The sequence below is a fragment of the Equus quagga genome, chromosome 10 (genome assembly GCF_021613505.1).
Source record: "Equus quagga isolate Etosha38 chromosome 10, UCLA_HA_Equagga_1.0, whole genome shotgun sequence".
NCBI classification, from domain to species: domain Eukaryota; kingdom Metazoa; phylum Chordata; class Mammalia; order Perissodactyla; family Equidae; genus Equus; species Equus quagga.
Window position 1 is genome coordinate 57247485 of NC_060276.1, and position 136553 is coordinate 57384037.

Genomic DNA, 136553 nt, shown 5'->3' on the forward strand with positions numbered 1-136553 from the left:
CTGTGGATCGTCCACAAATAATGACAATTTTATTTCTTCCTTTCCAATTTGTCTTTTACTTTTTTGTTTTGCCTAATTGCTCTGGCTAGGGCTTCAAGTACTATGTTGAAAAAGAGTGGTGAGACTGGTCATTCTTGTCTTGTTCTTGATCTTAGAGGAAGTTCTTAGAATTCAATTTTTCACCATTGAATATTATGTTAGCTGTGGGTTTGTCGTATATGGCCTTTATTATGTTGAGGTATGCTCCTCCTATACCCACTATGTTGAGGGTGTTTATCATGAAAGAACACTGTATTTTGTTAAACGCTTTTTCTGCATCCTTTGAGATGGTCTTGTGATTTTTATCTTTCATTCTATGCATGTAGTGTATCACACTCATTGACTTGCATATGTTGAACCATTCTTCATTCCAGAAATAAATTCATTTGATCATGGTGTTTAGTCCTTTTAATATGTTCTTGAATTCAGTGTGCTGATATTTCATTGAGAATTTTGCTTCTATATTCATCAAGGATATTGGTCTATAGTTTTCTTTCCTTGTAGTGTCCTTATCTGGCCTTGGTGTCAGAGTAACGCTGCCTTCATATAATGAGTTTGGAAGTGTTCCCTCCTCATCTCTTTTTTGGAAGAGTTTGAGAAGGATTGATCTTAATTGTGCTTTAAGTGTTTGGTAAAATTCACCAGTGAAGCCGTGTGATCCTGGAGTTTTCTGTCTTGGGAGGTTTTTTTTTTTTTTTAAAGATTTTATTTTTTCCTTTTTCTCCCCAAAGCCCCCCGGTACATAGTTGTGTATTCTTCGTTGTGGGTTCTTCTAGTTGTGGCATGTGGGACGCTGCCTCAGCGTGGTCTGATGAGCAGTGCCATGTCCGCGCCCAGGATTCGAACTAACGAAACACTGGGCCGCCTGCAGCGGAGCGCGCAAACTTAACCACTCGGCCACGGGGCCAGCCCCTGTCTTGGGAGGTTTTTGATAAATGCTTCAATGTCTTTACCTGTTATCAGTCTATTTAGATTTTATATTTCTTCCTGATTCAGTCTTGGTAAGTTCTGTGTTTCTAGGAATTTGTCTATTTCTTCTAGGTTATCTAACTTATTGACGTATAATTGTTCATTGTAACTCCCATGTATTTCTGTAGTATCAGTTGTAATAGCTCCTCTTTAATTTCTAATTTATTTGAGTCTTCTCTCTTTTTTATTCATTAGTCTAGCTAAATGTTTTCAATTTTTTTGTCTTTTTGAAAAACTAGCTCTTAATTTTGTTGATTCTTTCCTTTTTTCCTCTGATCTCTTTCATTTATTTCCACTCTGATCATGATTATTTCCTTCCTTCTACTAACTTTGGGCTTAATTTGTTCTTTTTTTTCCTAGTTCCTTGAGGCTTACAGTTAGGTTGTTTCAGATCTTTCTAATTTCTTAATATATGCATTTATCACTGTAAGCTTTCCTTCAGAACTTCTTTTGCAGCATCCTGTAGGTTTTGGTAATTTGTTTTCATTTTCATTTGTTTTGAGGGCTTTTTAAATTTCCATTTTGATTTCCTCTTGACCCATTGGTTGTTCAGAAGTATGTTATTTAATTTCCACATATTGTGTATATAATATTGGACAGCTTTTGTGTGACCCGTGGAGTGTGGTGGAAGTGACACTATGTGACTCTGAAATTATGTCATAAAAGTTGATGCAGCTTTACTTTGTAGGAGTTCTCATTCTTGTGGCCTTCAGCCATTAGGAAAGCTGTCTAACTGCCGTGAGAATTCTATGCTATAAGGAACCCCAAACTATCCATGTGGAGAAAAACATGCAGAATTCTTGGCACTTCTTGGAGAGGGACGCAGATCCAGCCTTGATCTGCTCTCACAACTCAGTGTTCCAGCTCCAGCCACTCTCTGACATGCAGCTGCAGAAGATCGTAACACAGAGCTACCTCACCAAGCTCATCCTACAGAAACTGTGAAAGATAATAAAATTATTACTGTTATTTTAAGTCCCTATGCTTGGAGGTAATTTGTTACAAATCAATAGGTAATTGAAATGTCTTTTTCATTCTTGAAAGAGATTTTCACTGATAATACAATTTCAGGTTGGCAGTGATTTTCTTTGAGCATATTGAAGATAGAATTTTCATTGACTTCTTCCTTTTGTTATGTGGCTGTAGAGAAGCCAGCTGCCATTCTAACTATTGTTCTTTTAAATATGTTCTTTTTTTCTGACTGACTTAAAATTTTCCTATCTCTTAGATTTTATGCACTTCCACATGATGTGTGTCAGTATTTATTTGTTTTTATTTCCCTAATTGGGATTCATTGGGTGTTTTGATTCAGTAGATTGATTCCTTAAATCAGGAAAATACTAAGTCATTGTCTTTTTTTTTTAAATTTTGGAAATCTTAACATATTCAAATTAGTGCTTTTTTTTTAAATTTAGACTTTTTTTTTTACTGAAGTAACATTGGATTATAACATTATATAGCTTTCAGATGTACATTGTAATATATTTTGAATTCTGTGTAGATTACATCGTGTTCACCACCCAAAAACTAATTATAGGCTATCACCACACATTTGAGCATAATCACTACTCTGTTGCTATGTGCTCATTTGTCATTGTTTTTATCTTCTACTTATAAGTGAGCTCATACAGTATTTGACTTTCTCCCTCTGACTTATTTCACTTAGCATAATATCCTCAAGGCCCATCCGTGTGGTCACAAATGTCTTGATTTCATCATTTCTTATGGTGGAGTATTCCATTTTGTATACATATCACATCTCCTTTATCCATTCATCCCTTGATGGGCACTAAGGATGCTTCCAAGTCTTGGCTGTTGTGAACAATGCTGCAATGAACATAGGGATGCATGTATCTTTATGCGTTTGTGTTTTCAAGTTCTTTGGATAAGTCCCCAGCAGTGGAATAGCTGGATGATATGGTAGATCTATTCTTAATTTGGGGAGGATACTCCATACTGCTTTCCATCATGGCTGCACCAGTTTGCACTCCCACCAGCAATATATGAGGGTTCCCTTCTCTCCATATCCTCTCTAACACTTATTGTTTCCTGTGTTGCTAATTATAGCCATTCTGACTGGAGTGAGGTGGTATCTCATTGTAGTTTTGATTTACATTTCCCTGATAGCTAATGATGTTGAGCATCTTTTCATATGCCTGTTGGCCATCCGTATATCTTCTTTGGAGAAATCTCTGTTCAGATCTTTTGCCCATTTTTCACTTGGGTTGTTGGTTTTTTTGTTGTTGAGATGTATGAGTTCTTTGTATATTTTGGATGCTATCCCCTTATCATATATGGTTTGCAAATATCTTCTCCCAATTGTTAGGTTGTCTTTTCGTTTTGTTGATGGTTTCCTTTGCTATGCAGAAGCTTTTTGGTTTGATGTAGTCCCATTTGTTCATTTTTTCTTTTGTTTCCCTTGCCCAGTCAGACATAGGACTTGAAAATATGCCACTCATACTGATGTCAGTGAGCGTACTGCCTGTGTTTTCTTCTAGAAGTTTCATGGTTTCGGATCTTACATTCAAGTCTTTAATCCATTTTGAGTTCATTTTTGTGCATGGTGTAAGATAATGGTCTACTTTCATTCTTTTTCATGTGGCTGTCTAGTTTTCCCAACACCACTTATTGAAGAGACTCTCCTTTCTCCATGGTATGCACTTGGCTCCCTTGTCCAATATTATCTGTCCATAAATGTGTGGTTTATTTCTGGGCTCTTGATTCTGTTCCATTGATTGGTGTGTCTGTTTTTGTGCCAGTATCATGCTGTTTTGGTTACTATGGCTTTGTAGTATATTTTGAAATCAGGGAGTGTGATACCTCCGGCTTTGTTCTTTTTTCTCAGAAATCCTTTAGCTATTCTGGGTCTTTTGCTGTTCCATATAAATTTCAGGATTCTTTGTTCTATTTCTGTAAAAAATGTTGTTGGAACTTTGATAGAGATTGCATTGAATCTACAGATTGCTTTAGGAAGTATGGACATTTTAACAATCTTCTTTCTTCCAATCCAAGAGCACAGAATATCTTTCCATTTATTTGTGTCTTCTTCAATTTCTTTCAACAATGTTTCATAGTTTTCAATGTACAGATCTTTCACCTCTTTGGTTAGGTTTATTCCTAAGTATTTTATTATTTTTTTGCAATTGTAAATGGGATTGTATACTTAATTTCTCCTTGTGCTACTTCATCATCAGTGTACAGAAATGCAACTGATTTTTTTTTAAGATTTTATTTTTCCCTATTTCTCCCAAAGCGCCCTGGTACATAGCTGTGTAATTTTAGTTGTGAGTCCCTCAACTGTGGCACATGGGACACCACCCCAGCACAGCCTGATGAGCAGTGCCATGTCCACGCCCAGGATCCAAACAGGCGAAACCCTGGGCCGCTGAAGCAGAGCCCTCGAATTTAAACACTCAGCCACGGGGCCAGCCCCACAACTGATTTTTCTATGTTGATTTTGTATCCTGCGATTTGACTGTATTCATTTATTATTTCTAAAAGTTTTTTAGTGGATTCTTCAGGGTTTTCTATATATAAAATCATATCATCTGCAAAGAGTGAACAGTTTCACTTCTTTTCCAATATGGATCCCTTTTATTTGTTTTTCTTGCCTGATTGCTCTGGCTAGGACTTCCAATACTATGCTAAATAAGAGTGGTGACAGTGGGCATCCTTGTCTGGTTCCTGTTTTTAGAGGGATAGCTTTCAGTTTTTTCTCCATTGAGAATGATATTTGCTGTGTGTTTGTCATATACGGCCTTTATTATTTTGAGGTATTTTCCTTCTACACTAATTTTATTTAGAGTTTTTATTATAAATAGATGCTGTATCTTGTGAAATGCTTTCTCTGTATCTATTGAGATGATCATGTGATTTTTATTCTTCATTTTATTAATGTGGTGTATCACCTTGATAGATTTGAGGTGTTGAAGCATCCCTTCCTCCCTGGAATGAAACCCACTTGATCATGACGTATGATCTTTTTAATGTATTGTTGTATTCGATTTGCTAGTATTTTGTTGAGGATTTTTGAATTGATGTTCATCAGTGATATTGGCCTGTAATTTTCTTCTTTGGTGTTGTCCTTGTCTGGTTTTGGTATCACGATAATGTTGGCTTCATAGGATGGGTTAGGAAGCCTCCCCTCCTCTTCAATTTTTTGGAAGAGTTTGAGAAAGATAGCTACTAAGTCTTCTTTGAATGTTTCGTAGAATTCACGAGGGAAGTCATCTGGTCCTGAACTTTTATTTTTGGGGAGGTTTTTGATTGCTGTATGGATCTCCTAACTGGTGATTTGTCTGTTCAAATTCTCTACTTCTTCTTGATTCAATTTTGGAAGTATGTATGTTTCTAAGAATTTATCCATTTCTTCTAGATTTTCCAATTTGTTGGTATATAGCTTGTCATAGTATTCTCTCATTATCTTTTGTATTTCTGAGGTGTCCATTGTAATTTCTCCTCTTTAATTTCTGATTTTATTTATTTGAGCCTTCTCTCTTTTTTCTTGGTGAGTCTAGCTAAAGGTTTGTCAATTTTGTTTATCTTTTCAAAGAACCACCTCTTGGTTTCATGACTTGTTTCTAGTTTTCTAGCCTCTATTTCATTTATTTCTGCTCTGATTTTTATTATTTCCTTCCTTCCACTGATTTTGGGTTTTGTTTGCTCTTCTTTTTCTGGATCCTTTAGGTGCACTGTGGGGTTGTTTATTTGGGATTTTTCTAGTTTGTTGAGGTAGGCCTGAAGTGCTATAAACTTCCCACTTAGAACCACTTTTGCTGTATCCCATAGATTTTGGCATGTCGTATTTTCGTTTTCATTTGTCTCCAGGTAATTTTTGATTTCTCCTTTGATTCTTCATTGACCCAATCATTGTTTGGTAGGATTTTGTTTAATCTCCACATATTTGTGACTTTTCTGACTTTCTTCCTGTAATTGATTTCTCGTTTCATACCTTTGTGGTCAGAAAATATTCTTGGTATTATTTCAATCTTCTTAAATTTTTTGAGACTTGTTTTGTGGCCTGATATGTGATCAATGCTGGAGAATGTTTCAGGTGCATTTGGAAAGACTGTGTATTCTGTGGTTTTTGGATGGAATGTTCTATGTATATCTACTAAGTCCATCTGGTCTAATCTGTCATTTAAGACCAAGGTTTCCTTATTGATCTGTTTGGATGATCTCTCCATTGGTGTAAGTGGAGTGAAAAAGTCCCCTACTATTATTGTGTTATTGTCTATATCTCCTTTTACGTCTGTTAATGATTGTATTATATATTTAAGTGCTCCTATGTTGGGTGCATAGATATTTACAAATGTTATATCCTCTTGTTGTATTGTTCCCTTTATCTTTATGTAGTGCCCTTCCTTGTCTCTTGTTACAGTTTTTGTTTTAAAGTCTATTTTTTCTGATATAAGTATTGCTACCTCAGCTTTTTTTTCTTGGCTATTTGCATGGAATATCTTTTTCCATACCTTCACTTTCGGTTTGTGAGTTCCTGTAGGTCTGAATTGTGTCTCTTGTATGCGGCATATATATAGGTCTTGGTTTTTTATCCAATCAGCCACCCTATGCCTTTTGATTGGAGTTTTTTGCCTGTTGACTTTTAAAGTATCTATTGATAAATATGTACTTATTGCCATTTTGTTCCTTCTTTGCTGGGTGTTTCAGTAGTTCTTCTCTGTTCCTTTCGTCTTCTCTTGCTCTATTCCCTTGTGGTTTGATGGCTTTCTTTAGTATTGTTTTTTGGTTCCTTTCTCTTAATTATTTGTGCTTTTATTATAGGCTTCTGGTTTGTGATTACCATGAGGTTCATATATCATCATCTATGTATATAGCGGTCTATATTGAGTTGATGGCCTCTTTAGTTCGACCTCTTTGTACAAGCTCTACTCTTGCTTTCCTCCTCCCACATTTCATGTTTTTGATATCATATCCAACCTCTTATTTTGTGTGTGTGTATCCATTACCTTCTTACCATTTAAATAGGTAATTTTAGTACTTTTGTGTTTTGACCTCCATATTATCTTCATAGGTGGTGAGTCTGATATCTTTACTGTATTTTTGCCTTTACCAGTGATTTTAGTGCCTTTTCTTTTGAGAATTTTCTTATTCCTATTTGTGGTCTTCTCTTTCCCACTTAAATAAGTCCACTTAGCATTTCCTGTAAAACTGGTTTCTTGGTGATAAACTCCTTTAATTTTTGCTTGTCTGGGAAACTCTTTATCTCTCCTTCTGTTCTGACTGAAAACCTTCCCAGGTAGAGCATTCTTGGCTGTAGGTATTTTCCCTTCAGCACTTTAAATATATCGTGCCACTCCCTTCTAGCCTGCAAGGTTTCAGCTGAGAAGTCAGCTGATGTCCTTATGGGCCTTCCTTTGTATGTCACTTGTTGCCTTTCTCTTGTAGCTTTTAGGATTCTATGTTTATCTTTAATTTTGGACTTTTTAATTACAATGTGTCTTGGTGTGGGTTTATTTTGTTTGGTGCTCTCTGTGCTTCCTGTACTTAGATGTCTGTTTCCTTCTTTAGGTTAGGAAAGTTTTCATCAATTATTTCTTCAGAAAGATTCTCTGCCCCTTTGTCTTTCTCTTCTCCTTCTGGGACACATATAACACAGATGTTAGTGTGCTTGACAGTGTCCCAGAGTTCCCTTAGACTGTTCTCATTGTTTTTAATTCTTTTTTCTTTTATCTGTTCAGTTTTGGTGATTTCCTTTGGTCTTTTGTCCAGCTCCCTGATTCGTTCATCTGTATCATCTACTCTGCTATTGAGTCTCTCTAGTGAATTTTTCATTTCCAGCATTGTATTCTTCATTTCTGATTGATTCTCTTTTATATTTTCCAATTGTTTGTTGATGTTCTCACTGTGTTCATCCAATCTTCTCCCATGACCAGTGAGCAACCTTATAACATTTTGTTTGAACTTTTTGTCAGGTAGATTGTTTATTTCTGCTTCATTTATTTCTTTTTCTGGGGTTTTCTCCTGTTCCCGTGCTTGGAATGTATTCCTTTGCCTCTTCATTTTGCCTAATCTATGCTTATATCTATGTGTTAGGTTGGTCAGCTATGTCTCCTGATTTTGGAGAAGTGTCCTTATGTAAGAGATGCCTTTTGAATCCCAGCAGTGTGATTCTCTCTTGTCACCAGTTCCACATATTCAAGCAGTGTCCTCTGTGTGGGCTATGTGTGTCCTTCTGTTGTGGCAGTGTTGCTCTTGCTGCAGGTGCCCAGGCAGGCTAGGCTCTCCTCTTGTCTGGCTTGTTGTAATTCACAGCTGCATGTGGCTGCTATGGACCCTTCAGTCACTTTATAAGGTGTGTGGAACCCAAGCACAGTAGGCTGCAATGTCTAATAACACATTCCTGTTTCAGTTTTTCTGATAGGTTAGTAGGCCCACATTGTTGCTGGCTACTAGGCTCAGGGGCTTAAAATTGCTGCAGGCCTTTGGCCTGCAAGACTGTTGTCTGCTCTCTCAGGATTGCAGGTGAGTGGAGGTGGCCCCAGGCTTGGGAGTACCCAACTGTGTCAGGCTTTGGAAGGCGGAGCTGATCCCCTATGTGGCTGTTGGTGAAGCACAGGTCTTCTGTTGCTGATAAGCCCCATGTCCCACAGGTCCACACATACTGTCAACATAGTCCTAGCCCATGCACACAGAGCATACGCAGTTGCCCCACTACAGAGGCCCACACACACTCCAATAATGCACTACTCACTCCACCTTTCCTCACACGTGCCCTTCCCTGCAGAGGTGGAGCCACTTGCCTGCCTGCAGCAGATCCAGGCACCCAGTATATGCAGGTCAAAAAGTTGCTGGAGAGCTTGCTATTGGGTGGGGCCATTTCCTAGGGTGGGCTGCCTGCCCTGGCTGAGCTGGACTAAATTGGCACTCTAATGGGTGGCATAGACCCCTGGGCTAACTGGCTAGGGGAACAACTTGGATGGCATCTGCCTGTGTCTGTGTCTGTATGCCTCTACTAGGTCACAGTAATGGCTGCCACCAATGTCTCAGTCCTCGGAGAGGTCTCAGTTCTCACCAAGACACATCCAGAGCCTATCAAATGAGTCTCTTTTCACCACTGGACTTTGCACCTTTCTTACTGGTGATTTTAAGTTGCTTTCCAAAACTGGTGAATTTGAGTTTGGGCCCTTTAAGAGCTGAATTTTTTCAGCTTATGTCCAATAGTTTTTCTAAGGATATTCCCCCATTGTAGTTAATAGCCAGCAAAGTGAGATATTATAAGACTCATCTCAGTTGTGCTGAGTCCGAGGGATGTTTATAGCAGTAATGTTTCCTCGTTCAGTTACCTCGCTCCTCCAGGGAAGGCTGTGTACCTTATAGTTGCTTCTGGCTGACTGTGGAGCACCACAGCTTGTGAAGATGGCTTTTTTCTCTCCAGAAAGAATTTCTACCTCTTCAGCTTCAGTCAGGACTGTCCTTTGTTGCAGGGGTTCTTTTTATCCACTTTTGACCTCTCTCTCTGGGGTAATTGTTCCCAAAATAGTTGTAGCTTGGTTGTGTTCATGGGAGGAGGTGAGTTCAGAGCCTGCCTACACTGCCATCTTGACATCCTTCAGCTGTTCTTTTTTTTTTTTTTTAAGAAGGGAATCTTTTTTTAAAGATTGGCAGTTTACCTAACATCTGTTGCCAATCTTCTTCTTCTTCTTCTTCTTCTTCTTCTTCTTCTTCTTCTTCTTCTTCTTCTTCTTCTTCTTCTCCCCAACCCCCACCCCCCACCCAGTACATAGCTGTATATTCTAGTCATAGGTCCTTCTGGTTATGTGATGAGGGACTCTTCCTCAGCATGGCTTGATGAGTAGTATTAGGTCTGCACCCAGGATCTGAACTGGTGGAGCCTTGGGCCACCAAAGTGGAGTGTGCAAACTTAACCACTCACCATGGGTCCAGTCATTTCTGTTCTTAATCTCATTGATTTCAGTTTTTATACTTATTATTTTCTTTCTTCTGTTTGCTTTGGGTACTTTTGTACATATATTGTAAATAATTTGGTTGCATTAAAATTACTCCTTATAATTTCTCTACAACACAGATACCTAGAACAGATATCACAGGACTTTGCCTTGTAATGAAGCTCTTTCATCTTGGCCAAGTTCTTTAAATTATAAATGACTGTCTTACAATCAAAGTTTATTCTGCCTTCTTCTTTTTGTTAAGTTGATTGAGCCTTCTCTGTGACTATGTCATCTGGCATTTCTCCTCTTCTCTTGTTTTCCCCTTTCACAAGTCAGGCCTGCCTCATATGACACTTTCTGCTGTAGTCAGATTTCTATCTGTAAAGCCATGGCAAGCCCTTTCTTCCTTTATCACAAGCCAAATCTAGTGCATAATGTTAAGAACTACCATTTATTGTGGTACCAGACACCATGCTAAACACTTTATGCACATCTTATCTAATCTACACAACAAGCCTTTTGCTAGGGGCTATTATCCATTTCATTGAGAATAACAGAAGCTCAGAGAAGTAACATGATTTGCAACACCATAGAACTAATATGTGGTCTAGCCAAAATTTAAATCTAGGTCTGTCTGACTATAAAGCTACATTCATCAACACTACACTATATAGCCTTCTGGTATACTCCAATATTCTCCTTTTATTAAAATAAAAACATTTTATTTTTAGTATCAGAGTATCTCAAGTAGCTATACTTAATGTCCTATACTGTAGTTCATTCTCATCCTAACTTCTCCATAGATGTAGAACAGTTTCACTCTTACCCAGCATTGTAGCTCATCTCAACTTCCTCGTAGACTTTTAGTCATCCAGTCCTGAGTTGCTTACAATTTTTTACCCAATACATTGGAAGTGTCATCTCTCTGGCACTACCATCTTCCTCTTTTGTCCTGCCCCCAACGTACTGGTATAATTAGGGGATTTTCAAACTTTAGTTTGCATCAGAATCACCAGGTGGGCTTGGTAAACAGAGTGCTGGGCCCCACTGCCAGAGTTCCCGACTCAGTAGATCTAGGGTGGGGCCCAAGAATTTGCATTTCTAGAAATTTTCCAGCTAAAGCTGATGATTCTCGTTCAGGGACCTAACTTCAAGTATCACTGGTATAGTGATGAGGCTGATCAAATGGTCTTTGGTATGTTTTCATGATATTGGTAGAATTATAAACTAGATCTGAATTCCCACTTTGTGAGTTTGGTTTAAAGCATATGAAGGAAAAAAGCATAAAGAAGAAAAAAGTCTGAAGAACACAAGCCACAGAAGTTATTCCACACAAAATACATTTCATCTCCAACAAAACTTGAAAAATTCTACACATCTTTGACCCATTTAGAAGATCACAGGGTACATTAGCTTATAAAAGGCTATGTGAATTACGTCAATAAAGCTACTTCTCAAATTATATTTAACCAAGTATTTCTTGAACTCATTTAGTTGCAAAACACTTTTCTAGGTATAACACACTGTAGACTAGTGTTATTCAGGACACACTTTGAGAAATGCTTCTCTAAAGTAATCTTTTTTACAGGAAAGGTTAAGCATCCCTGGGGATTTTCCAGAATCACAGAGGCTTGGTGCCTGTTCAACTGCATTCAAACCATACTGAAGAGTTATTTACTCTGTCCAGAATCCAGGTCTGATTTTCTCTAGTGTGGCTCTTGGTACATTGGAATCAGTTAGTTCTGAGCAAAATTACACCACAGTTAAAATTTATTTAGAGATTCAGAAACCAGGATAGAAGATACCAAAGGTCTTTCTGGGATCACTTATCTCTTTTCTAAGTATATGTATCATCAGACATCTGATATAGACTTTTTATTTGAATTGATGTCAGACTAAACTGTTCAGTTTGTAAACTTAGCTATTCATTTTTTCAAATCAAGACAATGTTTTTTCATACCTGATATTCTGCAACATTGCCCAGTGTAAAGTTTCCCAACAGCAGTCAAGCAAGCTCCACTTTACGTTCTGTCAGAAGGCTGGAATGGAGTTCTGCTGGGTCAAGTGACTTAGACTCATTTAGTAAAACATAGGTGCTTTCATATAATCATCTCAATACCTTGGACTTCAGCACCCTCTGACCAATGCCTGTTGACCCTTTCCATATGAACATACTTCTCCTTGATCATAGAGAAGGCCTAAGTAAAAAGACCTGAGTAAATTCTCTGTAACTCTCTATCCTTTGCCATTACACCACTAACCTAAAGCAGTGGGCCAGGGCTAGAGATAGATTTGAGCGTCATCTCCATTAAACGAGAGGAGGAGTACAGGATTGGGTATACACATAACAACTCAACTGCTGATGCTGATGAAATTCATTTGGTGTTAAATTTATTTTTACTTATATTGTTTAATATTCTAAGATAGCTTTGTACATCAATTTTGATAAATTAATTACCGATATTTTACCTTAATAGTTTTAGGTAGCTAAGCTTTTAAAAAACTGGGCCTGTAGCCTCCATGGGACATTCATATTGCCTTTTCAAAGCTTATGATTTAACAAAAATCATACCACACCTTCTGTGAATAATATGTTTTAAAATCTTATATCTGGATAGTGTATTACAATTATCAGGCACTTTCATGTTTGATCCTAAAAACCATTTTATGAGGTACATAAAATCAGAACTTTTTCAGATGACCTTCAAAACAACTCAGTCAAAATGTAAATCATTGTTGTTTTTTTTATTTATTACCAACAATGTATACGACAGACCTTCCTGATCCTTACTCCATTCCTGACTCCCACCTTCAATATGGGAAATTTCATTTTCTACTTTATTCGTGTCTTTAGTTGCTTGAATTTTTAAAGAATGAATTATTTTTATTTTTATTTTTTTTGAGGAAGATTAGCCCTGAGCTAACTGTTGCCAGTCCTCCTCTTTTTGCTGAGGAAGGCTGGCCCTGAGCTAAAATCCGTGCCCATCTCCCTCTTGAATTATTTTTATAGTCAGAAGCAATAAAGATGTTTTTAAATCTGTTAGAACTGACTTAGCTTCTAAAAGGATATCAGTTCTAAGGAGAAATCAAATCTATCATCATAAATGAGTTTTTTTTCAGTACTAAACAGACAATATACATATTACTAAGTTAAATAAAATAACTACCAGAAATATAATTAAGGATTCTCTGAACACGTCTGGGACTGAGAACAAAGAATAAACTCTTACTATCTCATCCACCAAAATCACAAAGCTTGCAGAATGCACAGTGTCAATCCCTTGGGTTTTCAAGTAGGAAACAGAGCAAGTATCATTATTAAACAGTCAAATATATTTATAAACATTTATTAATCAAAAATAGGTAAGTTTTAACATCATCTGCATGAAAGAGAAATAAAACAATTGGAGATACACTTCATTGAATGCACAAGTGAATTCTCAGAGAAGAAGTAGAAACTTTGGTGAGAATGATTGATAAACCTCTCTCAGGTGAACAAGAATGGTCAACATCTGCTTCATAGTTAGATGTGGTGTGTCTGCCAGATAGTGCCTAATCTCATTTCTTATAAAGTATCCCCGAGCATCAACTCTCTTTCCCTCATACCCAGAGATGGGAAACAGTGATGAATGAGGCTCAGTGATTGGATGAGGGTGTCAGTTTTACACATTAATTTTTGCCCAACTGCATCAAGATGGCTGCCTCAAAATACCATATATTCAAGAAATGTGGAGGGCAGGTATGGTCACCATTTTATGAATGAAGGAATTTTTATTCTTCATCTTGATGTCTTACTTTATTTACTAGGTCAATTCTTGGCTGCAGGTATTCACAGCACTGTGTGTATGTGTTTGTGTGTGTTTTAAATTCAGATTTGAACAATCAGAGTTGACTGGATGACCACACGTAACACCCATTCCCTGTTCATACATAAAGCTTACTCAAAATGATACTGATGATGATATTAATAAGTTATTGATCTGATAATTTGCCAGGCTGTTTGATGGGTCATGTGCTCCTAATTAAATTTTCATTGATTCTTAAGGAACAGCATTAAAATGAACAAGGATTAGATTTGAAAGCTCTGCACGCAGCACACAAATACAAATATAAATACACAGTAAATCATTTTAAAGAGTTTTTAAGGTCTATTTTCAGCATTTTGCATACCTCTCCTCCATGAAAAATTCAAAGATTCCTTTTAAAGTCACTTACACGCCAGCAATTCAAAAGTTTTTTTTCACCCAGAAGATTATTGTATGGCCAGATACAGAACATAATTTTAAAATTTATCTAGAGGTATAATGTAGTAGATTAGAGCTTAGACTCTAAAAAGAGTTTTCCTATGTTCAACCTCCAGACTCATCATTTACTGGTTGTTTAACTTTGGGAAGTTTTTCAACTTCTCTGTGTCTGTGCCTCAGTTTCTCACCAATAAACCCTCATAAAGTCGTGAGGATGACAGATAATCCATGTAAAGTTCTTTGCGTAGTACCTGGTCATAGAAAGTGACCAGTAAATCACTACCTTTTGTTCACTCAGCAGACGAAAAGCTGGCTAGTCAGCTTGACGATCTTCTCTTCCTCTCCAGAATGGTGACGATGCACTAGGTTCTATGGTGTATAGACACACTAGGAAGACATCCCTTTTCTGAAGTCACCTTCAGTGAGTATTCTAGAGTTCAGTGGTGCTGAAGCATCTTGCAAGGCAAATTCTGATGGGTAAGTAGGCATTACTTACTAGGTAAATGCTAAGCATGTGTAAATCTCATTACATCGGGAAACCCACCTCTCAGGACTTGCAGCTCCCTTTACAACTAGATATTAAAAAGGCAATCTTGGGGCTGGCCCTGTGGCCGAGTGGTTAAGTTCACGCTCTCTGCTTCGGCAGCCCAGGGTTTTGCGGGTTTGGATCCTGGGCACGGACATGGCACCGCTCATCAAGCCATACTGAGGTGGTGTACCACATGCCACAACTAGAAGGACCCACAACTAAAAATATACAACTATGCACCAGGCAACTTTGGGGAGAGAAAAGAAAAATAAAATCTTAAAAAAAAAGGCAATCAAAACTAATGTTTCCTAGGGCACAAATAAAGTCAGGGTACATTTCTTTGTAAAAACACAAAACAATAGACATAAATGCTAAAATGCAGAGCATTTGTGAAATGCTTAGATTTTTCATGACCAATCCCCCATGCATAAACAGTGCTTCAATCATTTAGACAAATCTACTTCAGTGTATGTTTGAAAGCCATACTAGACCTGGAGCAAGATAAACAGGTCCATAAATTAGAGAGAGTTGCTTGAAGGAGACCCCATAGCAATATCCCTTAAATGCAGTTACCAGGTGTGTTTTGCAAAGTATGCAAATTTATCTGTGAAAATTAGTGTCCCTAGGCTAATACCTGTATTTTGGCTTAGGACTCTAGAATGATAATACTCATGCTCATAACTACCTTTCCTAAACTTAAGATCCATGGGAAAGCCACTTTCGTGTGACGTTTGTGACTTTTTTTCTCTACTAAGTCTTGATATGGGCATGTCTTTGTCTGCCTATTTACAGTTAAAGTGAATCTCCAAGTCTGTGGACTTGGAATATCTGGCCTCAGCCCTGAGATTCTGCATTTCTGCTCTTTCCAGACTTCCTTACCTACTCTGCAGCCTTGTAGCTATCTCTGTGGCAAAGCAGAGCCTTTCCTGGCAGGTAAACCTGCCCTGTGAATCCGCCCCTCAAGGGCGTGTCAGTACCATTTCCTGGAGCAATCTCACAGGGTGGCTCCACTTTCCATTTGTGCTCAAATACTTTGCTGCTTCCTCTGCAGCTGCCAGACCTGCTCCTGCTGCTGCTCGGTAACTCTCCTCTCTCCCTGGCACCACCATAGGCAGAGGTGGTTGATAAATGGCTTCTACGTGTGCCTGCCTGCCTGCCTTCCTACCTTTTCTTTCATGATCTCTCTCTCTCTGTTCCATAGGGAGAGCATCTGGGAGCACCTTGCTGACCACTGAGAAGATGATGAGCTCAAGCTATTGGAATGAGACAAGCAGCAGCAGCTGTGGGACTCAGCAGCCCCCAGAGGTGCTGCAGGGCCAGCCCCAGCATTACCACTGCTACCATCAGTCAAGCCAAGTCCAGCAGCCACCAGAAAAAAATGTAGTGTATGAGCGAGTGAGGACCTACAGTGGGCCTATGAACAAGGTGGTTCAGGCCTTGGACCCCATCAGCTCACGGGAAGTGCTCTCCCCTCTCAAAACTGCCTCCTCCTACCAAAACTTGGTTTGGAGCGACCATTCTCAGGTACGGCAAAATCAGGCTACTAGAGAGGGAAAATGTCGACCTCATTTCTTTTTTTTCAGCTTCTTTGCCTCCGTTCTATAAGATATTATCTCTTGGCAGATTGCAGCTATATGTGTAATGTACAGTCACCCAAATTCTATCTCTTGGCTGTTCTTTCATTTACTAGTGCCTGTGGTTGTTTTTTTACCAGTTCCAATGATTTTCATAATCTAACTAGAGCATAGGATGGCTCATTTCTTGTTGGATTTGATTGGAATATCCAATCTGAGGTATTCTTTTGCCCCTAATGCAAAGCAATCCTCAACTCAAATACAGTAATTTTTATAGAGTAATTTCCCGCTGATTCACTTCATGTCAGAAGTAAACAGGTTTTTTGTATTAAATATGGTGGTGTGGGGACAATGGCATGTACCGAGCGACGAGCAATTGTTTCTGTTCATCAAACAGTATGCTGCTCCAGGATAAGTGATAAGCACAAATGTCTGTTTGAATTGTCATATGTGTTTCTTCTGAAAATGACACATTGGTTCTTATACAGTCAAGGTGAATAACTTATGAATATTGATAGAAAGAGTATTGAAAGAGCGGATATAGGATTGAGGAAGGAAAGACATAAGCAATTGTTATAGGAAAGCTAAAACAGGTGAAATTCTAAGACAACCTTTAATATGAAATAAATTTATTTTTATTTTTATTTATTTATTTATTTTTAAAAGATTTTATTTTTTCCTTTTTCTCCCCAACGCACCCCGGTACATAGTTGTGTATTCTTCATTGTGGGTTCTTCTAGTTGTGGCATGTGGGACGCTGCCTCAGCGTGGTCTGATGAGCAGTGCCATGTCCGCGCCCAGGATTCGAACCAACGAAACACTGGGCCGCCTGCAGCGGAGCACGCGAACTTAACCACTCGGCCACGGGGCCAGCCCTGAGATAAATTTATTTTTAAAGGAGTTATTTCAGCATCAGTGTCTGTGCTAATAATCTTGCCAATGAACGGAAAGGAAAATTGCAAAACTACATAAAATTGACAGCTCTATGTCTGTTTTTATTCTTTGACTTTCTTTATATTAAATTTGTATGTCTTTAAGCTTTCCAGAAACTTCTGTCGAAATTGGAATTTTATTTTCAAGATACAATTTGTACTGTGAAGAGCTCAAAAAATGATTCAGATGATATTATCCTATGTTGCATGATTATACCAATCTGGAATAATATGGATTATTTTCCCCAAAACCACAATTTAAAGTATGATATGAAGCAACATTTCCAAAGCATATAATAAAACTATTTTAAAAAAATGTTTAAAGGTATAAATAACCCAACAACTACAAAGGCCAGAGTTTTACTCTTTTATTCCACTCCTAGCTTAATTTGAGGGAAAAAATATGAAGAAAAAAGTCCAGGATTTATTGTTAGCAATTTCCTAGTTGAGAAAAACCCTACCTATATTGAAGTCAAAGGAAAGAAAAATATAAAGTTCAAAAAATACTAGTTTGTATAAGTGATAATAATAATGCAAGTGCACATTCCAATATTCAGTATGGGGATGTTAATGAACAACAAAGTGGGTGCCACCTATGTTCCTTAGTAGTCCAAAAACAATGCGATGGTCAAAAACAACAATTGCCAGTATCATAGGAATGCTAAAATCACCCTATCTGTTATAGTTATTTGAACATTAACTCCTTTTCTTGTTGACTTGCTAGTAAAAGAAAGATGAAGAGATAAAAATTTAAAAGCCGAAATTTGGCAAGTTATAAATATTGACTACAGAACAATTTTTAGGATCAAACTTTATTGTACGCTCGTTAATTTGACTTTCCTTTTTAATAATCCCAGGACCAAGCTAATCAAGTTTTTTACAAGACTTTCCTTCTTTCTTCCTGATATTTGCTAAAGTGATCCTTGCAAGACTCTCTCCATCCTGAAAAGTAGTTTCCTGTAGAGGAATTTAAAAAGAACCTTAGGGATAGAAAGTATGGCCACAGAAACTGGGATAAGAGATTGGAATGGAGGGTGTTGTGAAGTCTGAAGCTATTTATAATTGAAAAGAAAGAAAAGGAAGGGCTGGGTGAGGATGAAGGAGGTGAGAAGCAGATACGTGATAAAGGAAAAATATAAGAAGGTTTTCCATTCCCTAAGTGAAACAAGAAGAGAGAAAATTTGTCTATAAAATTTCAAACTGAGTTAGATGTCAAAGGCATTCACAAATCCACCAAAAAATAATTTTGCAGAAAAGCTTTTAGATAGCTGCCACAAAGAATGTGACTAGGAAACCATTCTATTTTATTTTCCTGTATCCTTGTTTATTGGTAGGACAGCATTGGGTACAGTTGGATCTAGATTTGATCTGAAATTATCTTCACGCTAACGAAATGGGTAAGATGTGGAAGCCACTTTATTATGTACCATACCAAGAACAAGCAAGCAGTACATATTACTCAAGCTCTTCTTACTTTTCTGGTTTGGTTTATGTTTTAATAAAATCTCTCCTTAATACGCCATGTTGCAGAGACATTTTGAGTTGCTATGTAGCAATTACTCTGATGCTAGAGTTTGTGACCATGGCAGCTAGGAAAATGGATATTATAATCAATTGTTGGTTATCATGAATTCAATTAAACTTTTACTTTATATGTTTTTAGCACTTTGGATGACATTCAGAGAATTCATAAGATTTAAAAAATACATATAATCGTCAGTAGTGAAATATGTTCCTTTTGAGAAACCAAAATTGATGGCATTCTGCTTTGCTTCCTGAATCTTAATTTTAGCTTAAATGTAGTAGACATTTTAGATTTAACCAAATGCTTTTGCAGCACTTTAGTATTTTCTATTTCCGGCTTTTCAGTACATGTTTTTCCTCTATTTTGTTCTTGTGCACTAAAATGGTGTTTATAGACCTAAACATATTCTAAATTTCTCGAGATATAATGTTGCTTTGTTTCTTGTCTATAATTGATTAGATATGTTTTATGATTCTCGTGGTTATTATTTTGTCTGATTGATAGAGTGCTTCTCGGAGAAAATCAAATGTACGTATCAGTTGTTGGTGAAATTGTCTAAATTGACAGTAGAATTAAAATTAATAGGTTTATCCATATGAGCAAGTAAAATCAAACACGGGTGTAATCAAGGTCATAGATGCATTTTAGAACTGAATGCAGTCTTGTAAATAAATGGAGTTCCAGAAACTACATAAAACAAAAGAAAACAAGAAACCTTAGAGCTCAAGCTTTTAAAAAGCTTAAATATTAGCCTACCATCATTGACTCAAAATGAAATACTGTGTTAAATGAACAGCATTGACATGAATTATTGATTGGAAATATGTTTGTCCCTTCCCTTAATTTAGCTTTTCATGAAGCTCAAGATATTTTCCATGTATATAGAGGAGCTCTGTTGTGTGATAGAGAAATGAATCAAAATAAAATATTTTTAATACCAGTGATTCATTGAACATATATTTATAAAGTGCCTATTATGTAGGAAGCACTCTGATTACCTGTATAAATACCATTTGCTTATCCAGGGACAGCCCACATTGAGGACAGATATATAGGACCTAGTCCGTAGGTGTCCCATATGTCTATATTTCATTTTTAAATATTATTTTATGCTTTGTCCCTCAATATTTTATTGAATAAAACAAGCGTTGGTGCAAAAAGAGATCTCTTAACATATGTGTTATATGGGCTACCATTCTTTTGAATTTGAAACTTGCAACCAAATTTAGCTCTATAGAGAGCAGCCCAGAGGAGAATGTGTGTTTATGAATGGCCTCTGCTCTCAATAATTATTCAGCTTGGTCTTATCTTTGTTTACATAATTTTTTTTCTTTTTCTTTGGTACAAAGAATGTAGATAGCTCCCTTACTATGCCAGTATTTCATTTCACTAGTAGAAAATTTTCCTCTTCTGTGGAGAGGGGTGTGTTGCTTCAATAAATTGTTGTTCAAGGGTGTGGTACTAAAGTGAATGATTGTTCAAGGAAGTAGGTTGCCTGAAAAAGGAATGAGGTCATAGGATAAAGAGACCTATGTTTTCAGCTTTTGTCTTCTCTTTTGTGCTTAAAATTAAATGAAGCTATAGAAATTCTGAGTGCAACTAATTGTGGGGTGAAAATGCCCATGCCAATTGTTTCTTGTTTAAGGGAGGTCTGATAAATTGCTGGGCCTGTTTTCAGTCAATGGCACTCACAAGCTGTCATTATGTATGTGTGTGGCAAGGTGGGGGTGGTGAGGAAAGGGGAAGAGACATGAAGTTGTCCTTTAACTGTTGTGATCCAAATTTCTTTTCTCGACAATTCATGGTAAAACAACTGGGAGATTAGCCATGCTCTTAAACTCCATTTAAAAGTGAAAACCTTTCTAAACAAATATATTTGAGTTAATTTTTTCTTCACACCAGCAGCTATCTCAATAGTGATCTTTTTTTGACTTCCGGTGGAGCATATATACTTCTAGGTTTTAAAGGCAAAAAGGATGTACTGCAAAAGGACGGTATACAGTCACGCACCATATAACGACGTTTTGGTCAATGACAGACAGCATATATGACAGTGGTCCCATAAAATTACAATGGAGTTGAAAGATTCTTATCACCTAGTGATATTGTAGCCATTGTAATGTCATAGCATGATGCATTACTCATGTGTTTGTGGTGATGCTGGTATAAACAAACCTACTGCATTGCCAGTCATATAAAAGTACAGCACATACAATTATGTAAAGTATATAATACTTGATAATGATAATAAACGACTACATTACTGGTTTATGTATTTACTAAACTATACTCTTTATCGTCATTTTAGAGTGTACTCTTTCTACTTATAAAAAAGGTTTACTGTAAAACAGTATGCCACGTTACACTGGCAGCAGCCTTATATATCTCATGTTTACTGCACTCTTGATTGCATCATTTTCTCTTGTGCTTGATTTAATCTCATGTTGTTTTATTCATCACGGCCCTTAAGCATACAAAATGCACTGCTAATGTTGTCAGTAAGAGGTTATGTTGAGTGATTGACCTGGAAACAAAATTAAAAGTGATTAAGGACTACAAAAGTGGAAAATCAGTGATGGTTATTGCTCGCCAGTCAGGCATGTCCCATTCCACCATAGCTATGATCTTGAAGAACAAGAACAACATGAAAGAAGCTGTTAAAGGCTCTGCTTCATTGAAGGCAATGTGACCAGCAAAAATTCAAGAAGGGCTTATATCAGGCATGGAGAAACTTCTAATGACCTGGATTGAGGACCAGACACAGAAGCATATCCCTCTCAGCACCATGACGATCATGGTCAAAGCAAAAAGTTGGTTTGCAATGTGGAAAGAAAAGATTGGACTCAGCTACGATGTTGAATTTTCTGCTAGCTCTGGGTGGTTTAAACAATTCAAGAATCGTTATTCATTACACGATGTGAAAGTGAGTGGTGAGTTTTCGAGTGCTCACTTGAAGGCAGCTGAAGAATTTTTGAAAATTCTAGATAAGCTGATTGTGGAGAAAAATTACTTGCCAGAGCAAATATTCAATATGGATGAAACCTCCCTATTCTGGAAACTAATGCCTGAAAGGGCTTTCATCCATAAGGAGGTCAAGTCAATGCCAGGTTTCAAGGCTATTAAGGACAGGATAACAGTCTTGCTTGGGGGCAGTGTTGCAGGGTACAAATTGAAACCTTTGTGATCTGGCACAGTGAGAACCCCAGGGCCTTCAAACATATCAGTGAGCACACACTGCCAGTGTACTAGAGGAGCAATAAGAAGTCATGGATTACCCAGATCCTCTTCCAAGATGCTCTCCTGAATTGCTATGCTAGCGAAAAGGAGAAGTACTGTTTGGAGATTAATATACCTTTCAAAATTTTTCTATTGATAATGCTCCATGACATCTTCTTTTTATTGGTGATCTTCATCCCAATAGCAAAGTGGTGTTTCTCCCTCCAAACACCACCTCTTTAATCAACCAATGTATCAAAGAGTTAAAGTAGCTTTTAAGGCCAACTATCTGAAGAGAATCTTTGCCTAGGCTATTGCTGCAATGGAGAAAGAAACTGGGAAGACAGTGATGTAATTCTGGAAGAATTGTAACACTTATGACTGCATCAAGAACCTTGGTTGGGCTTCAGGTGATGTCACCAAGGCATGTCTGAATGGCGTCTGGAAGAAGACACTCAAGAGGTTCATTCATGATGATTTCAAAGAACTTGCCAAGGATGAGGAGGTTGCAAAAATCAGCATGGCTCTGGGTTGAGATGGCAATCAACTTTAAACTGGGTGTGAATGAGGATAATATTGAGGAGCTCCTAGAAGTGGTTCCTGAAGAACTGAGTAATGAAGAGTTGTTCGTAGTGGAATAGGAACACATAGCTGAAGAAGTGCAAGAGAAAAGGAAAGTACAGGGGAAGAAAAGAAGAACTCCCAAGAAAACTCACAGTGAAGAGTTTAGCAGAAGCTTTTGCAGACCTCAACAATCTCCTTAAAAAGTCTGAAAACATGGACCCAAACACTGAAAGGTTTTCATTGAGAGGAATGTTCATGATACATTATCTGCTTTTAGGCAAATCTATGATGAAAAAAAGAAACAAACCAAGCAAGCCATCATGGACATATTTCTGAGTATGACCTCAGGGCAGGTCTTTATGAGATATTCCAGAAGAAGGCGTTGCTATCATAGGAGATGACAGCTCCATGAGTTTTACTTGCCTTAAAGACTTTCCTGTGGGACAAGATGTGCAGGTGGAAGACAGTGATATTGATGATCCTGACTTTGTGTAGGCCTAGGCTAATGTATGTGTTTGTGTCTTCATTTTTAACAAAAATAAAAATAGAAGAAAGCTCATAGATTAAGGATATAAAGAAAGAACATATTTTTGTACAGCCGTACAATGTGTTTGTGCTTTAAGCTGTGTTATTACAAAAGAGTCAAAAAGTTATAATGTTTATCAAGCAAAAAAGTTATAGTAAGCTAAGGTTAACATTATTAGAGATAAAAAATATTTTTTATAAATTTAGTGCGGCGTAAGTGTGCCATGTTTATAAAGTCCACAGTAGTGTACAGTAATGTGCTATGGCTTCACTTTCACTCCCTACTGACTCACCCAGAGCAACTTCCAGTCTTGCAAGCTCCATTCACGGTAAGTTGCCTATACAGGTGTACCATTTTTTATCTTTTGTACCGTATTTTTACTGCACCTTTCCTATGTTTAGATATATTTAAATACACAATATTTACCATTGTCTTACAATTGCCTGCAGTATTCAGTACAGTAACATGCTGTACAGGTTTGTAGCCGAGGAGCAATAGGCTATACCGTATAGCCTAGGTGTGTAGTAGGCTATACCATCTAGGTCTGTATAAATACACTCTCTGATATTTGCAAAAGGATTAAATCACCCAACAACACATTTCTCAGAATACATCTCCGTGGTTAAGGAACACATGACTGAACTTTATTTTCTCTCCTAGTTTCCTTCAGGAAAAGAAGAAAAATAATACAGGAATGAGTCTCTTAAATGAGGGATTTCCATTGGAGGGAAGGGACGAGGGGAAGGAGTTCTATTACTAGTACACTCTAGTACATTTTCTTGCTTTCATTACATGATAATAGAATCACAGGTTTTATCTTAAATTAAAGAAGTGTTTGTTTCATCTAAAGAGAGATCATTATGATTTTCATGTTTCTTCCTGTACAAAGTTCAGAACAACATCTCAGCAATAACCTATGGCAGGTGTTTAACCATGTTACTGGCTGTGATAGGTTCTAACAAAAACATCTCCCATACTATTCAGGGAATTTATTCAAATGGCAGTTTGCCTTGGCAAATTCTGCCAGCTCAAGCGTCAGGCGGTTTTCAGAGATTTTCAGAGTCATTAGGACTGACAGCAACATCCGTAAAGCTACCATGGTTTTCCTTCTTGGAACATTGTATTATCTATTAGTCTTTAGGTAAAGTTTTAAAATTTAAACTAAACAAAATGAAAGAGTTCCAAGTCCATTCCAACAAGCTTCCAAATATTTAGAGAACAAAGTCCTGTACTATGTATGTAATCTTCTCTATTACTTAATTCTCATTCCCAGCAACCTCACTGTCTCTCCTATCTGTTGCACCAAGGTCTTGAACTCTTTGATCAGAGCTATCAATAGGAAAATGAAAGCTAAGAGGTATTGACTGAAGAGGTTCATATTGTGCAATGTCTAAAGATCAGTCACAGAGAACACAGTGTGGAGAAAACACCCACACAAATAAATCTATGTGGAATGTCTCAGGGAGAGCTGCAAATAATAAACAGGCAGTAATGAGGTAGACTTTGGCAGAGCCAAACTATGAAACAGTCTAGTGTAGTGGCTAAGAGTGTAGGCTTAGGTTTTAAACTTCTTGGGTTTAATTCCTGGTTCGGAGACTTGCTAGCTATACGACTCAGTGGCCTCATTTGTAAAACGTGGCAATAGCAACACCTAACACGTAGGATTGTTGTAGAGTCAAATGCTATAATATATGGTGGAAAACACAGTACAGCAATTGACACGTAGTAAATGTTAATGCTGTATTATCTAGAATAAATTACTTGACCTCTCAGGACCTCAATGCTCTCATTTGTAAAGCGGGACCATAACACCTTCCTTCAGGGTTGTAGTGAGTATTGAATGAGGTAACATGTGAAAGTGTCCAGCACAATGTCTGGCACAGAGTTAGCACTCAATAATTCTTTCCACTTGTATTACTGATTTATAAAAGTATAGCCAACGAAAGCTCTTACCTGCACAAACAAAATAAGATAATAAAATAAATAAATAGACTATAAAGTAAGAGTTCCTTTGACACTGGAAAGATTAGGTAAACATATGCTTGAAAGGCTTATTAGGGCTCTACTAGCTAAGAGAGACTAATGAGGAAAAGCATTAAAGCAATTTTCTAAAACTCATAGTATATGATCAAAAGACTGGAACAGCAGGAATGTATTTATAACGTTTACTGGCATAAATATCTTTTAGAAAGAGTAATTTCGAAGTTCCCGTGCTCTTAGAGTCTTTGAATTTGAACATCAATATTTGAGATGGAGCTTTTTTATTTTGTGGAACTTTTCTTTTTAAAATGTAGTAACAGTGAGCATTAAAGCTCGCTTGCAGTCTACCTCTTACCTAATGTTTCCTTTACAGCTGCACTTCTAATAGGGTAGCATGTGCCTATTTACATTTACACTTAAATTAATTAAAATAAAATAAAATTAAGTACTCAATTTCTATGTCTCACTAGCCACGTTTTACGTGCTCAACAGCCTCATGTGGTTAGTGGTTACTGTATTGGAGAGCACAGACACAGAACGCTTCCACCATTGCAGAGAGTTCTACTGGACACTGTGGATCTCTATATTCAAGCTACTCTTTTAAATACAGAAATACTTCTAAGATCATCACATTTGAAGAAATTGATGGTGGCACAAATGTATGATCAAAGTGCTGCCAATTTACACCATCAGCTCTAATGGGCACCTAGGAATGGAACAAAAAATGAAGGCACAAACTGTCAAAGTATAAGTTTAGAGTGACTATTTCAGTAGAAGGAGAATTAAATTCATAAACCTTTAAGAAAAGACCTGAATAAAAGATTTTTATGTATACATGCATGTATCTATCCTTCTGTCTATCTATATAATTTTTCCAGAACATCACTTTTTGACAGAGCAAATGCTTAAGTAAGAAAAAGATGAAAAATAACCCCCCTCAATCAAAACGCATCTTCCTTCTTTTTTTTTTTTTTTTTTGAGGAAGATAGCCCTTGGCTAACTACTGCCAATACTCCTCTTTTTGCTGAGGAAGACTGGCCCTGAGCTAACATCCATGCCCATGTTCCTCTATTTTATAAGTGGGACGCCAACCACAGCATGGCTTTTGCCAAGCAGTGCCATGTCCGCACCTGGGATCCCAACTGGCGAACTCCAGGCTGCTGAGAAGCGGAATGTGTGCACTTAACTGCTGCACCACCAGGCCGGCCCACGCATCTTCGTTCTTTTGGGCACATAATCTGGGTTTCATAGCATTACTGGAACTGCCTATCTCTCTTAACCTACTGAAGTAATTTTAAATTTTGGTAAGTAAAGTTCAAATATCATTCCCATTCTTGTAGATGAGGTGACCAAGGCACAGAGACATTATGTGACTCGCTCAAGTTCATACAGCCACTATGTGGTAGAATTGGGATTTAAATCTAGCAATCTAGTTCCAGCTGTGTTCTTATAACCGTCATGCTCTACTGTGTATACCCGATCTACACATTTGACTCTCACGTTACACAGTCTCTGATATCCGATTCCTATTTATACTTCACGATCATTTTCTTTTACGCTCCCATTATGAATCACCTAAAATCTTTTGGGACACAAACCAGGGCAAAAATAAATAATAATTGAATATTTCAATAATTTTTAAATATGTTATTTACCAAGAAGGCAGATTTTTTTGTCACTGTTCAGAATTTTTTAAATATTTTTCTCATAAATTTTACTGATTGTTTCATGTCAGAATATACAAGGCTCCAGCACTGAGTAATAAGTTGATTAATTTTTATTTAAAAATTCATAAATGCTTTGGGAGAACTTTGCTAGAAATATTATGAAGAAATAAAATCAGCTTGTATCTTATTGTCAAATTTATGACCTCAGCAATAAAATGGCATTGGATTTGTAATTTAGAATCTTTTCAAAAACTTTGATAATGAAGTTCCAAAGTTAGGTTCCAACTCCTCGCCTTAATGATATTAAAGACCCTCCTTAGGACAGTCCCATCCTACTTTCACAGTCTTATCTCCCACTACACATCTCCTCCCACCTTGTGTTCTAGACACACTGTACTGTTCTGTTGAACAAACTGAGTATTTTGCCTCCCTCCCATCCCCGCCTTTGTTCATTCCTCCTCCACTCTGGCAACATCCCCCCTTCCCTCACATTTCTGCTGGAATTCCACCTATCCCTCAAAATCCACCTGGAAAGTCATCTTCTTCAAGACATCTTCTCCAACCCGGAACCTTCTTACCCTCTCCTTAATGTAGTACTCCAATCGCACCTCCATTCCAGATGTGGTCTCCTTTTTAAAGCTAATATCACTTTTTATTATTTAACTGTAAGTATTATAAGGTACTTATAATACTGAGTAGTATATTCTTTCTGTGATCCTTCTTTCCCTCCACCACGGACTGTAAACTTGTTGAGGGTTGAGATTTTTTAAATCAAAACTCGAAGACAAATCAAAATAAATGTTTCGGAGAATGGAATGGAATAGGAAATTCCCTCTCTCTTTCTCTCTCCTCTCCCTTCTCTCCCCTCTCTTTGTGATTACAGCTTACAAATATGCCTGAATGTGGCTGTCATCAGGGGCTTTAATAAAGACATATGACTAGGATTGTTTGTGGGTTTCACTCTCCTATGCTTTCTCTTTGAACTGAAAATGGAAAGTAGGACACAAATTGCCTCTTTAAAAAAGTAAACAACATAAATTAAATATTAGAAAGCTATTTAATAAGTCAATTAGTTTTCTATTCTAGTTCTTGGGTCCAATTAAGCATCTAGATTTGACTTCTTTATATTTGATTTACACTTTTTTTCCTATGGACAAATATTTATCATTACTTACTATGGCAAATGCTGTTAAAGGGCTAGTGATTCTGATCTGTCATCATATCATTTCCCTAGGATCTTGTTGTGATGCTTCCTTTAAACAAATTAGCTTGAAGCTGCTAATTAGTCTACTTATACAAATATTCCCTCGACCCCCCCGCTACTGAAATTTTGTCTAGATGAAGTGCTTTTACTTATTGAGTCTTATTCTGTTACCCTGTAACTGGTTGAGCATATCAGTTATGTGCCCTGAGAGTCCCTCATAAAAACTACTACTACTGTTCAATACTCAGTCACACACTAAAATACATTTAGAACTTTCTGCAGAAAGATTTTTATCCTCAAACACAGTATTTACCCATTTCTCTTCTACACAGACTTTAGCTTGGATGCATAGGTTCCTGCATAAAATTATCTAAAAATCTTTACAAATCTAATGTATGTAAGATGTAATCTAAGAATATGTTCTCTAGAAAAGTTGCATAGGGGCCGGCTCCGTGGCCGAGTGGTTAAGTTCGCGGGCTCCGCGTCAGCGGCCCAGGGTTCAGATCCTGGGTTCGGACACGGCGCAGCTCGTCAGGCCACGTTGAGGCGGCGTCCCACATCCCACCACTAGAGGGACCGGCAACTGAGATATACAACTGCGTACAGGGGGGGTTGGGGAGATAAAGCAGGAAAAAAAAAAAAAGATTGGCAGCAGTTGTTAGCCCAGGTGCCAATCCTTAAAAAAAAAAAAGAAAGAAAGAAAAGTTGCATAAATTCCCTACAAACACCTTATATCACTCTTCTGCCCAAAAAACCTTCAATGGCCCAGCGTCTATAAATTTCTTAGTCTGACTTTCAAAGCCCTCCATTATCTGGCTTCTAGGGACCTTACTTCCTGGAACTCCCCTTCTAGTATTTTGTATTTCAGCCAAAATGTAAACCACCGTTCTCTAAATATAGCCCCCAGTTTTCCACTATTATGCCTTTGTTCACGTTGCTCTTACACCTGAGATACCCCTATGCCCCCCCCCCATCCTCACCAATCTAGAAATGCTGACTCATATCAATTTTTCAAGACTTTCTTCAGCTGTAACCTTGTGATGAACTCTCAAATTGTCCCAGGCTGAAGATGTCTCTTAGCCCTCGAAACTCCCATGGTAAGTTCCTTATAGCTCTTATGATACTCTATTTGATTTTTATTTACAATAATAGTTTCTACCCTCTAACTGATTACAAGCATGATGAAAATAGAGAGTATATTCTGTCTTTCATATCTCTTTCAATACCATTGCATAACAAGTACTGAAGAAATAATTTAGTTACACATGTAACCAATCCAGTAAGAATAATGCCTCATATTAATAAAATTTTTATCTTTCAAAATTTTTACATACATTATTTACACAACAGAACTCCAAAAATTAAGGAGGAAAATAATTACACCCATTGTACAAATTTTACAGTGTACAAATGAAAATGTGCATTATATATGATTTGTCTGTTGTACAAATAAGGAAATTGAGGCTCAAATAGCTCAAAATAACTTGTCCAAGTTTTAACAGCTAGTTAATGAATGCCCTGGGTTTAGAAACCAGCTCTTGATATTTCCACTGTATCAGCTATCTCCCTTAATTTACCTTAGTTAGATACTAAAATATTTTTAGTTTAAACAAGTTTGTATGCTTTGGTTTCAGTAAATCAATTGATGACTACTCTTCCTGTATGTTTCCCATTCTAATGTTCCATTATCAGAGTGGAAAGTATCAAAAATATATTAGAGGACAAAAATAGTTTGTCATTTAATTTTCAAAGTTTTGTCCTGAAATAATCTTGGAATTCAGAGCCCCAAGTTTTTAGTTTCCCTTCTACCTAAAGGAGAATAATGCCTCTCCTGCTTCTGCTTTCCCTTCTTTCTCCACTGCATTGAGCTACTCAAAAGCTCTCCCTGAGGTAAGTAGCTGAGAAATTAGGGCCATTTGCAGTTCATATGATTTGTTAACTCTGAAAAAGATGCTATTTTAACAAAGAGTTCTAAATAAAATAGAGTTTTGTGACAACTGAATTCTCCCTAGGGCAACTAGGGTTTCCCAGTTCTGATTTAAGGCGTACTAAGGGGTATGGACAATTATCTCAAGTGATGTAGTGAAATTATCCCCCAAAGCAGACTGATTTTAATCTACTCTGATCTTAAAATTGGTAATACCATAGGTACTTTACAAAAGGAGGAGGAGGGGGAGAAGGAGGAAGAAGGCTACTACAACTTTCCCAAAGCTGGAAATCATTACTTTAGGCAGTGGGAGAAAAATAGGCCTGGATTTTATACTAAGTATGAGCCCATCTAATTATAAAGAAAATTATTTTCACCAGAACTCTACCTAAAGAAAGTTGCCAACAAGGCAATATTTGTGTATTTAGCAAATTTGAGCCACAGGAATAAACGGCCCAATACTATGCTGAATATTTCGTCAGAAAAAGTAGGGCCTTCCAGCAAAATTGAAGGGTGCAGATGATATGAGTATTAAACAAAAATTCAATGATTTTCAAGGTTAGAGGCCTGTGAGTGCACTCTGTAAATATATCATGCAGTCTACTAAAAAATCCCTATTAAATTTGTAGAAGTTTAAATTATTTAATCAAGCCGATTCTCTCACACAGTAACTTTTGGGTGGACCTCTTGTTTCAAGCGCCCAAAAGTTGCCTTTGACAGTAAATAATTTAAAAAAGACAAATATCTAGCCTCCTATTACAAGCACTGGTCAATCTAACAGTAGAATTATGTTCTACAACTTGAAAAACAGAAACTATAATGAGGCAAACTATAGATATGGCAAATTATAGTGATTAAGAGCATGAGTTCTGGAGCCATGCTACTTGAGTTGGCATTCCAACACCTTAGTATTAGCTGTGTGATCTTCAGCTAGTTTCTGAACTATCTTTGTCTAACTTTACTCATATGTAAAATGGGGTATAACAGTAACTTATTTGTGTGGTTGTTTTGAGTGTTAAATAAGATAATCTGTGTAACATATTGGCATAGAAAGATCTTAATAGGTATTAATTGCCATCATCATCAAAGGAAAACAAGACTGGCAAGTTTAAAGGATTTGAAATTGTTTGTATGGAAAAATAAGTTGGGGATGATCTCTTATATTGACAGAATGTCAGAAATAGAAAGGTGCTTAAAGATCCTCTAATCCACACTCACCCACACCCACATCCCGTTTATCACACAAGGAAATCGAAGCTCAGGGAGATGACGTGAGTTGTTCAATATCAACATAGCTGGCTGGTAGTACAACTAGAAGTAAAACCCAGGGCTCCTGACTTCAAGTCCAGAAGTCTTTCCACTATATTATGGTAGTCATCACCATCCCTTCCCCAGCCTTTAATTATTTTGTTATAAGGAATGTGGGGCTGTGGCACAGAGGGCATAAGCTCAGAATATTTAACTATTGATTAAATTTAGTGATTTCAACATGAAGGATTTAAGTAAGCTATATACAGATGAGTGATACTGAAAATAAACACTGATATAAGTTATCAAGAGGGAAATTTAGACTCCTATTCCCAGGATGCCTTTAAAACCAAGACATCTTCATTCATTGATTCATTCACAAACATTTTTGATCACTTCTTATGGAACAGGCAATGGCTATTTATGGCATGACTTGCTGCAATCCTGCCTAGAGCTAGCTGCCACGGAACGTACCTTTCATCATCAAGATAATGTTCATTTTGGACGTTTACTCAAACTACCTTACCTAATTCTGTAGACTTCCAGGGAAAAGGGACTTTCTTTAGCAAGTCTTTCTGAAATTAATAAACCTTATATTCAGATAGGTCTTTTCCACCTTATGATCAGCCTAATACTGCTATAATTTAAATTCATGCTGGTCAACACCATACGCCTGTTGGCTGAAGAAAAATCACTACAATTTAAACAGCAGATATTTATTTGGGCAATCGGAATTGCAATTTGGGAAACACAGATTCAGACAGAAAACCAAAATGTGCTCCAAGGAAGACAAAGAAGGCAAGGGTTTATAAAGGCAAAAAGAGATAAATTAGGGGCCAGCCCGATGGCGTAGTGGTTAAGTTCACGCACTCTGCTTCAGTGGCTCAGGGTTCACAGGTTCGGATCCCAGGCATGGACCTACACACTGCTTATCAAGCGATGCCGTGGTGGCATCCCACATACAAACAGAGGAAGATTGGCACAGCTATTAGCTCCGTGACAATCTTCCTCATGCAAAAGGAAGAGGATTGGCAACAGATGTTAGCTCAGGACCAGTCTTCCTCACCAAAAAGAAAAGAGAAAGATAAATTACACAGGTTGTTTTGCAAGATTTGTGACTGGTGCTGGCAACAACTGTTACTTCTTGGCTATACGTGATTGGTTGCTAAGGCCATCTCTAAGGCAAAAAGTTCTAATCTATGGGAGTAAGCATATTTCTTGAAAGAAGGTCAAGATGACAACAGTGAAGCACAGTTCAAAAGTTACATTTCATCTGAGTAGAGAAGTGATATACATGCATAAACCCCATTTCCTTAATGGCTTCCCAGCTCCATTTTAGAAGCCTCGACATATGCCACTCCATTTAGTTATTGCTGTCCACATGTCTTAATCTCTTTGACTCATATTAAGCTACCATCTTAATATTTTATTTTTGAAGCTATTTCATTTGTCCTCTGTTTTCATGAAGGTTGGATGGTAAAAGCCACATTTTCCTAGATAATTCTAATAATGAAGGCTCAAAACACTTAAGTAAATTATAATCTATGGAATCAATGTACCAGCCTTCCAAATATAAGAAGATTGAATAATTTATTCATTTTAGGACTAGACTAGTCTGTGTGCAAATACACTAATTTGCCTTTTAAATATCTACTATCTTAGCACCTGAATAAAGTAACCCTGACTATACTACTATAAATAAATGTCTTAAGGGTATGATATATATATATATATGTGTATGTGTATGTGTGTGCATGCGTGCACATGTGTGTGTGTATGTGTGTATGTATTTCTACTTGGGTTAATATCTGCAAATTTATAAAACTTCTCAGTACACTCTTTTATCTTAAAAGCTAGCCCACTTGACTGGTAAGCTTCATTCTGTTTAATTTGCTGATGTCATCAGATTTGGATTGGTTCAAGCGAGAGGGAAAGAACTACCATTTATAGAACACCTACCAGGTGCCAGGCAGTGTGCACAGAGTGACCTCTCAAAATGATTCTAGTATTACTAGCCTCAGCCTAAAAAGGCTAAAACATGCAGAAAAGCATTCTTTAGACATGGGCACCTTTACACACTGCTGGTGGATGTGTAATTGGCATAGCCATTTGGGAAATCAATTGGGGAGTATCTGTTAAAATGAATAATGTACATACTCTGTGTCCCGGCAATACCACTCCTTTGTGGGATCTTAGAGAAATACTCATGTTTCACAAGGATGCTTATCGCAGCATAGTGAAAACCTGGAAACAATTTAAACATTGACTAGTAGAGAAATAGATAAGCTATCAAACAAATATTATGGAACACTATATATTAATTTAAAATAATGAACTGAGACATATCTATAATAAAAGATATTGTTTGGTTTACATTGCAGAATAATAAAAGCAATAAATATTATTGCTTATACATATATCTTTATGTAAAATACAATTGACAATAATGGTTACTGCTGGGTAAGGGATCTGGATGGAGGGAGGATAGTTAAGGGAAGATCTTTAACTTTCTCTGTTTAAATTTTTATATTAAGATGTATTCATATACTATTGCATAACTAAAAAGCATCCTTTTTTTTCTTGTCTCTCTAAACCCACTCCTGTTGGATCTGTGGGCCAAAACTACCTGCACTGGGTTGTATTTATAATCATCTTCCTAAACTGAAGAACATGTACCTGTTGGATCTGCAATTTTTAATTCTCTGCACTTGTCTGAGCAATTCTCCTGAGCTACCAGCAGGAAATCTGGGAACATATTCAAAGGCTGCCTTGAAACATTAAGCTTGAAGTATTGCTGCTGATGTAATGGGGAGAGGGGATGAAAATGTTACAAGTTGAACCAAAAAGAAAACCACAGCACAGAACATTTGGCAGTTTGAGTAAACCCATAGTCCTGTTTTAAGAATAGCACATTACACCTACATTATAGCTATACTTTCGTATGAGTCTGTCAGTGTTTCCTTTGGAAGTCCATGATTCTGATTTTTAATAGCGTCCTTGCTCTAAATAAAAAAATATTTTTATCATTGTGGGAACATATCCTGGAGTTGTGTCAATTGGTTGTAAATTATAGTAACGTATGAAGAGATTGGGTAATGCTATCAACTCTTTGCACACTAATAAAACTATGCAGTTTTGCTGATTTGGGAAAAAATGTAAAGAATGCCAACATAATCAATAGAGTGATCATTTTATCTAGTCACTATTAAAAATCATACTCTCACATTTATAGATCATTTTTTTAACATCAGAACCTACACTTTGAAATTAAACTAGAAGCAGATAACACAAGTCAGAAGGGCAGTAGTCTTAGCTGAGTTTTCAAGGGTACTTCCCTGTAGAATTGGTTTGAGAATTTTTACATTTAATGTTTTTGTTTGCTAAATTTTGCATCTTGTTAATTGCAGCCATATAATAACATTGGAGTGTATATGAGCAGAGTTCTCAAAAAAGAAAAAGGAATGCAATCTAAAAGTACAAGAAGAATGTATTGTTATGAAAGCATTCTAGAAATTATTTTATCATTAGGCTACTTGCAAAGCTGACAAAGGAATTCAGTAATGTGCTTTTAGGAAAGATGGACATCATTTAAGAAAGCACTAAATAATGTTCTTATTTCTGACAAATTGGGTTATTATAAAAATAAAGGAAATAAAACCTCAAGAATGTAAGACATTCAAATGACACTGTTCAGGAACAATTTCTGAACCCCCTTTTGTTTCTCTCAACAGGAACACCATTCTCCAACTCTGAAAATATCCACTTGTGCCCCAAGCACTCTACAAATAACCCAAAACACGGAACAGGTAAAAGAAATTACAGATTAGTCTAGATTCTTTTCCTTTTAAGTAAGTCTTGCTCATATGTTTAAGCAATCTGTAGGCCCTCATAAGGCTTTATACATTCACAGAATGTCAGGAACATAAAAATGGAAAGGGGATTCTCACATATGAAAATCAGTCCAGCCCATTAAAGGAATGTGAAACAAGCGCTGAAACAAGTGCTGTGAACTGAGGTTTTTCAGTTTCAGTGTCTGTTCAATCTGATTGCTTTTAGTTTGAGTGCAGTTTATTTTTAGCCAAGGATCTCCTATGATTATGTATATTTTAAGGGTCCTTGATTTGAGCACAAATAAAGTGCCTAGGTCTTGGATTGATTGAGGATCTGACTTCGTGAGTGACAGCACTGTAAGATTACATTCAGAGAGAGTAACTTAGAGAATCAGATTTAGCCCTTCTCAAAGGTACATGATTTGAAAGACACACGGGCCTAATTCCCTTAGCCTTTATGACCTAATAATACTACTTTTAGGATTATTCTTGAATCCAGGCATTATATCTCCAAAAGGTAGCTATAATAATAATGTAATACCATATTATCAAATGTGTTTAATGAGCTAGTCACCATATATCTAAAAGTAAATTCTAAGAAAATAAAACATAAAACATCCTAAGTTTGTTACTACATAGGAGAAGAGTATAAAAGATATGTGATTTGGAGGATAGGAGAGAGAAACATGATGTTCTAAGAAAACAGGCCTGCCCAGATGAGGTGCCAGGATGTGAATTTGGACAGTAAGGTGACAAAAGGACCAAAACTGGCCTCTAGACCTTGGGCACAATAAGGAAATGGTGATATTATGCAGAACAAATAAGATTATCAAAGAAAAGTTTGCCTACCACTTCCTAATTTGGCCTAGCCTAGAGCTAGGTCAATTAGAGTCATGCGTTTATTCAGCAAGGATTTGCTGAGTGCCCAGTATGTACCAAACATTGCACAGAGATAAATTAGACCCAATCACTATTCTCAAAGGGCTCACAGATTAGCATGGGTCAGTCACATACATAACAAAACAGCACAGCGGGATGAAGGCTACAGTTGAGTTAGAAATGGAGCCCTACAAGACCACCAAGATAGGATTACCTCAGAAAATTAAGTCCACTTAAATCACAGAGCTGTTCATCAGACTCAAATCCGATCAAAAAATTGCATTAACTGTTATTTTTTATAATGAAGGGCTTTAAAATTGAGTTTATTGTGTGCTTTATTTCTGATAATAAAATTGTGTTTATTGTAGATAATTTTGCCACTATAAAAGGATTAAAGAAGAAAAAATAAAAATCACTCATGATCCCCTCCCCTACCCAAACATGCTACTCTTGGCATTCTGTTATGTTTTCTTCCATTCAAATAAAAAATTGAGATCATACCATATATGCAGCTTTATACCTTCATTTCTCACTTAACCTTATATAATATTGTGAGATTTTTTTCATGTAAATTTGTATTACTCAAGATTATTATTTTAATGGCCGCGTATTTCAGCCTATGGACGATTTTTCAATCTTTCCCTTCCCCATAGGAAAGTGCTCCTCCTACTGGACCCTCATTGGCATCATTATTTTAAAATTTTTTCCAGTTAAAATATGGTATTCGTTTGTTATGTTTATTTGATTCCTAGTTTGGTTGAATACTTTTTGTTGTTTATTAACCATTTGCTTTTCTTCTTTTATAAACGTTCGTGGTCTTTGCTCGTTTTTCTATTAGTATGAAAACATTTCTCCTATTGAGGTATAAAAACTCTCTTTATATTAATGCTATCTACTCTTTTTCCATCAAAAGTTTATAAATGACTTTTCTCTAGTGTTTTGTCTCCCTTTTAATATTCTTTATGACCCTCCCTCCACCACACTGAAGATTTAGTTTAAGTATACACACGCTCACAGATATTTTTCTCTTTGCATCTCCTTCCAGTTTTTAAAATATAGGATGTCCTTTTCAAACAGAAAAGCTAATAAAAAAATATTAAGCTATATTTTCTTCTAATCATTTAGGGGCATTTACAGTGAAACAAATGTTTTGAAACTCTCATCAAATGTTGTTTGGAATGTGATGAATTACCATGAAATGAGTATAATAGAAATACCTAGCACAATGCTGAGCACACAAACACATGCTTTCACATATGTTTTTGAGACTGAAATTAACTAGAATATAAGTTCATACGTCATCATTTATGCAAATGACTTTAAAAATTTTACTCTGAAAATTGCTCCCTGTTATCATGGCTCCAAGGTCACTAAATGACTATGATTATATGCAGCATTTATCTTTTCTTCACAGGAACTCCATTCTCCCACAGTGAAAGTCACTACATATCCACAGACCACTATTAGGAGATACATAGTACAAAATCCTGAACAGGTAAGCTCTGTCACGCGAACTCTTGTCCCAACCTGCAGTTGTTTAGAAACTGATAGATTAAACAAGAAGGATGACTCAGTTACCAGATCCCTAAAATCAGATTGTTGGACTTTCTTCCAGCCACAAAGTTAATTTCTAATCATTAACATAAAGAAGTCATGTTTAATTCCAGACAACAATGTACCCATACATTCTGACTCAGAGATGCAATAGTTCCAAGCAGCATGGAAATTCCTGGGTTATAAAGTTTTTCTACTTCTATAGCCCCATCCTTGTGCTACAAAGGATTTTTGTGCACTTTGAACCAAAGAAAAAGGCGACAAAGTTCTTTCACAGGGTTCATATAAAAAGTATCAGCTGTTCCATCAGGGATTGGAGTCTTTAGTCTATTTAGATTTACCATTGAGGTATGGGCTAGGAAAAAGAAAACCCAAAGTTAAAAGTTCAAAAGTGTCTCCATGCCTTTGTTGCCTAGCAAGGTGTATAAATCTTTGTGCCTAGCAATGGGCTCTTTTGAAAATTACATAACCTTATATTTTACAAAGTAGGATATTATTCCTTGCCTTATTTTGAGAAGAAAATTAAGAAAGATTTTTCTCACAATAGTAAGCCTTCCTCAACACACATGCATGTGCACACACCCACAGAGCCCTTCTTTAACTGCAACAGGAGGTTCTTCTACGAGGTTATAAGGACAAAAGTTTCACAAATAGAAACAGTGTGCCTCAGATAATAATACAGCAATTCGTTGCTTTGTTCTTTATTTTATTTCTCCACTATTGCGGGAAACAATCTTCCCCTCTCTCACAAAATAAAATTGATTATTTGCTTCAGGTGTGGAAAGCAAATGGTTAAATCAGGGCAGCACACTTGGTGTTATTTTAGGTGGATGAGGAGGATGTACTTTTCTTCTGCTTGTATCTATCTCTCCTCTTGCTTCTTTCTTTATTTTAAAATCATTTTTCTCAAGTGTCTTTAGCTAAGGAGGCTGTTAGTTGTGCATGTGTGCTTCTGTGAACCTATGAGCATGCAAGCTCTGTGTTGAAGGGGGTGATTTAGACATTTGCTTGAGTTTTCATATAGCTATGTATATATGTATTTAATATCAAAAGTGAACGTGATTACAGTAAAGCAGCTGCTTGCTCCTTCTTTTACAGAATCATCTGTTTAAGCAACAAATCTGAAAAGTGTGTGGGGGTGAGAGGGACATAACGAGGGCCCAGGAGATGAGAGTGTGCCTCTTTCTATAACTTGGCTGATCACTTTATGCTTTCCCCTCTTTCCTCCCTCTTTTCCTTTCTTTCACACAGAAACTGGGGGATATGCATACTTGGATGCATTATCACCCTTGATATCCTTGGCTTTCAAAGAATTAGTTCTAGATAGCACTTTTCTTTTTCATGATGTGAGAATTACTATGTTTGTCTAAGATATATCCACAAAGAAATTTTAAGTATCAAATCATTCGGATTCCAACCCACTTTGCCAGCGATTCTTATGTGACTTCGGATGAATTCTTACTCTTTAGTTAAAGGGGAAAAGGAAGAATTAATATTTATTGGGTATACACTCCATGCTAGGCAAGTTACACATTTTATTTCATTTAATCCTGAGAGGTGAGAGAAAACGGAAACACGGAGAAGTTCAAGTAATTTATCAATGAATATTTATTGATTGCCTACTGTGTGCCAAAAATTGCCCCAAGAACTGGGGATAGAGGAGTGAACTCAACAATGTCCTAACTTCCTTTAAACTTAAGTTCTTAACTGGCCCCAAACCATTCAGTTACAGCGGAGCAGAGTTGGGACTGAAATGGGACAATGCAGATGTGGAAGAGAAACATTTACAAATTACGGACAATTGATGATGTACGTGGATTAGGAGCCAGAGACTCACTTACATACCACCTTCCCCTTCATCCTCCCCAGCCACAGTATAATTACAAAGGCAGAGAAATTAGAAGTATGTATGCAAGTACATAACATACTTGTAACACTGAACCTGCCCCTGTAAAGGCTTATTGTTATGGCTGTGTTCAACTACAAAGAAGCAAACGGTTTCTCAGGGAGAAGACTCAGCAGAGAGTTAAAGAAAAATGATCACTTTAACGCTTTTAACTCTTTTGATTATTGAGGAATAAAATAAATTTCAATCCCCATGCTTTGCAAACAAAAATAATCTGACTAGTTTTGCAGAGCAGCTTGAAAATCCTGTCTAGATATATTCCCTATTTTATTTATCTAAGTATATGCCTTTTTGTTTGCTCTTTTAAATTCCCCCAGGAGAAGATTCTGGCTTAATTACAATATTTATAATAAGCTGAGCTTCCTAAATGGCAACTTTACCCTCTTTCACCTCCCAGCTTGTCTAATCTTTACTTCTCCTCCCTGTAATTAAACTGATCTCAATCTACTTCTCTCATTATAATTTCCTTAAACCTCTGTTCAGCCTTTTTATTTTTGGCTGCTCCTAATCTTCCTTATTCTCCATTTATTGTCATTTTAGTCAAAAGATTTATGCGTTCTGGTATATAACTTGACCCAGAAATGAAGGAAATATTTTTGTTCCATCAGTATATAGAATCCAATTGATATTAATCAGTTTCATTAATTTTCCAGTTGTGGAGCTCCTGCTGTGGGGAGGGCACTGTACAGTCTTCAAATAGAAAAAAAAAAAAAAGGAAATAAGACATAATTCCTGAACCAATGGAGCTTCTAGTTCCTCTCAGGAAGAGAAAAAAAGATGTCCACAAGTAGCTGCGTAAGATACACGTGGGGTGTATGATAGCCGCTATGAGAGAAATACAGATGAAGTCTTATTGAAGTTCAGAGTTTGGAGATAATACGTTTATTTGGGGGAATCAGAGAAGGACTTATTGTGATATTTAAGGCATTATTACAATTAACATTGTTATTAGTATCATGTTACTAATGAAGAAACTAAAGCTTAAATAAGTATGACTTGCTCAAGTCTTCTGACTCCAAATCCATCACTCTACCTTTTCTGACAGTTATTCTTGGAGTAGTTTTGACAAGATTTGAAAACTTATATTGCACATGGGGTTAAAAGAAGAAGAAAAGTCAAATATGACCCTAAGCTTTCAGTGTGAGATACTGAGAGTATCGCAGCCCAGTTAAAAGGATTAAGAAGTGAGGGGGAGGAGAAGCTGATTTGGGAAATGGGGAGATTATGAGATCTGTTTGAACCAGCAGCCTCTGAGGTTCATGGAAGGGAAGTCGCCCAACAGGCAGTTAAAAATGACTCGGAGAAAGGTCACATTTGAGATAGAAACATGGGAGTTATTCCTCTTAAAGTTATCATTGTAGTTGTGGGAATGAGTGAGATCACTGAGGGGTAATGGAGAGGACTGGGGTCAGAACCTTGAGAAATGCCTACTTTAAGGAAACAGAAGGAAAGAGCCATTTTCACAGGCAGAGGAGTTGTCACAGAGATTTGTGAACACAGAGTAACTGATGCAAATAGAGAATGGGGCTGGTCAACGGTCTCAAATGACCAAAAGGCCAAGAAGGATAAGGTTTGAGAATAGAGTTTGACCATGAAGAAAGCAATGGTGATAATCAGAGAGAGCAGTTTTGGTATACTTGTGGAGGCAATATCTAGATGCAAAAGGTTAATGGGTGATTAACCTTCTTGAATAGATCAAGAAGTGGAGGGAATAAGTATTACTCTTTGAAAAAGGATATTGGTCAAAGGAAGGAGAGATGGGATGGTAGCTAAAGGATAAAACAGGATCTTGGAGATCTGAGAGGTTTGTAGACAGAGGGAAAGAACTAGTAATAAGGAAAACTAAAGATGCAACCGAGAAAGGGACAAATGGGATAAGACTCTGGAAGAGACAAGACAAGATAGGATTCCAAGTATAGACAGAGAAATGACAGAGAAATGACGTCAAGAAAAAAAAGAGTATGTCTTTCCCTGTAATAAGATGGAAGGAGCAGAAACTGAGAGATTTTTGAGGTGGGGAGGAAAGGGAGGAATCTCACTGGATAGATTATCTTGGTTTTCTCAATAAGTAGGAGAATGGCGGAGCATGAGCACAGGGGACTGAGGAAAATGAAAAGATTTGTAACCACAGTTATAGAGAATTTGATGAATACAAGTATGACCGTGAAGGTTGGAAGGCCTCTTAAAATCGGATAACTTGAATTTGCACTAAGCCAAACCAGCAAATCTTTTTTTTTTTTTTTTTTTTAAATTTCTCCAGCAAGGTTTCATGGCCTGGGAACAGTAAAGTAGATGTTGGGGACTATGTACTTTGTTAGTTGTGAGAACTACTGCCAGAGGTTCTAAAAGTAACAATTAAAATTATAAGATCAGCCATCTTTGAAAACACCTGTTAATTTTTAGGGTGGATCTGGAACCAATTCAAATGTACAGATAGAAAAAAATAAGCTGCTAAAATAGTAAAACTGTCTAGCAGCTCATTTATGAGAAATCTTTCTGATTAAATTTATTTTGTTGACATATTACTTGTTTTACTCAGAACGATTTATTCATGGTAATATTTGGTTTTACTTTCTTGTAGATTTTGGAAAAATAATAGTCCCCTAAATTTGGACTTTCTTTTTTTCAGTAAGTCATTTAAAATAATAAGTGTGACACACATTTTAGAGAGAATCAACACTGTTAGCATCTAAGTGATTTTTCTTCTTCAAGTTTAGCATGTATAGTGAAGTTTAGTTCACCGAGAAGAAAACTTGATGCTTTTGCTAAATTTGTTTTACCCTCTTAGAAGATGCTGATATCCTTAAGATAAAGGTTCATGTCATCTCTTCTCATTCAATCATCTGTTCATTCACTATGGGGTATTCAAGATGGATAAAGTCCCTGCCCTCAATAAGCCTACTTTTATGTATTTTTAAATTTGATATCCTAGAAAATATCTAACAAGATTCTCATAAATTATTTTAAAGGCATTATGGATTTTAAATATTATATCACTATATTATTAAAAACCAATGTCATTTTAACATTAAAATTACAGATTAAAAGTACTTTAAAATACATTATTTTGCATGATATAAAGTACCCAGCATTACTATTCCTGTGATAAGGAAACCGAGCCTCAGAGAAGGTAAATGACTTGCCTAAGTTCCCACAGCAAGTAGGTGATAGAGGCAGAACTGAATACGGGCTTTATGACTCCAGAATTTTTTTCCATTGCACTTTCTTCAACTAATTTTAGTAGTCAAATCCAATGGATTTGTTGTAGTCTAAATCCAGTCCAGTTCGTAATTCTCACCGATTGACCTCTCTGAAGCATTTACACCTTCACTCACCTTCCTACTGCCTTTTGAAATGTTCTCTTAATTTAGTGAAGTTTTTCTCTTCTGATTCTCATACATGTAAAGGCTTGTCTAGTTCTGTCTTTGATCTTCACTTGCCTTTTCAGCAATTGTGTGATTTTAACTAGAACTTCTAAGCATAGGATTCTGAAATCTAGAACTGTAGCTATGAAATCCCCACTCAGTTCCAGACATGTGTTTTCAACTGTGTGCTCGACATTTACACCTGAATGCCCACCTGTACATTTTTTGTAAAAGAGTCTCTTTGCTAGCTTTTTGCAGGAATTTAATACATGTTTAAGGGATTACTATGCACGATATACTTTGCTAAGTGTTATGAGGAATAAAAACATGAATCAGACCTAGATTTTTACCAGGAGCACATAAAACTCAACATGTTTCAACTTTTTCTTTTTTGTTTTTGGCACCATTGGCCAGATAGTAGATTTCTCAGGTTCAATATCTCAGTCATCTTTGAAAAGTACTGTCCTTGATGATTTAGGATAATCTCATAACTGGCCTCCTCGCCTGTACTCTTCCCATTCTCCAATTAATCTTCCTGAATTAGACTTATGTTCAACTCATATCTGTTTAAAAGCATTCAAAGGCTTCTTACTGCTTGCCGAACCAAGCTCCATCTGCCAAGTGTGTCCCCTACATATAACTTACACTTTTCCAACCTCGGTGTCTTGACTAATTTTGTTTCCTTCACTTGGAATACCATTTCCTTCCCTCTCCTCATATCCGAAGCCCACCTTAACCTTCTGTCAAGTGCCACCTGACCCAAGTAATACCTGAGCACTGCCAGATGGAACTCAGGTTTTCTCTCTTTTGAATTCCATATCATAAATTATTTCTCTGTACGTCTTAAGGGTATTTACCTCTTTCTACCTCGTATTATAGATGTTTGTGTTCATATATCATCTAGATCAGGGACTAGCAACATTTTTCTGTAAAGGGCCATATGGTAAATATTTTAGTCTTTGCTGGCCACATAGGGTCTTGGTCTTCTCTCTCTTTACTTACAGTCCTTTAAAACTCTAAATACTATTCTTAGCTTGAAGACATTATAAAAACAGGCTGCTGGCTATAGGTTGATGAACCCTGATCAATATTCAATAGTCCTGGTAATAATCTGATTCATGCCCTATAACCCTTAACAAAGTATATTGTGCATAGTAATCACTTAAACATGTGTTACATGATTGCAAATAACTACCAAAGAGGCTTTTTTACAAAATTAAACACAAAATAGCTTCTAGGGAAATCTTTCTAAATATATCTATCTTTAGATTTAATAATTCACCAGCTAGTCAACTTTAATCACTTAAATGTTTGTTTTACCAAAGTATCCCAGGAACATGTAGTTAAAGCACCCTTTCTTCAAACTTGAATGAAAGAAGTGCATAGCTGTGAGTTCAAGAGTGTCTTGCCTTTTCAACAGCCAGCGTTTTAGTCCAGTTGTTCTAAGAGATTTTACAATAGCAGACTACAAAAATGCAAGCACATTTTGTTGACTTTGAAATGGTCCTAAATACATTATCTGGTAACAGGCTTCGTCAATCCCCTTCTATACTGTTCCCTTGTATTACAAAAATAAATGAATGCAATTTTCGGTTTATAGCAAAACATCCCCAATTCTCCCCATACATAAGTAAAGACTCATATGAAAACCAAAAGAGGGGAAATAAATATAGTACACATTACATTTATTTTAGACTCCTGGTCTGATTCTTAAAAGCTCTTCCTTGGTTTCTTTCAGATCTTGGACTTGTCACCAGCCCTTATTTCATTGGCTGACATCTTCTAAGCACTTGGATAACCCTGTATCAATTTTGTTTATTATATGGAGATACAGTGGCTCCTAAAGGCTCAACTCTGTTCTCAATATTCAAAACATATGTTTGTACTGAGAGACTTACCTTTGATTATAGTCACAAGTAAAAATTTATACTTCAAGGGCACCCAAATTGAGTTTCAGGAAAAAACTCTTTATGGCTCAGTGGTGCTGAATTATGTTTATTTTGCATTTCATGGATAATGCTTTTACATAGACAGAAACCTGCCAGTGAACCCAATTTAGATGAGGTTGACCTCATGCCTGTCTGCCTCAAAGGAAATTCATTATATCTTGCCTTAGGAACAGAAAAAATATATATATCTTTCCCACTCTTCCAGTTTCCCCAAAACACTGTGTTAGGCCTAGGAAAATGTAGTAGCTGAGATCCAGATTGTTGTTTGAGAAACTGGACTATCTTTATTACTATTTCCTTACATCTCTCACAACCTTATTGGGATATCATTCCACTCTCCTCCTAATGTCTGCCACTACCTCAGAGTTCATTAGAGACTGGGTATTTGCTTAAATTAAGGTTCCTCTGAAAAGGTACCTTTCAAATCAAAACACTGTATTTACTGTCTTTATAGGAACCACTGTCTCCATTCTTAAGAGGAGGCCATTTCTTCCCAGGAAACAATGTTATTTATGAAAAAACAATAAGAAAAGTGGAGAAGCTAAATACGAATCAGGTATGTAAAATTAGTTTTAAGGCTTATTTTTTGTGTATACTTTTGAATTATGAATATTTTAATAGAGCTAAAATGACATTCAGTTGTCTTCAGCCCTTTATATCATCCTTAACTCTTCCAAACCCATTTTCTCATGTGAAGTATTATTGTCCCTGTTCTACTGAAAGGAAAACTGAAGTAGATATGTCAAGTCACGTAGAAAATTAATGGTAGAATCTGAACTTAATAGAGATAGCCCAATCATTTGTATGTCTCTTTTAAACAGGTGTCACAAAAATCACAATTTAAAAAATTATGTTTGTCTTAATTTGTTTAATATGAAATGAATTTTTACATGAACAATATGCATAAACAGATATGTAAAATATTGCATACTGTAAAAGATCTAGAAAACTAAAGCTTCAAGTCGCATTTTAAAAATTCCATTAAGCTCACTTGAGAGACCAAGTCCAGAGCATAAAACTGCAGCAGGGGAATGGTAATTTCATGGCATCTAGGGTCCCCAGTCCTTCAAGCAGAGTTGTTACTGTAACCAGTAGAGGTTTCACATTTATCTGCTCAGTGGATACAAGCATGTCCAGTCCAGACAAAGTCTGGGACTTGTCTCTTGGACATTCTTGAACCAGGACAGTGTATTAGTTTCTTACGGCTGCTGAAACAAAGTACCACAATCTGGGTGGTTTAAAACAGTAGAAATTGATTGTCTCACAGTTCTGGAGGCGAGAAGTATGAAATCATGGTTTTGGCAGAGCCATGCTCCCTCTGAAGCCTCTAGGAAAGGAACTCTTCCATGCCTATCTCCTAGGTTCTGGTGGTTTCAGGCATTCTTCAGCTTATAGATGCATAACTTTAATCCTCCATCTTTCACATGGCATCCTCCTTGTGTGTCTTCCCATCGTCTTCCCTTTGTGCATGTTTGTCTCTGTGTCCAAATTTCTCCTTTTTATGAGGACATCAGTCATATTTGATTAGAACCCATTCTAATGACCTCATTTTAACCTGATCACCTCTGTAAAGACCCTGTTTCCAAATAAGGTCACATTCTGCGGTATTGGAGGTTAGGACTTTAATGTAGGTCTTTTAGGGAGCGCACAATTTAACCCATAACAGAGAGTTAAATAATATCAAATGAATTTTGATCACAAAATCATTTTCCTCATATACAAAAGAAACACTAAAATATATTAAATTCTCCTTTTTAATTTCCTTGGCATGAGAACGTCTTATTTTTATGAGCATTTATAGGTAAGTGTTATTAGATTCCTAGAAACTAATACATTATTACTTATTTGATGCCCAATAAAAATGAAATAGAGTAAACTCTCAGAATCATAAGCATGCAAGTTTTTACGATTCTGGTCTCTTTGGAAAGCTGGATATAGTCTGAAGGATTTGGTATGGTATGTATTGAACACATATATTCAAGAGGACTGGCAAAATATGTCTGGACATTGTGATACCAAATAGAAAAATTTAGTCAAATATGTCAGTTCTTCAAGGGGCACTTTCCTCAAGCTATCAAATTATAACATTTGTCCTTTATCCAAGTGGACTGCCAAAACAATAAGTTTGACACATTTTAAATAGTAAGGAATGTTCAAGACACATCATTTCATGCTGCTCTAGCTTCTTTTTTTTGAAGAGAATAAACAGATTTTGTAAATCTTGGTCCCTAGAGGAAAAGATTGAATATCCTATACATTATTACTGCTATGCATCTGGAACAATTTAAGAAGAATGCTTTTAAGGGAACACTGCTGCTATTTACTATTCACTTGAATATTTACTGTTTCACATCCATTTTTCTTATTAGTGACTTAAATGACTTGGGAATTTTGGAACTGCCATGGGAGACTGTCTAGGATAAAAGGAACTATGTATATGAAACAAACTACAACTTCTTTGACCTACTTGAGTTTCCTCAGTGGTAGGGATACAGTAGGACAAGCTGGATAAAGCCAGGGTCTGGAGGAACCTGCTTAATGTCACATGAAACTAGTTCAAATAGGACTAGCTCTTAAGAGATGGGATCTGTCCGAAAAAGATGTCTTTGTTGTGGAAGTGTGGTAAAGTGGCGCCAGTTGCAAGATAATTATCCAATTCACATGAACTTTACTGTCTTTTTGTCTATCAAAGAAGACAAACTATATGATAAATCAGAAATGTTTGATCTTTTCTACATTAAAAATTCAGCTTGTGGTATGCTTCAAAAGTATGAGTAACCTATGAATATCTTGCCATGGAACAAGAATTTTAGTAGTCAGATGTGAGAATCGAAAACTGAAAACCTGCTCAGACTTCAGTGGTACCAATAAGTGGTTCAGAGGCCAAATAGGCTCAGGGAAACCACGAGACACCCCAGATGGACAGACTGTCAGCATTCTATTCAAGAATCAACTGATAAATTAATAAAGAAAGATGATTAAGAAATGGGTTTTGTTTTCTTTATTGTCCTATGTTGATGTGTGCTTTCAAAATGTTTCCTAACTTTCTTTTTAAGGAACACATTAATTTTTTTGGAGAAATCCTATTTCAGTAGTGTACAAGCTCCCCACTGGGTGAAGGTTTTCTCAGACTGTCACTGACTTTATCCTAACCCAGTATGTGAAGGGATTTTGTAACATAATAGATAATACATTCACCCCCAAAATTTGTACAAAAGTTGCTGATAGTACACAGTTGGACTTCTAAACTGTAGACATTTTAGTGCTAGCATATTTTTAAAGTGAGTGAAATTTGAAAAGAGCCTAGAGAAAATGATTCTGTGAACTGATTCTATGACCTTTATTATCTAGATGTCTATCAAGGCAGTTTCTATTTGTAAAATGGATTTCTTTATATAATTTTTCTTTCTTTAAAACTATTTTTGTATACATGAAAAGATAATTTGTACACATGGTAAAAAATTTCAAAGCATAAAAATTATAAAAAGAGAATAAAAATGTATACAGAGGAAAAAGACCCCTCTATCCTGAGCCTTCTGTCCTTCAGTTCGTCTTCCAAAAGTCAGTCACTCTAAAAGTTTTTTGCTCTATGCATTTAAAAGCAGTTGTATACGTTTGTAAATATACATGTATGTACATTTTTTAAAAAGTCACACAAAAAGGAGCATACTATAATCATTCTTATGCATCTTGCTTCTTTCATTTTAGTTTGAAAATTGTTACATATAAATGATTTAAAATTTGAAGTGCTTTATTTTATTAATATAGGTCAGCTTTCCACAGTCAAGTGGAAATATAGCACCAAATATATACTTTCAAAGTTAATTGTATGTGCATGAATGTAGCATTATGATTAAAAATAGAGTATTTTTTCTTTGAAAACTGGCTTTCAGATGCCTGTTATAAATGTAGAACAATAACAGGATAATATAGGAAATTCAAGTGCAGATCTTCCTTGACTTATGATAGGGTTACGTCCTGATAAACCCATTGTAAGTTGTAAATACCCTAAGTCAAAAATGCATTTAATACACCTAATTTACCGAACATTATAGCTTAGCTTAGCCTACCTTAAATATGCTTAGAATACTTATGTTAGCCTCCAATTGGGCAAAATCATCTAACACAAAGTTTATTTTATAATAAAGTGTTGAATATTTCATGTAATTTATTGAACACTGTACTGAAAATGAAAAACAGAGCAGTTGTATGGGTACAGAATGGTTGTCAGTGTATTGGTTGTTTACCCTCATGACTGAGAGACTAATTGGAAGCTGCAGCTTGCTGCACTGTCCAGCATCACGGGAGAGTATCTACCACATATCGCTAGCCCGGGAAAAGATCAAAATTTAAAATTCGAAGTACAGTTTCTATTGAATGTGTATGGCTTTTGCATCATCATAAAGTTGAAAAATCATAAGTCTAACTATAGTAAGTCAGAAACTGACTTATACCTGAAATCCCCCAAACTGAAATAACCAGATATATTTTCTTATTCTGTGCTCTATGCTTATCAAAAAAAAAAGTCATGACAAATAAACAAGCAGATAGCAAACATTTAATTTAAAAACAAGTTCTAGAATATTTTGAGGACAGGACAAATTCAGCTTCATGCTTTGAAAGAAATCTGAGCTAGAAATCATGAGTTCTAGTCCCAATTTTGCCATTCATTAGTTGTGTCATTATAAATAAATCATCTCACTTCTCTGGACCTCAGGGTTTTTTTTCCACCAGCAGAATTAATGGGGGGGATGAAGATTAAGTTGATGATGACGATGACGACGATGATGAAATAATACGATAATAATAATAAATGTTTATTACCTACTTTGTACTAGGCACTTTATATACATTAGTTCATTTACTCCTCACAGCAACCCAATGAGGCACATACTATCTTCACTTTTACAAATGAGGAAACTGAAACTCATAACGGTTGCATATACAGTTTCCCAAGATCTCAGAGTAAGTGGTAGAATCAGTTAGAATCCATGTTTTCTGGATCTGAAGCTTCAGTCACTGTTTTCCAAACTTTTTTCTTAATTCATGCTTGATTTTCGTAAGCATAAGAACTTTGCCCACCCCCACTGTGATTCTAATATGCTTCCTGACATCGCAAATCACTACATTATATTATTTTCTAATTTTATATCTGTCTACATCTTCAGTATCATAGTATTATTATGTCATTAGATCCTGAAGTGCCTGTTGAATCATCAAAGAAGATTAGTTAATATTAATATTCATTATAGTGAGTGTTAAGTATAGTTGGAATATTAATTTAATCAAAGCATGCAATTCCCAGGCCAATTTAGGTAAGTATTTGGGTGGTCACAGCCGCCTGATCAAATAAAAATAGAATTCACTATAACTTCTTCCAATGGAATAATTTGAGAAAATAATATATCACTTACTAAAACTACACATCCTAGGGCTTGAATTATCTTGTGAAAGGAGATTTTAAATTTTAAAGTTTTAAAAATGAATTCAGTTGGCTTTTTCTTGATTAGTAACTTTTATTCTCAGTGACTGTTTTTGGCGTGTGTGTGTGTTTTAGGAATGCTATCCTCAGGTTCAATGCCATCATCACATTGTCCAACAGCCTCAGATCATCCATTCTCCACACTGGCAACAATCCCATTCTAGCTCGCAAATCCAAACCATCACAGGAAGTGATTCAATTTCTATACATGCTGGAAATGAACTGTGCCGTGGTGGATCAAGCCAAACACATGAGCAGGTAAGATCAGTCAGCTGATTCTTTATAAAGCTGAAATAACGCTGTTAAATCCTTCTCACACCAGTGTACAGATACTCACATGAAATTTTCATCAAAATAAGGAGTAAAATCACTGGTATTTGTGTTTTGTTATGGCATTTTTAAAGCAAAATTTTCAACCTCTTCTCAGAAGACAAAATAATTCAAGTCTATTAATACATTAAATCTATGAGGGAAGTTATGAACTGATTAATGAACACCTAATTTTTAGCTGACTCTCAGTTCTAAAATGGGTCAAATGGTTGTGTGACATTACATATGTTCATGAGGTATGGTATTTAAATGAATGATGAATTGGAAATGTGATCTAAGATGATTGTAATGGTCACATTTCATGGTAATTACTTCCTATATGTCTTCTTTGAAAATAAGGTATATTAAGTCAGAATATGTGTACATTTCATTGTATAGTACATCAGCAAAATAGAAACTAAAACTTAATTGCTAAGGAGAAATCTCTTGGGATACAATCGTCAGTGACTAATTTATGTTCTGTAGACTTTGGAATCTTGTAAACATCTGTTAAACAAGTGCTAAAGGAAAAAAGATTTTCTTGTATCCTGATAAAACTAACAATTATAATAGGAACAATGAGGAATCAGCCATCATTTGTATTTTTTCAGATCTTTTTTCCAATGAGGAATAACTTGCTCAAATTGACCTCTCTCATAGGCAACTCTCACTGAAAGAATAAGAAAAAATAAAGAAGGAGCCTGACCACATAAGAATTTGATTGTTTATATCAAATATATGTGAGATTATGTTTAAGGACTGAAACTCTGAAATACGTGCTTTGGCCATATTGGCCAAAAAGAACAACAAAATATTTAAAACCCAGGTTTCTCCAATCTAAAGAAGCCTAAAATTATCTTTTCTCTGAATATCATGTATGGAAATATTGGCCTCTAGAATTACTCTAAATCATGGTCCAGATGGTGTTGAATTTTTTACGTTAAATGGATTAGTAATAATCATTAAAAAGCTATTTTATTAGGTTAAATCATTTGAAATGATCGTTTTATAGGTCAAAGTTGGTCACATAGCAACAATTTCATATGGTTTAATCTAATGCTTAACTTTGCTTCAGTTTCCTCATTATAAAATAGAGAAACATCATCCATTTCTCACAGGATTATTGTAAGAATAAATTATGTCTTGTATGTTAAGCACTTGCCATTGTTGAGTGCTGATGGTAAATACTTAACAAACGGTAATTATTAGTTTTCAGTAGTAATTATTATTCATAAACATTACATCTTCATGCCAGGTACTATGAGAAATACAAAAGTGGGTAAGATATTGTCACATTTCTCATAGGTGCTTACTGTCTAATAGGGGAAAGTGGCAAAAACACAAAACATAATACAAAGCAAAGTGTTGTCTGTCATAAAAGAGGAAGAAGCAACATGCTTTGGGAACAGAAGAGAGAAGAAATTAATTTCAGCTGGGAGATCATGGAAAGCTTTGTTGAGAAGGTGGGAATTGACTTGGGCTTTGAAGAGTAAGCAGAATTTTCATATGTGGTATTGCCATGTGGCGTGGAGATGACATCCTAAGAAGAGGGAATCACATGAAAAAAGTCATAGATTTGGGAAGGTACATTTTGGGTTTCAGAAATAGTTAGCAGTTGGGTTTGTATGACAAGGAAGACATAGGATGAGGAGTACTAGAGTGTAGGGTTAAAATGATACATTAAAGACAGATCATGAGGTCCTTGAATTTTAAATTTAAAATTTTGAACTTTATTTGGTAGGTAATAGAGAGTGAGGGAAGGTTCTTGAGTAGGAAAATACGACACAGGTATGCTTTAGGAGGTAAATCCTAGCAGCTTTGTACAAGACAGATTGGTATATTAATTAATTTCCTTCTCACAATGATCAGATGAGGATGGTGTTATTGTTGGCCTTCTTGTTCAGATAAGGAAACTGGGGCTCAGAAAGGTTAAGTCACTTGGAAAGGCTTGTACAGCTAACATGTGGCAAAGCCAGGATTCATACATAGGTAGTCTGACTCCAGAGCTTGTTGAGAGTTCCCTCTTGAAGTTGTCAGTAATGTGGAGAGTCCGTGATCAATAGTGTAAACGTGAATAGAGCACTGGATTAAGAGTCTGACAGTGGTGAGGTATTGGTGGTATAACAGAGTGTGGACTAGCTTCAGGTTAAGAAGACCTGGGTTCCAGTCCCAGCTCTGTCCCTTTCAAGCTGTATGCTCTTAATAAATACCAAATCTCTCAAAAGTGTCCGTATCCATAAAATTTAGGTAGTAATGTCTACCTCACAGCGTTGATGTAAAGATTAAATGAAAATATACGTTGAAAGTGCTTCATAAACTATAAAGTTTACAACATGAAAAAAATGCCATGGAGAAAGATTTGCAGAGAGAAGATTATTAGAAGCTATTTCAGTAGTCTAAGTATAAAACTTAAACTAGAATAACGACAGCAAGAATGGAGTGAGGGACAATTACCAGAGTTGGGAACAATATAACAAGATTAAGAATCTTGTCTGGTGGCAATGGTAATGCTACGATATCCTTTCACTAGCTTAGTACAATTAATAATATATTTGATCAGATTAGATATTGTCTATTTAGAAAATGAGCAGAGTTGGGTAACTAATATATTGCTTTCTATTTTATTATTCATACTTTAGTTTGAGATTCCGATTTAGCTTTGTTATAGACTGGAGGCTTTTGGTATAGATAAAATTTTTTCTTGTTTTTCAATATTTTATGAGGATAAAGTTGAAGTGCTGCTGAAAATAGAATAGTGTCCTGGGAAGCTTAGAGCTTGTAATTCCACTTGTATGGATAACATAGGACTGGACCCATTCCTGGTCAGAGTGAGCTCAGGGTTACCTGTTGTGCAGATCCCATGGACAGAGGCAGAGTGAGTTCTCTCACCTAGGCTCCTTCGTGTTTACACGTCTCTTCTACGTGGGTGGAAGAGTCTCTTTTCCAGGATAATAGAGCAGACGTAAGTTAGATTCTTTTAAAACTAAATGTTGACCCATTCTTAGTTTGTGTTCAGAGTTAAATTGTAATTTTGAGGTAGCATAATAAGATGGAAAGAATATAGATTTTCAGTTAAATTATCTGAGTTTATAAAACCTGATTCTGCTGACCTGCATGATCTTAGCTAATTAACTGGACTGAGCTAATTGACTTAACTGGACTGAACCTTAGTTTCCCCATCTATAAAAGAGGGAGAATCATACCCAATGTGCAGTGTATCATACAACAGGATTAAGTGAGATAAAATATGTAAAGTACTTCCCTTAGTGCCAAGCACATAGTAGGCACTCAAACGAATGTTCAGTTCCCTACCTTCTTCCTCCCCCAACCCCAGCCCTCAAACCTTTCAAAGCACCAATATAAGACACTGGTTCCTATTGTAATGATATTTCTAAATGAAACTAAATAGACTTTAAAATGTTTTCCACAAAGCAAAAGGCATTAAAATATATTTGAAAATCAGGTGTCAAAAAACCTGGTTTCAAAATATTTTTTATAAAACTAATTTATGTATGTTTTCCATGGTTCTCCCTAGAAACATCATCATTTTGGTTTCAAATTCAAACATCACCGATCACATTTCCTTCCCTGGGGACAATAGGAGTAACGTGCTATGATCATTTCCCTGCCGTTAGCAAGGAATAGATAACTTCACATATGTTAGTGACAAGGAAAAGCTCAGCTGAACTCATTTTACAAGTTATCATACAGGTGGTGTTTATAAGAAAGACTCAATAATTATGTATATTGCGTGTGTAACTCTTTTCCACTTGGCTTGAGGCTTCCAAGAAACCTTTTGGAGTAAAGGGAACAGTCCTGCTCACTTGGATATTGCTATTGTCAATGGAAAATACTCCAATTTGTGATGACTTTCTTCTGTCATTTGAAAATTCAATTTTTGTCAACATCGAGACAGTACAGATCTTAGTGCCAGGTGCTTTTTCTGGCAAGTATCCAGGAAGCTTGCTCTAATGTTTATGTAACATAAGTCATTCACTAATGGTGGAATCTCTGGGCTGGTTAGCTCAATAAACTCAGCAGTTCTGCCTGTTCCTTCACCCATTAACATGTGGCTCAAGTCCCTTTCCATATTTACTGCCTTCTTCATCACCGTTATTGAAAATGGGTGTCTTTTGTGCAAACCTCTATCCCCTGCTATCCCTTCCAAAAATTTAATTCACATCTGTTTTGGGCCCATCTTTTCCCAGCACCACCCTTATCTGTCTCCTGCTACCTCCTGCTATGATGCCCTTTGAATTCTTGTTTTGTGGCAAACAAGAATTATTTATTTGTTCTTCTAAAAAGTACTTTTTATTTTTTTAAATGAAAGTAATGTATGTATATGGCTTAAAAGGTCAAATAGTACTAAAAGTCATATATAACAAACAGCAATTTCTTGCCCCAATCCTCTTCACATACACTTGATCCCCAGAGGCAACCATTTTCAACTCTTAGCTTTTTTTTTCCTGGTATTTACCTCCATATAGCTAAATAGTTTGTATGTACATATGCTGCTATTTCTTGATTCGTCAATGTTGTATATTATCTGTTTGGTTCTATTAATCCCCCATCCATCTGTTTCCATCCCTTCAATCATCCCAATATAGTTAAATCCCCATTTTTTTTTTTTTGCTAACTCAATGTTTATATGATTATTGCTATGAAAGTATGATTTACTGCTGAACCAATTTGTGCACTATTTTGCTTCTTTATTAGTACACTATTCTTTGTTGGTGTTAATAATTCCTCTATTTTTTCATTTGTTTGGTTTTCTATGTATCTATTGTTAATTCTTTTCTCAGTAAAATTTTTCTACAGTCCAATGTTCCAGTTTTTGTTGATCAACTATCTACTCTCTTTAAAACCCTGCAATCCATAAACACCACCCTTCTTAGCTTGTATTTTTGCTATCTACTGACCTTCTAGTCACTCTCCCCATCCTTCAACAATTTCATTGGCAGGCTTACAATCTTCTCTCCACTTCCCACTGACCTCCACCCTGGAATCATCTATGAGGAATTACCATTCATATCAGTGATCTTTCCCCTACTCTGCCCTCATGGTTCTTCATCACAGTCAGCTGCTTCATTTCTCTACATCTTCAGCCCTCATAGACTTTGGCCACTCCTTGAACCTCATCATCCCTTGAAACTGTTTAATCTGGAATGCTGAATGTCTCTCTTATCATCACTTTCTCACTTCACATCCTACTTTCTCATTCCTACTGAACCCTGCCCTCAACAAGCTCTCCAATTGTCAGTTCCAAGCTAGGCTGGTCTTCACTGTCAGCCAATTCAACAATGCTCTTGCTATAAAACCTTACAATTTTTGTTGCCTTCTCTGATTATTGTCCTCTCCTTGCTGGTCCCTTACTGTGGGTAGACTACCATCCACTTTCTCTGCCCCTATATTTTGATTTCTTTGTGTGCTAGAGATAGTCTACAAACTAGGCCAATTTAGTGTGGTACAGATTGTCTCTATCTTGCTGGATTGCCCATGTCGCTGGAGTCCTTTTAATTAATTCTAATTGACTTGCTACCATGGTCTTCAATATCTAATCTTTATCTTTCCCACCCTCCTCACACACTGGGTCCCAGTTCTATTCTCTCCCTCTCCGCAGTTGGCCTTGCCTTCTACTGAGAATGGGCAGTGGCATTCAAATTTTCTTGTGCACCACAATCAGTTGGAAGGCTTGTTTAAATAGAGAGTACTGGGACCTGACAATTTGCATTTCCAAGTTCCCTGGTTATCCCAATGCTACGGTCCAGGGATCACAATTTGAGGTCACTATGTGAACTTCTTCAACGCCCCACTTTACTGAAAAATTTCTCGGTACTTTCAGCAAACTTCCGATTCTCTCAATTTTCAAGAATTAAGAATCTAACTTTGCCTTCAAGGTGACTCTCTTAAGAACACTACCATCTTTTTCGTTCCCTTCATCTACTAAATTCTAGAAGGAGGAAGGCATGCTCACTACTGCCATTTCCTCACTACCCACACATTTCTTAACACTTTGAAAACCAGATTCTAGTTTGAGCATGCTCCTGAAACTGATTTTTTTTTTTTGAGGAAGATTAGCCCTGAGATAACTACTGCCAATCCTCCTCTTTTTGCTGAGGAAGACTGGCCCTGAGCTAACATCCATGCCCATCTTTCTCTACTTTATATGTGGGATGCCTACCACAGCATGGCTTTTGCCAAGTGGTGCCATGTCCGCACTGACGATCCGAACCTGCAAACCCCGAGCCGCCAAGAAGTGAAACATTCAAACTCAACTACTGCGCCACCGGGCCGGCCCCTGAAACTGCTTTTATTGACCTTCAAGTTGCAAATTCTACCTCCTTTTATTTGTGCTCATCTTATTCCAGTCCTATAGCATATGACGCTGTCAACCCATTCTATTCTTGATATTCTTTCTTCCCATTATGCTACACTGCTGCTTCTACGTTTTCTTCTGAGGCTGCTCTTCCATCTTTCATCAGGAGATCTTCCCCAGGGCCCCATCTTTGACCTCCTTCTCCTTTCTTACCCACTTTCCCTTGACTATATGATACAAAAGCTTGACTTCTGAGGCTTTTACATGGACACCGTTACATGATCACCTTTACATGGACAGCACCCAAAACTTTCCTCCTCGGGTCTAATACATCATTTTTAATGGACTAGTTGACATCTGTATTTGGCTGTCCTACAGTCACCTCCAACTGACCACATACTGGCTTTTCATTCTAAGCCCTCTATTTGTATTAATGATATCTCCAATGCCCTAATTACCAGACAAAATTTAGCACTATTTTTTACTTTTCCTCTCCTTCGCCATCCCACACCTAATCAGTTGTCATAGTCTGATGACTCTTTCTACATATAACCTCTTTCATATAGTTGAAAGTTAGGTTTCCTTCTTGTAACTTTCTTAGCATTTGGTCTGTGCCTCTCTTTATAGCCCTTATCAAATGGTCAATCTATTCCTTACGTTAAATTTATTTAGGTACATATCTTAGCTCTTCTAAAAAACCATAGTCTTTGAGAGAGGAGACAGTATCTTATGTGTCTTTTTTTCCAATAGTGCTTAGAACTATGCCTTAGACAGTGCTTAGTAAGTTCTTAATAAATGTGTGCTGAATGAATGAAAGAATCACGCTCCTGAGACCTTTTAAATCCTGCATGCGGCTTTTGGATATAGATGTTAGCCTTTGGTGTAAGAAAAAAGTTAGAATATACGATAAATTACATTAAAAGAGCTACTGCATATGTGTAGTAAGTTCTTCCATTGGCTTACCTTACATAAAGAAGTGGTTCCGTTCCTTGAATAAATTATATACTAAAGAATGGCAGATTAGAGAAATGACAGAGAAGTGGAGAGGAGGAAAAGACAGCAACAAAAGTATTACCAATAAGTTACATATTAAAAAATACATATTCATTTAAAATTAATTTCTTTGGTGTATATATATATATGTGTGTATACACACACACACACATATATATGTCTGCATATATATATATATATATATATACTTATACCTGCCACTTCATTACAAAAAGGATTTGGAGTGGCTTAAGAGAACAAATAAGATATAATAGAATAGAGAAAGAAATGTCAGGGACAGTGTAAATATAATGGAGTAATAACAATAGAAGGAAAAGAGAGTACACAGAAATGCAGGCCACAGAGTTCTATGCCATTAGCAAAACTGGGCTAAAAACTTAGCTCTGAGCTTTCTGGAAACGTTAGAAAAAAAATGTAAAACATGATTAGTAACATAATTCCTGTTGTCCATGAGAACAAGCTTCATTAATTCTTGATATTCACTTGTATTATAGGAAACTATTATCCATTTTATTTTCCAGTCAGAAAGAATAATTTAAGCTGTTACAAATGTTACAAATTCAATCACCTGTATTCATTATAAAGTAACAATCCAAGCCACCTACTTTTGTTTTCACTTGGTTGAGAGTGGAATAATCATCTTATTTTATAACATAATGTCAAAAGGTACACATACACCAAAAAGGAGTGAGAACAACCTTGGTTAGGTCTTAATAAAGCCCATTTCAGTGTGCTTTATTAAAGCATCTCTTCCAACTAGTGCTTTTACATTTATTATACTTAATATTTAGCCCCAGTTACATCCTTTATTATAAACAACTTCTTCATGACTTACCTTGCAACAAATGTTTACTTAACATCTACTGTATTCAGGCCCTGGGCTAGGTACTAGAATCAAAAAAATACATGAAGACGATGTCTCTACTCTCAGGCAGCTGAGAGTCTTGTGGAAAATTTATAGTCATCTTCCACACCTATCATTATTCCAATAGCCAATTGTCCATATGTCTTAAGTTAAATGAGACCATTATTTATGTAATGGTTTTGCATTATGGCTTAACAATTTACCAAAATATATGTGATATCTACAGCAACTTTATAAAATAGGTATTAAATTACCTGTATTTTACAGTTGAGGAAACTGAGGTTCAGAGAGGTTATGCAGTATGCAGCATATGTAACCTACAGCTAGGAAGCGGGAGCTCCGCTTTTGGCTCCAATTTCCATTCTTTCTTCATTGAAACACTTTGCTGCCTAGCTTTACTCACATAGAAAATTAAATTAGGCCTTTATTTTTAAGAACAGAACTGTTGTTATGAGTAAAGTTTTCATTTTAGAAGTGTGATTATTGTAAAGTGCATTCAATTCAGTGACAGCATTTATTGAAAATCTTCTACGTACCAGGTACTGTATAATGCAATATTTCTTTACTAAAATATCTATGGAGGTTAAAAACAGCAGTGAGGATTTTCAGAACCTAAAATTCTGACACTTTCTCTCCTGCTAGGATTTCTTCTTGTCGTACAAAATAGGAAGAGAGCAATTATTTCTTTTACCCTATTAGCCAAATAACGCTGGTACCTAAAATGCATTTAATTTCACAGGGATTAATGACCACTTGATTAACTATGGTTTCAATCAGTCTGACAGCTATTAAATGTCCCAAATCAAAGCAAAATTAATGAAGCAGTAGCCTCATTTACCTACAAATGTCACTATATGATTATGAGCTGTGCAGTAAAATAAGCTATACATTGTAACCTTTTATTAATAGTGATGTTTTCTGTTGTCATGTAGCAAAACGTTTCTACCCAGTAGGGTCTAAGCACAGCAGACCTTGTTACTTAACATGTTCGTGATATTTTAGAGGGTTAGGCATTTATGTATAATCTCTTTTATATAACATGGCATTTTAAGCACTTTATAAGCTGCTAAGCAACCCTTCTAAATAGGCGAAACATGCACACATTTAAGCCAGTTACCTAGCGGGAATAAACTTAATTAAGCCAATGACCTGTACTACCGGATTGTGATTTATGCCTTGATCATGAACTATCCCGAGTCCTGAGTAGCATTCTCACAAATGTATGCCCTTAAGCTTGAGGGGGGCCAGGCAAGAAAATACAGGTAGCTCAGCCAGAATTTGTTACTACTGTGTGTCTACCGTCTCCAGGGCTCTATAAAAACTACCACTGACTTTTGTAAATATGGTCATCAAAAGTATCATCTTTGAACATCCAAGTTTATATAATGTAGACGCTAGCAAGAAAATTTCACTCCTAGAATCACATAGACCACAAATAAGAAACAAAACCCAAAACTGGAACCAGGATAAGAATCTCCAAGGCAGTAGTGAGGTGAGATCCATGGTCTCCCTTTACAAGGTACTTCCTTTCTACAGATTTTCTGAAAAATGACCACTAATTTACTCCTGGTTTCACACCTAAACATTTTTGCCTTGCCTTGAGTTTTCAGCAGCAATTCTAATCAAAGATTTTTTTACTACAATCAGAGACAAGGAATTGGACTCTTGGCAATTATTATAGTCAAATAGTGATCTGATTAAAGGTACTTGATTGACACATGCTAAGGCTCTTTAATAATTTTTGTAATTTTTTGGAGAAATATCACATTTTGTGTATCTGGGATAAACTATTCTTAGCACAGTTCATATTCTTGTCCTGTTTATATGTTCAGAGCTAAAGCTATTATCCAAGATTGAGACTGGAGATAGCTCTCATTCATCAGGCGGAAGAGTAGGTATGGGGTACACCTATATCTCAAGTATCCTATCAGCTCGATATTGTCACAGAGAGAAAATTCCATCCACTAGATTTATCATTATTCTGATCCCAAACCTTCATGTTTCCTTGGGGAGCTCCCTATTTTGGCTCTTTCAAAGCAAGAGCATGGCTTTGAGACAACTCTAAAAGATATGTCAAAACACACCTCTAGACAGTTCCTATAAAACTGAGAAGCTCTAAGGACCTGTGATTTACTAATGGGAAATATTGCTACCTGGCACATCACAGTTTACAGTTAGGAAATTTCATTTTATTGTTGAGCATAGTCCTGTCAAAGACTTAAAAGTAGATGAGAATCTGACTTCTGTCTTCTCCTCTCCAAATTTTTGAACTCAATTGGGTTTTGGTTTTTACTGAGTGTTACTCAAATGTTATTGTAAATTGTAGACTGTACAAAACTGAGAGGAATATAGATACAAAGGAGTAAAATTTTGCTTCCTGCTTTGTCACCTTGACATCTCTTTTGCCAAAAGAACCCATTCTTCAGTTCTAATGCTGTTCCCTTTTCTCTAGCTGATTAAAATTTATTACATGAACTTTAGGCATATTTTGCATAGTTTCACACTAAGAAAATCAAACTCTTACTATGTCAAGTCTTAGCCCAACTAACCTCCAAAATAATGCAGTTAGGGACGGTATAATTTCAAAGTAGCTGAGAAAACAAACACAAGAGGTCACCTGGGAGGCAATATGGTGTAGTGGTTATAAGATAGCATTACCTCATTTTATCTTTACGTAAAGTTCACAGCATAATGGCTGGAACACAGTCAGGGCTAAATAAATATTAGTTATTATTATTATTTCTCAAAATAAAATCACTTCCCTTTGGTAATTTTTAACACCTCTTTCTAGCTGTGAACACAGACACAATGTTGATGTAAATAATTCCTTGTCCTAGACTCTCTGATTCTTTGTTTGGGTGCCTAAATCCACCACATAGAAATCACATGAGCAAAAGTTTTAGCAATGGCACTAAAAATCCATGTGGGCAAAGAATTATGTACCCAAAACGTCTATTAGTGTGCAGTGCAATGACAGGAGAATATTTGTGCAAAAATAAAAAAGAAATAAATATTTTAAGACAATTTGAACCTATGAAATTACTCTGTAAAAGGAATCAAATTGGAAGGAAAAACCATGATTTTTACAGCATTATGAGGGGATTATAATCAGTTAAGTGAGAAAAATATGTAAAATATAAACATATCAAATCAGTAGTTTGGAGATTCTAACAGGGGGCTTAGTACTTGAATATCCTTGGCTAAAGAAATGCCCTCTTTTATTTGGGAAAGTTACAGTTTTGGAAAGGACACACATAGAGAGGTGAGGCAGGAAGAAGGTATCTATCTGGCCAGCTACAGCACTGAAATAACCTGAAGACCCATGGAATGACATTGACATGACAGCTAAATTTTCTTCTTATCCAGTTAACTCTGATTTTTAAAATCATATTTGAAACCATGTTTTTAGGCCACTTCCAGTTTGGTGAATATATAAGTGGTGTATAAGGGAGAAATGCATGAATAAAATATGAAATCAAAAGTATTCATGGTTATTTTGAATAAAGACTTGCCTAATTTTGACCTTCATTTCCTGAGAGGGGACTGTCACTGAGGAGCTGACTGCCAAGATCTAGAAATCTAGATAGAACTGAAATGTCAGTCTCCAACACTACAAGGAGTTCAGTTTAGTTGCTACTATTAGACTTACCTGAACTTAGGAAGAGGGTGTAAGGGATCACTATGGTATTCTTGAGGAAGTGCTGCCTATGCTCTTTTTGGCTTCCTTAACCATTCTTGGTTAGTTGCTTTAAAAGAGAAACATGTAAAAAAATTCTTTCCAGAAACAGCTGGAATTCGGGGTCTCTCCTAACCAGGTAGATGACTTCTTTCAATTCAACAAGTACTTACTGAACAATTATAGGGTGTTCAATCAGTATTGTGCTAGATACTATTGGATATACTATAAACAATGACATTCTTTACTCAAGTTTGTTTATTTCTTTTGGGTAAGGAGAGGATGCTAAGAGAACAAGATTTACATATGTAAAATAATATGAAAACAATTCAAGATAATTGAGCACAAAGAGCTAAATTCAGTTAGCTCATTGGCTGGCATTATTTCAGTTTTCATGATGGTGGTAGATCTTGAGAGGGATTTCAAAGGATAGGTAAGATTTGGATACACAGCACGAAGGAGAGAGAGTATTCAAAGGAGTCAAAAATGTGAGTAAAAACCAGAGGCAGGAATAACGGGATGTGTGGCCAGGACAGTGAAATTTACCATGTCTGGAACAGAGAACACGTTGGGAAATAGAAAGTGTTACTATGTTTATGTAAGCATTTAAAGGTTTTATGCTGAATATACACAATTTATTAATTCCATGACGTTTAAACATACTGTGTGATGATATTCACTTTATCAGCTTATCCATCTACTTATGCCTTCATATAGGAGACTACTCTGTTTAGGAAACAATCACTACTTCCCTATGAAAGCAACTTCCAAGGGTACATGGATAAGATAGCATTGTGGTATGTTCATCTAGATTTTAAAAATGTGAAATATATATATATATATATATTAATAAAAGCAGGATGATACTATATTTTATGTTGAATGTGGCTTTTTCCATTTATCTGTATTTTATAAAATGGCTTAGCATATCACAGACACAATTATGAAAGCCCATCTCTGCTTACTTTGCAATCCTTCCATTTGCCTCAGCATGCATGCTTTTCTGGGATCTGCATTCAGAGGACAAGTTGAAAAGGAAGTATCCAAATTTGAAGTCTATTTATCATATAAATATACATATATATATATATATATATATATATATATATATATATATATATATATTCTCAGGAATAAATGTGTTTATAGGACACCTTTGGTTCCACGTGTAATATCAAAGGTAGTATGGAATGCAACCTAAGTTATTAACCTCCAGGTAGTGTTGTTTTGAGGATGGGAAGCAAGGTAGTCAATAATATTGAAAAGATTCATACCAAAGGATATGAAGCCAATAGAATAGGTCTTATTTAGGACAGTATTCACAGTAATTTGTGTTTAGCATCTCAAATGTCTCTGAGGTCTATGAATTTTCTACACTTGGCCCTGAACTACTCTCTTTCATGTCAGATTGTCTAGATATTCAGTCCAGACAATAAATGGAGGGAATCCAACAAGAAATACATAAAAACACATTGAATTGAGAAGGTTTATTTAATCTAACTTCAAGATACACTAATAAATCAAGATGACTTTCACTAAGAAGATGCAAATCCAAATGAAATCAATTCTTCTAGAGTCAGTAAAATTCAAATAATTCACATTTTCTTTTCCAACAGGGGACAGATGAGTGAGCCATGTTGTGATAATGGGCAATTCAGGGATTTTGATTTACTTGTTTTACTGTTTTACTTAAGCATCTATATTCAAGAATTTTTATACAAATTATTCAAGTTTTGCATTCATTAGGTCATTTAGACTTGAGTGAAGTGAAATTGAAAATGTTATTGCAATGCTGCTTTTCCTTTAAATTCCTCCCATATTGAAAAATGTATATTCTAGATACAAAGAAAATTTAGTGGCTTGATTCATGTGATGACTTTGTAATGAGTTATTTGTATTAATGGGTTATTTCACTTTTTTCATTTCTCATCAAAGCATTTGTGAACTTAGAAACACTTAATATTATTTATAATTGTGGCTGATGCTTTCTTCAGGTGATAATTCAAGATGATGGCCCTGAAAAATTGGACCCCAAATATTTTGGAGAGTTGCTTGCTGATCTGAGCCGTAAAAATACCGATCTATATCACTGCTTATTAGAACATTTGCAGAGAATTGGAGGAAGGTACTGTAAACATATCATTTGCCTTGATGTTGTAGCTATCAAACATTTTACAATTCTCTAGTATTTTTTAAATAGACTTTTTAGAGCAGTTTTAGGTTCACAGCAAAATTCTTGTACTTTTAATGGGGAAATAGGGCAACTCTATGAGCAAATCTCAGCAAATGTCTCATTTTAAGAGTTTATGTACTTCATGAAAATCATCAAAAAGATCACACCAGCCCTTTTAGGATCAGTAAAGAATTCTATGTACCTTCTTTCATAATGTACTTTGATGGCAAATGCAACCTCTTGGGCAAGGAGCTCAAAAAATGCATGGCATACTATGACTTGTTTTAAGATATAGGATACAATCCCACTGCTAACACACTGTTGTTTATCTTCCACTAATGTGCACTCAACGTATGAAGGCCAGAGTTTAATAGTTACATTTACTGTTATACATTTAGTGTTATATATTATTATATGTTTATATTAGTTTAATAGTATATATTATATTACATATAACTTGTTTAACAATAATATATCAAATGTAAATTATATAAATATCTATTTATAAATCAATGTAAATATAAATATGTATATTATATAATATCTAATAAGTAAAATATATTTAAATATATATATACATAAGCAATTTATCAACTGTTCACGTATAGATGAGAGAATATTATGTCATGAAATGAATTCCATAAGCTACACACCAAAAGTTGCCTTCTACTATATAGTCACATCATATATGGTCCACTATCAGGCAAAAATCTGGGAAAGCTCCACAAATTCAGAAAAATCTGGAGGATAAAGGAAAGTAGGTAGAATTTTTTTCTAGTTCAGACTTCACTAACTAGATTCTTCTACTTCTTAGAGCTCTTTAATCTCTTGTCCATCTCTTTTCTCTCAATTTATTACATCTCTTTCTCTCCATTTATAAGCTCCCTCCTTCCTGACTTTTCTTGCTTTCATATTCATGACTGAAACCATTCTCTTACCATCACCCTCAACTGCTTTGCCTTCTTACCTTATTATCTCTCCCACTTAGCAAAATCCCAACTCTGGATTAGTCTAGCTTTTTGCTTTTTTTTACGTTTCTCTTTACCAGCATCTCCTCCATCCAATACCCAGCAATAACTACCCCTAGAATTCAGAGGACTCCATGAGAGCTGTTTTATTTACCCTGGTTTCCTTGGTGCTTAGTGTGGTGACTGGTTTAGTGTGGTAGTCAAAAAAATATTTGTTGAATAAATGAAGGCTTTCTTTACTGCTACATCCATGCAGTTGAACACTGTTAGAGAAAAGCACAGCCATTTATTAGAATTGGAGTCAATTCAATTCAACACGTGAATAAACACATGACTTCAATCTTCAGCTAGGCCTTCATCATTGTTTTATACTAATCAACACCCTCTCCCATTACCCAAATGACTATTTCACATATTCATCCATTTGCATAAGGTCACTACCTTAAAATTTTTCCCGTCATTTTGAGTTGTCAATTATTTATTGAGTGTCCACTATGTGCCAGACACTGTGTTAAATGCTTTTTTTACATTATCTAATTCACACAGTAACCCTAAAAAGTTTCAAATGGAGACCCAAAGGGAGTAAGCTATTAACTTAAGGTCGCGCAGCTACTAAGTGCTTGAGATGGATTCAAACATTCTGAGTACTATTTTACATATAAACCATGACAACTTTTCTGGAAAGCCTTCCCTAGATACTCAGTTTGGTCTAGATGTTTCTCTTCTGTGCATTAATCAGCCCTGAATATTTCTATCAAAGTATCGCATTGTAAAATCAAGAGCATATGGAGACAAAGTCTTAAGTACCCTGATTCTAGATCCAGAGTTCACAACAGCGTTCATGTCCCAGCTTTGGTTACATACTGGATGTGTAATATCAGACAACTTATTTAACCTCTCTGTGCCTCAGTTTCTTCATCTGTAAAATAGGGATTATAATAGTAATCCTTATCTCATAGATTTGTTATAAGCAATAAAAGACTTAATGTACTTACAAGCAGTGTCAGAATCATGTGAGAGCTCAGAAATAAACCTACAGAATCAGAAACTCTGGGGGTAGGGCCCAGCCACAAGCCCTCCAGAGGATTCTGATACATGCTCAAGTTTGAGAACCACTGACCTAACGCCACAAAAGTGGCAAAATCTGGGACTAGAACTCTTACTCTGAGAACCTTTTCTCCTTAGGCAAATCACTTAACCTTTCAAAACTAGATATGTATCTCCAAATTATTTAAGATATTGCAGACAAATTAAAGAAATCATAAAATTTTTGAATCATCAAATTTGGAAAAATCACAGGATTGACATTGTTAAAATTTTGTCTTGGGACAATTATGTTTGTATGAAGTACAGGACAAGATAATATTCGTGTTTTGTATTGCCCCAAAACACTTCAGAGCACGTGGCCTTGACACAATCTACTTGATAAAGTTTATAGAACGACAGTTAAATATATTCCAAATTTATTAGTCTCATACTAATAAACGAAAAAACTAAAAACTAGAAGTAGAGAAAATAACTGAGCAAGAGAAGTTAAATTATTTCATAATGATCATCCAGGTAAAGGTGTAACCCGGGGTTTTGAAATAACTTCCTCTCATCGAGGGGTTTTGATAAATATACATGGGTGACCTTAATGTGTAATTGAGCACTGCAAAGCCTTGAATTTAATTCGTAGAGTAGCTAAACATACCAAAAAGAAAATAGAAAGCTAGTGCCTCCACCTAAGTAAACACTCTAGAGTGGAGAGGGTCTCATAAAATTTTGGTGCTTAAGAGTTTCTGTTTGTCAGAAGGTTGTCAGTTTCCTTCTTTTCATTCCTTCCTTCTCTCCCTCCTTTCTTTTCTTTTTCCTTACTACATTCCTTCCTTCCTAGGAGGTGAGATGGTGTACAGTGAGTGCTACTCTTTTTTTTTTTCTTCTGCCCAATGTAATTCTAGTCACCACCCTCCAGTGCTGAATGGAGATGTAATCCACACTGACCTTTCCACCTCCCTGCTCTGCTCTATTTGTTTGCACTCTCTGCCTCTCTCCCTCCCTTTTTGTTTCCACTTTTCTTCTCTTTCCAAATTGCAGTTCAGCAGTGAGTGGGCTGCAGGGTAAGAATTGAGGAAGGTTGTCTCATGAAACCATTCTGGTTATTTTTAAAATTCCAGTATTAAGTGCCGTTGTTTTGTTTCTTTGTTTTGTATTCTTATTTGTAGACAGAAGTAAGTGACTAGAGACATGTATAGTAGGTTGTCATTGGAATCAAAATTTTAAAGATAAAAGGTCTATTAATACAGTGATAAGTCCAGTTAACAGTAATGCAAGACTACTAAAATTGCATTGTGATTCATATTTTTAACTTGTTTTAGCTTCCAATATATGTATGCAGTTACTTTAGTAAAACATTTAAAAAGTAGAAGATATTTCTTTTTTTTTTTGCTAGGGCCTCTCCACAATTTCTATTGTGGGCAACACAGGAAATACCACATACATACAGACAGACGATTGCACATATGCAGTTATGCTTCGGGAAATGGAATCTTCAGTTCTCTTTCTCCACATTAGCTTGTATATTTTTATAAATGCATGCAAGAGGTTTTGCACAGTGAATGACCCACTTATCTCTGTAAACAATATATTACTCATAAGCACTTAGAACATAAAGATAGGAGCTAATGTACTAGCTTATATCTCTAAAACATTTTTCTCTTATACTGAGGATATGGCAATCATATATCTATGATTTTCTAAGACTGTCTTACTTTAAAATATTCTGTCTTTCTGTCAGAACGTGCGTACTGGTTTCTCTTTCAGAAGTATGTTCGCCATATGTATTTTGAGCCCATTTCTTCCACTAAGTGCAGAGAGAGCAAGTAAGCAAAAATAAAGGCCTGTCTGTTGCCGCTGACAACACTAGAATTGTATCCTTCCCAGCTTTCACCATTCCCCAAAGGAGCGAGTGCCAGACTGGTATAATGACTAACAATTCTCTCGCAGCATTTGCCTGCCTAACATGGTTCCACAAAGGGCTTTCCAACCCTCGAAGCCAAACCCTCATTTTAATCCTGGAAATTCTATTATCCCCCTAGAATTTTGGTCACGCTGCTTAAGGCTCTGTCCCTGTGTAAACATTCAAATACCCCTTAAGCTTCATCACTGCCATACACACTGTAGTGTAGATTGAATGAGTTACTCAGTCTTGTCTTGCAAGTTTTGATCTTGATAAAAAAGAGTATGAATAACTTGAAGACACTGTAGAGAGAAGCTGGAGTCAGCACTGAAAGAGGGCAATACAAGGAGAAAAGGGAGGTGAAAATAGAGAGAGAACAACTATTATTGCTATTTATTCACTGAGGTAGCATTTATTGCCAAGCACCGAGGACCTCTATATTGTAGCCACAAATGGACTGGTGCAAATGGATGGTACTAGCCAATTCTGCATATTCTATCAGCTTGTTATTTGGATATTGTTCATTTTTAAAAGATTAGCTGGTTCCAGGAAAATTATCTTTATTTTTATCGTGTCATTGTCATTTTAGTTTTAAACTTTTCATTTGGATTATAAAATGAATCAGTGCTATTATGATATATCAAAAAGAAAGATAAAGTAATTGGAACACTAGCATTTATCTATGACCAATATATACATTTTCCTAAGGTTGTGTATCTTTTTTTTCATTCTTGCAGCAAACAGGACTTCGAGTCTACAGATGAGGTAAGTGCAAAAACAGATGAAAATCAAATATAAAGCAGATTATGATATTTGTACTAATAACATTGTTTTAGTTTGGTACCTTTATTAGATTGGAAACATAGGTTAGTGAAAGAAATAATGATCATTTTGCCTTTAAAATGATATAACCATTAGATCTTTGTAATGGCTGTAAAAGTAATAATAGTAAAAATAATAATCATTCACACAAAAAATGTTTTATCAGCTGCCACCTAATGATTTAATTTGGCCTTGCTTATCAGAACATTTAAAATTTCATTGACCACATACTGTCTGCTTTAGAAAAGTGAAATCTACGTTAATAAATAGCAAATTTAGTTTAATGTATTTTGAAACCTGTGTCCCGTGCCAAATAGCCAGCAACTTGACGTAAATTTTTTTCAAGTATTAATTCTAGTATACATGCACATTTTATTAATAATTACTTTTAATGGAATAAACCATCAAATAGAGAAATGCCTGATTTCAATGCAATATATAAAGCACAATGGCCTCTTTTATGTTACCTTTTATCTTTGTTTCCAATGTATTGATATACTGCATTCATTACCATAATTCAGTAAGTCCTAAATTAGGGAAGTACTGACTTCAATTCAGCTTTTCACTTAAAATTAGTTGAAGCTTCTCAACGTTGCTGTGGCAACATCATAATCTTTCAAAAGTCACCACAGCTTTATGTAAATTCTCCATAAACAATTTCATTTCCCCCAATTTTTGTTATTTAAAAAATTAGCCTCTAAAATGTCATATTTACCACCCAACAAAACTTTCAGTTGTTGAAAGATACACTGAAATGAAGTATTTAATGGGATTTAAGAGACCATCTTTTGTTCTTAAAAATAGGAATAGAACACCTGATTGGCTGCCCCAAGCTTTTTCTTAAAATGCCTGGAATTCAGGGTTCTTTCCGTAGTGTATGTAGTATAATTGATTTTTCAAAAGTAAGAAAGAACTTATAATGCTAGAAATGAAGTTTGTAGCAACTCTTGCCCTAAAAGTGGAATAATCTTTTGACGTCTCTAAAAATATGCCCTGCTGCATGAGTCTGTGGACTGCTGACCGTAAGATTAACATACTAACGTGTATCTGTTCAATGGATAAGCCTCTCTTTTCTTACAGTCAGAAGACATTGAATCTTTGATTCCTAAAGGATTGTCAGAGTTTACCAAACAGCAAATTCGCTATATTCTGCAGGTGAGATGAGGTCAAGAGTGGGCATGAGATCAACACTTAACAAACCACTACTCTGGGATGCTTCCTTTAATTAAGAACAGAAAGTTTCGAATAAAAATCCTGTTTCACAAGAGTTGATTATACTTCAATTAAACAGGTTGCATTATATAGTTTTTCAAAGTAGTCCATTTAATCTAAACTGTCAAATTTATATGTGTACAGTTGTCATAGTATTCCCTTATTATCCTTTGAATGTCTGCAAGGTTTGTATTGCTATCCCCTATTTAATTCCTGATATTAGTAATTTGTGTCTTCTCTATTTTTTCTTTGTCAGTCTTGTGGGAGGTTTATCAATTTTATTGATTTTTTTCAAAGAACTTAGATTTTAGTTTTATTGATCTCCTCTATTGTTTTACTGTTTACACTTCTATTGATTTTTGCTTTTGTGTGTATTATTTACTTCCTTCACTTCCTTTTGGTTTATTTTGCTCTTCTTTGTCTAGTTTCTTGATATAGGAAGTTATATTATTAATTTGTGACCTTTCCTATTTTCTAATGTAAGCACTTCATGCTATAAATATCCTCTCAGCATGGCTTTAGCTATGTCCCACAAATTATGATATGTATTTTCATTTTCTTTCAGTTCTACATGTATTTAATCTCTCTTTCGATGTCCACTTTGACCCATGGATTATTTAGAAGTGTATTGTTTAGTTTCCAAGTGTTTCGAGATTTTCCTGCTGTCTTTCTGTTATTGATTTCTAGTTTGATTCCATTGTGGTCAGAGAACACATTTTATATGAGATCAATTCTTTGAAATGATTAAATTTTGTTTTATGGTCAAGGATATGGTCTATCTTGGTATATTTTACATGGACACATGAAAGGAATGTGTATCTGTTATTGGATGGAGTGTTCTATAAATTCTGATTAGATTCTTTGGTTGATGGTGTTGTTGATTTCTTCTATATTCTTGCTCATTTTCTGCCAAGTAGTTCTATCAGTTGCTGAGGAAGGGGTATAGAAGTCTTCAGTTACAACTGTGGATTTATCTATTTCTCCTTTCAGTTCTCTCAGTTTTTGTTTTATACATTTTGTAGTTCTGTTGTTTGGTGCATAAACATTTAGGATTGCAATGTCTTCTTGGTGAATTGGCCCTTTTATCATTATGTGGTGTTCCTCTCTGTCTCTGGTAATTTTCTTTGCTCTGAAAGTCATTCTTGTCTAATATCAATATAGCACTCTTGCTCTCTTTTGATTAATGTTTGCATAGTCTTTTTTTCCAACCTTTTACTTTCAATATATATATTTTAATTTTCATTGTATTTGAAGTGAGTTTCTTGTAGAGAACACACAGTTGGGTCATGATTTTTTTTTCATGCTGCCAATCTCTGTCTTTTAATTGGTGTATCTGGACCAAGTTGTAATTCCTGATATATTACAGCTAGATCTGCCATTGTTATTTTTTGTCTTCTGTTTGTTCTCTGCTTTTTGTTTCCCTGTTTTCTTTGTCCTGCTTTTCTGTGGATTACTCGAACATGTTTTAGAATTCCATTTTGATTTATCTCTAGTGCTTTTGAGTGCATCTCTTAGTATAGCTTTTCTAATGCTTGCTCTAAGTATTACATTATATATAGCCATAACTTGTCCCAGTGTACTGGTATCAGTATTTTACCAATTTCAGCGAACTGCAGAAAATTTTTCTTCCTTTCTCTCTCTTTACCCTCCACATTTATAATATAATTTTCTTAAATAGGTCCTCTACATACATTGAGAGACACATCAGACAGTGTTATAATTTTTTGCTTCAGGCCTCAAATATAATTTAGAAAATGCAAAAGGAGAAGAAAAAACCTATTTACCCATATTTTTGCTTACCATATCATTTCTTGATCTTTTAAATTCCTTCTTTTATCATTTTCTTTCTCTTCAGAGAACTTCCTTCAGCCATTTTTTTAAGGTAGGTCTGCTAGTGACAAATTGTTTTCATTTTTCTTCGTCTGAAAATGTTGTGACTTCCCCTTCATTCCTAAAAGATATTTTCATTGGATACAGAATTTGCAGTTGACAATTCTTTTCTTTCAGTGCTTAAAAATGTTGTGCCACTTCCTTCTGGTCTCTATGGTTTCTGATGAGAAATCTGCTGTCGTTTGAATTGTCATTCCCCATAGTTAAGGTTTCTCTTGCTGCTTTCAAGATTTTAAATTTATCTTTAGTTTTCAGAAGTTTGATTTGTGTAGACATGGATTTCTTTGGGTTCATCCTGTCGGGGGTTTGCTCAACTTCTTGAATCTGTATATCTATGGTTTTTGTTAATTTGGGAAAGTTTTCAGGCATTATTTCTTCAAATACTTTTTCATCTCCATCTTCTTCCCTTCTAGGACTCTGATGACATAAATGTTAGATATGTGTTACACTCCCACAGGTCTCTGAGGCTCTGTTCAATTTTTTTCCAGTCTATTTTATCTCTGATGTTCAGATTGAATGCTTTCTATTGTTCTGTCTTCAAGGTCACTGATTCTTTGCTCTGTCCTTTCCATTCTGCTTTTGAGTCCATCCATTGAGGTTTTTTGGTTTTTATTCTTTAGTTATTGAGCTTTCAGTTCCAAAATTTCCATTTAGTTTCTTGAGATTTTCTGTTTTGTTGCTGAGACTCTCTATTTTTCATTTGTTTTAAGTTTGTAATTTCTTGTTGAGGCATTTTTATGATGGCTGCTTTAAAATCCTTGTCAGACAATTCTAACATTCCCGTTATTTTGATGTTGGCATCTATTAATTGTTTTTTCTTATCAAGTTGAGATATTCCTGGTCCTTGGAATGACAAGTGTTTTTTTTATTGGAATCTGGACATCTGAGTATTATGTTGTGACTCTGGCTCTTATTCACATCTTCTGCTTTAGCAGGACCCCTCTGATACTGAAACAACAGGGGGAGTGGGGGCACTGCTGTTATTGCCAACTGGAGGTGGAAGTCCAGGTTCCCCACTCAGCCTCTATTAAGACTAATCAGGGGAGGTGTTCCTTATTCCTCCTGGGCATGTGTAGGAACTATGGCTCTCTAGCAGGCCCCCAGTGATACCACCTTGGTTTGGATGGGGAAGAGTGCTTCATTACTGTTCCCCACTTGGCTTCCACTGACACTGCAAGGTGAATGGCCTCATTTCCATTGGGCAGTGATGGAAGTCCTGACTTTCCAGTAAGAATCCTCTAACATCACCTCAGCAAGGAGGTGAAGCAGTATTTCAATAGTGCTGGATAAGGTGAAAGCCTAGGCTCCCCTCCTAGTCTCAACTGACACCACAGTACTTGGGGTCTCATTTTTGCCAAGAAGGGATGAAAGTCCCACTTCTCTACCCTGCTTTCTCTAACACCAACCTGGTGAATGGTGTTGGTATAACTTTTAGAGCCTGGTGAGGGGGAAAGTCTAGCCTCCTTTCTTGGTCTTTGATGGTTTGGATGGGAGTAGAGTTGTAGGTTTCTTTTCTGTGGTGTTTGGCTGGAGTAGAGTGGTTATTATTTAAAAGTTCTTTGCCTTGGGGCTGGCCTGGTTGCGTAGTGGTTAAGTTTGCTTGCTCTGCTTCAGCGGCCCAGGGTTCACCAGTTCGGATCCTGGGTGCAGACCTAGCACCACTTATCAAGCCATGCTGTGGCAGGCATCCCACATATAAAGTAGAGGAAGATGCGCACAGACGTTAGCTCAAGGCCAATCTTCCTCAGCAAAAAGAGGAGGATGGGCAGCGGATGTTAGCTCAGGGCCAATCTTCCTCAAAAAAAAAAAGTTCTTTGCCTTACTAGGCTGCAATTTTCATGGTCCTTTGGTTAGAGAGAGCAGGCTTTTCTAAGGACTTTTGTTATCTGTATCCATTGTTGTTTCTGGGTTACTAGTTCCCCAACACCAGTCTGTGATATATGAAGCAAAAAGAAAACCCAGGAATTCACTTCTGTGTCATTCTTCAGATCTCAATATTCCTAACCAGACTTCCTCCTTCTTTTCATCTTTCAGAGTCTTTTAATGTTTGGTTTATACATAACATTCCAGGCTTTTAGTTATACCTACCAGGAGGAATAGGGAAAAGTATTTCTACTCCATCTTTCCAGAAATGGAAGTTGCCTGCTTTTTAAACCATTTTTATTTGAAGAAATGAGTTTAATCTAGTGAAAGGGCTTTTCTCCCTCCTCTTTAAAATTTGAGATGTTTCTATACTTCAAGGTTAAACTTAATTTGTATTATATTCTTCTCACCTCAGCCAAAATCTGTGCATTTGGCAGCATTCATATGGAGGTGCATCTTATTATTTGAAGGTTGACTGCCTCACTTTTTCTAATCTTTAAATAAAAGTAAAAAGTAAATTTGAGAATTTGCTCATAGATTTCTGTCTTGTGAGAAAGATGATACTTCATTATGGGAAAAATAATAGACCCTTGTTCTAATCACATAGCTATGATCTCTTCAGGAATATTGCTTGGATTACTTACGCATATTATTCACAAAATGCCCCTGTATCACTATTCTAATACTGCCATATCAAAAATAAAGCTGTTCATAAGTTTGCTTGTAGGAACAGAAAAATAAGATTACTATCATTTATATTGCCTGTTTTTAAATGTTAGTAAAATAAATCATCAATCATTTTTTTCCTCCAGATGAGGGGTATGTCTGATAAATCACTCCGGCTAGTGCTGTCCACATTCAGCAACATACGGGAGGAGCTTGGACATCTTCAAAATGACTTGACAGTAACATTTATTTTGATTTTTCTTTCCAAAGACTTTCTAGTTCCTAGCTTTGTAACATAGAAATCAATCCATTCAGTCTACATTTTTAAAATTTAATACAAAACAACAATGTTATGCTCACTCAGACATAGTTACTATCTTGAAAAAGTTAATTGGGGTTGAGAGAGGAGAAAAGAGCTGTCCAATGGAAAAGTGAAAGAAAGTTGAGTGTGTTTTTATTATTTAGTTTACCACTAAGGTAATTCAATGCTTAAAGCCAGGGAGTAGCTTGTAAAATTGGAATAATATGACTCATTGAATGTGAATTTCTCCCTTTTCTGTAATAATAAAGCATACTTTGAGTTTCTTTGAATACAAGAAAACTTCTTTCTCCAAGCACTTAACCCTTTCTATTTTAATTGATGTTCTTGGTGCCATCAGCTAGATGCATTCAGAATACTTTCCATATAATGAATAACTCCTTGAGGACTTTGGAGTGGTTTTTTTGTTTGTTTCTGGGTTCTGACGAACACATTTAGACTCTAATTTGAAAATTCACCACCTGCTGGCATTAACAAGGAGTCTTTGTAGATTGGGGGAAATCGTTAAAATAATTCAGAAAGTTCTGCCTCATTGCCCTTAGAATTAGTCAATACATCAAAATGTCTCTTTCAGTGCAGGTTTTTAAAGTTTCAGTCCTTTTGTAGTCCACATTTTGCTTAACTTTTAAGAATTCTGTTTTATTAACCAACTATAAATGAAACCAAGTGTGTATTTAAACCTTCCAATGTAAACAAGTCTTTGTATTATGTGACTGTTGACAAATTTCTGTAATTCTGAGTCATAAAAATAATTTTGCTTCTAGTCACTTGAAAATGACAAGATAAAACTTGAGAAAGACCTGGCATTCAAAGAAACTCAAATAAAAGAGTATGAAGAACTCTTGGCATCAGTGAGAACAAACAACCGCCAGCAGCAAGTAAGCTGATATTTTCATTGATGATAAACTAGATTGTTAGCTTTTCATATGCACATGGTACATTGGAGTTATGAGATACAATCCAGACAGAATTAAAATATGATGGAACAATTTGTTCATATGAGAAATGAGTGGCTTTGAGTGTTTCCAACGACTGAAAGCTCTCTCAAAAAAACAGATAAACTTATGTATTTTAGATATAAAGTATATACGGTCCACAATTATCTGTATTGTTGGGTGACAAGAATTGTATAAGTATTGGAAATCTAAGTTCACTCATTTATTTAATCTACTAACGTGTTGATGAAAAGGGTTTTGTAGATCTTAACACATTTGTGCAATGAATAAATGAATGAACAAACTCTAGAAGTGTTCTCCAGATGTCTGAGCAGAAACAATTCCTAGGAAATTGTAATGAGTCTCTAAGGCTGATCCCTTCCTAATCTTCACTCCCATGAAGGTCTGCAATTTTTTCTGTTTCCAGTTGTCACATAAATAATCTGGCATGTGGTCATTTTTGTGCCTACTAAAGGGCAGGATACAGTATGGTCAAAGAGTTGCAAGAATCAGATTGCTAAATTAGTACATGGAAAATTCATCTAGTCTTGATTCCTTCTCACTCAAGATAGGCAAGTCAGACTAGGAGCAAGAATCTAATAACTTTCATGGCTGATTTAACTTACCATTTAAGGGTAAATATATAAGAAAACTGGGCGTAGAAAAATATCTGCTTTATTTCACTAATTAATCAACGAAAAGAGCACTCTTACCCAAAAAGTAGAATCCATTTGTCTTATTTATTTGTGTCTTCTTACAGCAAGGACTTCAAGACTCAACCTCAAAATGCCAAGCATTGGAAGAAAGCAATCTCTCTCTTCGACACACACTATCAGATATGGAATATAGACTAAAAGAACTGGAATACTGTAAGCGTAATTTAGAGCAAGAGAATAAAAATCTTAGAACACAGGTATTAAAATTTTGTTTTAAATATGTTATTGCCTTGGTTATACTATTGTAACCCTAGCCTTGGCCATATATATATCCTATTCACCTTGAGAAAACAGACTGCTTTGACTGCTTTCTGATGATCTCAGATGCAATTAGGTCTTATTTCACTGCCGTTTGAGCTGCATAATGAAATTCCTAAAAATCTCTCTTGTTATTTCAATGTCTCATTTAATCATGTGGTTTTCACCTAATAATGTCTTGTAATATAATATGTATTTCTTTCATAACAATCCAATTACAGAAAGTTATTTTGTCTTGTGTAGGTTTCTGAGACTTGCACAGGCCCGATGCTGCAGGTTAAAATGGATGAGATTGGCAACCATTATATGGAGATGGTAAAAAATTTAAGAACGGAGAAAGATAGAGAGATCTCCAAGCTAAGGGTATGTTGATCCCATACTGCATAAATGCACAGGTCAGCACAAACTTTCTAATAGGATAATTATGATTTCAAGTTCAAAGCTACAAAGAAAAATCAACTGAAGGTAGAGTTTTAGGAATATACCACAGAACCTTTTGTTTAAATACATATATATCAGTGTGTATAAACTATTGTTAAATTGTTTTCTAATTTAGCTTAATCTTTTCTAGGAAAGCAAAGGAAGACATTAAGTTCAGGGTTTTGGTATTTAACTTTTATTTATTTTTTTGTGGCAGGAGAAACCCTTTATGATCTTGCCTAAAGTATGCTTATGCAGGCAAGAGATTCCAGCAAAGCCACAGGTGGATTCATAAAAATATTCACTTGACTTTGAGAGATGATACATAGCAAGAACTTTGTCAAGCACAAGGGTAAAAATGGTGTTGAATTATATACCTGTAATTGGCATCAAAATTAGGGTGATATTTGTGAGAATAAGTATACATTGCCTTATCTTGTAATTCTGGGTCAAATAGACAAATTCTTAATTTACTGGTTCTTAAATGTAGTTAAAGATACTTAAACATTTTAATGGAAAAACTGACCACAGATTTTTCTCTCCAAATATCACTGTACACTCTCTACCAAAAATCAAAATGAAACAAAATATAATTTGTTCAAAAGCCTACTGATTTTTCTAGCAGATTTCCTCCACTGGTTTCTCTTCCATCCCAACATTACCAATAACACTTTAACCCAACAGTCATCTATGAACACATAATGCAGTAAAGAGGAAAACGGACAGAAATTGGAGTCAGAAGACCTGTTTTGGAGTTGCAACTATGTTGTTTATTAGCTGTGTGACTTTGTGTTATTTGACCTCTCTGGATTTCATTTACCTGTTTTGTAAATAAGGATTATAATACTTTTTTCACAGGGCTGCTGTGAGGACTGAGATAAACCATGCAGGAGGAATATTTTGTGAACTGCAAATCTCGATAAAATATTAGTTACTATTATTAAGTTTTCCTTAATTAGTATTTGAAGGAGTCTAAAGTGCCTGTTTTCTTAGCTTTATTTTAATTCTTGTGGCGTAGGACTGTTACTTAGGTAATGCCAAGCCCTAAATAAATAGTAAAGGCACTTTTAAAAAAAATGAGAAATTCCTAATTGGCATTTCAATTATATTTTACATTCATAAAACTCTATAAATGTTTATAACTATTAGTATTTTGCTCTTCATTTCATAACTAGCTGTATGACTTTATGTCACTTCACCTCTCTGGAACTCAGTTACTCATTTTGTAAATGAGAAATTCTTATTTCTTTTTAAATACTTAGACTCAATTAAATCAGTACCAAAAAGATGTTTCAAGAAGAGAAGGAAGTTTCAGTGACTTCCAGTTCAAGCTTCATGAACTGACAAGCTTGCTGGAAGAGAAGGATGCTCTTATAAAGCGTCAGTCAGAGGTAAGAAAGGAAGGAGTAGGGGTGGAGAGGAACAATACAACTCAGTCCTGTAGGACAAATGCTTCCTATGAACTAGAAAAAGACACATTTCCAGGACTCACTTTATTCAAGAAGTAGAATATAAGTGCCTGGGAAAAAGTAAAATATTCATATTTCAGGAGAAATAATTCAAATGAAAGCTAGAATTGAAGCAAAAAATAAGTTCTATTGTGCATTTAATATTTTTAAGACTGATTTTATACTTCATTAGGAGTGAAACTCTCAATAAGACTGTGAGCTCCTTACTAGATTATTAGCTGCTTCAGCAAGAGGCTGTGTTATAGTCCTCTCTACCTGTAGCATGTAGCCCAAGATCTTATAAAATAGGTACCGAAGGAAAGAACCACCAAAAATGGTGGTTAACATTGTATTGCTGTTATTGAACAAATGGTACTTGTGGTAACCTGCAGTGATGGACTTTCTGTTAGGAAATAATACCTGCTTCCATATTGAAGTTTCAATACTTTTCTGCTAATGGCTATACTTTTAAGCATTTTAGAACAAAATCTTTCATATCTTCATCTTGAGAGCCATGCCCATTCAATCTCATGTTATCCCTCAAATATAGAAATCCTATACCAGTTAGTGGATTCCTGCACAGTCATATAATGTAACTTATTAGGTACCATGAAGCAAGAATATATGGTATTCAACAAGTGGGATTAGAACATTCTTATTTCAAGGCTAAAAAGAAAAGAAAAAGGTAATTATTCTTAGTAGCCTTGTTAAATGATCGAACATACTTCTTACCTAATGTTTCTACTGATTTCAAATGATTATATTGTCTTTTATTTGTAAGGAACTGTCGAAGTTGAGACAAGAAATATATTCATCTCATAACCAACACTCCAGTGGTGGAAGGACTACTATTACCACTAAAAAGTAATGTATTTTTAAATGAAATTTGAATATGACTTTGGTTATTATACAAGTTACAGCATGTTTAATTGATATATATACCCCTAGACAAAGTTTGGTGTTTTCTGCAGGCCCATAATTCTATTGAAGAATGAATATTCACAAAAAGACATAGCTACTATGGTCAATAAAATTCTGTAGCAGACCTTTCCTGTATTTACAATATATTAAATACAATGAAAGTGCAAAGCAAATAATCAGTTGTTTAATCAACCATGTTAGTCAGGACTCTTTCAGTTGCACATGCTAGAAACCCAACTGACTGGGAATTAGTTAATTCACTTAATTGGGATCACTCAGTGTCCAGATGCATTTGTGTGCTCAAAATATGTCTTCAGAAATCTGTCTTTCTCTATCTCTTGGTTCTGCTATAGATGTCATTCTTAGGCAGGATCTCCCCTCACAGTAGCAACGTGACTACAGTTTACATCCTAGAAATTTAGCAAAACCAAATAGAAAGTGACTCTTTATGAATAGCTCCAGCAAAAGTCTAGATTATTTATTTCATATACATGTAATAATACATAATGTGGTCTTTTGTGACTGGATTCTTTCACTTTGCATGATTTCAAGATTCATCCATGTTTCTATGTTTCAGCATGTGTCAGTACTTCACTGCTTTTTCTTACTAAATAATATTCCATTTTATGGATATACAACATTTTATTCATCCATTCATTAATTGATGGACATTTAGGCTGTTTTCAATTTTTGGCTATTATGCATACTGCTATTGTGAATATCTGTGTACAAATTTGTGTGGACATATGTGTTCATTTCTTTTGAGGTTATACCTTGGAGTGGAATTGCTGGGTCACATGGTAACTGTATGTGTAACTTTTTGTTAAAAGTTTTCAAAAAGTGTTTTTGAACTGTTTTCCAAAGAAGCTGCACCATTTTACATTCCCACCAGCAGTGTATGAGGGTTCCAACTTCTTTCCATCCTCCGCAACACTTGTTATTGCCCATCTCTTGGATTATAGCCACCCTAAGGGGTGGGAAGTGGTATCTCATTGTGGTTTTGATTTGTATTTCTCTAATAATTAATGTTGATTAGTATTTATTCTTGAGCTTATTGGCCATTTGTATACCTTCTTTGGAGAAATAACTGTTCAAATTCTTTCTCCATTTTTAAATTGGATTATTTTCTTTTATTCTTGAATTGCAAGAGATATTTACATATTCTGGATACAAGTCCCTTATCACAGATATGACTTGCAAACGTTTTCTTCCATCTCATGGGTTGCCTTTTCACTATCTTGCTAGTATCATTTGCAGCACAAGTTTTTAATTTTGAGGAAATCCAATGCATTTATTTTTTCTTTTCTTACTTGTGCTTTTGGTATCATATGTAAGAAACCATTACCTAATTCAAGATCGTGAAGACTTACACCTATGTTTTCTTTCAAGAGTTTTATAATTTTATCTATTACGTGTAGATCTATGATCCATTTTGAGTTAATTTTTATATAGTGTGAAGTAGGGTTCCGAGTTCATTCTTGTGCATAGGGATATCCAATTGTCCTAGCATCATTTGTGTAATATACTATTCTTTCCCCGATTAAATTGACTTGGGATCCTTGTTGATAATCAAACAACCATAAATGTAAGGATAAATTTATAGACTTTCAGTTTTACTCCATTGATCTATTTGTCTGTCTTTATGCCAGTACCACACTGTCTTGATTACTGTAGCTTTTTTGTTAAGTTTTGAAATAAGGAGTGAGTCTTCAAACTGTTCTTCTTTCCAAGACTGCTTTGGCGATTTTTGGTCCTTTGCTTTTCCATATGACTTTTAGCATGAGTTTATGAATTTCTATAAAAAATCCTATTGAGATCTTTGTAGGAATTTTTGGAATATGTAGAAAACTTTGGGTATTATTGCCATATTAGCAATATTGTCTTCTAATCCATGAGCACGTGATCCTTTTCCATGCAGATCCTCTTTAATTTTTTAAAGCAGTACTTTGTAGTTTTCATTGCACAAGTCTTACATTTCTTTTTTAGAATTTGTTTCTAAGTATTATATTCTTTTGATGTTATTGTAAATAGAATTGCTTCCTTAATTTTATTTTCAGATTGCTCATTGCAAGTGTATAGGGTTAAAATTGATTTTTGTGTATTGATTTTGTATTCTTTAACCTTGCTGAGCTCATTTATTAGTTCTAATGGTTTTATTGGATTACTTAAAAATTTCTATATACAAGATCATGTCATTTTCAAATAGAGATAGTTTTTTACTTCATTTCCAATTTGGATCCAGTTTATTTATTTTCATTGTCTAATTCCTCCAAAACCTCCAGTACAATGTGAAATGGAAGTGGCAAGAGTGGATATTCCTGTCTTATAGTTTGTGTCTCTCAAGGAATTTGTGCATTTCATCTAAATTGTTGAGTTTTTTGGCATAAAATTGTCATAATATTCCTTTATTACGATTTCAACACAAGGGCTTTTTTTTATGCTTTCAAAACAAAGAATCTCTTTTAAATTTTTTTATTGAGATATAATTGACATATAACATTATATTAGTTTCAAGTGTACAATGTAATGATTTGATATATGTATATACTGTGAGATGATCACCACGGTAAGTCTAGTTAGCATCCATCACTATACAGTTACAAATTTTTTCCTTGTGATAAGAAATTTTTGTTGTTGTTGGCAGTGGTGAGGAAGATTGGCCCTGAGCTAAGATCTGTTACCAATCTTCTTCTTTTTGCTGAGGAAGATTAGCCTTCAGCTAACATTGGTGCCCATCTTCCTCTATTTTGTATATGGGATGACGCCACAGCATGGCTTGATGAGCAGTGCATAGGTCTGTGCCTGGGATCTGAACCTGCAAACCCCAGGCCACCAAATTAGAGCATGCAAACTTAACCACTATGCCACAGGGCTAGCCCCAAGAACTTTTAAGATTTACTCATTTAGCAACTTTCAAATATAATAGAGTAATTATTAACTATAGTCACCATGCTGTACAATATATCCCCTAGACTTATTTATTTTATAACGAGAAATTTGTACCTTTTGACCACCTTCACCCATTTTTTCCACCCCCTAGCCCCCACCTCTGACAACTAGCCATCTATTCTCTGTATATATGAGTTTTTGTTTTCAATTTCACATTTAAGTGAGCTCATATGGCATTTGTCTTTCTCTGTCTGAATTATTTCACTTTGCATAATGCCCTCAAGGTCCATCCATGTTGTTGCAAATGGCAGATTTCCTTCATTTTTATGGCTGAATAATATTCCATTGGGTGAGAGTGTGTGTGTGTATGTGTATATATACGTGTGTGTGTGTGTGTGTGTGTGTGTATAAAACACATTCGTTTTCTTTATCCATTCATACACTGATGGACACTTAGGTTGTTTTCATGTGTTGCCTACTGTAAATAATGTTGCAGTGAATATAGGGTTGCTGATACCTTTTCGAGTTAGTGTTTTCATTTCCTTCTGATAAACACTCAGAAATGGATCTCCTATTTTTAGTTTTTTGAGGAACCTCCATACTGTTTTCCATAGTGACTGCACCACTTTACATTCCTACCCACAGTGCACAAGAGTTCCCTTTTCTGCACATCCTCACCAACATTTGTTATTTCTTGTCTTTTTGATAATAGCCATTCTACAAGTGTGAGGTGATATCTTCTCTTTCTTGATATTAGTAAATTGTATGTTCTTTCTTTGCTAATCAGTCTGGTTAGAGCTATATCAATTTTAGTGATATTCTTGAGGAACCAGTTTTTGCTTTGCTTTTTCTCTACTATTTTCCATTTCATTGATTTCTTCTCTCATCTTTCTTTCTTATGTTTATTTTCCAGTTAATTTTCTCTTTTTTCCTAATTTCTAACCTGGAAACACAGGTCATTGATTTTAGACCATTTTTAATACAAGCTTTTAAAGCTATAAATTTCCACTTAAGCCCTGCTTTAGCTGCATCCCTCAAATTTGATAAGTTGTGTTTTCATTTTGCATTCAGTTCAAAATATTTTTTAATTTCCCTTTTCATTTGTTCTTTGATCCATGCGTTATTTAGAATTGTATTTTCTAGTTTCCAAATCTCAGAGATTTTTCTACATATGTTATTGATTCCTAATTTATTGCCATTATGGTCAGAGAACATACTTTGTATTGATTATAATGTTTTTAAATTTATTGAGACTTGTTTTGTGGCCCAGAATATGGGCTCTCTTTGTAAATGTTCCATGTGCCTTAAAAAATATGTGAATTCTGTTGTTGATGGGTGTAGCATTTTATAAATGTCATTTAGCTCAATTTGGTTAGTAATGTTGTTCATGTCTTCTATATCTTTACTGATTTTCTGTCTACTTATAATATCAATTATCTTGGAAGGCATGCCAAAATCTCCAACTATAATTGTGAGTTTGTTTATTTCTTCTTTCATTATATCAGTTTTTTTGCTTCATGTATTTTGAATTTCTGATAGGAGGTGCATGAACATATAGGACTGTCATGTTCTATTGATGAATAAACACTAAGGATTGTTACATCTTGTTAATGAGTTGACTCTTTTATCATTTAAATGATCCATTTTATCTCTACAAATGCTTAATATTCCAAAGGTTACTTCATCTGATATTAATATAAGTACTCTAGCTGTCTTTTGATTACAGATTGGATGACATATTGGTTTCCATTCTTTTAGTTTAATCTATTAATTTATATCTAAAGTTGTTTTTTAAATAAATAGCATATATAGTTGGGACTTGTGTTTTTATCCAGTGTAACAATCTTTGCCTTTTAATTGGAGTGTTTAGACCAGTTGTATTTAATGTGATTATCTACATGGTTGAGTTTAAATTTACCAGCTTGCTATTTGTTTTCTCTTTGTCCCATATTGTCTTTGTTCTCCTTTTCCTCTTTTCTTTTTTCCTTTTAGATTAATTGATCATTTTTCATTATTGCATTTTATCTATTTTATTAGCTTATTAGGTATATTCCTTCTTTATGATTGCTATAAGGCTTACAGTATTCTTCTTTCTTATCCAGTCTACCTTCAAGTAATATTATACTTCATCACATGTAGCGTACAAACTTTATGATAGTATACTTCCATTTCCCCTTCATGATCTTTTTGCTATTTTTGTCATATATATTTACTTTTACATATATTATAAACCCCCAAATACATTATTATTTTGCTGTCAATAATCAATAATTTTTTAAAGAAATATTGACAATAAGAAAAACAATGTTTTAAATTTACCCACATATTTATAATTCCTGGTACTATTTTTTCTTTTACTTAGATCCAAATTTCCATCTGATATCATTTTCCCTCTTCCTGAAGGACTTTAACATTTCTTGTCCTACTGCTTTGCTGGTGAAGACTTCTCTTGACTTTTTATGTCTGAAAACAGTCTTAATTTTGCCTTCATTATTCAAAGCTATTTTTACTGTGTATAGAATATTAAGTTGATAGTTTTTTTCTTTCAGTACTTTAAAGATGTCATTCCACTGTCTTCTGATAAGAAGTTTGCTGTTAATCTCATGATTTTTTCCTCCTTAAGTAATGTTCCTTTTTCTCTGGCTGTTTGTAAGATTCTTTATCACTGGTTTTTAGCAATTTGATAATGGTTTGCCTCTGTTTTTCTTCATCTTTCTTTTCCTTGAGGTTCACTGAGCTTCTTGGATCTCTGTGTTTATAGTTTTCATCAAATTTGGAAACAGTTTAGTCATTAGTTCTTCAATTATTTTTTGTCTCCTGCCAATCCTGTAAGACTTCAATTACAACTACATGAGGGCACCTGATATTTTCTATCGCTAACTCATACTCTGTACATTTATTTCAGTCTTGTGCTTTATTTTGGATAATTTCTCTTGATGTCTTCAAATTTAATAGTATCTTCTTCAGAAGTGCCTAATCTGTTGTTAATCCCATACAATATAATTTTCATCTTTAGAAGTCAAATGTAGATCGTTATATACTCCACTGTTCTCATCAAGTTCATGCTTTCCTCTACCTTCTTGAGTATAGATTTTATATAATTTTTATATTTCTAATAGATGCACCCTTGCCTACTTTTTTTATTCTGTAATTTCTTGATCTGTTTCTACTAATTTATTTTTGTCTTCATTATTAGTCATATCTTCTTGCTTCATTGCATGCCTACTAATTTTTTATTGAATGCCACATATTGTGATTTTACATACTTGAGTTCTGGATTTTTTTTTGGTATTACTCTTAAGTACTTTGGGGTTTTGTTCTGACATGAAGTTAAGTTAAGCTACTTGGAAACAGTTTAATACTTAGATGTCTTGCTTTTAAACTCTGTTAGAACAACCTGCAGTCTAGAACTAATTTCATCCCATTACTAAGGCAATACTCTTCAGTAGTCTCTGCCTGATGCCTCCTGTATTGGGCAGTCTTTCCACTCTTTATAGTGGAATACACACTATTCCCTTCACCATGTGAGCTCCAGGGATTTCCAGATTGCTCCTTACCAGTGGTTCTTTCCTCAGCCTCGGTAACTTTTTCACATGCATACACTGAGTAGTACTCACCCAAAGACTTGTGGGGAACTCTCCGCAGGTCTCCTGACATCTCTCCATCTATGTAGCTCTCTTCTGTCTGGTATTCTGCCCCACAAATTCTGGCTGCACTGGCATACCTTTACTCGAAATTCTGTCACCTCAACTTGGTAAGACTGCTGGGATCTGTTTTGGCTTTCATTTCCCTATCCTGTGACCAAGAAAATCTCCATGGAGTGAGCTAGGCACTTGTAGAGCTTATGTCATTTGCTTCCCTTCTCTGGGATCACTGTCTTGTGCTGCCAGTGGTCCATCATTGCCAGAGCAGAAGTACCTCCCTCTTGCTCTCTTGAAAATAATAGTAGTAAATCTTTGCACATTGAGAGGGGATTTTCTTTTTAGAAAGAGTTAAAAGTCATTCAGAGCCAAGTTAGCTTAATAAGGAGAATCAAACTAAGAGTGACTAAAAAAGAATAAAAGTTATTTTCTTGTACAGCTTGTAACTAACTTTTTTTCTGTATAGGTACAGGACACAATATCCAATCCTAGGCCTCCTGTATGATGACTATGAATATATACCACCAGGTAGTGACACACAGACTATTGTGATTGAGAAAACAGAAGACAAATGGACTCGTGTAAGTTCACTTGTGCATTTCTAGTCCTTCTAGGACTACAAATTTACATATATTTTCTATATGACAGCCTTCAAAAATTGTGGTAAAATATCAAAATGAACTAAAATCTTAGAGTTTATTTTTTCCTTTTAAGACTATTCCATGCTTCCCTTGCTGAAATATACTAGGAATTAAGAAACTTTGGAATTCTTCATACATAGGGCAATATAATTGATTATGTAAACTATAATAAATTAGCATGAGTTTTACTCCAAAGAAGAAGATGATTAACATTGGCAATATACTAATTTTATTTCCTTGCATATCTTAGGAATTATTGAACCGATTCCATTCCAATTTCAAAAAAACTCATTTTTTCTAAAGCAGGTAGAAAATGTTATAGACAATTATGGAGGAGAATGGAGGATGAAGAGGAGGCATGTTTTAATAGAATTTGTCTCACAATCTTGAATGTGGTATTTATTACTGTAGATTATAAATTTTTAGGATTTTGAAAGAGAGGAGCTGTGTCTGTCTTTCTCACTAGATTGTAAGATCCTCCAGCTTTAAATCCCACAGTTATAATGAGGCTGAAGAGCACTTTAAAGGTCATGTACTCTAATATCTATCTTCTACAACATCCTCCAAGATAACCAGTGACACGGGCCTTAGCATCTTTTTAAGTAGCCCAATACATTGTTAATTGTAATTAGCAATGGGCTGATTAATAAAACTCTCTTCTTATAAAGGACTGAAAGCTACATTCCTAAAACTTTTAATTATTGACCTATTAACTTTTAAAGTGGTAAACGTTAAAACAGGGGATATATATTTCCCTAGCACAGTGGTTCTCTACCCAGGGCAATTTTTCCCCCTAAGGGACATTTAGCAATGTCTGGAGACATTTTTGGTTTTCACAGCGGGCAGATAGGTACTATTGGCATCTGGTGGGTAAAGGCCAGGGATGCTACTAAATATCTTACAATGTGCAGGATAGTTCCCCACAACAAAGAATTATCCAGCCCAAAATGTTATTAGCATCAAGGTTGAGAAACCCTGCTAACACAACAGAATGGCCTTGGGGTTTTTTTCTTCCTAATTATACACTCCTACACTACTGCCAAGAGATTCTAATAGTAAGCCATTGATAGTGATGTGAACTATGATATCCTTCAGGTGCAATGGACAGAAAAAAGGTTGAGAATCTCAGCTCCAAAACCACACAGAATCTGACTTTAACACTGTGAAAATGACAGCTTTGTTTTGTTATGTTAAAAACTGCTTAGGTACTAAAAGCAGGTAAAACTAATCTACAATTATTAAAGTCAGGAAGTGGTTATTCTTGAGGGTGGGTACTGATTGACAGGGAGCATAAGGAGGACTATAGGGTACTAATAATGTGATGTTTCTTCATCTGGGTGATGGTTGCATATGCGTGTTCAGTTTGGAAAATTCATTTAGCTGTATACTTATATGTGCACTTTTTCTATATGTTTATTATACTTCAGTAAAAGTCTTAAAATGCTTAAGTATACTGTGATGAACAATAGATAAATATACAAATGTCAGTCAATTATTCTGCAGAACCTTCTGAAGAACTTTTAAAATTGCAGATTTATAGTTAATAAAATACTGCACATGTATAGCTAATAAAATTAATCTGTTAAATAATTCATTTGAAAAATTATCTTTTGGTCGAACAAGCTCAAATATTTGAGTAAACAAAAAAAATTAGGAAGTTTTTAGCTCTGACGCCCTTCTCTAACAACAATCAAGCCATCAATCTTGTATAAATGGTTGTCTATCATCAATGAAAGGGACCAACATTTAATAATCCCAAAATAATTTCAGCTTTGACATATGTTGTGTTTATTAGGTCATTAATTAGTTGAGAATTACTTACTACTAATTATTAACTCATAAAAGGTACTTGATGGCCCAAGAACCAAATGAGCAGCAAAGGAAAGTCAACATATGATTTAAAATTTGTCCTTCAGAAATGATTTGATGCTCAACTTTAAGACTGAGAAGCAACTGCTGCTACTAATCACATGTGCCCCAGAGGTGGCATCAATGTGAGGACCTGCCAACTAAAAGATCTACAGAATAGTAGTCATTACTTCTCTCTCAGTTGCAAATGGGCAGCAACAAAAATCAAACCTGGTATCTGAAGGGACTAGATACTGATAGCAAATTCAAAATATATTTAAGTATGTTCACAGATGATACATCTATGTTAATAAATATTTAGAGACGTTTGGACATATTGAACCTCTAAATATGACACCAAGGAGGAAATCCACTCAATCCTCCCACTTTCCTGCTAAAAATCATTTGAAACATATACCTTGACTAAAGTCAGATAAACAACTTTTCATTGAATATACATATAAAAGAGTACCACAAAAGTGCAGTACATTTCCTTTGGTTTTATATATATCAATTTAAACCATTTTTCACAACTGTGTGCATACAACGTCTTAAATAAATTATGAACCAATTATAAACTTTTTTTTCTTTTCTAGCCATGAATGAATCTCCACCTAAAAGGAGTTTTTATGTGTCTGCATTAGTACTTTGTTATTTTTCCACAACTAAAGGCCAATCAAAATTTTGAACCATGCTACGACCCAGCAAATATAATGGAATGAATGAGTTCTGCAGATGACAGTTCCTCCAGCCATTTATGAGGCCTGAATCCTTTCCATCACATTTTGGTATTCAATATAGCAACAGACGGTTTGTTTAAACTTCAATTGCAGACACTGTAGGACATAATCCACTACTTTTCAATAGAGTGCTTCTTAGACACTGAATTAATTTGTTGGGGTAGAGATTTTACAAGTTATTCAATTAGAATATTTTCTCTTATATTAGATGTGCAATTCAGCTACTGTTTTTAACCACAAAAAGAGGCGGAAGACTATTGAATTTAAAAAAAAGACAGTTTAACTAGTGCATGGTACATAGGTATATAAAATATAAAAGCATATATTTGCTTTTCTCACACTAAACCTTGTGACTAAAATAGATGCTTTATTGCATGCTATTTATAACTCTTGGAGACACAACTAAATCAAAGGTGATGGTTAATTTCATTTAGCAGAGAAGTGGGATAATATGTTTTTAAATAACTAAATCCACTATAGTGTACATTATGCTATTATAGTTCTAAGGACATATCAGTGGCTTGGAAAATCTGTTCTTTCAAAGCATATCATCACCAAATGAGCCCACTCATTTCCTTAGAAACATATAACACTATATTGTAGTAGTGGGTGGAAGGAAGGTGGGCTTTTTTTATAGCGGTATACAAAACATAACATTGAAATATTGCATAAGGCTTAGGGAATAAAAATAGCAACAACAAATACTCGATATCTATATCCTACTTGGGAGAAAGAAATTTTAGAGTATTTGATTTACTTAGAAGATGGTTGATTAATTGGGTTCTAATGACGTTACAAAGTGAACACAAGTATTTTCTAAATACTATAGTAGATAAGAAGGAAATGTCTTAATTTCAACCCCTCTGGTTAAAGTTAAGAATTAAGTAAAAATCAAAATGTTTGAATTTTACACAGTATAGATTAAGGCAACAAATATATTTGGGTGACATGTGAATGAGGTTTTGCACTGAAATATCTCTGCAAATATCTATATAGAATTCTGTCATGCTTTGTAATTATATTCTAATAATTATTCATTATACCAAGAAACTGTTAAGATAGGAACAGATGAGGCACTACACTAAATCAAACCATAAATGAGGAGAAAAATGCTTTTAATGCTCTCCTATAAATAATCAAATAAGTCTGGATATGAAGCTAAAAGCGTTTTTCTTATCTTAATACTTTGACTAAAATGTTAAGCTCTGATGTGGGCTGATACGTTTTCACTTTCATCAATATTTTGTGATAGAAAATGTTAATATTCTTCATGAGCTGTATAGTCCTTACATTTTTTCCCTTGGTGTAGGAACAGGGCACTTTCTCCTCTGCTAACTACTCATGTATGTGACTGTAACAAAATCATGCCATGTTATCTACCCATTACGTAAGATATGAATGGAAGTTTTTAGTAGCCTAATAGAAAACTGCCACCCTATCTGTTTGAAAATTAGAATGTGTGATTTTCCCCAAAATACTCTTAAATAAAAATAAATGTCCAAAATTGGGGGCAGTTAAGAAGTCAGCACTTCATTGGCTCACTTGATCCATGCATACTGAGTGAATGGGGGTCATAACAAAGTGATTATAGTTAACAAATGGAAATGAGTGTATTTTTTTTTTCGAATTTGTGATTAAGACCAATAGAAATAGTAGTGATGTTTTTCCCTCTCACAAGTTTCCCACAGCTTCTCTCTGAAAATTGCAAAGATATTGTCAGGTGAGGAATGCCTGTTTATCTAATTTCTATTCCAATATGTTTCACTTTAGATGCTGAATAAAATAGAGACTGTGCAGTGACATGCAAAGTAATTTAAGTGTCTAAATAAAATATGTGAAGTATCTGTATGGTCTTTGTGGAAGTCTTAATAGGAAATATGCAGGATGGATTTTTACCTTAGCTGTATATTTTTGTCAGGAAGTTATCATCATGTGAATGCTTATGTTAGAGTTAACAAGCACTAATTTAAAAAAACCAACTTCCTAATGTGGAATACTATAGACAACACTTTAACGTAGTTGGACCTCAGGTTATGTCAGGTTTTTGCTTTAAATGAAAATTTCTTTGCTTACAAACCTAGTCTTCTAAGTTCTTTACTCACTTGTTTCAAACCTGATTCCATAAAGCGTTCTTCCCATCCTTATAATGGTGCTTTAATTGTAACACTTTTTCTTAACATAAACAGTACAAAAGGAACAAAGTAAAGCTTGAAAAATTGCATCTCACCACCCAATTTAGATCACCTTAACAAAAAGCCATTCTCACTTTGTTCTCATTATTGTAATCTACAAAGATGACATGTAGACATAATTCTTTTGAAAAGTAAATAATAAGATGTGAAAAGACTTCCCTACAAGGTACCACTCCCCCACCACACACCATCACTAAATTTATTGGATTACCATAGTACTTTTTGTCCAATAAAAAAATACAAAGCATTTCATGCTCATCCTAGGATAAAATAGTAAATATAATTTTAAAAAATGAAGAATGTAATAACAATTACATCTCTCTTAATAAAACTTTTAATATTTAGTGACAAAATAGGACATAGTACTTTTGAGTCTTCAAAGGAACACTGGAATTGTTATGACATAATTACATAATAGCCAGGCAGTCTTGGTAATCTCCTTGGATTGGTCTTTTGTAGATGAGATGCTAAGTCCAGGGTCTTTAGGTTTGGTTTCTGATCCCATTACATTAAAATAATTATTAAAGTTTATGTTCCATAAATCATTTATGTTGAATACTCCTAGCTCATGTGTGCCAAGATACAACAAACCAGACCAATTTCTCAAAATGGGAGAATACATAGACTTTTTGAGGTACTCCCCTTTAGGGGTTGATGAGCCAGGCATTTTATGATGGGTAGGTGGTGTTCGGATCTAGGATTAACAGAGTTTTGGAGTCAGATGGGAGGTGACTGAGACTTACATTATGGGTTAAATGGGATAGTTTCAATAATGCCAACTGGTCTGGATTCAAAAATGTAGCAGAGTTCCCTTTGGAATAGTTACTTGGGTAATGCTCAAAGAGAAAGGCATAGTAACTCTAACAAAGCAGTTGAAATCATTTTTAGTTTGGGCTATCTAGTGCTAGAGGCTTGACCCTACAAATTCAGTTTCTTCTGTGGGGCCTCCAGATTGCCACTAACAGTAGCCAGTTCTTATCTAGAATTCAAGGTTCTTAGAAACCTTTCTAAACCACCTATCAAATACACAAGCTAATTCTTTTGGAAGGACAGGGTGGAGCTAAACAAAGTTAGGAGGATTCTCCTATCCAATGATATTCTAGGGTTCTAATCTAGTTCTGTATTTTCTCTAAATGGACCCTTACTAGTCTTAAAAACCTTATTGGATAGAATTCCAAGTCTAGCCACTTTTTTCTTGATTTTCACAAGGAGAAACAGAAAGATGTGAACAAAAGGATTTTTTTGTTCCTCTGCCTTCACGGGAGTCAAGTTGTTTTTTTCCTGGAAGGAGGGATATTTAAGATTAAGAACTGTGCTGTATCTTCCTTCAAAAATTCATAAAAAGACGTCTGGGATTTACTTCAAATTAAACCAGTGGAAGAAGGGGGCTTCCAAATAAACCAATCAAGGGCAGGTGGGTGAAGGGAGCAGTGAAGAATATAAATGAAACAAAATTGGTCACGGAGTGACCATTGTTGAAGCTGGGTTATGGCTATATAGGGGTTCACTATATTCTTCTATTTCTGTATGTGGTTGAAAATTTTCTGCAATAAAAGTTATGTATCTATCATACATATCTTTAAGAGCTCAAGGTTCAAACTCATGGTTGTCCTGAATGATACACGAGTTCAATTTGAGAACTCTGAGTAAGAATTCCAAATACTTCCCTCTCCATCATGGTACAGGCCATTTAGAGGTGGCAATCATACAAATCCATCTCCACATAATGGCCCTGAACTGTTCTGGAAAAATGCTTTTTTAGTAATTCCCAAGTTACTTCTTCTTGTGTAGGTACTTTGACCTGCATTTTTAGGTGAACTATGTTTTGTCATATAAGGCAAGCCTGTGCTGAGAAAATCCGTTTTTAAGACAATCTTTTGTTTGTAACATGGGCTGAATTCTTTTCTGTTCTATCTTGGCTGAGGTTTTCTGGATCCAATTTATAAGTAAGAGAAAGAAAATTTATCTACTTTTCTCCAGCTCCACTGTAACCATGGACAACTGGAATAACCTTTTCACACAGCTCCCTACTTCCCTTGGCTCCCCCACAATACATTCCTCAGACAGCCTCCAGAGTGATCTTCAAAATGTAAATATTACATTACTCCCTTCCTTAAAACCCTCTGATGTCTTCCCATTTCAATTTCTCTCAGGTCTTCTCTCTTATCAGTCCCCACTCACCACGGTCTAGGCAAAGCTTGTCCTATCTCAGGTTATTTGCATCTGCATGTTTCTCTGCCATGAATGCTCTTCCACAAGATCTTCATATGAGTGGTTCCTTCTTGCCACTCATGCCTCAGCTCAAATGCCATGTCCTCAATACAGACTGCCTCTACCCATTCACCCATAGCTATCTGTTTAAGCAAAGTTGCCAAAGTGCACCAGAATTACACTGGGGGCTTTGGTCTAACACCTTATTACTCCTATGATGGTAACATGAGAGCTTGCTAAGAATGCAGCTGTAGGCTCCACCCCACACCAACTGAATCAGAATATGTATTTTAACAAGATCCCTAGGTGAACTCTATAGACACTAAAGCTTAAAAAGCACTGGTCTAATATGTAACGGTTAATAGATTTCTTCTTTTTCTGTTACTGATCATTAAAGAATAATTAACCCAATTGACAAAGAGTCTTAAGCAATAGAGCTATATACCTAGGTACATGAATTCTATTGAATACTGGCTAATTTGAATATAGCAGGTTATTTTTATGCTCATTTGCAGAAATCTTTCCCAAATACTTGATTTAATACTTTTTCTTCTGAATGTATATTGGTCTACTGGGCACATAATTAGATTCATTTCTCAGGATAGTGTTACTTAAGTAGGTTAAGAACTTTTAGTTTTCTCTATAATACTAAATCTCAAGTCTTAAGATGGGCACCTTTAGAGCATCTGTCATGGTTTTAGCAAAAACATACATTTTTGAGAAATAATCACGGCATAGTCATCATAATTGCTTAAATTCCTAGCTCATGTTGTTGTTAATGCACAAAATTCTACAAGACATTAAATTGCGGACCAAACTGCATATGAGCAATTTCAAGTGAAAAGTCTTTTAATATAGAATGAACATTACAACACTACTTTAAATAAACTCATAAAACCTTGAAGTGCAATAAATGCTTTTTATTGTATGCTCATTTCAATGAGTAACATTTAGAAATAATAATCCCACGTAACAGTGACAATTTTATTTTACAGCGTGTACATCATTTACAGCCACATAACACACAATTTTAGATTTTCCAAATTTAGTATTCTCAAGTTAAGAAAGATAAAAAATTTATTTTCAAGGAACTGATTCTTATCTGGTGCAAAAACAGAAAGGTGAACATTATTTGAAACACAAAGCCACAATATAGCATGAAGTAAAATTACATTTTAATTATGTTGAACAGCTGAGTGTAAACATGAAGCAACTAAAACTTAAAAGTACACGTCATATGCATTACGTTTATGAACATAATTTTCATTAAATTTCCCTAAACCAGCTTTTTATATTAAGCGCCATTTTGATTTGCAGCATGCTAACACAAAGCGTTGTTAAAGGGATGCATATTTAAATTTATACACTGTAAACTGAATATCCACCTTCAAACTCTATTGGCAGCATAGTGTTTTGTTAAATACCGCATAAATACTGTCTCATATTGAAAATGCATGTTAATAATATGGTATATAGATTTTAAAAATCAAAATCTTCAATAATGGCATAAAATTGCACCTTTAAACATTAGAGCAAGTAAGAGTAGAAGAATCATACTTGCTAAGACTGTCCTAAAAAAAAAACCTCTAAACATTATAATATTTAAGAAAACTGTGTTCTCTCAATTTAATCTTTAGATCATTAAGAAATATAGTGCTAACTTTGTTTGCAACACTACTGTTGCATCTGTTTTAGAAAGCCACATTTGACTCAAATATACTTTTGTCATATATGCCATACTGAACAACAATCAACTTGAACATCAGAAAAAAAGGGAACTTCAATCCTTAGACTTCAGCACAGAATGCTCTATTTTAAACATCCTATCCTGTGATAAAATCTTAGCAGCTTTGAAATTCTTTTTAATAGTACTGAATTAATCTAACCTGTTTTCTGGTGAAATTCTTTTAATGAATACACAAAACTTTGCCATTTCTGGAATTCAGTTTCCAAGTACCATATAAAAAGGCTCAATGACGAAATGATTGATGGATGACTACATTTTATTTCTCCACCCCATTTCTAAAATTGCATAAAAGTGAGGCTTGCTTGCCATAGCAAAGCATTGCTAAAGTCCTCAATTATGTATAACCTTTTCAGGAACATTTGTCTCTAGTATGATCAGCCAAATAAAGTCATTGTCTTTGCTCTTCCCCTCTGTAGTTTAATTATGCATATAAGACTATTAAATAGACACTTAAGAAGTTTTTACACAACCATTCTATGGTGTTTCTTAAATTCTTTAAGTAATTTTCAAAGGGCTATGAGATCCCCTGTTAATTCAAATATGTTAAGATCTTTAATACAAAGAATGTAAAGTTATGATTTAATATCAAGCTTTGTAACCAGATGAAATAGTTTGTGAAAATTTCCTCCCATGTAGTTTATCATATTTTCTAAATAGGTTCTTTCTTTATACTGATCTTATTACATAAGAGCCTCCTTGTGGTGCCTCATAATATGCTGATTTTTTTCTGATGGTCTTCGGAATCCCTTCTTGCAGAATTCACACCTGTGTGGATAGTCTTTTGTATGTATTGATATTACGTGTCGTTTAAAGCCAGATGCATCTGTAGTGCTGTATTCACAATACTCACATTGGTAAATCTTCCTTCCAGTGTGTGTTTTCATATGCTTTTTGAGCTCATTTTGTTGTCTAAATCCTCTCTTGCACCTTTTACACTTCAATGACTGATCCTTAGTATGAACTGAAAGGATATGACCACTAAGAATAAATGGATCTGATGTTTTAAAGTCACAGTGCCTACACTGATGAATCTTCCTACCCTTATGGATATCACTATGCTTTTTGAGCTCAGAAGGACGATGGAAACCTTTATCACAGACCTCACATTTGTGAGGAAAATCCTTAGTGTGGACAGATATGATGTGCCGCTTAAGGTCACTTGAGTTGGTGCTCTTATGGTCACAATGAGGACACTGGTGTGTCTTATGTCCTTGAAATAAATCCAGATGGCGCTGAAGCTCCCTCTCATCACCAAATGCTTGGGGGCAATGCTCACATTTATATGGCAAATTGTTACCATGCTTAGACTTAATATGAGTTTTCAGATTTGATTGATCTGCACACCTGAAGACACAATACTGACACTGATATGGCTTCTCACCAGTATGGGTTCTCATATGTTTCTTGAGTTCAGATGGATGTCGAAAGCCCTTCCCACACTCAACACAAACATGAGGAAAATTCTTGCTGTGAACAGCCAGTAAATGTCTGTTTAACAGTCCTTGTTCTGCAGTTTCATAGTCACAGTATTTGCACTTGTGCATCTTCGGCTCCTTGTCTCTTAGTATAAGTTTATTTGAACTCAGTGGACTAGCCTCTCTGTATCTTCGTGTGTATTCTGTAAATTCATGGGTTTTGTCAACTTTGTTTATAAGCTTATGGCTTTCTAAGTGGTTATGGAAACTCACTTTCTTGTTAGTTGTAAAGTCACAATCTGTACACTGATATTTTTTCCTTATCAAATGATCAGGATGATTCTTCATGTGTCTTTTCAAGAATCCCCTGGATTTAAACTTTTTTGTGCAAATATGGCAAGGGTATACTGTCAGGGGCTGTCCATCAGGGCCTATTATGACAGCTAGAAAAAAAATAGGGGAAGTTGTGACATTTGGCTGAACTGTTTTAAAGGGTTTTACATCAAGGGCGCCAAAATCAGCTAACATTCACAATGTGAGAACTTTACTAGTGGAATAAAATCCTATAAGATAAAATATACATTAAAAGCAATTTATGATGAAGTAGCTCACTAAAAAGTAATGAACAGCACTCTACTAAAGACTACTTACCTCCCAAAATGTTCTATCACATGCACTTTGTAAACTAGAAACAAGACCCTTTATTGTTAAACCAACTGAAAATTCTCTTTACAAACATCATTTTGGTAAAGAACAAACAAGCATAGTTTTATTAAGTATCAAACACTTAAAAAGATCCAACTATTTAGATCAAATACAAACAGGTACATGGGAGTAGACTATACTATAAACAACCGACTTTTTTTCTTTGATTGCAAAAAAATACTTCCACATTTCAAATCGTTATAATATTCATAAAGCAAAATATTAGTATTTTACCTGTTTGCCACTGCCTGGTTTCTCCCCTTCTCCTCTTCTTGGCTTTTTGTTTAAGTACTTTATTCGTATTAATGCTATCGCAAATTTGAAGGTACTGTGTAGCTGTACTACTTCTGTTTTCTAATGTTGAGTCTAAAGTATTTCCTGAAAAAAAAATCAATATAGAATTAAACTACATATATTTATACTTTTTTGGTTTTGGTTAGACGAATTACCATAGATGACATAGCTGCCACTGCAGTACTAAATTTCACAAAGTATACCCATTTTCTCTTTCTCTCTCCTTTACACTCATAAACACACACATGTGCATATGCAAACACTTTAAATAGGATACCACATGAAAACAACTTCAAAATATCCTAATTTATTAACTCTAAAGGAATAAACTGATAAGGTGAACATAATGTAAGAAACTGAATTTTATGACCCTAAACAAAGTCTCGGCATCCAATCAATTTCTCACCAATGAAGGCTGATTAATTTAAAATTAGAGATGTAGCAAAGAAATGTACATGTCTCAATGAACCAATATAGTCGTGGTGACCATATGTAATGCATAACAAACAACAGATCTGTTGTATACATGCCTTAGAATAGTTTACCTAATGTGAAAAGTATTAAGATTGATTTTAAAGGTTAAGATAGATGTAGCAGGCAATTCACCACAATTTCAGTGGGATCAGTGTAAATAGAACAAAGTACTTAACAAAATCTCAGTTCTCATAAATCTGTTGTTATGCAGTTTAGTTAAAAAATGTAGACCTACAAAATTTGTTTAGCTCATATGCTGTGATAAATGCCTTTTATCAATTCCTCTGAAATCTACATTTAAATTTAGAGAGTCAAATACCTTCAAAGGGTAGAAACAGAGCAGTCAGACACTTTATCATGAGAAAAAGTCTCCTCGCTTAAGAAAATAAAAAGAACTATCAACCATGGAATTACACTATACGGAGTGTATTAAAACTAGAAAAGAAAAAGTTAAGCTGACACATGGTTTTATGTAACAGTTATATAAATCTACTGGTTGCCATAGAAATTAAGAAAACAGTTCCTCCCCAAGGAAGACATTAACGTGGTTGATATCATGGATAATTTTTACTTTTCTGTCAAAATAATTTCTATTTTATAATTTTTTCCATAGCAACCTTTTATGGCACATGTGGTAAGTTTCCCAATATTTGTATCTTGAGGTAAATCTAAAATAAACTGCGTTCACAGAATAACACACGTTATGGCTGTATATAAATTAATCAATTCCCCAAAGAGGCAAACTCTTATGTAACTAACTAGATCAGATATGACTAGGCAAGTAAGAGTCCAACATATGTGTCTATATACACAAACTAATACTTTTCATTTACTGAGCAATATACAAAACCGGCTATTTAACCTACATCTCACATATAATGCTCTCTCACCTGATGCTTGACAATCTTCATACCTTCGGGAAACTCTTCTTTCATCTCCTAAAAAAAAAAAAGAGTAATTAAAAACTGATATACTAAGTATAATGAGTACTAGTGGATCACATCTTAATCTACAAAATCTTACTTTGACCACCGTTCCTTGGATTAAAATTTTTTTTGTTGAGTTCTTCCACTCTCATAGATTAGATAATTTCACCTACTGAAAATAAGGGCTGCTGTCAGCATCCTTGGAACTGTTAACATCTAGAACAATCTTACTTTTTTTGCTGAGGAAGATTGGCCCTGAGCTAATGTCTGTTGCCAATCTTCCTCTTTTTGCTTGAGTAAGACTGTTGCTGAGCTAACGTTTGTGCCAATCTTACTCTATTTTGTATGTGGGATGCTGTCATGGCGTGGCTTGATGATTAGTGTGTAGGTCCGCACCCAAGATCCAAACCTGCGAACCCTGGGCCGCCAAAGTAGAGTGTGTGAAATTAACCACTATGCCACTGGGCTGGCCCATAGAACAATCTTACTTTTAAAATAAAAACTGGGTAGATATTTCTGCAGAGTACCCTCAAATTTGAAGATGCTCAATAAATGACTGTTGAATGAATGAACCTTTGGAAAAAGCAAGTTAAGATTAATGCATTTGAACACCAAAATTTTTCAAAGTAAAGAGCATACCTGGACCACCTTGTAAATTAAGTAGGAATGAGTTAAAATATAAAGGAAAAAATAACTTGATAAATTTACCTTGTATTACATATTTTCTAGAAGAGCACCCCTGGATTTCTGTTCCTTTTCAAAACCCAAAAATCTTTTTATTTGTGGTGTTAATACATGAAATAAGTTTTTCCAAAAGGGGAAGGATCAGTTTTCAAAGGAAATTTCTATTTTAGAAGAAACTTTTTAATGGCACTCACTTCTACAGGTAGGATTTAAAATAAATCCTTCTGAAAAACACAATGCATTAAGCAAGGTTTATCTTAAGTAACATAAGATATGTGATAGGAAAATCAGGTAAGTAACTAGAGATCAACCAGTCCACAGCAAAACATTTTATAATATTAGCCAACTCATGGGGGGCATCAGCACAGCATATTTAATGACCTAAAGGCTGATCAAATAGATATGTTATGTACTTATCAGGTGAAAAAATGCCAGTGTCCTACCATATGCCGCAGACCAGACAACAGGGACAACTGTTTTATTAACATCAGAGTCCTCAAGCTGAGTCTCAGGGAGAGAAGTTCCTTCCTCTTCCCCTACAATGACTTCCATGTAAACTTCATCTGCTATTTCAGCGCAACCTAAATTTTAGAAATAATTGCTTGTTTATAACCCCCAATATTTAATAAATGGGTAAAAAATTCTAAACAATTTAAATCTTTCAACTTTCGAGATTTCAATTTGGTTAACTTAAAAATAACATTAGGCACTTTGGAGGCTACTGCCACTAGGAGACAATGATTTATTAAAATTCTTCTCCTCTTAGAACTTAGTTCTATGAAAATGACTTTAAGATTAGACAAAACGTGCGCTTGAAATATACTGACTGATTTTACAGTCTATTGGGCATTACAAATTTATTAAAAGGGTTGTATTCCATAATTCTGCCTGATAGTTCTTTGGAACTCAAAAAGCATTTCCCATAAAATCAATACTAGAAAGTGGCCCATGCTATCCCACATACTGTAACTTAAATGCAGAACTGTACATGCAACGAAAAATAGTCAAAAATACTAGTAATTGAAAAAAATTTAAAAATAAAAATAATTAAAATTATATATATATAAATAATATATATAATGCTGGAGCTCAAGAATGTGTGGACACCCTTTAATAGGCAGAGTTTTCAGACCCTACTGAGGAAAAAAGCATTAAGTGAGACTCATTAAAAAATATATAGTAGTAGTGTAAAAAAATTTAAACCTAGAGGGTTACTCAGTGTATGTTATGTGAAATAATCCATTTAGATTTAACCTGTTAAACAGAAAATTGGTTTCAATTTATGCTTTTCCTTTGATTCACATACTGGGGTCTTCTACTCGCTATAAAAGAAACGTGGAAAAAATGTGGAGAAAAAATGTCCCTCTTCTCCTAAGTTTCCTTTCTTTCAATTAACTAGAAAGAGATATTGGTTTAAGTTTTCAACATCCCCATGGAACTGTGGCTTCAGCTAAGCTAAGCCTCAGCCTCCTACCTTCTACTGTGCCCCTTTTACAGACCAACGAGTTAAAAAAAAAAAAAAAACAAAACTTAGAGACCAAATAGAAATTATTTCATTTAACTCTTTTCCTCTCCAACCAAACCCTCCAGACTCACTTATTTTGATATTTTCAGCTGTGGTATATTATTTATGTTTGGGCTTGGAACTCAGCTCCCCATGGCTTTTAGGGAAGAAAATTTGAGCGTGGGGATCAGAGTGCAGTATAGGTATAACCGAGCATTGTCAAGGTAATGCACTGAAATAAAGACTCTTGCTCTCATAGGGCAAAACAAAATAGTTTTTGTCTCAGCATGGCAAGACGACAGAAGAAGACTTAGAGAAGGACTGCACTGCTACACTGAGGTGAGGAGAAATTAGGCAGAGAATAAAATGACTTTGTTCTGTCACTGTCTGGAAATGGGTACTAAGAGCAAGAAAAGAATCTGAGAAGCTTTTTTACCCTGTGGTACTCAGTCCCAAGAAACCTTAAGCAGCAACTACTTAGAGATCATCAAAGGATATAAGTCAAGATCCTGGCAGCTTGACTTGGAAGAATACTTACTCAGCTAATCCCTCAGTGCCAGAAGGAAAACAACCATTTAGCCCTTCCACTGCTAAATCCAGAGAGGCCAACAGTGTTCACTGCCATGTGAAAAGAACACTGGCAGTAGAGTTAGACAGATATGAGTCCAAATCCTACCTTACTCATTTAATATTGGAATGATCTCGGGCAATTACTTAACTTCCCTGAGCATTTCTTCCTTCCACAAAACAGGGATAATACCACCTACCTCAGAGATGAGTTGTGAAAATTAAATGAGGTAATATATGTAAAACATATCCAATAACACACACAAAGTAGATTCTCAATAATTCCCTATATATTTGTGGGCTCTACTGAAGTCAGGAAGCTTGTGTTGCTGATTTCTGTGTCCCTAGTATGTGAGAGACAGTATTTCATGTTTGCTGATTTGAACAATACATGTATGCATGAATGTTTAAAAGAACCCTTCTCTTTTAAATTAATTACAGCAAGGGGTCAGGCTTATTTTTTTGACCTGTGTTCCTAAATAGTGCTTTTATCTCTGAGATTGCTTTATTTTTTAAAAAGAATGCATGATGGCTACTGGTAAGTCACTACAGTGCCCTTTTTTTCTTACTGATATCATCTTCTTCCTGAGAAGAATCTTTAACTGCCATATAAACCATCTTCTCCCGCTGCATTCGGCTCTGGTCAAGCACTCCAGATACAGAATGTCCATTGGTGTACTCGCTCTCTGTGACAATTTCTGTTCCACCTTAAAAATTAAAACACGTATCAAAATAGAGAAGTATCATGGAATAATTCCCTAAATTAATAAGGAGGATATATAAGAAGTATTTTCCTTTAGAAAACTATTCCCCCAAAATATTCCAATATAAATTTCTAAGTGTCACGGGAATTTTCTTATAAATTACACTTTAAGTTTTCAGTCATCACTGAGAAATAACACATGTTAACAATAATATCACACTTACATGCCAAGCACTATGTAAGTCTTTTATTTGTATTTACCTATTTACTCCTCACAACAGCCCTATGAGGTAGTTGCTATCATTATGGCCATCTTATGGAGGAGGAAACTGAGACAGAAGGAGGTTAAGTAACTCATCAAAAGCCAGTCACCTAAGCGGCAGAACTAGGAAATACTACTCAACTATAAAAAAAGATGAAATCTTGCCATTTGTGACAACATGGATGGACCTTGAGGGTATTATGCTAAGTGAAGTAAGTCCGACAAAGTCAAATACTGTATGATTTCACTCATACAAAACAACAACAAACACACAGACACAGAGATTACACTGGTGGTTATCAGAAGGGAAGAGGGGAGTGAGGAGAGCAAAAGGGGTGATAGGACATATGTGGACGGTGGCGGATGGTAATTAGCCTTTGGGAGGTGAACATGATGCAGTCTATGCAGAAATCGAAATATAATGATGTACACCTGAAATTTATATAATGTTATAAGGCAATGTTACCTCAATTAAAAAAAAATCCAAGCAGCCTGCCTCTAGCCTGCCCTTAAATACTCATTATAATTTCCTACTCTAAACCAAACCCTCTCCACTCATTTGATATTTCAACTGTAATATTCTACTCATGTTTGAAAGAATCTAAGAATGACATATTCTGCATTCCTGTTTTATATTCATGTACATTTTTCTATATTCCATCCTCAAAGAAACTTATAAAAAATCTGCACTTTGAAGACAATTTTAGAGTAGTCATCAGAAAAGAATAAATTCTAATTCCTATTATAGCAATAAATTAAAATTAGTCTTTGTACCTATTTCAACATCATCTTCCGCCTCAGCTTTAAAAATATACACTTTTATTACTTCTGAACCAAATCCATCTTCTTTAACATCTTCTTGTGAACCATCACTGCCGATTTTTAATGGTGTGTTCCCCATATGCTCTAATTTTTCCCCAACATCATCCACTGTAAAACATAAAGAGGAAACTACTGCATTCAAAAAGTATTATTGACATTTAGTGGGTGTTAAGCATAAGTGCAACATGAAATAATGTGTTAATAACCTACCCACTATATTCACTTAATGAACTATAATGCAACCATTAAAAGTGATATGTTTCATGAAAAAACAGTAGACGAGATCGGATATACTACAAGATCACAATTATATAAAGAACCTATTCACAGATTTGACTTTACATATACAAAATACTTAATAACCGTAAAGCTTTAATTAATGGTTTGGGAAAAGATTAAATAATCTTCCATCATGTTCAATATTTTAAGTTAAATCCTGACATCAAAATTAATAACAGAAAAATCAGAACACAAAACACATAGTACTCATTAAAAAAGCTCACGTAAACAATAATTCCCAAATTAAAGAGCAGTATTTCTAAAACCAATTAACAAATGAAATGTAAAATTAAAACAAAACAGGTAACAGGGGCCAAACCCGTGGGTGTGGTGGTGAAATTTGACATGCTCCCCTTCGGCGGCCCGGGTTCAGACCCCAGGCACGGACCTACACCACTTGTCAGCCACGCTGTGGTGATAACCCACATACAAAGCAGAGGAATATTGGCACAGATGTTAGCTCAGGGCTAATCTTCCTCAGCAAAATAAAAAAAGGGGCGGGGGCTTTTCAGAAATCACTATAGAAATAAAATCTTAGTAAATACTCAATTTCTGTTGAGTCAATGGAAGACAACTTCAAACAGAAATTTTGTATATTCTAGGTTTACCAACTTATGCTTTACTTCAAAATCATATACAAAAGTAAAGCAACAATATTTGAAAATATATTACTTAGATTTTAAGCATATTTTAAAATTTTGATTCTCTGCTATGCAGTCTTTAATGATAACAATTAGTTTCAAATGAATACTATGCACAAACTATTAATGAATATATTAATAAACTTTGTTCTTTGACCATAAATATTAAACAACATATTCTCCCTAATATGCACCTACCATTTTTTATTTCAGTGCTTGTCCCTATAAAAACTGAAATGTAATCTAAATAAAAAAACATGCTCACCCTATTACAAATACCTATTACAAATACCATAGAATCATATATGAAACAAAATCCTGAAGCCTCTGACGGCATGTAAACAATTCAAGAACTACTGAAAACAGAATAAACTGACATTAAAAAGTTATTAACTCAGTACACTTAAAAAACGAATTTCGAGAAGATCTAAATGGGTCAAAGTCTAGATTTTCCCTATCTCAGTTTCAAATTTGAAACATACAACTTCAAAAATATTCTTTTGGTCCTTCACAATGGTGAAAAACAACACATTTCAGAAGTTCTTTTCACAATGCAAAGCTACTTTAACTTTGTGATTAAATACAAATGATTCCATACTATTCAAGAATTCAAATAGTCTGTCCACGAAAGAAAGCACCTAAATGGCCAAAATAAATAGACTAAATATTTTCATTCCATCATAGACCCTAATTCTATTACTACATTTTTTGGCAAATATTTTTTTGACGAGATACATTAAAACGAAAGGAAAAAAGATGAAGTATCTAATATCACTGGTTCAATAGCTTCTCTTTAAAATATGTCGAATAAAACAATGAGATCATAGAAAAAGTTGAAAGAATCAAGTTTTCAGACAAAAAGTACTTTCTTATTCTTGGAAATAAAGACATAGGATATACAAAAACCTCAACAAGTGTCCAAAATATGAATTTCTTAGTTTGGAATAACTTACAGTAAGTTAATGAAATAATAAAAATACTCTCATTTGATAAATACTGCTTCATTATATTTGAATGGTTTAAAGTAATCACAGATCCTTCTGGGCTAAACTGAATTAAAACTGTAATTCACAAAATTAAAGCTCACGATATAGAATACACATTTTTTGTCACTTCTCAATAGTTTTGCACCATAATTTTCACTTTAAGTATTTAAATTAGTTGCTATTTTGATTCCATTGATACTTGTCCTTAAGGTCCATAGTTTAATGTATCAATTATTTTCTACTTAGATTCCTGAGAATGAACAATTTTGAAATGTACTGAGGAACTAAACTTGTTCTGCATTTTAAGTTTATAGAAGATGACAAAGTTATTAAAGATGTTAGTATGCAGTTTTAAGAGATAAACCATCAACTTCACCAGGATTTAGGCTATATCTTTTGTTACAGAAAGTACAAAGTTAACAAAGACTTTATGGGCAATCAACTCAGTTCAGAAATATATCCTCAAACATTCTTCTTAATGCAGATAATACTCAAAATACCCAAAATTCAAGTTTAACCTTTTTGCTGGTTGTACGCCTTGCAATACTCAAGTCCCACAGTGTTGTTTCTCAACCCACATGACATCCCCGGTAGTAATAAGCAGAGAATATTATACACACCACAGAATCCTACTGGTGCTAAATATAACATAAAAGAATAAACCACATTGTTTGCCAACATTGCAAAGTTTGCTAACTCTTTTATAGCCCATGGGCACAATTTGATTAAAATTTCATTGTAGCAAAATGTAAAATATAATATTCCTTTTTAAAGCTAAGTAGGCTTTTTACTGTACCCTTTTTTTAATTACCTTTACCAAAACTATATGGTGGATATGATATTATCAGAATAGAGTATATTGATGTACCACAGGGATTGGGTTAGACAATGTGGAAAGGATCTGTATTTCACAATGATGAACCAAACAAAAATTAGTAACATTTAAATTATAAAGGTGTTCCACTCCCATGTATATACCCGAGAGATCTGAAAACATATGTCTGCACAAAAATTTGCACATAGGAGCATTATTCATAATAGCCAAAAAGTGGAAACAACCCAAATGTCCATCAACTGATGAATGGATAAGTAAAATATATATGTATATAATGAAATATTACTCAGTAATAAAAAAGGAATGAAATACTGACACATGCTACAACATGGATGATCCTTGAAAGCATTATGCTAAGTGAAAGAAGGCAGATACAAAAGGCCACATATTATATGATTCCATTTATTGAGAACAGACAAATCTATAGAGACAGAAATTGGCTAAGTGATTGCCTGAGGTAGATGGAGGTGGGGGAGTGATTGCTAAAGGGTACGGAGTTTCTTTTAGGGGTGAAGAAAAAAATTCTAAAATTGATTGTTGTGATGGTTGTACAATCCTGAGAATCTACTAAAAACCTTAAGTGGGTGAATTGTATGGCATGTGAATTATATCTCGATAAAGTTGTCACTATATTAAAAAAAATACAAAGGTGTTAACTTTTCTCTTTTATCCCTGAAAGTGGCGAGGTTTGATGAGATCTCCCCTAATGACACTACCAAGATATTTTGCTTTATACAAAATTGTTCCTGAATGAAATATAAACTGATTTTAGAGGTTAAAAAAATAATTTGAATGCATTCTATTGGTTCATTATTTAAAGGAACCTCCCTCCTTCAGTGAAGCTTTTCATAAAGGAAATCATCACCCATAAATGTCTTATGGGTGTTAGATATCTTTAAAGAAGAGTGTGCCTAGGATAACTTTACACAGATACAGTTATCCTATATTAATTTCCAAGTTACTTAGCACAAGTGGGAGAGCCTAACCGTCTGCTAAGATAAAGAATTTGTGAGATAAAGAATTGTGACGTTTGGCCTGAAAGCAGAAAAAAACTCAGACACACCTAAGACACTGAGAAAAGACAAACTCCTACCTCTAAGACTCAGCTATTGATAAGATTTCCTTAGAGAAATATTTAGGAATTGAGGAGGAAGACAAAGGTTGGTTTGAAGTCCTCAACTTTATCTCTGAGATGTTTTGAAAATCTCTATCTTGGGGAAAAAAAACAGGGAAGAGGGCTTTTTAAATTAACACTGAGGCCTTTTAAAGCAATTTTTTTTCTGAAAGATGCAATGGCCAACAGAAACGAAGAGGTAAAGAAAATGAAGATTAAAAGATGAAGGAAAAAAAGGAAAAACTAAATCAATATAGAATAAAATAAAATAAACGGAAGTGGTAAAAAGACTAGTCCCAATTTGAGTATTATAACCATTATAAAAATGGCCAAGGATCTGGATGGTGGAAAAATGGTTGCTATAAAACAATATTTAATTTTTGAATAATTGTATATTCCATTTTAAACAATAAAACAAATTCCTTAAGTTTTAAGGAGACTTTACAAAATTTTTGCTGTTTCTCTACTAATAATTAAAAAGTTAATTCTGAGTCTAAATTCCCCCTAAAATGACCACATAGCAGTTCCAATATTATTCAAGCAATACAGTGTTCTTTATAATTTTCAGTCTAATTCTATTAGACTAGAAAGAAGTCCTTTGAATTTGACATATATGGTAATATCAAGATAACTATTCTAAATTATATTATTCTAGTAACTTTTTTTAAAAAACCTTTTGCAGAATCAAATCACAGAAGATAAGTTAAGGTGTGACTATTCACAATACATATGATGTCTACATTTTAGACCACTTAAATAACAAAGAGTTTAATTTGACAAGTATCCTTTTAAAGGCATACTGAATTTATTTTGGTACAGAAAGACTACCAACTTTTGCCACACCATTTTATATAAGCATTGCCACAGTTTTGTTTTTTTTAATGTCAGACTAAGATATAAATATGGAGTTGCTTTTGTAATCCACGTCAATTTAAAAAGAGGTAGTAACATTTGCAGTCTTTTAGTGGCTTAAATCATTCTCTTAGAAACATTGTAAATATTCACCTTCAAAAATGCTTATAGAGGAAAAAAGTTAACATGCTAGACTTCAGAATCATATTTACAAATTAAATAAATCTAATTTGTTTTTAGTTTTAAATTCACTGATACACACTTATACAATCACTCTATACACAAATACACATATTCTACCTGGCAATGCACTCCCCAAACATCTAAGAAGAAAAGATCAAAATTCCTCCCTGGAAAAGTGAAATCTTTATTTAATCTTTACTACTTCCAGCATGAGCCCTTCAAATTTTCTAAAGAATAGAACCACTTCTTCCTCAAGCTCCATCAATAACTTATCATGAGATTTTTATTACTGTTGCTCTTCAGGCAAACCCACCACTTAAATTGAGAACAAGATATTTCTCTCTTCCTCTTTCAGACAGAATGTCTTAAGGACACTGTAAAGCAGTCTGAAATAAACATATTAAAGTGTTTTTGCATAGAATATACACACATATTTAAAAAGAGAAAATAAACACAGGGAGAACTATAAAACACAATCTGAGCTTATGTTTTACTTTTCAAGTATTTAATAAAAAAACTAATTATACATTTCTTAACATAGCATACTTAAATTCCTAAGCAAAACTGAACTGACAACTCCAGTACCTGCCATATTAAAAAGAAAGCAGCGGCTGCCTAAAATAAACTTCTCATTTTGAAATATATATATTTATCATTAAAATTTAGTATCAGTTAATATTCTTGTTGAACCTTCCAAATCTATGTTTCTAGTCTAAGATATTAATAAATTGCATTATTTTACTTAATTTTGGGCATGAATTTTCACTGAGTAAATTAAAAACATCAACAAATTCAAAAAATCATCTCAACACAGCTTTGAAAAAATTTAATTTTCAAAGACTACCCTCATGACTTTTATTGAATAGATGCCCCATCCCAGAAACCCTTTCCAGGTTATATATAAATCGATCTCCCAAGTAATTACGGAATTTATGTTTCACTTACAAGATATCATTAAGTAGTCTTCAGAAGCACTCTTGACATCGTCATCATCATCATCATCATCATCATCATCTTCAGTTTTAATAGTAACTGTGGAACCAGGAACACCACCAGCTGCTTGAATCACAGTTTCTGTATCTGAATTAGTTACAAGAACCTCCTCTGATACCATTGTGGGAGAGTCAACTCCTGAAACACAATCTTGGACCACATGTTCTAAGTGTCCATCAGGACCAGTAACAAGGTCAGCCACGAAAACTTGCTCAGGTACTCTAACAGTTTCTGTAATTAGCTCAGAAGTCAAGATGTGATCACCATCATCTTCCTCTAAATCTTCTTCAATGGCAACATCAGCTTCAAGTACAGCTTCAGGAACAATAACACCTTCTGTTACTACATCAGTTTCGGTGATGATATCAGGCCCATGGACAACTTCAGCTGCAAGGCCATGATCAAGAGTTATCCCATCATCTGTGACAACATCAGAAACTAATACAGCCTCAGGAACTGAAACAACAATATGGTCTCCATCGATATGCGCAGTACCAGCCATTCCAGCCACTATAATACAAACAATTAACCAAAAAAAGTAAAGTTATTTTATTAATTAAAAGTACTGTAGATGGAGAAAGACAAACACAGTATGATTTCACTCACATGTGGAAGATAAAAACAACAAATAAACACATAGACACAGAAATAGACTGGTGATTACCAGAGGGGAACGGGGAGGGAGAAGGGTGAAAGGGGTAAAAGCCCACATGTGTATGTTGATTGATGGTAATTAGACTCTGGGTGGTGAACATGATGTAGTCTACACAGAAATGGAAATATAATGATGTACACTTGCAATTTATATAACGTTATAAAGCAATGTTACCTCAATAAAAAATTTAAAATGTAAAAACATACTGTATTTAATATATTACATGCATAAAATATTTTTAAAATATGAAATAGTACTGGCCAAACTATTATTTTAAAAAATCACTGACAATTTAACTGCAATAAGAACCATCACCAACCAGCAACTGGGGTGGAGTTGGGTAAAAATAATGTTAGTAAAATCTAAATTAAGACCTTAAAAATAATGTACTTTACTTTCAAGTAAAACATAAAAGCTACAGTGAGATATCACTACACACCAGTTAGGATGGCTAAAATAAACAAACAGTGATAACACCACAGGGTGGTGAGGATGTGAAGAAACTGGTTCTTTCATACTTTACTGTTGGGAATGTAAAATGGGAGCAGGCACTCTAGAAAACAGTTTGGCAGTTTCTTTTTTTTGGCTGAGGAAGATTCACCCTGAGCTAACATGTGTTGCCAATCTTCCTCTTTTTTAATTGTTTTAATGAGAGCCACCACCACAGCATGGCCACTAAATGATGAGTGGCATGGTTCTGCGCAAGGGAACTGAACCCGGGTCTCCAAAGTTGGGTGTGCCAAACTTTAACCACTAGCCCATTGAGTTTGGTCCAGTTTGGCAGTTTCTTACAAAACTAAACATGCACTTACCACACAACCCAACAATTGCACTCTAGGGCATTTTTCCCAGAGATATTAAAATATGTTTACATGAAAAACTGCACATGAATATTCATAACAGCTCATAGTAGCAATGACTTGTAGTAGCAAAAATTGAAAACAACCCAAATGTCCTTCAGCAGGTGAATGGTTAATTAAACCAACTCTGGCACATTCTTACCATGAAATACTACTGAGCAATAAAAAAGGGACAAATTCAACAACCTGAATGAATCTCCAGAAAATTATGCTAAGTGAAAAAAGCTAATTACTAAAAGTTACAATACTGTATAAATGGAATCATTTATATAACATTCCCAAAATTATAAAACTATAGAGATAGAGAACAGATTAGCAGTTGCCAAGGGTGGGTGTGTATGTGTGAATATATTGGCACAGCATATACATGGTGATGTAACAGTTCTGTATCTTCTTTGTGGTGGTGTTTACACGAAGCTATATATGGGATAAAACTGCACAGAACTATATACACTCACACACATACAAATGTATATAAAAAAACGGTGAAAAGTGAATGAGGTCTGTAGTCTAGTTAACAGCATTGTGCTGATGCTAACTTCTTGGTTTTGATATTGTACTACACTTACATAAGATGTCACCACTGGAGGAAGATGAGTAAAGGTACGGTACATGGGATCTATGTACTATTTTTTCTACTTCCTGTGAGTCCAGTATTTCAAAAACTTAAAATTAAAATTAAAAGGATACACAAACATAAAAGGGTGCTAATATATTAAATTAAGTGAGTTAATAAAATAAGACAAGCTTAATACATTAGAAAATATGTATCATAAACACAAAAGTCCTTGAACTACTTTATCTTCTAAGAATTACTACATTTAAAAGTGGAAGGCATCTGTTAATACCTGATTTGGGGGGAAGAAAAGCACGACTCATTTTAGACAAAGATTTGGTTTGATTAAAAAATCCTACATATGGACTCTAAATTGCATTAAATTCTAAATTAGTAAAACTGCAGAAACAAAGCTTTAAATAACATTTTTCTTGAGCATCCTGGTAAACACCAACTCCTACCCCCATTGTAAATATTATAAGAGTGTAGAATCACTTCACGAGGAACTCTGTTAAATTCCGCCTCCCTGAGGAGGTAAACAAGTTAGTAAGAGTTTGTGGACCAGGTTATAACAGAATTACCCATATGAAATAAAATACAGTACAAAGCCTTTTCCACATAATGATCACTTTCTATAAAGTAATACCTGAAAGAGTGCCATTTGCTACACAGTGCTCACTATTACTAACCAATTCATTATGGAAGTTAGTTAATGAGTTAGAATGGAGACCAGTGGACACTATATTAATATCCTTACCCGTCAAAAAATAAGGTGAGAGGGGAAAGCTGCCTTTCAGGATTATCTTCCTTTTAACCCTTTCGTATCCTTCCCACCATTCTCCAACTCTCACTTAAACCACCAAATTACCCCAAAAGGCAAAGCCTCAATCTTGAAAATCTGGTAGACAAAGTGAGTATGTACAAAACAAGTACTTTCTATTCACTTGTTACTCCACTGACCATTTTAGAGACACCGAGAGGGTGGGAGTTCAAATTTAGCTTTCAACCAGACTGGAAATGTGGGTTTTACCTAGAAAAAATTTAATGTTAAGCCTATAAAATTCACAGTATTGGATTTCTATGCATATAAACAATAAAATTAATATTTTATAAAATCTTTTCACAAGTCAGACTTAAAACATGGGACATTCCATTTTTCAGTTCACCTGGCCTCTACTCTAGTAGGAACTTATAGGTCAAAAATAAACCAGATATAAACCAAAACAAATCCAAATATGCTTGTTTACCCTGAACTAAATAATCACAAGGATCCTAGACCAAGAATTGACGAGTTCCCCCATAGGGTACTGGCAAATTACTCACACCTTGATTCAAGACGTCTCCTGTTAATTTTTGCTCTTTTCTCTTATCAGCTCAGCTCATGTGTTAGATTCCACTGAATTTCTAAACAAAGTCACTTATTTAGCTATACACCAGCTATAGTTATTTAGCACTGACTGTGCTCCAAGCAACCTGCTAATACTTTTACATATAATATCTCATTTAAGCCACAGAAAGACTGTACAATAAGATGAGTGTTATCATCTCCGTTTTAAATATGAAGGAACTATGGTTTAGAGAGGTTAAATAAGCTTGCCCAAGGATCAAGCTGGGGACTGAACTCATTGTTTGACTCCAGACTGGCTTTCTTCTATTTAATTTACTTACTCTAGACTGTTTTTAAAGAGATTTTTAGAATTAACCAAGTGAGCTGCTACTAAAGGAATAGTCTGAGAAAGAGTAAAAAGACCTATCATATAGTCACTCATTTAAATTTTAAAGCATTTAGTAAGCAGCATTAAGTGGCATTAAAAATTTCTCTCACTAGGTAGCAAATTATAAATGACAAGAAAAAATCATTTAAAAACTGTGAAATCAATTCAATAACCAGATAACAGTAAGAAACAAGTCATCATTCCAAGCATTTCCCATTTTACTAAAGTTATTTCATTTAAATGCAAATACCTAGAATTTCACCAGAGGCATAGCATAAAATTTGGTATTTGTTGGGTGTGTCTTGGTCCACTATTTAAGGCTGTTTTGCTATTTAAATTCCAAAGCAACACAGAATTTTTTCAGCAATAGAATCTTAAACGACTGTTAAATTCAACGGCAGAGAGATTCCACAGATTCCAAGGACAACCACCATACTGAGACATGAGCAAACTTATTACATAAAGCATAATGTTGTAAATCTAAAAATCTCAAATATCCTTCAAAAGAAACTGGTCTAATGAATTTCTGAATTAAATTAATGTTTCAGATTCTTAATATAGTAGCCATCCTGTTCCAACCAAGAACCTTATAGAATTTAGAGATTCTGTGCCACATTGTACTTGGCTAGTTCTACCTGTGTATGCTAAACTCGATGTTTCACAAATATCATCAATTTACGGGACTGCAAATACGTACATCTTGATGTTAGCAGAAAGTGAAGGAATGTATCTAATTTATAATGAAATTTTATAACTCAGAAAGTTTAATTGGTGGGGGGGACTAATCGTAGGGGGGCTGCTTTCAGAAGAAACCTAAATTACCAGGGCTAAAATTGTCACTGTCAAAAATCCTCCCAATAAAGGTCCCTTTAGGGTCAGGGTGTAGTGGTTAAGTTCGGGTGCTCTGCTTCAGTGGCCTGAGGTTTGCGGGTTCAGATCCCGGGCACGGACCTACACACTGCTCATCAAGTCATGCTGTGGTGGCACCCCACATACAAAAAAAAGCAGAGGAAGACTGACACAGATGTTAGCTCAGGGACAATGTTCCTCACCCCCCCCCCCAAAAAAGTCCCTTTAGGTTTAGACCTATTTGACACTTTTGTATTTTTTAAAATAGCACACAAAGAATGAAAACATCTATGTACGAAATTGAGCTCAAAACTGAACATCAAAAAAATACAGAGTTCCTGCCTTCTAAGAGTTCAGAATTGATTTACCAAAAACAAATGCAAACCTAAATACTTTAGGTCAACATCATCCCTAAACACAAATGAGTGAACATTTCCCATATTAACTATTTCTGATCTGACTGGATATTCAGCAAAATAACCTTACCAAAAATGTAGAAACAATTTGGTTGCTATCTGTTTATTTGCCTAAATTTAAAAGAGCATAAAAATTAAATTAAAAAAGAAATTAAAAAGAATGCATCCTTTCAAAAACCAATAACCTCAAAATACTACTTGGCAGTTGAATCATGAACAGCTGTATAAGAAAAAACTGTGGCTTCAAACTCTTTGTGGTATAAATAAGTTGACTTACTCTATTAAATTCATTTTAGAAAGGCTTTAAATGATACTATGAAAACACCAATAAAAATCTGGAAGTAGTTCTCAAACTTTTCCATTTTATTATTCACAAAAAGACAGGGAATAGCAAATACAAATTTTGCTTTCTATCCAATAACATGTTTACATGAGTATAATAGTGTCTATATTTGTGTGTATGTGTTTTTCCCCCATTCAAATGAAAGGTACTCCAAGAAGATGTGCTGTTTATCCTGTGGTTTCAGGTACATCATCACATGCTTCCAAGGGTAATGATACTCCAGTCTAAGACACAGAGCTTTAGGTCAAACAAAAAAGTGTTATAGTGCATTAAAAATATTTCAGCAACTCAAATGTCTGTCAACTGATGAAATATTATGCTAAGTGAAAGAAGTCAGACACAAAAGGCCACATATGGTATGATTCCACTTAAATGAAATGTCCAGAATAGATAAATCCATAGACAGAACAATTAGTGGTTGTCTAGGTCTTGGGGAGGGGGGTAGGGAGTGATTGCTAATGAGTGTGATGTTTTATTTTTATGATGACAGAATGTTCTAAAATTACATAGTGGTGAGTACAAGTCTGTGAGTGTACTAAAAACCATTGAATTGTATTCTTTAAAATGGGCAAATTGTATGGTATATGATTGTACATAAAAACACTTCAATATGCATGTCCTATTTCCCTAGCAACTAAAAGATAATAAAGTATTAGATGTAAGAAGGGATTAATTAAACCTCAAGACACTGAGGAGGAGGATGGAAAGGCAGGTAAGACGAACACCAAGTAAATGTTCACCAGCACCAATCAGACATTTTTTTCAATCTTTCAAAGGAATCATGCTTTACTTGTTAACAGGCAACTTCTTCAGGAGTGAAGGGGGTTCTGGAACTTTACCAAATGCTATAGGGTAGGTAACATTTTGTAGTAAACAGAGAAAACCTGTATTACTTCCATTTTTAAAATACCTTATTTTTAAAAGGTAAAAATTAAAGTTCACATTTCAAACAAAACTTATTTACCATACTGAAGTTCAAATGTCTCAGTATTTTAAAAACTAACTCTAGCAAGCATTCACAAAATTCTTTGTGAAATCTCTTATTCTTCAGCCCTTTGTGCTTCTTCTAGAATTTATTCCTGCACTGTTTTTCACCCCAAATCACTTCTAAGTTATCCATAATCAACACGACTCACTTCTGACTTGAGCAGAATAAATCCATGATTCCTTTCTATTTCATCAATTAACTACACAGTCATCTCGATCTCCACCACATTCAATCTTGACCTACACACCACACCTTCATTCATCAGACAGAAATGTCAAGGAATCACAGAACTGGAGAGGACCTTAAATGTTCTCCAGTCCAATCCCCTCATAAAAGTGAATCAAGTAACTTTCCTAAGTTTACACAGACAGTTAATAGGACTGCTAAGACTAGAATCCAGTTCTTCTGGCTCTCGTTACTGTGGGCTTTACAATGGGGGACAAAATAACATATTATCTGAAAACAGTAGTAGCATTTTCTTAATTGAGCAATGTATGTAGTTATAATTCCCCATCTCTAACTTAATCCTTGACAATTCCATAATACCTCATGTTTTCTGTTTACTTTTTATCCCAATTTACCATTTGTCTTTTCTACTCTCACTCTGATCTTTTCTTCAATTCTTACCACACCCCAAGCCTGCCTCTTACACTTCAGATACCTCTGCCTCTTCTATAACCCTCACTAACCTTGCTCAAATTCAGTTTCTTTGTTGACTGTCAATGGAGTCTCAGCATCTTCATCAAAATGACTACGAAAAACTTGGCCACAAAAGTAGGGAATTTTTTTTTAAAAAAAAAGAAAAATGTAATGCTATTAGTAACAACTTTCTGAGGATATAGCATCAGAATATAATCACCCAGTGAATGATTTTCCCGTATCACTATATAAGCATCTAACTTCTTTGAAATGACTAAATATTTCCTTTTCGAGCTTTATTAAAAATGCAACTTAAAATGTATTTTAAAAAGCCAATTTACTATTCCTACATGCAAGAACTGAAGCAGTTATTTATGCAAATTGAGTTCAACATTTTCAGTGACATATCACCACTATATTCCAAGTTTCCTTATCTCAACCTTCCCACAAAATTTTAAGAATGATTTTAAGTAGACTGCTGACATATCACTTCACTTTAAGAAACTAAGCCCTACAAGTGTATTTTCTTAGCAAAAGAATTTTTCATTTTAATTCTACCCTTCTTCATTATAGTTTTGATATTTAGCATGTTCCGACTTTTAAAAAAGAAACAAAAATACAACAAAGAAAATGCTTTACCAAAATCCTGCATAATCATGGTATGGGCCATTCTAGAGTCTGATGTGTGCAATCCAAGACTTCCACCACCTGAATCCATACTTAGCAAAGTTTATTCACAAATCTCTGTAAAAGAAATGGTTTTAAAAACAGTTTAAATACATTAGGCCAAAGTCAGTCGTTTTGAGAAAAAAATGCCATTGAAAATATGCCTCTCAACCAGGTGTGCAAATCTCAATACAAAGGAAAACAAAACAAACAAAAACCTTGATTAGATGTTTTATGTGACAAACATAAATAAAAGAAGGGCCAAGTGGAGGTAAACCAAAGATAATGAAGAATAAGACACAGTAAGGGTGACGAGCCATAGGGAAGTGATAGAAGCAAGCAAAAGGACAAAACCATAGCACTGAGGTTCCAGTTAAAATATAGGTTATAAAATAAGAAGAAAAAGAGGAACAAGATGACAACAGACAATAGTTGGGATATTTATACGTTACTAGAGGACTCAGGTGTCTAGCATTAGTGAATTTCATCCAGTGGTTCTCATCCATTTCTTCCAGACCCAGATCAGCCCTGCAGCGGAGCTCTGCAGATAAACTTGTATTTCACCTCTGGCTCCCGGGGTTCTACTTATAATGTAAAATGTTCTATCCCAGTTTCCCTGGAGTTCTTTGAGCCAGTAAGGACTTCTGGCCTCACTCTACTACATTCTCTTGTCTCACAGTTTTGAGGACTCATGAAACATGACTGCTTCCTAAATATGGTAGAGATAAGATCAATCACATACAAACATTTAGCAAATTGTTTCTTTCAGAATATACCTTACTTGTAACTGTACAACTGATTTTTTCCATTAATGATTAATAAAGACATGTTAGCCTCATGCTAGTTTTGAAAACAAGAGCTCAATCTATTTCATTTCAAGTGACTTACCCTATATTTAAGATCACCAGATAGTACAGAACCTAAAGTCAGATGCTGTCACTCAACATATCTCTTACAATTAACATATGTGTATTTCCCCTTCAAACATTAGATTTCAAGTAAATCAACAAAAACATCTGTCAATTTTAGAAAATATTCAACTCATTTTTAGTTAGGGGTGTTAAATAAATTGGGCTATATTGCACAAAAGATGAGGTTACATCATTAATGAAAGTTTTAGAAAGCTGCTGTGTAAAACAACTTAATTCATCCTTAAGTGCAAGAGATCACTAAGATTTTTTTTCCTTGCCTTAAAGTTCTTTAGGTGTACAGGAGGCAGGAGAGTTTCCCAGAGTAACCTCTATTAACATTTGAGTCATGTATATAAAAACCCTACAAAGTAGGTGACATTTCTGAGTACCAAATGATTCAGACGATATTACTTTATGTGTGAGCAAAATTACAAAATTTTAGAAATTCTTAGCTGTATTTTGTTATCTTTTTTCAAATACCGCATTGTTTTCTGCCTTCAAAATGAAGTCAGGAGAGGCCAAGAGAGTTCACAATAAACTACCTGTGTGTTCACAGAGATAAAGTAAAATGCCATAAGGACTTATTTTTAACATTAAAAACAGTGTACTATTTCAACTTTAATTAGAGTAATTGCTTGCTTTATCACATAACTCAGAACAATTAGAAATGTATTAAAATGTTTTAAACACTTAATTTTGTTTAATTATTAAATAAGGTAAAACATTAAGTAATATGTTATTCACCTTAATATGAGAGTCTTGAAGAAACTGTAGATTTTCTTACATATTGTAAAACAAAATCTGCAGCAAATTCTTTTTGTTATTTTTCTTTCTGAACTATGTTATTTTCTTTGGAAAACGTTCTCTTTACCTAGTGTAAAAATACATTCAAAATTAGATATTTCAAAACATTTTAAACCAAATCTCTTACACAACCTGAGAATTTTTCTCTACACTTTACCGTGCAGGGTGAGGTCGGGAAGGGCTCACATGCTCAAATCTGTTCATCTAAAAAGCACCCGAAGGGAACCCAACAGAAACAACTACCTACTGCGATATTAGCAACATTATTGAACTGAGAGAGAATTCGACCACGTAATTAAAGCATAATCTTCCCTAAAGCAGGTTTTAAAAATCACTAGCAACATCTTATTTTGGAAAGTGAAAGAGACCCAACCAAGGGCAAGCTTTATCCTTGCCAAACCCATAGAGAAAAATCTGCACGGGCACTTAATGAAGTGTAAAAATTTTAACACACAGTGCAACTATTATGGAAAGTATCACCCTGTAGGAATACCAAAGAAATCAAATGGAACGCCTTTTCCCCATACAGGAAGTTTCAATAAGATCAATAATAAATGAGGTAAGAGAACAGCAGTGTGTTAAGTATTCAATAGCCAAAAGAGAGCGAGGCTTCTCAGTCTCCTCAAAAGTAAATCTCACATCGCTATCGAATGGAGGTGATCACCAAGTAGGCTTCCAGTAAACACCTTTCCTGAAACGTACGGGGGCAGCAAGCAGAAAAAGAAAAGCGAAAACATTTTACTCTTATCCGTCTCCTCGAAACCCAGCTCCTTCAGGATCAAGCTTCTGGTGAGGTAAATAGGGTGAGGGACAGAAGAGAAATCCTGAGGCGGCCGAGCAAGAGAATGCGAAAGTAGTATTTGCGGAGACAGGAGACAAAGGAGCCCTGGCAAGTAGCACTATTGCAGCTTTGGACGCAACCCTCTTCCCGCAGAAGTCGCCCTCTCCCACGACCACGCCAAGTTGCAATCGTTTCGAGCAGAACGCACACACGTGCCCTCTCATCCAGCAGCCTCCCGGCTGGATCTTCAAGCGAACAAGAGCAGCTCGACCGCGGAGAGGCCGAGCGGAGCCACAGAACACCCTCTCCCCTCCTCCCTCCTCTCACTTGGTGCAGCGGTCGCCACCGCTGCTGCCCATGGCGGGCTGCCCAGCCCCTCAACCTCCTCCCGCGCCCGCTGCCCCGCTCCCTGGGAGACGGCTGCGAACCAAAATGGTGGTGTTTTCGCGGAGGCGACAGTTGCCGCACACGCCCCCCCACCCCCCAGGCTCTGACGGCTCGCGATCCCCTAAAATGCCCGCTCCGGTACCACCTCGTCGCCAACGCCGCCATCCCTCGCGCATTCCAAGGTTACCCTCCGCGGCGGGCGGGGGCGCGGCGGGCGGGCGCGAGGGAAAGGCATATGGGGGGGTCGCCGAGAGAAAATGCCAGGGGGCCGCCGCATTCTTCACTTCACCGTTTTGTTTTCCGCCATTTTCCCGTCACCCTAAACCACCGACGGCCTCAACGACGGCTCTCGCCCCCAGGGGCTCCGGCCTAGGGGAAGGCGACGCGGCTGAGGGGGAAACACTCCCTCCCCTCAAGCCCTCCGGCACCCCGCCGCGGCTGAGGAGAAAAATCGTGCGCCCGAGGGGGAGGGAAAGCTTAGGGACTAGACGCCACTTCCATTGTTCCCTTCGCCCTACACTCCACGCTGGGTGTGAGCCTCTCCTCCCCTCCCACAGCGACACTGAGAGCGGCGGCCCCGAGCGCCTCCACTTTCTGCCCCGGAGTCGCCTTACCTGCCGCCGCCGCGGCTGCCGCCGCTGCCAGGGGGCCGCGCTCCGGATTTCTGCGGGGGGCGGCAGCTGTGGGTCCGTAAGGTCCTCCTCGCATTCGGGTTTCCGAGGTTCCGCAGCCCGAGCCAATCACAAGCTACTCTGCGTCTGGGAGGCGCGCCGCCTCGTCCTCCTTTATAGCGCGGCTGACATGCTGAGGTTGCATTACGTCACGCTACCCTTGCTGCAGGGTAGGGGGCCGCGGGGGGCCGCGCGCACGCGCGTGCCGGGCCGAGCAGCCCGCGCTGGGCTGGTGCTCCCAGACCCCGCGGACTCGCAGTGGGGGCTGCAGCGCCGGGCGAGTCCAAGTGCGCCAGCCTCGATCTCCGAGCGCCCCTGAGGAGTTTCCGTGGGAAGATTGTCTGTTTTCCAGGTTTCCCAAGGGAGACGAAGAGGGGGAGGGGGGAAATCAATGACTGAATAGCCGCTCACTGAACCCGTAATCGATGTTGGACGACGTTAAAAAAAATCGACCCTACCCTCGAGGATTTGACCAATTAGGCTGGCCAGAGTGGTAAGAGGTATGCCTCTCCCCAATAAAACCTGTGTGTGTTTTGCAGTTTCCTTCCCTCCCTCCCTCCCTCCCTTCATTCCTTTTATATTTCGTAATAGTAGACAATTCGATGAAGAAAGTAAAGAAGAGTGAAGAAAGGCACAGAAGGGAAAGGTGGAGAAGGGACCTAAATGAAGTGAACACTAAATATCTTTTGAATGTGTCATTTTTAGCTTGTGTCTGCACAAAATTGGAGAACAGTGAGAAATTCGGTGGTGACTGGTGGGAAAAAGTGATGAGATGTATCCAGAAGGTTGCATTTGCAAAGGGCCTTAGATTCCGAAAATTTAGCTTTAGTACTATAAGCATTTGGAATGAATAGCAGTGTTTAAGCAGGGAAAGAATACGGTCCTTTGTTTTTTAAAAAAGAAGGTAACTCATTACCTTTGCCTAAATAATTTGAATATTTTACAAATAAGACATGTGACTGTTCTCGATTAGCTAGATAATTTCTCCAGGTCTCTATAACTTAATATACTATAACTTGATATACTAAAGGTTTTGAGAAAATTAGAGGACACATGACGTGGAAGCCCAGCACAGTCCCTGGCTCATAGTAGACAAGGAGTTGGCGAACTTTCTCTGTACCGGGCTGGGTAGTAAATATTTTAGGCTTCGAGGGCTGTAAGGTCTCTGTCGCAACTATTCACAACTGCTTGCAGTTGTAGCCCCAAAGCAGCCATAGACAGTATGTACACAAATGGACGTGGCTGTGTTCCAGTAGAACTTTATTTATGGACACTCACATTTGAATTTTATATCCTCTTAACGTAATAACAAAAATTATTCTTCTTTGAATTATTTTCAACTATTTAAAAGTGTAAGAACCATTCTTAGTCGCAGGCCATTAAAAAAACAGGCAGCCGTCCAGATTTGGCCTGTGGGCCGTACTTTGCTGACCCCTGTAGGTGTTATTTATTTCACTATTTTCCCTCCTAGATGAAAAAAGAGTATTTTTATGAGCGTATTCCCATAGATGACACGTCTCTGTATTGGAAACCCTGGAAAATACTGCTTGAAAAGTCTTCTCCCAGCGACAATTTCAGTAGGACACTGATGGAAGAAAGCTGAGAAAGGTGTGGGGTTTTTACATCAGTCACCTTTGTGAATGGTACATTGTGGTAGATAATTTTTAAAACCTGAAGTTGATCCTTGCTCTTCCCTCTTTCTGCAAATATCTTGTCCATCAAAATGTCCTGAGAGGGGCTGGCCTGGTGGCGCAGCGGTTAGGTTCGCACGTTCCGCTTTGGCGGCCTGGGGTTGGCCGGTTTGGATACTGGATGCGGACATGGCACCGCTTGGCGAAAGCCATGCTGTGGTAGGCGTCCCACATATAAAGTAGAGGAAAATGGGCATGGATGTTAGCTCAAGGCCAGTCTTCCTCAGCAAAAAGAGGAGGATTGGCAGTAGTTATCTCAGGGCTAATCTTCCTCCAAAAAAAAAAATGTTCTGAGAATTCCACTTCTTTAATATCTGTGGAATTCATCCCTCTTTTTCCATTCCTAATATCATTATCTCGTTCAGGTTCACGTCCCTTCTTACCTGGATTACTGCAACACCTTCCTGACTAGTTCCTCTGTGTCCGTTTGCCCATCAAATCCTGAAATCAGAGGTCACCAAATCAGAAAAATATCTCAAATCAAGCCTCCTCACTCCATTTTCACTTCAGTTGAAGCCCCCAACAGGTGGGACTGTGCAATAGCCTCCTGACCCATTTCTCTGCTACAAGTGTTTCTTTACCCCACTCCATATCTTCTACAGTGTAGAGTCTACACGACCACAGAGATCACTTGCATAACAAAACAAACAAACCTGGTTATCTCACGCCCCTGCTTAAACATTGCTGTCAATTCCCAGTAGAAGTCAAGGATGACTTGTCCCAGGCAAGGACAGGAGGACACTTGTGGACATCCCAGCAGGACAACAATGTGGAAGACCATCCCCCCTATGTCTTTTAGATATTTGGTCCATGTTTATTTAAAGGAGTAAATTAAATACCATGTTAAAGATGGCTGGCTGTGTTATTATTTTAAGTAGTGTTATTTTTGTATTCATGCTTCAGTGTTTTTACCGTTTCATATTAGCCCCTAGACCAATAATATTAATTAGGTGCTTTAAATTCTTTGCAATTTGTAGCTTGCTTTGTTTTATAGCTTGCTCATTTCACTCCCTCTGCTTCCTCTGGTAATCTTGGCCAACTAATAGTGTTTTGCTGTGGTACATTTAGAAACCGTATATTGCCGTCTCTTCTTCCTCATATGCCTTTGAAGTTACAGTTTGTCGTCAGCTATAGTCCCTTTAACCTCAGCCTCTTCTATGAAACCTCGTAGCCTTCTTGCTTTACCTGTAACCTGACCATCTCCCAAGGAAATAATCTAAAATAAATTAACATAAGCATATTCTGGGTCATCTAGAAGACTACCTTCTAACTGAACATTGTCATACGTTATAACACTTACATGTGTATTTGTATTTACAAGCATATTGACACCAGATAGTAAAACTTTAATTGTTTTGGGTTGATTTGAAATGAAGGAGTTAGACTTTGTTTGTAAATTATATAGTCCTCATACCAGGTGTGCTGTACATAATACAATTTCTTGGTAGTTAGAATGAAGTGGTGGGAGAAGTGAGTCAGCCCATGGCATATAGTAAGACAAGCTGCACTCAATATGCTATTGCAGAATCATATTTATGTTGTGAACTGTAATTTAGTTTCAGCAAAACAATATAATGCATAACATTAAATTAGTGCTGTTAATTTATTAGTTTGGTTGTTTGTTGTTGTGTTTTATAAGTGTATAAGCATCATAAGCCTAAGGCATTTATTTATACATGGCTCTACTGTCGCTTATGTTTAAGTAATATTATAATAAAACTAATTTAAATCAATATTGAGAGTACAAATTTTTTTCCTTTAAATTAGTGTACAGTAAAAAAATACAAAATGATGCACAAAAGGTCTCAAAATACTATTCTACATAAAAAGTATCAGGACTTCTTGGGGGAATAGCTAATTCCAGGTTTGAGATAAGAAATAAATAAGATGAGATTATCTTATATTGTTTTGTCAGTGAGCAAGAAAACCATCAAAGAATAATTGGATCATGTCAAAACTACACAAGAGCATCAAAAAATGTTAACTGCAAGTGATGAAACGCATTGAATATATAAAAAATCGTGAGTTGATTAAGCATATTGAGAAAGAAATAAAGGTTTCCTCCCGCACTCCCCCCAAAAACCTCATTGGATACCATTTGAGGTAAATAAGCCATCAACTTCTTACTCTGAGAGTTAGCAATTAGAAGAAAATAACTCAGTATTTTATTGTACTTTTCCTGTACAAACTATTTCAGGGCAACCAAATAGCCATAGTTTTGGTAAGGGAAAGTTCTTCTTTTCACAAGAAGTACAATTAATAACTATAGAAGAAATATAGAAATAAATGTAGAACATCACCATTTTACAGCCTCTAATGAGGTAACAGATCAGGCAATGATCATTGGTGGGTGAAACATTAGAGGAAAGACTGATGGAAAACTTTATAACGGAGTTCAGGCTGTCATCACCTGAACCCTCTAATCAATTTCTCCAAATCCTCACCGGCATTTGGTATTATCACTACTTTTTATTTCTAATAGATGTGTAGTGCTATCTCATTGTAGTGTTAGTTTACGTTCGTCTGATAGTTAATGATGTTATACATCTTTTCATGTGCTTATTTTCCATAACTTCTTTGGTGAAGTGTCTGTTCAAGTTCTTTGCCCATCTTTTAATGTGGTTGTTTCCTTATTGTTGAGTTTCAGAGTTTTAAAAATATGCATTGTGGGTACAAGTCCTTTATCAGATGTGTGATTTGCAGATATTTTCTACCCATTGTCACCTGGTCTTTTTTTTTTTTTTCTTTAACGTGTCTTTGACAGAGCGAAAGTTTTTAATTTTGATAAAATCCAATTTATCAATTTTTTTCTTGTATAGATTGTGCTTTGGTATGGATTCTGAGAAGTCTTTGCCTAGTTTCACCTCACAAACATTTTCTCCTATTTTTTTTTCCTAAAAGTTTTCTTGTTTTAGGCTTTACTTTTACATCTGTGATCTATTTCGTGTTAGTCTTTGTATAAAATGTGAGATTTAGGTTGTGGTTCATTTTTATGCATATGGATGACCAGAAGTTCCAACAACATTTGTTAAAAAGACTATCCTTTCTCCAGTGAGATTTTGCACCTTTGTGAAAAATCAAGTGGCCATGTTTATGTAGGTTTATATCCATCCTATTTATTAGGTTCCATGGATCTGTGTGTGTTTATCCCTTCACCAATACCACACTGACTTGATTACTTTGGCGTTTTAGTATTCCTAAAATTGGATTCTTCTAACTTTGTTTTTTTTTTCAAAATAGTATTAGCTATTCTTGTTCTACTTAGTATCACCTTACCTATCTATAAAAAATTCTGCTGAGATTTTGATTAATATGGTGTGAGTCTATAGATCTCTGAGGAAAATTGACATCTTTAGTATGTCGATTCTTCTAATTCATGTAACACAGTATGTCCGTTTATTTCAGTCTTCGTGGGTTATTTCATGAGCATTTTGTAGTTTTCAACATTCAGATTCGATATATGTTTTGTTAGATTTATACCTAAGTATTTCATCTTTTTTTGGAACTATTGTAAGTGTGCTTTTTATGTTTTTAATTTCAGTTTCCAGTTGTTCTTTGTCTTTAGTTTTAGGCAGTTTGATTATAATGGGTCTGGACTTGGATTTCTTTGAGTTTAAACTGTTTGGGATCCACTCAGCTTCTTTTTATTTGTATATTTATGTCAGTTAATTTGCCAAATTTAGGACATTTTCAGTCATTATTTCTTTGAATACTCTCTCAGCATCATTATCTTTCTCCAGTCCTTCTGAGACTTTGATTATATGAAATTTAGACATTTTGTTGGAGTCCTACAGGTCTCTAAGGATTTGTTCATTTTTACAGTCTTTTTTCTTTTTGCTATCCAGATTGGATAATTTCTGCTGCTCTAACTTCAAGATCACTGACTCCTTCCTCTGTCATCTCTATTCTGCTATTGAATCCAGAGAGTGAGGTTTTTGTCAGTTTTTAATTATTTTGGTTATTGTATTTTTCATTTCTAAAATTTCAATTTGATTCTTCTTTGTTCTATTTCTTTACTGATACTTTATTTTAATATTTTATTCAGGAGTGTTCGTGATTGCTTATTTGAGCATTTTTGTCATAGCTGATTTAAAGTCCTTGTTAGACAAGTCTAAGCTTTTGTCATCTCATCATTAGCATCTGTTGATTGTCTTTTCCTCTGTAAATTGAGATTTTCATGGATCTTCATATGCTGAATAATTTGGTTTGTGTACATTTTGCATAATATATTGAGACCCTGGGTCTTGCTCATATCCTATGGAGTATGTTGATATTTTTAATAGATGCTTGACTTGATTAGGTCAACTGAATGGAGAAAAATGAGAGAGAGAAAAAAAAACAAATGGTGTTTTCCCTTACTCTCTTTGAGCTTTAGGAATTCTCTTTTCCTCTCCTCCAGCCAGAACTAGTGGATTTCTCATGGCTCTCTCTGCCTACCCCCCTCACTCACTCCTGTGCTCACTTTTGGGTTTCAGGTTACATCCAGTTCAGGCCAGGGAATACTGGAGGGGGAAAGAAGGGTAAATTAACCACTGGTTCAGTGGTACTTTGAATTCTGGTTTTCTTTGCTGATCCTCCTGCTGATGTTTACTTTTCAGAGTTCTCAAACAGCTCTCTGTGCAGTCTGTCCTTGTTTTATATTTGAATTCAGTAGGAGATAAAGAGAAGAACGTGTTTACTCCATCTTAACTGAGAGCAAAAGTTTCAAGGTAAACATTTTCAATTGTTTGAAATTTATTTAAAAATCATATTTTTAAAAAAATTTTTACCAAAAATGTGATGAATGCTCAACTGTATCAAATGCACTTGACAGACAATTTGAGTACAATAACAGTTAAAAACTGATCATTAGATTTGGGAGTGTGAAAGTTATTGGCGATCTTGACCAAACGTCTTTTGGTAAAGCGGTGGAGACAAAAGCCTGGTTGGAATACGTTCAAGACAGAATTGGATGAGAAAAAGTGAATATAATGACTAGAGGAAACTCTTGAGTTAATAAGTTAAGGCTTTAGAGACCTGAGGCATAGAGGCCTAGTATTAGTCATTCATTCAGTCAGACAGTCATTCATTCATTTATCACCTATTTGTTCAATAAAGATTTAGTACCAGGCACTTCTAGACACTGGCAATGAAGATGAGAACAAGACAGTCTCTGCCCTCATGGAGTTTACATGCTTATAAAGATCTAATGTTTAAGTCAAAGCAGGAGTGAACTCACACGGACCACTCACCACTTTAGGGACTATGGCCAAAACTTTAAAACTTGCCTCAGTTTCCTCATTTGCAAAATGAGAAGTTAAAGCGTACTTCACCTCATAGGATTGTGAGAATTGATATGAGAATTAAAAGAGGGAATCCTTATAAGCGTAGTCAAATGCTTGATACATAGTAAAAACTCAATAAGTATTAGCTATTTTTAATTAATCTTATTATCATCTTTACTAACAGAACAATTTGAATATGTCTCTTCCCTACATTCTTTTCTGGGAATCTCAGATGATGTACTCAAGGCTAAATATCTATGAGTAGCCATAGACTTGCTTAAACTTTGTTTGTGTGCTTTAGAATAGTCCAGTGATATGCTGATAAACAGTCTGGGGAAAGATGGGAACTTTGATTTACAGTGTTTCCTGATTTCCGTGATGTAAAATACTCCCACCATGGACAATTTTAAGCTACCAATGTGACATCATTGAATACGGACGTTGAAAGAGATGCACACGATTGGCTTTAGGAGTCAGTACATATAGCTCTAACATGCCATTGCAATACCCCTGCTATTTCTTGAGTTCCTGTAATAGGAATCTACCTCACATCAAACTAAGTAAGATTTAGGCAACTTGTGACTGTTTTCTGTAATGTTACAACTACTTTGGAAAAGGCTCTGGCAGTATCTACTAAAGCTGAACATACGCATACCCTGATACCTAGCAATTCCTCTCCTGTCAGATATGCATACATAAACACAACAACAACTACAATATGTATAAGAACCTTTGCAGCGGCATTATTCAAAATAGCCAAAAATTGGAAACAAACCAAGTGTTATCAAGTCATTCATTCATTCATATTCTTTGGGGGCCTACTATGTGCCAAACACTTGTCTAGTGTGTCTCTGCCTCTTGAAGCTTACATTCTTAGTTGAGGGATACATATAATAAAACTAACAAACAGATGCATACAAATTGTGGAAAGTGTTATGAAGGAAAAGGAGTGAGCGCTCAGGTAAAGCCTCTCTGAGGAAGTGATATTTAGGCTGAGACCTAAAGTTTGAGAAAATTTTAGTCAGAAGAAGAGTTGAGTAAAGAGCGACACACACAGAGAGAACAAGCATATCTGAAGGCTCTGAGGCCAGAAAAATCTTTATGCATTTAAGAAATTGAGAGAAGGCCACTGTGGCTGGATCATAGTAGGTGACGGGGAGAGCAATGCAAGATGAAGTTCAAGGCAGAGCCCAGATCATTCAGGGCCTTGTAATGAGTTTGGATTTTATTCCATTCACAATAAGAAGTCATTGAAAAACCCTATCAATTCTACCTTCTAAATATTTTTTTTCTATTCTCCATCCCCAGGGCCTCTATCATATTTCAGGCTGTTATCATCTCTCACCTGGATTGCTACAGTAGTTTCCTAACAGATCTCTTAAGTGGTTCTGTCCCCTTCCTTCAGTCTATCCTTTTCACACCCATAAAAGAGATCTTTTAAAAATGCAAATCTAATCATTCTGCTATCCTCTTTAAATCCTTCAGTGGTTCCCCTTTACTCTATAAGATAAAGTTCAACTCCTTAACTAAGCTTGTAAAACCTAGTGTGAAAGACTACATCATGACTTTTATGGGCCCTAGACACTTTTGCCTTCCTCCATAAGAATATGCTAAAAATTCTGTTTTATGACTGTGTTGGTATAAAGATTAATATGATTCAGACTGGATTCATTATTATATGTTCATTATTATTATATTCCTTTTTTCCTTCTGATTTTAAAATAAAGTTAAAACATTTTCATGACCTTTAAAGGTCCTAGGCACAGTGCCCGTTGTACTTAATGGATATGTCAACCCTGCTGGTGTGCTTTAGCTCCAGCCTAACTCTCTAGATTCATTTACTGATTAATTTAAAAAATATTTATTGAGCACCTCCTGTATGCCAGACACTGTTCTAGGAACTGGGAGTACATCAGTGGGAAAAAAAAGACAAAAAGCCATGACTTCATATTGCTTCCATTCTATTGAGGAGGGAGGGGAACAAAAGGTAAACAATTGATTAAGTAAAATGAGGAGTGTGATAGACAGTGATGAAGCAGGGAAGGATAAGAATTTGGAAGATGTTTTGCAATTAAAAGTAGAATGTTAAGGGAAAACATTATTGAGAATATGTTATTTAAGCAAACACTTGAAAGAGATGAGGGAGTGAGCTAGGTGGATATCTGGGAGAAAAACATTCCAAGTAAAGGGAACAGCAAAGGTTCTCAGACAGGAATTTGGCTAGTATATCACTCAGTAGCCAGGAGGCCAGTGTGGCTGGAGTCAGAGAGATAAACGTGGATCAGATTGTGGGCTTTTTACCATTATAACAACTTTGACTTTTTCTCTGATGGAAATGGAGACCTAATGGAGGATTTTGCCTATGGAAGTGACATGATTTGACATATATTTTTAAAAAGATCATCCTGGTGGCTGTGTTGAGAGTGGACTACAACAGTGCAAAGGGTGAAGCAAGGAAACCATTTAGGAAGTAATTACAATAATCCAGATGAGAGATAATGATGGCTTTGACCATGGTGGTAGCAGTGGGTGCTACCCACTGCTTGGATTCTAGATATATTTTTAAGGTAGACTTAAAATGTTTCACTGATGGATTGGATGTGGGGCAGAGAGAAGTCAAGGATGACTCCAAAGTTTTCAGTCTTGAACAACTGGAAGGATGGAGTTGCTATCAACAGAAATGAGGAAATCTATAGAAAGGAAGCCTGTTTTTTATGAGTTCAGTTGTGGATCAGTTAAGTTTGTGATGCCTGTTCAATATCCAAGTAGAGTGCGAATTTCAGGGGAAAAGTCCAGGATATAGATATAAAATTTAGAGATGATCAAGAAAGAGTGTAGATAGAAAAGAAAAGGACTGAACTCTATGGAAGTGAATTGTTTAGAGATCAGAAAAGTGAGAATAAACCACCAAAGGAGACTGAGGAGATAACAGCAAGGAAGGAGGAAAACTAGTAGAGTATGTTATTTTGGAAGCCAAGTGAAGAAAGTGTTTTGAGAAGGGAGTGATCAACTGCATCGAATGCTACTGATAGTTCAAATAAGATGGTGACTGAGAATTGACCACTGCATTTAGCAACATCGAGGTCAGTGGGAGTTCCAGTGGAGTGGTAGGAGTAAAAGCCTGGTTGGAATGGATTCCAGAGAATGGGATGGGAAGAATTGGAAACTATGAATGTAAAACATTCTTTTGAAGAGTTTTACTCTAAAAAGACAGAAAAATGGGGCAATAGCTGGAGGAAGATACAGGGTGTCTTTAATGTGGAAGATTATAGCATGTTTATATGTGGATTGGGGCTGACCCAGTAGAGAGGGAAAAATTAATAGTGCAGGTGAGAAAAATGAGAATTACTGGAATGACATCTTTGAATAGGTAAGAGGGAAGGGGTTCCAGTGCAGAAACGAAGGGATCTGCCTTACCGGGGAGCATGAATAATGGCGAGAGGGAGGCAGAATATGTGTGCACTGTTGCAGGTAGGTCAGTAGGATGTTCTCTTCTGATTGCTTGTGGAAAATCTCTCTTTTTAATACTTCTTCATTATGGAAAAGCTCAAACATATATAAAAATACACGGAATAGGATAATGAACCTCCATGTTCCCATCACCCAGCTTTAACAATTATCTGTTCGTGATCTATCTTGTTTTTCCTATAGCCCCGCCTGTACTCTCTCCTTTCCTCAGATTATTTTGAAGGAAACCCCACATGTCATATTATTACAACCATACATACTTCGTTATATGTCTCTAAAAGGTAGCTCTTTAAAAAATATAACCACATTACCACACCTAAAAGATTAGTTCCTTAATATCATCAAATTTCCAGTGTTCAAAATTCTCCAATTGTCTCTTAGCAATGTTTGTTTGAAACAGGATCCAAATAAGGTCTATGCATTGCAATTGGTCGATGTGTGTATTCAGTCACTTTTAATCTATAGATTCTCTTTCCAACTATTTTCCCTTATTTATTTGTTGAAAAAAACTGAGTATTTTGTCCTATAGAATCTCCCACAGCCTAGATTTTTCTGCTTGCATCCTCATGGTCACTTTTAACATGTTCTTCGTTCTCTGTAATTTCTCTTCTAGAAGTTTAGTGAGATTTGGGATTTTGCAAGAATACTTCGTAAATGGTATTGCATACTTCCATCAGGAGGCACATAATGTCCAGTTGCCTCTCTTGTTAAGATGTTAGCAGCAATTGATGACTTTTGCTTAGACCTATGAATTCATTAAGAGTTTCTGGAATTAGCTGGAATACTTCTAAAATGAGAAACTTCCCCTCATTCCTGATAAGGTTACACTACTGTACAGTTGGAAGTTTTATTTTGATTGCTTCAATTTTCTCAGAGTAAAATAGGCAGGAAGGTCATCAGCTAAAGTGAGGAGAGATAGGCGATGTTGGAGATTTGAAAAGGAGAAGATATGAAATCGACATGTAGGAGAGTGGGAACATGATTGGACTAAGGAAATTTAGTATGATTGCTAGGTAGTAGTAAGAGCACAGGCAAGGTTCATGGTCAAGAATCTGGAGACTAGTAAGTGTGGTTGTGTGCTTTTCTCATGCAACTTTCAGCTGCATGAATGCAGGTAAAAGTAGGTAAAGAAGTTGATTTAACCAGGATTGAATTTTGGCAGATGAGTACAAGCAAGGAAAGGGCAAGAATGTTGATGGTATGTGCCCAGAACTGATTATAATCATGAGCCATGGAATTTGAATTAGGTAAAGGGGGAAGTGAAGGCATGAGAATGATGAGGAACAGTGAAAAGCTGATAGGGTCAAAGGAGTGCATATCCTGTGAAGACTGAAGAATTTAAAAAGTCAAGGTGCTAAAAAGGAGTGTGCTGCCGAGATAGGAGGTGTTGATCAGATAGTGGAATGTTTAAAAATTGAGATTATGGAGAGGATAATGACTAGGGCTAGGGAAAGACTAGGGGAGTAAATGGCTGAAGTGAAGTGAGGGACAAGATCCCTGGAAGAGAAAAGATCAAGGAAATGAGAGGCCAAGGAATTAGAAACTTCATTAATCTAGATATTGAAATCATTAAGTGTTATGACAGTTATTGGGCCAGAAGCTAATCTTCTCAAGAAATGACTGGTATAACTCCAATAAGGAGGGGTAGTATATAAGCTCCATGTAGGCAGGGATTTTGAATGTATTTTTTTCCATTGTATCCCCAGCTCTTAGAATAATACCTATCATATAGTAGGCTGCTCAATAAATGATTATTATATGAATGAATATGTGAATGAATGAATAAATGAATGACTTGAAATTCTAAGCTGGGGAGTGTTTAGGGAAGAGAGTGAGTGTATGGTCTGGAAGTGACAATAAGGTGTAAGTAGGACATCTAACCCACCTCTAGGATTTGAAAGATACAGGAAAGAAAACAGTTGCTACTTGATAGGACTTTCGGGGAAGCATTGTCTTCATGAGAGCTAGCATTCCTAGATCAAGAAGGTAAAAGGAATGTTCAGAAAAGAGGTTGAGTATATAGAGAATTTTTCTGGTGATGAACTGTAAGTTCCAGTAGACACTGTAGAAGAGATTTAGGAGGTTGTGATGAGTGGGGAAAAGGGTCAAAAGGAGAATGTGCAGAGTTGTATGCAGATTAGAGTCTCAGGATTTGGAATTTCTGGACTTCTTTAGGTGATTGAAGTAAACAGAGATAAAAGGTGTAATGAGCTGATCCTGATGATCTCAGAGCAAGTAATGGTTGTGAAGCTGTGAGTGTTGACTGTGAGAGGGAGAGAGATGAGGATCCTGCAAGGATCACAGAGAGATATGAGGCTGATTCTTCATTCATGTAATGAAAAGGTAGAGATCAGGTTAGAAGGTGTGGCTCCTTCCTAAATTCCTGGAGAACAGAAAGCTCTGGGGTTCCCTTTTGATTCTTGTGTATCATAGTGTTGAATGCCAGGGATCCTTTTTGACTACTGCTAAAGTTGAACATTTCAAGAAAAGAGATATCTCCTGCATATGCTCTTTATGTTTCAGCTATACTTGAATTACTTGCAGTTCCCTCAATCCAGCATGCTCTCTCAGATCTCTTTGTCTGCTAGTCTTTCTTCCTGGAATATCCTCTATATCTGTTCTCCATCTAACCAAAGTGTTCCTACTCATTCTTCAAGACTCAGGTTAGATATATCTTTCAATACAAAGTCTTTCCCCTTCTCAACATCCAAGGCAGGTTTAGGTACTTCCTCCTATTGTATCCTTTAGCCCTCTATAAATATACAATAACACTGAAGTTTTTATTGAAACTTTTGTTGGGATAGTGTAGATTCACATGTAGTTGTAAAGCATAATACAGAAATATCTCAGGCACCCTTCACCCAGTTTCCCCAATGGTAACATCTTGCAAAACTGTAGTACAATATAGCAACCAATATAGAAATTAATTGTATTAATTGACATTAATACAATGCACCAATCTTATTTGTATTTACCCACTTTTATTTGTATTTGTGTGTGTGCGTGTGTGTGAATTTAGTTCTATGCAATATTATATGTGTAGGTTCTGTTATCCACCACCACACTAAAGATACAGAACAATTCCATCACCACAAGAATCCCTCTTGTTGCTCTTTTATAATCACGGCAAACTCTCCCATCTCCTCAACCCCACCCCTGACAACCACTAATCTGCCCTCTATTTCTAAAATGTAGTCATTTCAAAAACTGTTATGAAAATGGAACCATACAGTATGGGATTGGCTTTTTCACTCAGCATAATTCTTTGGGATCCATCCAGGTTGTTGCATGTATCAGTAACTGATTCCTTTTTATCATTGTATTACATCATATAGATGTATCACAGTTTATTCATTTACCAGTTGAAGGATGTTGGCTTTTTACCCCCAATTTTGGCTACTATAAATAAAACTTCTATTAATGTACAGGTTTTTGTGTGAACATAAGTTTTCCTTTCTCTTGGATAAATATTCAGGAGTGGAGTTCTTGATATAGTGTAAGGACCAGGGAAGTCTGTCTCCTCTCATCAGGAAGGCAAAAACTTTCCCAGAACCCTCTCCCCATCATACTCCCCCTTCAATCTCATTGGCTGGAACTAGCTGCAAAGGAGGCTGGAAAAACAGGGACAACCTTAGATGTCAAAAACAAAATTGGGATTCTCTTAGCAAAGGTGAAGGGGATATTGGTTATGAAATTAACAATGCCTGCTAAAATGTCAATCTCTGAGAACAAAAGAAACTGAATAGGAGAAAGTGTATCATAGTAGTTGTAGTGTGCTGAATGGTGGGCCTCAACGAGGTATGTCTATGAGCCAATCCTTGGAACCTGTGAACATTGCTTATATGGCAAAAGATGTCATTAGCTTAAGGATCTTGCTTGTCTGTTAAGGTAGACACAGAAGAGGAGACAGAGACACACACAAAGGAGAAGATGATGTGAAGATGGAGGCAGAGATTGAAGTGATATGGCCACAAGCCAGGGAATCCCAAAGCCATCAGAAGCTGGAAGAGGTAAGGAATGGATTCTCCCCTAGAACCTCTGCAGGGAAAGTGACTGTGCCGACACCTTGAATTCATGGTTTTGTATTCCAGATCTGTGAGAGAATATCTATTGTTTGAAGTCACTCAATTTGTGGTAATTTGTTATGGCAGCCACAGGAAACTAACACAGTAGTTGAGAGCACTGACATTAGAGTCAGATCTGAATTCAAGACCTTCCTCAGCTACTTAGGACTATGACCTTAGAGAAGTGACTTCACTTCGCCATGTTTGAGTTTCCTCATCTTTGAAATGGCAACACAACATAAAAACATTTAGCACTGTGTGGCACATAGTAAGAATTTATTAGCTTTTAACCAATAGCTAGAAGTGGAGCTACAAAGGAAGGCAAGAAAAGCACTGAAATTAGTAAACAATCTTTCTCTCTCTCTCTCTCCCAGTGTTATTGTTTCCATAAAGAACACTTCATTTTCATTTTGTAATCTGAAAGCAGTAGGCAGTATACTCCCTACTATGATTTGTGCCTGCATTCATCCTCTACATCCAGAGGCATAAAAGTGTATAATGCCTTCTTCATTCCTATACTTAAGAATATATTCTTTTCCTCTGGATCTGAATACATGATTTTGCGGTGTTTACAGAGAAAATATCAGAATGTTAATGTAGTGACAGATCTGGTTATATCTGTTAAGATAAGGCTCTGGGCATTGAAATACTAGCCTACTACAGCTACCAAGGGAGTTCCACAATATCAGTAATGAGTTCACTAGTGATAAGTACTGTTGCTTCAAGGAGCCCTGGGCAATAAAGTAATTTAATATATAGTAGAATACTTCAGTTTAATTATGTGATTCAAAAACAGGTAATATACGTGTGTTATAGGTCTTTTTTTGTTTGTTTTGAGGAAGATTAGCCCTGAGCTAACATCTGCTGCCAATCCTCCTCTTTTTGCTGAAGAAGACTGGCCCTGAGCTAACATCCATGCCCATCTTCCTG

At 35.7% G+C, this 136553-nt stretch overlaps 2 protein-coding genes across 15 annotated transcripts; one reads left to right on the forward strand and one right to left on the reverse strand.

The window, feature by feature from the left end:
• The first annotated feature begins 14619 nt into the window (after positions 1-14619).
• POF1B (POF1B actin binding protein) lies at positions 14620-91350 on the forward strand. 4 transcript variants are annotated; one of them, XM_046672596.1, is made up of 17 exons: positions 14620-14638; positions 15892-16214; positions 34785-34859; positions 37177-37257; positions 44991-45092; positions 50094-50276; positions 64193-64323; positions 69015-69042; positions 70180-70254; positions 74877-74969; positions 75814-75927; positions 76745-76897; positions 77202-77321; positions 78641-78769; positions 79608-79690; positions 86744-86858; positions 89363-91350. In XM_046672596.1, the coding sequence occupies exons 1-17, from the start codon at positions 14635-14637 to the stop codon at positions 89366-89368; spliced, it is 1815 nt and encodes a 604-aa protein (XP_046528552.1). In that variant the 5' UTR covers positions 14620-14634; the 3' UTR covers positions 89369-91350. The 4 variants fall into 4 exon arrangements, with proteins under 4 accessions (XP_046528552.1, XP_046528551.1, XP_046528553.1 ...); XM_046672595.1 differs by lacking the exon at positions 89363-91350 and having other exon boundaries at positions 86744-86882; XM_046672597.1 differs by lacking the exons at positions 14620-14638; positions 89363-91350 and adding an exon at positions 15686-15769 and having other exon boundaries at positions 86744-86882.
• A 3453-nt stretch (positions 91351-94803) lies between these two features.
• On the reverse strand, positions 94804-121228 carry ZNF711 (zinc finger protein 711). 11 transcript variants are annotated; one of them, XM_046672586.1, is made up of 11 exons: positions 121080-121228; positions 119238-119364; positions 117556-117660; positions 116967-117038; positions 109848-110405; positions 103965-104120; positions 102795-102932; positions 100598-100735; positions 99435-99482; positions 98011-98154; positions 94804-97514 (listed from the first exon to the last, which is right to left on the reverse strand). In XM_046672586.1, the coding sequence occupies exons 3-11, from the start codon at positions 117632-117634 to the stop codon at positions 96337-96339; spliced, it is 2511 nt and encodes an 836-aa protein (XP_046528542.1). In that variant the 5' UTR covers positions 117635-117660; positions 119238-119364; positions 121080-121228; the 3' UTR covers positions 94804-96336. The 11 variants fall into 11 exon arrangements, with proteins under 11 accessions (XP_046528542.1, XP_046528539.1, XP_046528540.1 ...); XM_046672583.1 differs by having other exon boundaries at positions 117556-118291; XM_046672584.1 differs by having other exon boundaries at positions 118035-119364.
• Between the last annotated feature and the right edge of the window lie 15325 nt (positions 121229-136553).

Bases quoted from the DNA above. Each gene is read 5' to 3' on its own strand.
- POF1B (XM_046672595.1), top strand. The intron at 69,043-70,179 runs GTAAGTGCAAAA...CTTTTCTTACAG, and splicing joins ACTTCGAGTCTACAGATGAG to TCAGAAGACATTGAATCTTT. The intron at 78,770-79,607 runs GTAAGAAAGGAA...TTTATTTGTAAG, and splicing joins TTATAAAGCGTCAGTCAGAG to GAACTGTCGAAGTTGAGACA.
- ZNF711 (XM_046672586.1), bottom strand. From the start codon at position 117,634: ATGGATTCAGGTGGTGGAAGTCTTGGATTGCACACATCAGACTCTAGA. The intron at 117,039-117,555 runs GTAAAGCATTTT...TTTGTGGCCAAG, and splicing joins CATGATTATGCAGGATTTTG to TTTTTCGTAGTCATTTTGAT. The intron at 102,933-103,964 runs GTACAAAGACTA...TTAATTTTTAAG, and splicing joins GGAAGATGATGTTGAAATAG to GTGGAACAGAAATTGTCACA.